At 41.3% G+C, this 144,179-nt stretch overlaps 5 protein-coding genes across 12 annotated transcripts in view; 3 read left to right on the top strand and 2 right to left on the bottom strand.

Annotated features, from left to right (window-relative positions):
* Window positions 1-2,570: 2,570 nt before the first annotated feature.
* r3hdml (R3H domain containing-like) lies at window positions 2,571-7,765 on the bottom strand. The gene is made up of 6 exons (XM_072697087.1): window positions 7,706-7,765; window positions 6,021-6,305; window positions 5,098-5,216; window positions 4,426-4,528; window positions 3,227-3,342; window positions 2,571-3,105 (listed from the first exon to the last, which is right to left on the bottom strand). The coding sequence occupies exons 2-6, from the start codon at window positions 6,294-6,296 to the stop codon at window positions 2,979-2,981; spliced, it is 741 nt and encodes a 246-aa protein (XP_072553188.1). The 5' UTR covers window positions 6,297-6,305; window positions 7,706-7,765; the 3' UTR covers window positions 2,571-2,978.
* A 21,020-nt stretch (window positions 7,766-28,785) lies between these two features.
* Window positions 28,786-34,156, top strand: fitm2 (fat storage inducing transmembrane protein 2). The gene is made up of 2 exons (XM_072696907.1): window positions 28,786-29,108; window positions 31,236-34,156. The coding sequence occupies exons 1-2, from the start codon at window positions 28,930-28,932 to the stop codon at window positions 31,831-31,833; spliced, it is 777 nt and encodes a 258-aa protein (XP_072553008.1). The 5' UTR covers window positions 28,786-28,929; the 3' UTR covers window positions 31,834-34,156.
* Window positions 34,157-40,611: 6,455 nt separating this feature from the next.
* Window positions 40,612-67,457, top strand: senp1 (SUMO specific peptidase 1). 3 transcript variants are annotated; one of them, XR_011981760.1, is made up of 19 exons: window positions 40,612-41,218; window positions 41,669-41,724; window positions 42,000-42,199; window positions 42,673-42,757; window positions 42,880-43,075; window positions 43,281-43,428; window positions 43,538-43,653; window positions 43,787-44,064; window positions 44,169-44,232; window positions 44,408-44,446; window positions 44,551-44,635; window positions 44,730-44,873; window positions 45,112-45,243; window positions 45,483-45,686; window positions 45,938-46,017; window positions 46,685-46,769; window positions 47,937-48,032; window positions 48,122-49,252; window positions 67,432-67,457. XR_011981760.1 is itself a non-coding variant. In XM_072696408.1 (18 exons), exons 1-18 carry the CDS (start codon window positions 41,088-41,090, stop codon window positions 48,182-48,184), a joined length of 2,202 nt encoding a protein of 733 aa, XP_072552509.1. In that variant the 5' UTR covers window positions 40,612-41,087; the 3' UTR covers window positions 48,185-49,425. The 3 variants fall into 3 exon arrangements, 2 of the variants coding, with proteins under 2 accessions (XP_072552509.1, XP_072552510.1); XM_072696408.1 differs by lacking the exon at window positions 67,432-67,457 and having other exon boundaries at window positions 48,122-49,425; XM_072696409.1 differs by lacking the exons at window positions 40,612-41,218; window positions 67,432-67,457 and adding an exon at window positions 41,340-41,379 and having other exon boundaries at window positions 48,122-49,425.
* Window positions 49,617-84,616, bottom strand: rbms2b (RNA binding motif, single stranded interacting protein 2b). 3 transcript variants are annotated; one of them, XM_072696410.1, is made up of 14 exons: window positions 84,466-84,616; window positions 72,939-73,108; window positions 64,093-64,151; window positions 62,825-62,916; window positions 58,130-58,287; window positions 57,960-58,039; window positions 57,754-57,863; window positions 57,579-57,625; window positions 57,326-57,419; window positions 53,494-53,544; window positions 53,280-53,390; window positions 53,106-53,186; window positions 52,918-53,023; window positions 49,617-51,127 (listed from the first exon to the last, which is right to left on the bottom strand). In XM_072696410.1, the coding sequence occupies exons 1-13, from the start codon at window positions 84,565-84,567 to the stop codon at window positions 52,943-52,945; spliced, it is 1,236 nt and encodes a 411-aa protein (XP_072552511.1). In that variant the 5' UTR covers window positions 84,568-84,616; the 3' UTR covers window positions 49,617-51,127; window positions 52,918-52,942. The 3 variants fall into 3 exon arrangements, with proteins under 3 accessions (XP_072552511.1, XP_072552512.1, XP_072552513.1); XM_072696411.1 differs by having other exon boundaries at window positions 72,939-73,105; XM_072696412.1 differs by lacking the exon at window positions 84,466-84,616 and adding an exon at window positions 84,053-84,260.
* A 21,068-nt stretch (window positions 84,617-105,684) lies between these two features.
* lrp1ab (low density lipoprotein receptor-related protein 1Ab) overlaps window positions 105,685-144,179 on the top strand; it is a 163,312-nt gene continuing 124,817 nt past the window's right edge. For all 4 annotated transcript variants that reach the window (XM_072656430.1, XM_072656427.1, XM_072656428.1 and 1 more), the window contains exons 1-2: window positions 105,685-106,331; window positions 132,455-132,577. In XM_072656430.1, the coding sequence (XP_072512531.1) occupies window positions 106,256-106,331; window positions 132,455-132,577 (199 nt within the window). In that variant the 5' untranslated portion in view covers window positions 105,685-106,255. The remainder of the gene's footprint in view (window positions 106,332-132,454; window positions 132,578-144,179) is intronic.

Below are 144,179 nucleotides of genomic sequence, written 5' to 3'. Positions count from 1 at the left end.
AGAACACGCCCCTTGTGAGTGGCAAAATATTTGTCAACATGGCTGTGTTTATTAGGAAAAACTGCCAAACTGGGAATGAAGAGATTGTTTGCTCAAGGTAAAGGCAGTTGAATTTGATAGTGATCCATCCAAATTACCAAAGGACCAATGGTCCATGGGCAGTGACGTGTAGCCAGGAACGTCCAGCTAACTCAGGCTCAAATCAAATCCCACCCGTTTAGAGGGTAAGTCCTCATATCTAAGAGCACAGAGTTGAGTGAATAGTCTTAGGAATGTTTTTAGCCATGCCAACTGCTTTGGTTTGCATCCCTGGTTTCTTTAATCTCTGCTTTTAAGCTGTTTTAAACAGAGACATCGGTCTAAATATTTATATGAGGTTTGTTACCTTACTGTCCCGCCACTGGAAACCTCCCTCACTACTGTCATCCATTTCTTTCTTCTGCCCCTCTTGGTTTATCTCCCTCATGTAGTCTCATGTCTGTGTGTGTGTGTGTTTGCGTGTGCTCGCTGACGTGTGTCCCTTTACACCGTTAGATGAGAGCAGTACTGCGGAAGTTTGTTCTCTGACGCTTTTTCTGATAGAGGCGTTACAGGAATGTGAGAACCATGTATTGTTCCACCATGTTGTAGAAGAACCTCCACTGCTGCTTCCGGGGCAGGACAATTATGCAGAGAAACCGCTGTTTACAGGAAGTGAAACGGAAATGATGCCCATGTTGGTGTGATTAGGATTTTACGCAGGACCCAATTTGATGACAAGTATAAACAAAAATCTGATCAAAGTAGATCCAGATTCTATAGGGATACAGGTGTGATTCGGCCCTGAGTCGCATTGGCACATATTGGAAATGCGATAAATCCAAGATGGCGCAGAGAATGGCTGCCGTGTTGCGAGCTCCCTCTAGTTTCCTATGTTTAGTCACACAGCACCCACAAAGACTTCTCTCCACTTACACTACACTTGTATTTACACCTATCCAGTGTCTTTTTGTAAATAGTAATGTAAATATTTCAGATTTTGTATAGAATCTGTACATTTTAAACAGTGTAATAATGTACATAGAGTGTATATTTAGTGTGTGTATGTATATAGTGTGTGTAAAGTATATAGTGTATTGATAGTGTAAGTTAATGTGTATGTACTTCTATTTTGTAAATATCTGTGTTTCTACTACCGTGAGGGACAATGCACTATATGAGTTTTTCACTCACCTCTACACCTGTGTAATGTGATGTGACAATAAACGTGATTTGTATCGAGTTGAGTTGAGCTGATTTAAGCTGAGCTGAGTTGAGCTGAGCTGAGCTGAGCTGAGTTGAGTTGAGTTGAGTTGAGATTTGAGTTGAGTTGAGCTGAGCTGAGCTGAGCTGAGTTGAGTTGAGTTGAGTTGAGTTGAGTTGAGATTTGAGTTGAGCTGAGCTGAGCTGAGCTGAGCTGAGTTGAGTTGAGTTGAGATTTGAGTTGAGTTGAGTTGAGTTGAGCTGAGCTGAGCTGAGCTGAGTTGAGTTGAGTTGAGATTTGAGTTGAGTTGAGTTGAGTTGAGTTGAGTTGAGCTGAGCTGAGCTGAGTTGAGTTGAGTTGAGATTTAAGTTGAGTTGAGTTGAGTTGAGTCGAGTTGAATTGAGATTTATTTGAGTTGAGTTGAGTTCAGATTATTTGAGTTAGGTTGAGTTGAGATGAGTTGAGTTGAGATTTATTTGAGTTGAGTTGAGTTGAGTTAAGTTGAGTTGAGTTGAGTTGAGTTGAGTTGAGTTGAGTTGAGCTGAGTTGAGTTGAGTTGAGATTTGAGTTGAGTTGAGTTGAGCTGAGCTGAGCTGAGCTGAGCTGAGTTGAGTTGAGATTTGAGTTGAGTTGAGTTGAGTTGAGCTGAGCTGAGCTGAGCTGAGCTGAGTTGAGATTTAAGTTGAGTTGAGTTGAGTTGAGTCGAGTTGAATTGAGATTTATTTGAGTTGAGTTGAGTTCAGATTATTTGAGTTAGGTTGAGTTGAGATGAGTTGAGCTGAGATGGGATTTAAATACCACATATAAACATGGTTCAATTTGTAATTGACAGTGTCAGAATTAGTGTGTTTTTTGCTGTTCTCACTGCCACATATGCCACATATCTGTGTCACATATGGTGAAAAAGATTTGGGCCACTTTTACCTGATTTGTATTCTTAAAAACTGCCATATTACAGACAAAGGCATGGAGATTGAAACAGTGTAGGTATGAATTATGTAACTTGCAATATTAATATATTATATCTGTCTGATTTCTGTGGAAATTCACAGATAGTGTTGCCGAGGGAATACGCGAGGGTGGCCTAAAGCAATTTGGCCAGTTCAACTACATAAAAAGTCCATATTGCATTTTACCCAAAGCTGAATTTGGATCAGCACTACTGATGTAACTTTGACATGAACTCAGCTCTGTTTTTTATGAGGACAAAACACTGCTATGCTCCTAACGTAACAAGAGTCCAGTATACATTTCAAGACGATAGTAACTGGGATACCACAGAACACTGAACAAGTCGGAATCCAAAGAAACTTTATTGGGTGTACACAAACCATAAAAGTGCTTAACTCTCAACATGAACCTAACTGCAATGCCACTCTTAAGGCAAACATACAAAACAGTGCAAACAGTCCAGGGAAAGGACAAGAAACAATAAGGAGTGGGAAGACTGACTGTTTCAGACTAGACTGGTCAGACGAGACTAGAACAGTTACTGAAGGTACTGATGAATGACAGCGTGACCATTTCAGCAGGCAGCATATAAAAAGCACCAGACTTGTTAGTACAGGTTTAGCATAAGGTATTAAGAAGTAAGAAGAAGGGCCAGAACAACACAATATTTCACAAAGACTAACTAGCTGAAGTTATAGTGGTACAACATCAAGAATGTGCTTTAAAGTTCCTTGTTTCAGTCATAATTCATGGGTTATCTGTGACGGATCCATCTTAACCTTTACTCCATTCAGTCTGATCGCTCCTAAAACCAGTTTCTTCTGGGTTTTGATGTGGAACACTGATTCTTGTTGCATGATCCTCCATAAACAGAAGGACAGGCGGAGCATGGTTTTCCCGTCTTATATGGAGCTTCTCCTACCCAGTTGCCCCTGTAAGAAAAGCAGTCACATGAAAAAACTTCAGAGGTTTTCAGTCCATAAACATAAACTCAAGACTACGTAAACTCACTTGCTTGTGTTTAGTCTGAAAGGCTATGAAATGAGGTCTTACTTGATGGAGTAGTTGCAGACCAGCAAGGTGGCCTGTTTCCACGTACTCCCAAACACATACATGTTTGAACACCTGTTGATGGCACACCCAATCCTATTGGTGCTAGCCCACACCATCTGTGATCAGAATGGGTATTATTAATTCTTTAGCCCCTTAGATCCTGTATGTAAGCCCACGCTCTCTTCACTTTCATAAGTAATAATTAAGTAATAATTAACAGCAGCTTCAGAGGCCCCAAAATAGAGACCTGTGGGACTTAACATAGTCTATGCATTAGGATTCATAACTGAATCATATAAACTAGGGTTTAAGATGTTAATATGCAGCCAATATGCATGTACAGTAACTTTAAAAAGAGATAACATATTATATAAAAAGAGCCCCATCCACCAAAGCATCTTTCTGTTTATAACTTTATTTAATCATTTATTTAAAAGTAGCAAAGTTATCCAACATCCAATCACATTTTTCCAAGTGATGGGGCTCAGTGGACGGCTCCAAAAGTTTCAGGAGAGCATTCCTGAACTTGTTGGCCTCTTTAGCCTCTATCCATGACTGCCTCAAGCACCTGAACAACCCTTAGGGCTTTTGAAGTTTCAGGGACAGAATATCCTACTTCAGCATTTAAACATGGTGGTGGTAGTGTCACCGTGTGGGGATGTTTGGCTGCCTCAGGACATGGACAATATGCTTTTATTGAGAGAACCATGTGTTCTGTTCCATTCACAATTCTGATCATTTTGTTCATTAGTCTTTTGGCTGAAGCTGAAATATAAGTAGGTTATGTGGCAAGATATTGATCAGGAAAACAAAGATCTGACATCTAAATAACTGAAAAGAAGCTAAAGAAGTGGCCTTTAAAGTCCTGACTTGGATCCAGTAGATATGCTGTGTCAGGGCCTCCAATAAGCTCTTGCTTCATGAGAACAACTGAAAATCCATGTAAATAAATCTGAATTAAAGCAGTTCTGCCAAAAAGTGGGTCCAAATTTACATTCACACTTGTGTTGAGATTCAGCCTGGACCATTTTTTGAATGAGATACAATTCTATCAGTCTCAAAAACATAAAAGGAGTTGAATCATGTTAAAATGAATTTAGTATATTTAGTATATTTTTACATAAACTCCACCCAAAAATCATGAGTGTACCTTAAGAACCTCAGAAATGTGTAGGTCCTGGGCCCTTTAAGAGCCGTACCTGTGTGTAGTGGGAACAGACGGAGCCAGTGCATCTGTTGGGATAGGAGAAGGAATGCTTCTCATCATGCCACGACCTCACCAGCTCAATAACTGATCTGTATCTGCGAGAAAGAAGAAACCACCGTAACGTTATGTGATTCCATATAAATGCATGAACCTTTGAGAAGCACAGCATGTACATAAAGGGCCATTTCTACCATTTTCACAAAATTATTAGACTACACTTTTCTTTTAAAGGAGAATCTCCCCACTGAGAATGTTGTGTTGTGCGGGGATAGGCTTGATTCCAGTCTGGGAAACTAAGTACATGTTATCTGGGATAGAACCACTGAAATGCACTAGTGGGTATTTGCCTGGTAAAAACTGTTCTTCAAGGAAATACAAAAAATACAAGAAAAAACATCTGGTAGATGGTTATTTTGTACAAAGCTGTTTAACACACAAAATTCTGTCCATATTTTTCAGGTTGATCTTAGCCAGTTTTAAAGTGTAGGCCTTAGGATTGTCTTAGCATAGCTTTTGAAGCACACTGGGATGGTTTTTGGACATCATATCCATAGTTGTGATATAATAAAGGTTCTTAGGGTAAAATGGAAAGTAATTTTATGAAGCACTTGGCAACCTCTCTCTACTGTGATTTTTTTTCTTAATGTGTTCAAGCCTTCAGTACCTTCCAGAGCTGATGGACAAGTTCTGGCCCATGTATCTCATTACATGGGAAGGCCCGTGGTCCCAAATGCACTGAGAGGCCCACGACTCAGCAGATTTAGCAAGCCTCTCATCCCACACCTGTCCAAAGAGAGAGGGACAAGAAGTGAAGTTTATATATATATATATATATATATATATATATATATATATATATATATATATATATATATATATATATATATAAAATGACTTTTGAATATGTCAATGCAGGTTTTGGGGGAATGCAATCTAAAGGACTGACGTGTGATTTACAGTCATTCCTTCTCTAGAAACTTCTGGTTATTGCTGACATTGTCCAGATCATAAAATTAAAACCACTCATTCAAGTGAATAACATTGATTATCTGGTTACAATGGCACCCAGGCAGCAAGTAAATAGTCAGTTCTTGAGGTTGATGTGTTGGAAGGAGGATAAATGGGCAAGTGTAAGTATCTGAGCCACTTTGACAAGGGCCAAATTGGGATGGCTCGACAACAGGCTCACAATGGCAGGTCTTGTAGGGTGTTCCTGGTATGCAGTGGTCAGTACCTACCAAAAGTGCTTTAAGGAAGGACCACCGGCAAACCCCGGACAGCGGCATGTCTGCCCAATGCTCATTACCGTGATTCATGGACATCCCACCTCAGAACTTACAAGACGTAAAGAATCTGCTGATAATGTCTTAATGCCAGACACTACAGGACACCTTCAGAGGTCTTGTGGGGTCCATACCTCGACAGGCCAAGGCTGTTTTGTTGGCAGGAAGGAAACCTTCAGAATATTAGGCGAGTGGTTTTAATGTTATGGCTGCTTGGTGTATAGCTCTTGCTGTATTACATTACAGATGTACAGAAGTCTGCTCTAACATAAGGCCCAATGTGGAACACTGTATGTAACACTACCATGTACTCCATGTTGGCTGCGGGTGGGAAGACCTGGGAGCGCACCCGGTTGTGGTAATCCAGCAGGGCTGTCATGTCCTTGGAGGAAATGTAGCGCTTCCTCCGGCTGCTGGGAACTCTGCTGCCATTCCTCAGGTTGTTCTCAAGCTCCAGGCCAGCTGAGGAGCTGAGGAACGTGAGCTCAGCAGTGCTGGAGGGAGACTGGGTGGCTGCTCTGGAGCATGGAATCGCCCACAAGATGGCAGCCAAGAACAGGTGAATGCAGTTCACACGCATGGCACCGCTCTGGAAAAATGTGTGCATGGGGTTAAGGTGGGATATGTACAAAGGAGGGACAAAGGTGGACAGTTTTAGACTAGAACAGTTAAAGAAGATGTCGACACCAAGTCGTTTGTTTCTCAGTGGTTAAGGATGGACTATCTGTGCCCTGCATGTTTTAGTGCTTCTTCTGCTTCCAGCACACCTGATCCAACTCATTAGCTCATTAACAGTCCTTGTTGAGTTGCAGTGGGTGTGTCTGTGCAGGAAAACTCTGGGATGGGATGGTGTACTCCAAGACCACTGCTGTATAGCAGTTACTACTTCAGTAAAAAGGTGATTTTGCCTCAGTAAATGAAGGTTACTCAGAAGTGTTTGGACTTTTGACACTATATTTCAGTGCTATATGATAATATATTTTTTTATTATTAGAGAAAGACAGATGTCTTTCTATACCAGTTTATGTGGGTAAAGCAATACTGATGGTTGTGAATGGATATACTGTAATCCAGTCAAAAAAGTCAGGTCAGCTTAAATTGATAAATTAAGTTATTTCACAGCGTTTCTGAGTTAACTCAAATTAATTAAGTCAATCTCATCTTGACAAGCATGCAGTTAGACAGCTGTGCTATTCAACAAACTGTTTGCTCTAGAGTGGCGCTACTGTCTAACTGCCTGATCATCAGGAAATCATGAGTTAAGATCCTTCCAGCCTTCCATGGGGAAAATCAGAGAGTAGGGGGTTCTCAACACAAAGTATGCAAAGTTCAGACTGGTGTATTGCTAGTACTGACTTGGCAAGTTTGACTGAGAGAACGCTGTGTGGTAATTTTGCAATTGAAACAGCAGCATGGTGAGTAATGCATTCTGGGATATATGTCTGTGCCGAATCCACACAAGTCACGTCCTGATGCATCCTCGATAACACGGTGGAACAAGAACACATCCGGGCATTCAGACTATACTTGGCTAGATGTGAGCTTTTGAATGGAGCTGCAACTGATGACGTTTCACAAGAACACAGGAACATCAGTACAGACCAGAACGCAGATTGAGAATCAGCCAAGGAAGTATGACTTAAACAGTTAAAAACGAGTTAATAAATAAAATGTTGTGTAATCAGTTACCTTATCATTTCAAGTTGTGTTGGCCTACCCTTTAATTCCTCATGCTCATGCTTCATACCATACATTACTTTTCCTTGAATTAATATGAATTGCTAAATAATAATCCAGGTGTTTAAGAGGTTCCAAAACTATCAAGACAAAAAATTCAAAACTTAAAGTCCCTGATCAACCCACCTTCCATTTTCAATAACATGTCCAACCACATTATCTTATCCCCCCAACATATCATTACCACAGACATCTGTGACACTTCCAGAATCACTGACACTTACAGAAATAATACTGGAACTGGGTTTGTACCTCTGAATGAAGCCCCGTAATCCCTCGAGAGAAAGAGTGTGTCCTGAGTTAGAGTGCTCCTCACTTCGCATACCTTCAGCAGGGATTCCAGCACTTCTGTGGAAGGGCACGCCTGCGAAGCTCTTTCACTTAAACGCCGGCCTTTGCAAACAACGCCCTTTGACATGTGCAGCAGGGCACTTTAACTGGGCCACATGTCTCTGAGGCCATCTGACGTCGAAGAGAAGAAGAGAAGAACCCTGTCCGCTCTCTCTCCCCCCACAGGGATGGTCGGTGGGTTCGGAAAACAATTTGATGGGAGTTTTCTATTGCTCTTCCAGCACACACACTGTCCATCCTGGGCCAAACCCACAAATGGACGTGGTCTTCCAAACAAACGTAATCAATGGGAATGTAAGAATTCAACAGTTTGGTGGAAAGGAGGCAGCATGTGTTTTCCCCCACTGCAGGACCTCTGCATGATGTTTTAAGTGTTGTGTTTTTGGGAAATGTAATGTCACACTACACAAGATCACATGTCGTAATGTCACACATGAGGTTTAAAAAGTTAGTGCCACAATAATCAATCAAGTTCCATGCAGTAAACCAACACAAATCAACACAAAACACTTGAATGGCTTACAAATAAGGTTGTGTTCACTGGAACAGACATTTCAGGTGTGTTTGGGGAGGCAAGCAATGTGACTATTGGGCAGGAAACTCATTCAAACTGCTCATAAAAGAAAAATGCTGAAAGTTGTGGTTCTTCTTCAGAAAAAGAAACCCAAAAGCCCAGTAGATCAGAGGTGTCCAATTTTATCCAATGATTAGTTTTGCCACCATCTTGATCAACACTGGCATGACAGACTCATATCTTCATTGCATGGAAGAGTTTAAGAATTGGAGAGCATTACTTTGTGACTTTGGTCCATGTTGACATAATTGCATCACACAATTCCTGCAATTGTTTCAGGAGTACCTTCATTCTGCTAATCACCCGTTCCACCACAACCTGGACTTAGATCTGATGACTGAATTGGCCGCTGAAGGACACTGAACTCATTGTCACGTTCATGAAACCAGTTTGAGACTTTTTCTTTGTGACATGGTGCATTATCATGCTGGACGTAACCATTAGAAGGTGGGTCAAATGTGGCCATTGAGGGATACACATGGTCAACAACAGTATTCAAACAGTCTATGGCATTCAAATTATGCTTCATTGGTATTATCAGTCCCAAAGTGACCCAAGCAAGCAGCACACGACTTCCACCATCTTGGACTGTTGACACAAGGTACATGGATTCATGCTGTTGGTGCCAATTTTTAAATTACTATCTGCCTCAGTAGAAAATCGAGATTCATCAGACCACAATACGTTTTCCAGTCTTCAGCTGACCAGTGTTGGTGAGTCTGTGCTCACTGCAGCCTCAGCTTTCTGTTTTCTGCTGTTATAGTCCATCATCCTCAATGTTAGACGTGTTCTGCATTCAGAGATGCTTTTCTGCTCACCAAAACTGTCCTGTAGCCTTTCTGTCAACTTAAACAACACCGTTCTCTGTTGACCTCTCTGCCTGCAAAACTGACACTCACTGGGTGAGACTCCTGTGTATGGAAATCCATAATCCAGATAACCAGTTGCTTTTACCAGCTTATCTTGCACCAACAATCATGCCAAGCTCATTTTCATGGCTGATGTAAACATTACCAGAAACTTAACTGGCCTGTCTCAGAAGTTTGTGAGTGTTTTTTAGGAGTGATCATGCTTTGGGGTTATCAGTGCATTGGTCTTTTTGAAATAAATGGCTGGGTTGTCTAGGTTATTATTATATAATTATTAGGCAGATGGGGCATGGAGGGGGTGAAAACGTTGCATATCATTAAATGTAATAGAATTTAGCTTTCAGTGCAGCAGCTCTCTAGTGTTCCAGGAATTAAGGGAGTTCTGCCATGTGCAACACAGCCACTTTCTAGACTCTTACCGGTGCCAAGGTACACTGCAGGCACTGGCATGGCTCAACTGTACAGGGTCACTGGGAGCATCCCAACCCCCGAAATGAAAATATGCTGCCAGTTCTAAAAGCTCTGGTGTTACGAAGCTCTAGATAGTTACAAAAAAAGCTTTATTAATGTCTTCCAATGGAGAAATTATCAAATGTTTTTAATTTAATTTAAACTTAATCATTGCTTTCATCTTCATCTGAGATCAGTCAACAGTGCATGTAAAAAACAATATAACAAACAAAACCCAGCTTTACTGCAAGTTAGAATGTGTCATAATACAGCAGTTAGACGACTGTGCCACTCTAGAGCTGTAAAATGACACCGAAGGACGATTTATGCTTTTGCGTCGAATCAAGACAGAGCCTGCGGCGTAGTCTGAGCAAGTGGCCTACGCCATTGTGAGCGTTTGTACTTGTGTATGTTCATGTGCGTAGTAATGTCTCAATATTCCAAATGACAACAAGGAAATGCAGGTAGCATCAATAACCTTTTTTCATCATCTGCAACCATTTATCAGCCCAATACATGAACCACATTCGTCCAACTGAATAAAAAAATGGTGGTGAAGATGGAAATTTCTGGGGAGGTGCAGATTAAGCTATGGTGTAGGGTATGTGACTATACAGCGACAGAATGCAGTGCGAACATTCAACACACAAGCAAAAAATAACCTTAAGGCGGTGACTGAAATGGATCTCTATTTACAATTTAGGGCACTATTACCTATGTCGGTCATTTTCTCTAATATTCTAATTATAATAATTATTATATATAAATAATTTCACCATTACACATGACATCGAGTGTCCTACTGTTTTATATAAAACAAATTTGGGAAAATAAATAAAGTAAGATATAACTCATTTGAGCCGTGGACGAATCATTTAATATATGTTTTATTTCTGATACTAATTTTCTCATCATTTTTGAATCGCCAATTACCCAATTACATACATATCCTCCCCCATCACAGTCTCCTCCGACGCATGCCAGCCAGCCATTGCCTCTTTTTCCGAGCTGCTGCTGATACAGCCAACACACTCACTTCAAAAGTGTGTGTTGGAGTGTGTTGGCTTTAAAACATATTTTAATGTTAGCATTTCCTTCCAAGCAGCTTGTTGCTACATCACAGTAACAAACTCCACTCACTGCACCGCCTGCAGTTCCTTCTTTAGCTTCTTCAGGTTCTCCAGACCAACACATTTAACTTCGCTTCCCACTCACAATTTTTGTTTCTTGCCTGTTTGTTGTTTGTTGTTTGTGTATTCTTGTCTCAATCCTTTAAGATTTATTTTAGGTCCTTTTTGTTGCAGTCCTGCAGTTATGCTACTTCTACGTGCTGTTATGCCGAAGCGATAGCCCGGTAAGGACACTTCTCAACCAATCAGCTCATGTGGCTGGAACTAACGAACTAATCCCATGACATATATCAGACAGCCTGTTTTAATCCAAGCAATAAAGCCAGGCTTGGATCACAGCGATTGCTTTTGGTACATAAAACTACCCAAACATATTAAAAAGTCTTTTCATATTAAATCGAAGAAAATGTGAAATGCTGGCCCTCTGAAGTGTTGTACCTGGCAAGATGTTGATGTTAGTCTGACTGAGCGTACTCCATACCATCACAAGCATGACATCATTAAAGAGTAACGAAAGACGTTTCTATGCAAGAGGTGGACTGGTAGCTCTACTCATAGCTCTACATTCAGTTGCCTCTGTGCTTTGAGAAACGAGCCATATATGTAAATATCCCAGTTGCACATGTTATTGTAATGTAGCCAGTACAGGACTACACCACTATAACTGGCATAAAACAGGTCATAGTTGGTTGCTTTTCCCATAATGCTTTTTAAATGCCTTTTAGCACAATGCAGAGGCTGCCTGAAAGTTCCCAGCCCAAAAGTTCCCAGCACTCCCTCCTTCTTACAGTTTCTCTCCGATTGGTACCAAACGAAAAAATGTTGAAAAAAAGTCTTAGCACTCGACACAGGGACATGTCTTTGACCATTTACTTAAAGATGCAACAGAATAACGTTTACTGAGTATTTAAGTAAGTGGCTGTTTGATATATTAATAGTAAGTATGCGACTTTGATTGAGGCTTAAAATGCTCTGATGCAGTTTTACAAGCCCATTTACAACCCTGTTATTTTCCGTCAGAATGAAACGAGCATTTCATCAGCAGTCTAAAGCTAACTAAGAAGATTGTACCTGGTCGGCCCTTCTCTCTTTTTCTCCCTCTGGTAACAGTCTAGCATTAGCGTATAACGCTTTAGCTGCAGTCCCAGCTGCCAACACAGTACCTTTGGCCCTTTAGGGTACCTTGTGCAGTCGCACGCGACTGGCTCCACTTACAGTTAATTTGATTAAGTAAACTTGAGTATGTTAAAGTATAGTTATGTATATACTAATACAGTGGGGCCAAAATGTATTTAGTCAGCTTGGTTGCCATATCTTTGATAAGTACATAAGAGGTCAACTGAAAGTATACTATTTTTTGTTTGTTTGTTTAAAAGAAGAATAGTAATTGCAGACCTGAATTAACTTCTTTTTGTAAGGTTGTATTGTCAACCTCCCTGGCCAGCTAGTATGAGCTTTTAGCCTTTTTAGCCTCACTTCCAGATTCTCCCAAAGTAGCCATTGCATTTAGCCTCTAGTCAGCTTCTGGGCTGGTGTATGTACATTTTGGGAGTGTGAATAAAACAAGCCAGCATCCATCCAATTTCCATTCTAGGGCTCCTCTGAAATGAACATGCTTTGAAAGTAGCTTAGCTTCCAGCGAGAGGAAGAACTTTATAAGAAGGACGCCGCACCTAGTGGCACCCGGCCAGGCTGTGATTTAGTGTCGAGCTGTGTTTTCTCAAAGAAACGTCTGCAGTTAGCAGTTCTCAGGGTCAACCAAAAGCTTCTAGTCTCAGGGGTCAAAGTTCACCCTGAGGCCTGGTCACATCTGTTTAGACCGCCTTCTGTCTATTCAGTGAGGTTCAACACCACAGCCCTCATTTGGAACAACAGTATACACTCCTGTCACACTGTGCTCTTGAATGCAGGTATTTGGGCTGGGATGCTGTCATGCTTGAGCAAATGTTTTGCAGTGCTATCCACCATACAGTTACATTTGTTAACACTGTTTCCTGGGTGAAATACTGGACAGTTTTATGTGTTAGCATAACAGACAAGCTCCTGCGCTCTAGACTACAAAAGAGCCTTGTGGAGTGTAGCGCTTATATTTAGCAACAGGCATATCCATGTCAATTCTGCCACATACTTAATAGATCTGTCATTGCACATCATCACATGGGGAAGAAGGTTGAGCGGCAAGATCAAATGAAATTCTCGGTGCAGCCTGGCTGATGAGCCGAAGCCTATACATGTGGGGTGGAAAATTGGGGAAGCCTCTGCAGTAGCGTAATATCAGGATTGCAATTATATTGCTGCATGGCCCATTCTAGGATTGTGGGTCCATTTCAAGTATGGTCTGATTTGACTCCTCAGTCAACCCAGTTATTATAAAGCCCTATTACACTAAGACGTATTAGTCAGTAACTACAGGGACTTTAGTAGAAGCTAGTGGGGCTGACAGAAGTTCGTAATGACACTTTTGGCCTACCAGCGGCCTAAAGGCTGTTTAAGGGGTTAAACCATTTAAACCAGTAACCACTTTTGTGCCTTAACACTTATCACAAGATTTCACACGGCTTCCTCTACAAACATAATTTTATGGATTTTAAGCACATTTATTAAAAATTAAATGGGAGATTCACTCAACATCACAATAAAAGAATTAACCAATAATTAATGTACTGTTGATTTATCATATAATGTATAACATTTTATACAAATTATGACTAAATTATGAGGCCTAGGGAATTGACATTACTGAGGGTGGGTCATATTTTGTATAATTATAACTGTTTGCAGATTTTATGAAGTTTTAAATTAGAAGTAACAGAGTTGTCCAGACCACTGGGACAGACATAAAATATAATATTAAAATATAAAATATAATATTTTTAGTTACTGAAACGATACATTCCACAGAAATTAGATATTCTATGCAATGGGTTTGACAATCGAACTGTTAATAGAGTAAGCACAAAAAAACTTGAAAATTAGACTTCATTATTTAATGTTCAATTTGAGTTGAACATATGAATCAGGAGGTGAAGGCAGTCAATAAAGTGCAGGGTGGGAGATATTTACTTAATATTTTGGGCCTAAGGTAAAGGTAAAGGTAAAGGTGCATGTATTTGTCACTGTACAGTGTACACTGTACAGCGAAATGTGTCCTCCGCATTTAACCCATCTGGTAGTGAACACACACTCTCACACACACATGTGTTAGGGGCAGTGAGTACACTCACACACCCAGAGCGGTGGGCAGCCAACTCCAGCACCCGGGGAGCAGAGAGGGTAAAGAGCCTTGCTCAAGGGCCCAACAGTGGCAGCTTGCCGAGCCCGGGAATCCTATGTATTGTACCTAAAATATACATCAAGAGTTATTAACTGTGAAATTTTAATGTAATTAATATTATTATTCAAAACGGTTTCAATAAAGAATCAGTATCAATATCAAAAGCAATCTGGGAGATTGGGGAAATGTACTCCTAGTTCTAGAATGATTGACGTATAGCAACTGTGATATGCAGAGAAGCACTGATATGATATAGCGGATCCGTATTGACACCTATACCTTTGAGAATAGGTCGGATTATCCATATTTGACTTAGGCTACAAACTGTGGGGGTGTAATAAAACCAACAAAGTCTATAAGACGGCACCTCTGCCATCCCAATTACACTGCATAAGTCAAGTCAAGTCAAATTTATTTGTATAGCGCTTTTTACAACTGTTGTCGTCACAAAGCAGCTTTACATAATTAGTAATTAGTAAAAGACAGAGACAAAAAAGAAATACCATAAGACATGAAGGATCAACGACCCCCAGTGAGCAAACCAACGGCAACAGTGGCAAGGTAAAACTCCCTCAGAGTTGGAGGATGAAACCTTGGGAGGAACCAAGACTCACAAGGGGGACCCATCCTCCTCTGGTCAGAACTATTCAAATATTATTGATAAAAATTACCAAACCAAGACCATGAGACCTTCCACTGAACCTCCTGTTTGACCAGTGGCCTGCTTCCTCAGGTCCTTCTGCTGTGCAAAGGTGCCAAGAAATGAATTTACTGACTACCTTAAGATGTAAAAATGTATGTGACTTTGGTTTGGACAAAAAAATGCTTACAACTGAGTCTTACTGGGCAGTGTTACTGTCCTCTCATTGTGTCCTCTCAGTACTATGTGCTAATAGCACGCTGAAGAGATTATAGGCAGTTAGCTTTTAGCCAATAGTAATTTTAGCTAATAGTACTTTCCCTTCTGATGTGTGTTTAACCCCGGTTTGGTTCAGCTGAGGTTGTCCAGTGTGTTTTAGAGGGAGCGGAGTGGAGAGAAGAAATGGTGCCGATCCACACCTAGAGCCCTTCGAGCTTCAAGTACGGCTCGGCTCGACCCGCCATCCCTCAAAATCCACGGAAGACAAGCGTCCAGGCTTTTTTCTGTCCTGCACCGAAGTGGTGGAACGAACTTCTCCTGGGTGTCCGAACAGCAGAGTCCAACGCTCGCTGTCCTCAAACCCAGACTGAAGACCCACCTCTTCCGAGAATACTTGGACGAATAGCAGAGTACTATGGTCACCTTATTGTCTTGTGTTTAGTCGTGTCTAAAGCTTAGAGGTAATTTTGAACTGTTAGTCTATTGAAACTAGCTGAGGTTTTTCTTAGGTAAAGCACTTTGTAAGTCGCTCTGGATAAGAGCGTCTGCTAAATGCCGTAAATGTAAATGTAAAAGCTAACATTGGCTAGTGTTAGCTTTTAGCCTAGTGTGGATCCCTGTTTGGACCACCCTGACTTTCGCTGTGACGCATGCCAAGCTTGAGCTCCCCTTCTACTGATACTGACACAGGGAAAGCCATGGTTATGAGACCTGGCTAGCGTAGCAACCTATATTCCCATAAGTAGCAGAGTCTGAAGGTGATTTGCTTCTCTTAAAGTTGCATTTGCCTTTTACTCCCTCATCAGATTTGACCAGGGTTTCGCTGTTGGGTTGGGTTTATGTAATTTTGGGGGTGTAGATAGTTGAAGACTGTTGTGAAATAGTGTAGAGTTGGGAAATAGCTTTTTTAGTCATGCTTGATTCACAATAGTGTTTGAGGTTCACGGTCTGTCAGGTCCATGTGCTGAATTCTCTGTCCAGGGAAGAACTCTCTATCTATCTCTATCTCTCTTCAACTATGGCAAGAAAAATGCAGTTTGACCTTCTAGGGCTCTTTAAGACTCCACAGTTTGCCACAGTGAGCAGCTACACACTATTACTCACCAGACTGAATACACTCCATGGGCAAAACTGTGCAATACGTTCAACTTTGGTGAATTTCAACACACATATTTGCATCAGCTGTCTCTAATGTCTTAGCTAATCGCAGCTAGGCTGGTAACCGTACTGCTGCCAAGCCTAGGGCAGACTGCAGCACTGTGATCTATTTATCATCATTATCATGGTGTAATTCTGTTAAAGGTTTTGCGTTTTTACACGTTTATGGTTAGCGAGTTAGTCAGCTTGCTAACAGCATCAGAATTTAAAATAATAACTTTCTTTACACCTCCCCTTCAACCAAGCACAAACCTTTATATTATATATTAACCTTATTTTAGAATTTTATGATGAATGGACCAATAGAAATGCTTCAGAATAATCTGGCATAAAATCTGTTTACATTGAAGTTACATGTTTTTGGTTGTTGTTGTTTTTTGCATCACAGCAACAATATGTACATTTGCACATATCCTATATTTGCTATATGTTACAGAAAGTTAAGAACAGTTCTGGGCCAGAGTTCAGGGATACAAAAAAGGCTGTTAGCATGTCTAGTTGTGCTGGGTTTGACAGTCCTGAGTTTTGGAAAGGGTAGTGTACACTTCATGACCCCATTGTTCCATATGTCCTAAAGCGTTGACAGAATACACCTGATGATCACCTCTCTGCTGTTTTGATTATATACTGGAGTTCAATGCTTCATTGCTGTGAAGTGGACAATCCAAACCAGATGATGTGAGGATGGACTCAATGATCACTGTGTAGAACTAGGTCATCAGGTTGAAATGCTTCAGGTGCTTCATCAGTAAACAACCTCTTCTGCACTCACCTTAACATTTACATTTAAGGCATTTAGCAGACGCTCTTATCCAGAGCGACTTACAAAAGAGCTTTGCTATTTACCCAAGCAAACCTCAGCTAGTTTCAATAGACTAATAATTCAAAGATACCTCTAAGTTTAGACTCTACTAAACACAAGTCAATAGGGTGACCACTGTGCTATTCGCCCAAGTATTCTCTGAAGTCTTTAGTCTGGGTTTGAAGACAGCGAGTGACTCTACTGTTCGGACACCCAGGGGAAGCTCGTTCCACCACTTTGGTGCCAGTCTTCCGTGGATTTTAAGGGGTGGCTGGTCGAGCCGAGTCATACTTGAAGCTCAAAGGGCTCTTGGTGCAGATCAGCTTTTGACCATTGCCATCAAGTACGGTGGTGCTGGCCCGTTCTTGGCTTTGTAGGTCCTGGATATTGCGGTGCCCAGGATCTTGAGTGACTCCACAGTGGAAACCACAGAGCCATGGATATTAAGGGGGCAAAGGATTGATGAGGGTGAAGACTGAAGTCCACAACCATCTCTACAGTCTTTTGTGCGCTCAGCAATAAGCGGTTGCTGCTACACCAGTACAAAAGCTGCTTAACGTACTTTCTGTAGGCAGACGCATCATCGTTAGTTATGAGGAACTTACAGGATCTTCACAGATGCGCTGTATTGGCCTCAATCAATAAAAATCTCAATTCATCTAAACACCCAGAGAAATCTTCATTATTAGAGGCATGATTGGTCAGAGGTGTTGTTGCATATGGTCGCTTTCTTGCAGACGATATATTGTGCAGTCTTACTCTGTAGTATTTACTTAGATTACGTCTGCCTACACTGCCTTCTCTCACTCTGACATCTACAAAGAAAGAACTCTGTGCACGAAAGGAGGGTCCAGGATGGGTTGAGAAAAGGTGCACAGCTGTGCGATTTTCCCCTTGGCTGCAAAAGAAGAGGAAAAGGGGGCTTGAGGTGGGGGTGGCTGTGGTTCTCCTTCTCTGCATGAAGCATGTCACAAAGCATAAATCCAGGAGGTCCTAGACCCGACCCTGCTGCTCCTGCTGCCCACTGCTGCTGTGCAGTGATCCGTTTCTCATGTCAACAGGCCAAACTTTGTTTTGGCGACCCAAGAGCAAATTTGCAGAGTGATGTAGCTGCCTATCATGATGGATAGTTGTGCGGGGGGAAACTGACAATGGGTTCGTTCTGACCAGGCCTTTCCTGGAATCTGAGAGAAGAATTGCGCAGGAGTCAGTGGAACATTTTCTCAAAGCTTAATGATTCAGCACATTACAAAGGTTGAGGAGAGCAAGCAAAGCAACTAAAGCAAGGTTTTCTGCTGTATGCTACCTTTCAAAAGTTTGGAATCAGTGTTTTGAGTAATGTAATAAAACGATAAGCCATGACAGGTCAGGGTAATGGTCTTTTAACTATTGTAAAAGTCAACCTGAAATCAAAAAGGACCTTAATTAATGATACTGGTCATATTTAACACAGTCCATCATATCACTACATTGCTTTACTGTAAACTAAATGTAATGACATTTGCAGTCCTCCAAAACTGCATCTGATTGTTGATTTTGTCACCATTCATCAGAGGGCGGAAAGATAAATATTAACCAATGACCTCATGTTTCCCCTCCACTTCGAACCATCCCTACTATCATCAGCTCAGAAGGATTTCAAAGGTTTTAGGCATGTTTAATAAATATAATAATTTATCATTAGAAATGACAATACTCCATTATTCTGCCAAGCAATGTTTAACAGTAGGTTATGGTTGCCAAACAATAAATGTGTATGATGTGTGTATATCTAATATTTTACAGCAATGTTAAGCTCAGATCAGATTTTAGATATGTCAGATATTGTTTGTATTTCATTCTAAATTCCTCCCCAATTTCATAATTTCTGCTAGCCAAGTCTTCTGAAAAGCCTTAAAAGTGGTGATCAAATCTCAAGGGCAGATAACCTGACAAAATGAATGCAACGGAAGCCATTATGGTGTCTTATTGATCATTTAATTTCTTGTTGTAGATTACTCAGGCAAAACGGTGCTATTTTATCAAAATCATTATAAATTAGCATGTTAGCGTGGCTCCTAGTGGTCTAGTGAACTAGACACTGCCAGAATAATCTGAAAATCACTGGTTTGAATCCCTGCTTGCCATCAGCAGTCAGAGTCAGAGGGAGCACAATTGGCCTTGCTCTCTCAGAGGTTGATGTCACTTCCTCCCAACATCACTCCCAGTGAGATAAAGACGTCGGAGCTGGGGAGCAGCACTTTCCTTTGAGCTGCTCGAAAAGAGGTGGTGGATGTGCTAGTCTTCAGCCTCATAGTGTTGGGGGCTAGTGCTAGTCATAGGGGAGTTCACATGAACACACATTGGATAATTGGCTGTTGGAATTGGGTAGAAAATTGGGCAAAATTAACTATAAATTCTTGAAAAACAATTGTTAGTGTGACATTTAACGATATTTAGCTAGTGTGGACATCGCCAGCGTTTAAAGAGCGCAGAGCAGCTCCACCTTTAATTACAGAAAGGGGAAGCCACTGTACTCAGTATGGGAGGATTTGAATAACAGTTTTACAGAATCTCTCGCTACTGATGCATTTTATCTGTGTGTCAAAATTTTGTGTTAAATATGTGTATCGTGAAATTGTCTTTAAACATCATGATATAATATTTTTCATTATATTCAACTACAATTTGGAAGGGAAGTTTATGATATTTCAAACAACAAAAAATGTATATGGCAAGTGATTACAATTTACTTTGTCAAGCATAATGGACTGATGGCTCCAGCCTAAAATGTCATTTTGCTGTCCAGGGGCTCCATGCAAAGCTTTTAATTTCCTGCTTGCGTTTTCCCTAGGCGTACTGGATATGTGAAAATGTGTTTCACAAGGTTGTCAGGTTTACAGTCTGGAATAGTCTGAGGAAGAGCCAGTGTCATAAATCAGTGCAGGCCATTACTGCAGGCCAGGCTGAACTGGGTCAGGCCTAGAGGAACAACCTCAGGCCAGAAACAATTTAACTTCCTCCAGTATGACATCACCCTGTCTAGACTGTTCAACACAAAAGCACTCTGTTACTTTGTAGTGTCTACAGGTTCACAGCTCCTTAGGCCTGAGCTGTCATCTGTTGAATTTGGAAAGTGTAAAATAAATCTGGAGAACCTGATTTATTTAAACATGTATTCAGAGCTGAGCTTTCAGACGTTCCTCAGTGATCATCTCTGCTTTATTAGAAAGAGGTTAATTTAGCAAGTGTGAACTCTTCCACTGACTTGTGTAGCAAAGGCTGTGTACGGTAACAGCCTATGAATTCAGAAAGAATCCACAAAAGTATTGAGACACCTGCTAATTTATTGTTTCTTCTGAAGGCATAAAGGCTATTAAAAAATAACTTATCCCACTTTGTTGGTGTAACTGTCTTTACTGTCCAGGGAAGAAGGCTTTCTACTAGATTATGGAGCATTGCTGTGAGGATTTGATTGCATTCAGCAACAAGAGCGTTAATTAACTTAAGTACTGGATGGAGCACTAACCATCATTTCAGAGAACACTGGTCCACAGCTCAATGCTGGGGTGCTTTATACCCCTCTAGCACCACAATTGGTATTAGACATGGTACCAATAGGTTCATGTTTATCTGTTCCAGAGAGTCATATTCTATTGGCAGTACTTTTCTACAGGGAGTAGACAAGGTCTGTGTCATCAGTGGGTGCAGCTTAAATTAGCTGAACGCATTGACACTGATATAGAGACTTGATGTCTTGATGTTTGGCATTTTCACCAAATGTATGGATCCATTTAAAGACATCAAGAACAGCTGCTAAACATCAGTGTAAGACATACTATATACACATCTGAACAGTTCTTTTTTGGGTAGCATATGCATACAACAATAAGGACAGCACAGCACTTTTTTAATTAAAAGTATTTCTTTCTACTATGGCTGGCGTGAACATGCATTCACGAATTGGGGGCACATTTCTAAGGAAAATTCAGAGTTCAAGGAGTTCAAGGAAACATCTATAATTATGTGCCAAAACAATTTAAAGACAACTATTTGATGGCTTCGGTGCAGGGAATAAAGGTTGGAGCTGAACAGGCTGGAGCTGAGCATTAACGATGCAGAACTAATCTTCCACCAATAGTACCTGATCTCACTAATGTCTGACTGACATCTGGCTGAATGCAATCCTAGAAGTAAACAGAAAGTTTGAAAATGGGTTTCATTTCCTCTTAATTGCTTGATTTCAGAAGAAACACTGGATAAGCAGTTGAGTCTACAAACAGTGGCATGCATAGGTTTTGATCAGCATATCTAACTAGACAAGCGAGTAAAGATTAGACAGAAGTTTAAGATTTCTTTAATATTTTAAGCAAGATTAAATTCATTACCATCTTATACAGTTTTAAGATCACAAAAAGAAAAGGAAAAGAGCCCTGAGCAAACACATGGGTGCTCTTAGTCTACTTAGTACTTAGTAAAACCCCTTTGGGGTTTTTTTATAGCAGCTAAAAGTCTTCAGTTCTGGTTTTCTGGATTTGAACCCATTCTTCCTTGCAAAAGGCTTGTAGTTCTGTGAGATTCTTGGCCCAAAGATGCTTGAGCTGGGGGACTGTAAGGGTCATAGCAAAACCTTTACCTAGCACATCCTGAGGTAGTAAATTTTGGATTTTAAGGTGTGTCTGGGATCATTATTTTGATTGAGAAGTTCTTAAGGTCTTAAGCTTTTCCATACATGGTGTGATGTTTGCTTCCAGAATTTGCTGATATTTCATTGAATTCTTTATTATTTCTAACAGTACAATGTTTCCTGTGTCACTGGCTGCAACACAAATCCAAAGCCACTCTAATGCTTAACAGTAGGGGAGGTGTTCTTGTCATGAGATTGTACATTATGCTTTTTTCTCCAAACATACCTTCACTGACTGCAGCCAAACAGTTCAATTTTTAATTAACCTGTCCACAGGATGCATCCAACACGCACCAGAGGTATGATTAAATGGTAATTTGAAAATATCTAATGCTGAATTTGAGATGAGGGTGCAGTCAGTAGGATGTAGTTTAACCCTGTCTCAGGTGGGTAAGGAATGCTAACATTGACTGGACAACACAAACACTGACTGGACTGTCCAAACACTGTATAAAAATGCCTGGTACTGCTCCAGTTACAAGCAATAAGCAATTCTGTGCTCTCAAACCTTTCTGAGGCAGTTGACACAAACATGTACTTGCAGCGTTTCCAGGAGCTCTGTAAATCTTGTGAAATTAAACACAGTGTTTCAGGTGTGCTAAGATTTTCCTGCGTCAAGAAGGCTTTACAATCAGGATTTACTCTTCTCTAAATATACTGAAACAACTTGTTGTGCTGTGGCAAAAAGCAAAAAGAGTTTTTCCCCTTAATTTCCCTTCAATAAGCTTCACCCTCAATGTGTCCAAGTAACACAAATGGAACTGGATTCAGTGTGATTAAAAAGAAAATCCAAACACAGCTTATGTAGCACACCCATAGTATACCTATACCATAGTATAGCCAGACGCTGTTAAAATCAATGGCAGCCTCTTTTAAAACACCAGTATTTCACACCCCTGGGGACCACACACACACAACATTGGAAAGCAGAATGAAGATTCAAAAAGACCAACCCAGAGACGTGCCTGGCAAACAAAGCCCTGTATATATATGCTCTCCCCAGGCATGAGTGCATCAAGGGCGAAGTGTGTGTGCAGCAATTCCCATTGCCTGCTAAGTGTGGCTGATTAGGGCAAAATTATTATTCTGGGCTCAAATGAACTACAGAAACAGCATCATGATCTGACCTTCATCCCAGGCACGTCCTAATGTGTCATCACATTCTCATCCATGTACTGGATGTCTATCTATCTATCTATCTATCTATTTAAGTGTATGTCTGTCTGTATATATATATATATATATATATATATATATATATATATATATATATATCTTTCTGTCTGTCCGTCCATCCGTATCTATCTCTCTGTCAGTCTGTCGTTCTGTCTGTCGTTCTGTTGAGTCCCAATACTTTTGTCCATATTGTGTACTTTCCAGATTCATAGCTATTGTAGTGAATGTATGTAATCAGCAATATTACATACAGTATAGTAAATAAAGCTATATTTGCTATATAGGACCCATCGACCCTATATCCACCACTAAGTTTCTCTAAAATGAACTAACAACTCAAAACCACTCTGAATTACCTTATTCACAACTGTCTGACTGTGAACTTTCCTTTTAACACGGTCTACCATGTTTTCTACATCCTGTAAATACCCAAAAGAGTCATGATTCTGTCTTTTTTAGACATTAGACATTGCTTGATCCACTCACCTGTGGAATCTAAACATGTATTATATGTATTATCACCTTGATTCCACTGGCTGGTGTGGACAAGAGGCTCCTCGGTCTGAGTGCTGGTTCCATTCAGGGTTTCCTCCAGTCAGATCCTGCATGTATTATACTGCCACCCTGTGGATGGTGTCTTAGTTAAGGAGTTCACAGAAGAAGGCCTTGACTTAAAGACACAATTTGGCCAAAATGAGAAGAAAAAAAAAATTAACTATTGACAAATTTGTGGTTAACATATATATGTATGTGCCACAATACTACAGAATACAGAATACTACAGGAATGCTTTTAGTTTAAGACTTCAAACTACAAACAACAACAGAGACCAACAGATCCAAAACCGAACATGTGGCAAACCTGACACCTGACATGGATGTAACACAGAGGCACATTTAGATGTTTTTTGCTAGGTTTAATTAAGCTATTAAACCTGTGACTAATTAGTTAGTGCTATCGCTAGCAAAGTAGGCTGCAGCTGTATTAGCTGTGTGTTGTATTCCAGGGAGACCTACAGCCTGCAATTGGTAACACGTTTGCAGTGTTTAACATGATCACAAGCCGTCTACCTCACTGTAAAGCTCCCCATCATTCCTGATCATTTGAAAAGTGGTGCTGAGTACAGTAAGGAATGAGGCCCATTGGATTTCCCATTAGCTTTTAGCACACAGGAACACAAACATGGCAAAAAGATGGCCTTGAATATGGATTTATGCAAATATCCACTCTGTTTAAGCCATAGTAGCTTAAAACATATTTCAATATCTGCAATTTTGGCCATATTTAACAACCAAAAGCAATCACACTACACTCTTAACGTTATACCCATTCAACGCACAAATGCATTTCAAACCACCCCAATATGGCAGAAAAATCATGAATCTAGCAACCCCAGATTCCCATTATGAATCCACCATTATGAAAACAGATCAGTGTTTCAAATGTATCGTCAATAATGTGTAAATGTCTAAATGTCTAAATGTAAATATGGTTGGGTGTTTCTTATGTTTGTTGTAAAGAAGTGTGTACTTTGCTTTTGCACAATACTGTGAACAACGTGAATTGCAAAGAGCATTGCAGTAAAATGTGAAACAGACATATTGAGTGTATTGTACTCATTTATCTCACTAAATACAGTAATGTGTAACTGAACTAGAGATTCCAAATGGATGTGCTAATAGTGTATAATGCTTGAGCAATTTCAGGTAATGTCACCATGATCTCCATGCCGTTTTTTTGCATTGGAAACACTTATAGAGTGAAGTGTCAAGCAATGGTGTCAGGACGCTTTTACTCTGATGACACTGACACTTTCATTGACGTGAATACTTGCTTTTGAGGAATGAACTATCCATTTTGAGCAAGTGACACACTTTTGCAGGTTATCAGCTAGTTTTTGCAGTTTGTACTAATTGTTTTGAGAAATGCACTAACTGCTGTGCAGATGGTAACACTGTAATTGGCAGAAACAAGCACTAATTACAGTCAGTGTCTTGTCTAAGACACTTGTTCCAAGGCATGATTTTAGCACTAGCAGACATAATTAGTTGCAGCTAATGCTATTTCAACCTTTTGTTAATGGTTACTGTCATTCATGGCTAGGACAAACAGTAAAGCGTTACAGGTCAGAAAGAGAGACCCCCTACTGTGAACTAATAAACTAATAAAGCTGAAGTTCAGTTAGGGGCTTATCCTTACATCTCATGAAGCCTCTGTGCGTGATTATCCGTTAGCCAGAGTACTCAACATTTTCAGATGGAAAATAAACATCCATTAGCCGACCTATTTGTGGGCTCTATTTTAAGATATACTATGCTATTGGAATCACGTTTCAATAACATGATTCGGTCACATTGTTTGTTTATGTGTTTGCCTTCAGTCTCTGATAATTGATATGTTTACTTGGTTGTCGGGGGCTTGTTCCCTGGCAACACATGGAAAACTCTGGTGTGCAGGCGTACAGCTCGGCACGACTCTGAAATGACATTGTTTTTCTCAGTAGGCCGATCTCTCCGTTGGGAAAAGGTTGATTAGGGCTGAAAATTGATCTCATCAGTTTTGTTATGCATTTGATTTTGGAGAATTGCTGTAAGGGTTTGATTGCATTCAGTGACAAGAGATTAGTGAGGTCAGGATGTTGGACGATCACCGCCCCACCTCATTCCCAAGTTCCCACCTCATCCCCAAAGTATTGGATGGAGCATTGTGATTCCAGAGAACACTGTTCCACTGCTCCACAGTTCAATGCTGGGGAACTTTATACCCCTCTAGTCCACACTTGAATGGTGCCAATAGGTCCATGTATATCTGCTCCAAAGTATCCTATTCTAATGGCAATACTTCTCTATAGGGACTAGATAAGCTGTGTGTGTATGCATTTGAGCATCTGTGTCAGCAATGAATGCAACTTAAAATAGCTGAATGCATTTGTTAAAAGAACTACTACTAGTGCTGCTACTATTACTTCTATTACTATTACTACTACTATTGCTAGTATTACTTCTACTACTTCAATTATATATACTACTTTCCCTGCCGCCACTATTACATAAATTACTACTACTGCTACTAACACTTCTACTACTGTTGCTATTACCGGTTCTATTACTTCTAGTACTTTCTACTCCTACTACTGCTACTGCTGCTAACACGTCTACTACTTCTGCTCTAAACACGTCTACTACTATTGCTGCTAATTCTTGTACTACTCATATTACTACTACTATTCATACAACTACTATTACTAGTACTACACAACTACTGCTACTACTACTAATAATAATAATACCTACTACTGCTACCAATAATAATACTTCTACTATTACTAAATCTGCTAATACTTCTACTACTAATAATATTTATATTACCACTATCACTGCTACTTATACTACTACTGACATTAATACTATTACTACTACCAGTACTGTTACCACTGCTACTACTACTACTACTATTATTATTACTATTATAACAACTATTACTAGTACTACACTGCTATGGCTCCTTCTTCTACTACACCTACTACCACTACAATAGCTACTATAGCTACTACTGCTGCTACTACTACTATTACTATTATATCTACTATTCCCAGTACTACTACTACAACTACTGCTACTTATACTAATACTGACTTTACTACTGTTCCTAGTATCACTACTATTACTACTACTGTTGCTACTACTACATTACTATTATAGCTCTATTACTAAATCTGCTAATACTTCTACTACTAGATAAGATAAGATAAAATAATATTGTTTATTGTTTATTGCTTTTTTTTTTTTTTTTTTTTTTTTTTTTTTTTAATTCTTATTTATATTGTGTATATATATTGTGTATATAGTGTAAATTATTTATCCAAATTTTTTGTAACTGAGTGTCCTGCTATCCCTTTCTGCTGCTACACTGTAAATTTCCCCACTGCGGGACTAATAAAGGATTATCTTATCTTATCTTATCTTATAAAATAATCCTTTATTAGTCCCGCAGTGGGGAAATTCTCAGTGTCACAGCAGAAAGGGATAGCAAGACACTCAGTTAAAAAAATGTAGATAAATAATTTACACTATATACACAATATAAATAAGAATTTAAAAAGCAATAACAATATTATTTACAGCAAATGACTCTTCATTGCACATGTGGGGGGGGGGGGGGTATTGCACATAGTATTTTTGCATTGAGGGATCTCTGTCTGTCAGTCTGACGGCAAGTATTGGGGTGAAGCAGTCTGTCACTAAAGGAGCTGCCCAGTGCTGCCAGAGTCTCATGCATGGGGTGGGAGCTGTTCTCCAGTATGGATGCCAGCTTGGCTGTCATCCTCCTGTCTCCCACCACCTGCACTGGGTCTAAGAAGCACCCCAGGACAGAGCCGGCCCTCTTTATGAGTTTGTCCAGTCTCTTCTTATCTGCCGTCGAGATGCTACTGCCCCAACAGACCACTCCATAAAAGATGGCAGATGCCTCCACTGTGTCGAAGAAAGTCCTCAGGAGTGCTCCCTGCACCCCAAAGGACCTCAGTCTCCTCAGTAGGTAGAGTCTGCTCTGGCCTTTCTTGAAGAGTGCAGCAGTGTTGACTGACCAGTCCAGTTTGTTGTTCAGATGAACATCCAGGTATTTATAAGAGTCCACACTCTCGATGTTCATACCCAGGATGTTCACTGATGGAGGGGGGTGTCTGCACCTGCGGAAATCCACCACCAGTTCTTTGGTCTTTCCTGCGTTTATCTGGAGGTGGTTCTGCAGACACCAGTCCACAAAGTCCTGAATAAGTTCTCTGTACTCGCTGTCCTCCTCATTGGATATGAGGCAGACGATCGCTGAGTCATCAGAGAACTTCTGGAGGTGACATGTCGGTGAGCTGTACAGCTGTACTACTACTACTACTAATAATAATAATAATAAAAATAATAATAATAATAATGCTAATAATAATAATAATAATAATAATAATAATAATAATACTTCTATTACCACTACTACTGCCACTAATACTAATACTGATATTACTACTATTACTACTACCACTACTATTACTTCTGCTACTGCAGCTACTATTACTACTATTACAATTACAACTACTATTAGTACTACTGCTACTACTACTACAATGTCCTGACACATCCTATCCCTCAGACACTACTACTGCTACTACTACTGTATCACCACTATTATTAGTAGTACTGTATTACCAGTACTACTGACATTACCACTATTACTACTTCTACTACTACTACTACTACTAATACTAATACTTTTATTACTTCTACTACTGTTGCTACTATTACTACTACTACTGCTACTACTGCTACTGCTAATAATAATAATAATAATAATAATAATAATAATGACTATTATTTTTATTATTATTATTATTATTATTATTATTATTATTATTACTATACTATCGCTCCTACTACTTATGCATAATTCATGTTTGTAATTAATGTGTTTTTTGTTATTAAATTACAGATGTTTTTAAGTCTATAGATGGTTTAATCTACAGGTAAATTACAAGATTCATTTCAACACTTGCTCCATTAGATCAAATTTAAAGCTTAATTCTATTCATTCTTGTTTTTGGTTATACATTCTGATAAATAAGACATACTGTATGTTGTTTTGTGTTGAAATGTTTAAATATTTAGGAAACATTAATTAATAATTACCATTTCTTCACACACCCCCAACCCCCCCATTGGGGTTTAGTTAGTTAAGGTTGTAGGAACCCTCTGCTGTGTTTAGATTTCTCTCATTTTGATTTTTAAACTGTGTAAAAGACAAGGTAAGCTTTTTAAAATGTGTAATGTTGTCATAAATGACATTGAGCTTAAACATAATTTATTTCCCCCAAAACTGTTCCACTTTACCATAGTCTTTCCTGTCAAATAATTAAATATCAGTGAGATTTGTCCTGATAAAATAAAAGTAAATGCTAATGATAATAATGCTAATAATAATAATAATAATAATAATAATATGCCTATGTTTACAGACTGCCCCGTTCGTAGTAGGGCTAGTCTCGTCCGTTTAGCTGACCCCTCCCCCTGTGACGAAACAGGAACCGACCCAGTCATGCTCTCTCTCTCTCTCTCTCTGTCCCATTCAGTCCAAATCCTTCACTTCCTTCAGCTTTTGAGTAATCTCCTCAGAACTGGGAAGACATGGCTGCGTTAAGCAGCGCTGTGAATGTCCTGGGATCGTTTTGGATACGAAACATGGCATGTATTCGCCAGTGGTTGCCCTTCGTTTTCTTCGGTGTTTCTCTAGCTGGATCAATACTGAAGGAACTGGACGTGGTCCCGAAGACGTACTTCAGCAGCAGTAGAAACATCTTAAACCTGTAAGTTTGAACATCTGTCTAAACGTTTAATCAGGTATACTGCTAGAGGGCATCAGGCATAATGAGATCTACTGGACAGCAGCGCCACAAATCTAAAAGTATTGCCTGTATCAATAGTCGCTCATCCATGTCCGGAAAGTAAGAATCCAGCCCAGGCTTTAGTTCCAACTGTCTGCGTAGAGCCGCTGCAGCTGAGCTGCACGATCGCTACCCAGGAGTGCATGGAGTCGCGGGATGGACTTTTACTCTCCGGATCTGGATTTGTCACCCTAATGCTAACGTTAGCTGGGGTAGTTAGCGGGCACCTTGCCGACAGAGCCGGTGTAGTTTGTCACCAGGCACGGATTTAAGTTTCTGTTGTGGACTAAGAACATTTAAGGCATCATTATAACTATAATTATGTTTACGCTCATGTAATGCTGAAATGATTTTTTAAAAACTGTCCAAGTCGGGATGATAGAGTCACGCTTGTATAGTCTGTATGTTCAGCATACGTGTCTAGTAGCTCTTATCATATTTATATATAATTTATATATATTCATGATGTTCTCCCTCGTCACCAATTCTCTCTGAACCCAGTGTGTAAAATTAAAAACATAATGAAAGGGAGCCCTAGCTGCTCTCTGATGGGATTATGGCTAAGAGAAGAAGGGGTTGGGAAAGGAGTTCTGCTAAAAGCACTGGGCTGGACACAGGGTTTACTCCTGAGAGGTTTCGGTTCAGTAGTGGGTAAAAATCAGGCTAAATACAAATGTATGGAAATATGTCTAATATGATAACGACTCAGTGATGTGCTAGTAGAGCAGAAATGATATGAAAATAATGTGAAATAATATGAAAGTTGTAGTGTTTTCAAGGATAACCAATTACATTGTATGATGTTATTTATTTTTATTATATATATATATATATATATATATATATATATATATATATATATATATATATATATATATATATATATTTTTTTTTTTTTTTTTTTTTTTTTTTTTTTTTTTTTTTTTTTACATTTTATATGTAAACAATGCTTTACTGAGTTCAGGACAGTCTTTGTTTACATTTACACTAGTTATGTTACTATTTTACTGGTTTGTTCCAGTGATTTTATAATACATTTTATTTCTATTTAATTCTATTTTAGTCATTATTATTTAAATAGGATTGTTATATATATATATATATATATATATATATATGTATATTTATATATGTATTTTTTAAATAGGTTTATTATATAAATCCTATTTTTCTGTTTAATTTCTGTACTGCTTTGTTTACCTTTTTGATTTTGGTTATTATTAAGAAGTTCCAATGCATAGATTTTCAAGCTACTACTTTTTTGGGTATTTTAACCTGAGTCATTATTATACTGTATTTACATGTATTTCAATTTTACCTGAGTGTGGGTTTAAGCTGCTGTACCCACTTGTGGTCAGTGGAAATGGTCAGTAAAATGAAACACAGTAATAAGTCTTAATGACTTCAAAATAATGAACCACAGGAAGTGGAGCTTTTCAGGATTGTTGGACTTGTTGAATCTTTTTTATATTGTTTTGTGTGTGTGTGTGTGTGTGTGTGAGATTAACCATGCTATTAAATGTTTTGATTACATACATGTGCATGTGTTAATTTTATTAAAATATTTTTTTGTAAAATATTACAGTCAGAGTTCAGACTATGTCATTCTTATACAGTTTAAAAAAGGGAGTGTCACATATCGGGCTATCCAGTGACACAACTGTAGTTGGGAGATTAGTCCTCACAATTATGGCCACAACTGAAAAAGGAAATTATTGTCGGATTGCCAGTTCTTCACATTCATATAATTCCTAGTCTGATCATAATTGGCCAGCTGATATATCATGTCGGCTTTGAACAACAGTGGAATTTACTGGCTTTGAACAACAGTGGAATTTACAAGAGGTTCTCCATCATTTTCCAGCATTAAAATGATTCATTGTGTTGCCATGGATTTGTTGAGAACCATGATTTTTACTGAAAAAAACAATGAACCCCCCCAAACTCTCATTTGTTTACAGAAGCTAGCTAGCGAAGCATAGGTTACTACTTTTTTTGTTATTTTTATAATTTTACTCACTTTGTCGTATTTCTTTTTTCCTTCTGTAGGTATTTTGTGAAGCTCTCCTGGGGCTGGAACCTGGTTTTGCTGCTCCCATTTCTGTTTCTCTCCAACTCGTACAACAGGAACCTCATCTTTGTTTTAAAGCGTCTCACATCTCTTGTGGTGGCTACAGCCATCTGGTACTCCTGCACGGAGACGTTTTACTACATTGAAGATATCAAAGGGAACTGCTATGAGGAGTCGGACTCTGTGCGAGTCGACCGGGGAGAATTCGGCACGAAGACCGAGTGCAGGAAAGCGGGCTTTGTCTGGGATGGCTTTGACATATCGGGCCATTCATTCATTCTAGCCTACTCCTCATTCCTAATTGTGGAAGAAATGGTCCCCATGCTGCACCTGGTGCAACACAAGCAAAGGAGAACTGCTTTTCTTGATGCTCTGTTTGTAGGCCTCAATGCCATCATGGTCATTTGGATATGGATGTTTGCTTGCACTTCTGTGTACTTCCATGAAACCATGCAGAAAATGCTGGGAACCTTCTTTGCTGTTTTGGGATGGTATGTGACCTACAAAGTCTGGTACCTAACCCCTTTTTCCCCGGGGTTACCGCCATGCCACAGTGAGCACAAACAACACGACTAGGACCAAGCACTTCACACCAGCGTGACATTGGCAGCACTGCGGCAGTGAAACAAACTGACACTAACTTCAACCACAGACTTCAACCAGGTCCACTGTGTGTGTGTTTTCTGTCCTTTTTAAAGGTCGTTCGTAGTGGAGGGATTTAGGTGCTTGTCTCTCTGAGGTGATGGCCAGCTGCTGTTCCAAAATTGACTGTGTAATCTGAGAGAATTGCTACATGTGGTATGCATGTCTAAGCGACCACATTATCTAATCCTTTTTGCTGCCTTCAGTACGTCAGTGGCTTTAAATGGCTAGAGGCATACCTTTGCACAGTGTACCACTTTACACAATTAGTGCATTGAATTTCACTTTATCGCTACGTCATTCGCTTAAGAGAAAAATGTATTCTTCTAATAATAAGAAATGTTTTTATGTGTTTTTCCCCGATCAGTCATTTGTATTACTTACTATTTTTGTTTTAATATAAATTTAGACCAGTTCCTTTGTTTACACTAAGGAAACAAAAGTAATGTCTTGGCTAGGGTTATCGATATTGGCAGATAACTGCTTAAGAAGAAATTAATGATTTGACTCACTTTTCATATTCATACTTAAAATATCTGATGCATATTTGTTGGGTTTTTTTTTGTTGTTTTTTTGTTTGTTTGTTTGTTTTTTGTTTGTTTTTGTTTTTTTTTAAGCTCCGAAAGAACACAGTGTTGTAACACTACACAAATAAATACAATATTTCTTTATAGGGCAATTTGGGTAGATTTACTTACAACAGATTGGAGTTTGTCATCTTCCGGACAGTGTACAATAATCAACATTTCTGTAAATGTGCCAATTTAGCCCATTTTTTATATGTTTTATTTTCCAATTTTATCCCAAAGTGGTACTGCCAATTAACCCACTCATTAGTAACTCCCCCTAGCTGCAGCAGTGATCTGTAGGAGGGTGAGCACATAACACTTCCCCGAAACATGTGTCGCATCCCCAGTTCCACCACACCAGCTGCTGCGCTACAGCATTGCTTTAGGAGTGATGAGGGGAAAGAGCGTCATCTATCAGCCCGGAGATAGCACAAGCCAATTGTGCTCTCTTGGACTCCGGACACTGATGGCAATGCAGCATGGCATGGGATTCGAACTCGTCACTCGTAGCCCCCAGTTTAGCGAATTAAACTCCTTTCCAGCTCTAGTCCCTGGGTCAGTAATTTACTATTTATAATTTTAGGTTATTGTAAGAAATTATATGATTATTCAACCTATTTCTAGATAGTTTGACTAGTTTAGGTATAATTCCAAAAAGTCCAAAATCTCAAAATAAAAAGTTGACATTAAGGCTATATCTACCTGGATCAAAATTGCAGAGAAATATAAGATTTATTTCTATAGAGTTACAAATACAATCAAATATATAAAATACAAACATTTTATTGCAGTAGCATTATTATTTTTTTGGACGTAGATGTGTCCAATGCTCTGCTTAGACTGATATGAATTGGATATTATTGTGCGTCCCTAGTTTAGAAATGATGCTTAAAGGTGATCTGGCAGTGCTATAGGATGCATCATTTTATTTGAAGGCGGTTTAATTATCCCACAGATGGAAAGAAGATAGTGTACAGTTCTACACATTGTTAACATACAATCTGGTAAAAGTAGTTATGTTAGGATTGGACCTAGATTAGATTAGAACTAGGATGTGGAGTTTAGAGTTAGGGTGGAGATTAAAGTCAGGGGAAATGAAGCTGAATTCAGTAGATATTTAGTATCTACAGCGCACCTAAAATATACTATCCAAATAAAGTTGTACCAATATTTTGCCAAGGTAAGCGGCAGAACGTCTTCATGATTCAGTTCCATCAAAGTTTTCTTTACCTGGACTTACTACACAGAACTTAGAACTACACAAATCCTTGATCTACCTGACTGAATACCTTCATAGAGCACTGCTGTTGTTCCAGAAGCTTGCGTCTGTCCAAATTTAGCTCCACTAAAAAAATTTCTTCATGGGCTTATCTCTAATAAGAACATTAGACTTTTGTTTTATTTTTGTGTGTCCTAGCTTTAAGCAACTTTATCCAGACTCAGAGCTGTCTTTCAGGTGTTTTGACTATTTGCTTTATTGAATTCTGTTTGTCTGCCGTGTATCAACTGATCAAAAAATGACTGCCTTTAAGAAAACTACATGTTAAGTTTATGGAGAAATATGTTAATCATACTTAATATATTTTCTGAGAGTTTATCAAGGGACCTGACATTTGTATTATGAATGATGCCATACAGTGCTCAAAAGTAGTTTTGCGGCATGCTAAATAAAATTAATGTCTTGTTTATTTGTGGCTCCAAGCTAAAGTTATCATTTATTTATTCATATTCATCAGAAACATTAGTATAACCATCAGTAACAAACAGGTTTATTCACTGAAACTCAAAATAATCTCTGTAATGAACGGAAAACGTCATTAAGGCAAGTAAAAGTACTTGCGTGGTGGGTTGGTATGTAGTATCTATTTGTTTTAGCATTTTGTCAGTCAGGCCTGTTAATGAACTTTCACTTTTTTCACATTTAATATTGGAACTTTGTATATATATTCATGCTTAACTTACAAATCTTCTTAAGCCATTTCTCCAAGTCATGGGGGTTTTGATTCAGGTGTGTTGGAAGGTGGCTTTCCAGGAACAGCATTACAGATATGGTCTGAACATGATATGTGGTTTCAGGGGACGGAGGGATGGAGGAAGAGAGAGAGGGATGGGTGGGTTGGTCAGGGGTTGTCTCAGATTCCTAGAGTTGTTCAGCAGGAGGATTAGACTATTAGAACAGGTGACGGGTTGTTATCTGGGCAGACACAGGAAGCTGTGGTGAAATCCAAGGGTGAAAATAAGGCCTATATTTGGAGGCACTGTGGAAGAAGACATAAGCACATTTGGAAAAATATTCCAGATGGGAATCCAGGCAACAGCAGAGACTCAAAACGACTCTTGCCTCAAAAACAACATGACTTGCTTTAAGAGCAGGGTACGGTCTCAAAGACTTAAGGACACATCTATGTAACGCTGAGATTAGTCTACTAACAACTACAACTAAAAGATCTCAGGCCATTAGGCCACATACAAGTATTTGAAGGTGGTGAAGAGGATGTTTCGTCTGGTGGTTCTTCCATCTGGATATACAAAAACAAAGCTTTAGTGTTAGTGAAAGGAAGAATGGCAGCATGCACGCTGGTTTCCATCTACCGCTCTGGTGTGGTGATAATGTGCCTAAAAACATCTAGAGATCAGTGAGTGTAAAGAACCTCTTCAAGGTGTAACCCTTAACCCCACATTAATGATTCAGTTATTAATCCTAAAGCTAAAATAACTATATAACCATTTTTAGTTTACCACAGTTTGTGGAGTGCAGCAGGGTTCTATTTTAGGCCCAATAAAAGTGATGCAAATTTTGGTGTTAATGAAGGTTGTGTCCACATACAGTGTTAAAAGGGTTTAAGGGGTTAAAGAACCATCACTGCACATAAGGTTCTTTACCAATGTAACACTTTTTAACGCTCGCAGGTCTGTTGTACATAAAAGGTTATTTAGAGAACCAAAAATCTTTCTTCCGCGGCATCACTCAAAGAACCCTTGGTAAGAGTGTACCTGTTCAGATTATGTCCAAAATGAAATCAATGTAACAATCATTACAATATGTCTGATGTAAGCATGCGTATTTGCATCTTATAGCGAAGTCACGGTCGTCTCCTGAATGAGACTTCCCAGGTTAAGGATTAGAAAAACAAATTAAAACAATATAATAAACATTATGTCGCACTGGCGTAGATAAGTCTTGGCATGAAAATGCTTGAGTACCCCATTACTGACCTATACAGTAGATTTCATAGGCAAAGACATAGAACAAGATAGAACCGTTAAAGTTGGAAAATATGGAAAATATTAGTTTACTGCATTGTAAATTCATGCCAGGCATTCAAGTCATCTGGTCTCAGAGCGCAAAAAAACTGTTGTGTAAAAAAAGAAATGTGTAAAATGCTAAGTGCACAACTTAAGATAAGCGGTTGGTATAGCTTGGAGACATGACTTAATTGTTGCATAAATGTGTATAGTGTATAGTGATCTGTATTTGAATACCACTATGGTAGGAAACATATTTTACACAGTATGCTATAGGCATAGTTAGTATATAGTACATAGTTGGTTCATTTGTGCCGTCACAGTTCAGACAGCACTAGAAGAACTACTGGATATATTTTTAACTATAGTAACAAACATATGTCAAATTCTGGGTAATTAAGAAATATTATTCTTATAAATATTATATTATATAGATGTATGTGTATGCTAATAACAACAATGACAGCAATACAATCAAGAAACAAATCTCTATTATATAAGTAATATTAACCCTAGTAGTTTTGCCTGTAGGCCTTGTGTCCGATAACTTACTGTTTGCTCTTTAATGCAATATACAAAATATTTGAAATCCAAAAAAGAAACAACAGTTTAAGGATGATCCAAGGATTGATCCAAGATTGAAGAATATTTTAGTAGCTATATGTGTGGCAAGAGAGAGCCACACTTAAGACTCATCATTTAAAAGAAACAAGGGTTAAGCCCTTTTAAGTCTCCTGCCAGTATCTGTCAGTGGAGGCTGTTAGCAATAGGTGTAGCTGAAAAAACTCTAAACAATAAAGAGTAAGGAGTGTCCACATACCTCTAGTCCCATAGTGTACTTCTGAAGGTGAGGCATTAAACTCGTCTGGTCCCTGTCACCACCACTGTGAACAATTTCAATCCAGTAAGTTTCTCTAGAACTCACTTTTACATCAAACCTCTCTGAAAGATTTCTGATTGTCCTGAGGTCTTTTTAAATCCCTTTCCAAACTCATATGCATCCACAACCTTCTTTCTGAAGATCTCAGAGCTAACAGCTAACATGTTCCTATGGGGCTCGTATGGTAGCCCAAATGACAACCAGATTTTTTCCTTGGGTTCTACGTTGGCCCCAGGTATAGATGCCTACCAGGGACAGTGATGGGACCAGAAGGGGTTAGACATGGGCCCCATGCTAGTAAGCTATTTCAAAGTTATTTCAATCTATAGGCAATACTCCTAACACTGATTCCTGTACACTGCTTACCCTGCAGATTTCAGTAGTAAACAAGACCAACAATATCGTCAATCCTTCTCTATTTGCAGCATAAACAGCAAGCTGATTGGCTCTTTTTGCTGAAGGCCGGAACACTCTCGTTACGAGAAAGACTTGGCTTGCGTCCCAGTTGCGTACTAATTGCTAATGCTAACTAGTTTTTGAGTATGAAGTATGTCTCAAAGTTAAGTACACTCAAATATCCAAGATACATACTTAGAACTGGTCTACAATGCAGTGTGAAACAGAAAGGGAGGAGCTACTCATGTCCGGAACAATCAGAAATTGGCATGGCAGTAGTTTGAATATACATATAGTTTGAAGTTTGAATATACATATATTCAAACAACTGATTTGAACTGTATTGAGCCAGGCTGAAATCAGTCAATATAAGCAACATAATAACAACAGCCTGTTTTTTCAAGGGAGTGGACGATGGAGAGAAGAGACGGTGAAAAGATGTTCAGCTAATGTTAACTTTTAGCCATGCACGGATCTCTGTTTGCTCTCCCTGAAGCTTTGAGCTCAGACGAAGATGAGCACCATTTATCAAACACTGAAACCAGCAGCTTGTTTGTGCAGTAATTTTTGCTGTAGCACCAAACTAATGGACCTACTACACGGTGTGAAACGAATTAAAGGGCCCCTGTCATAAAGAGAACTAATAAAGATGTTTAACGTGACACGAAAACACTGTTCAAGTTTTTAAATGCACTTGAACTATGTAAAACTAAGCCTCAAAAACAGCCAATTTTGAAACCACAGTTTCACTGATCTCATGAGAACCAACTTATTAACATATCTGCCTGTTCAGCCTAACGCAGTTTAGCTCCACCCATTTGTATTGCGGTTCTCAGTGCTTTTTATGTCCAGGACAGCCAATTAGAACAGAGCTCATCCTATATCTGCCTTTAAAAAAAAGCCTGTTGAAAATGCTGGGAAAAGTTGAAGACCATTTATAGAACATAACAGAAAAGAAAACCCCAATGAAAGAATATTAAATACAAGAAAATTTGCAGCACTTCCTTTTGCTTCTCAAGCTAATTAAACTAGCATTTGATATGAGTGAGCTAGCAAAGTTAAAATTGTAATAATCCAACAATAAAAACCTTGTATCTCCAAAATGGCATCTTTACATCTTTACTCCCATTTGCTACTGCCAGTTGACCCACCCAGCACCAAACGCCCCCGAGCTCTAGCAGTGCTCTCAACACTAGGAGGGTAAGGACTCCTAGGAGGCCTACCACCCATACATTTTTCAGCCATAAGCAGATTTGTGAAGGGCTAGCGCAGGCTGTGCATGAACATCCCAGCAACAAGGAGCTCTAATGAAGTGGGCTAGTGAAAATGATAGAGCCACTATTAGCTAATGCTAATGGATCACTTGTTTCCTTTCAAGTTCCCGGCCTTCGACACACAGCTGCTGATGGGGAAAAAGGCGTTGCACCATAAGCCCAGAGGACTACATCTATGCAGCCCTCAACATCTACATGGACATACTGTACTTCTCTTTTTTTCCCTCAGTTATTTGGATGTGAAGAGGACTGAACCTGAGCTTAAGCATTTTGGTAACTTTCCATATGAGCTCTAGTCCCCCTCCTTCTATCCTAAGCGACCCAGCCCACTCCAGCATGTGTTTTTTGTCTTCTGCATCCTGCGTTTAGCTTCTCTCCTGCTTTCATCTCAGCATATGTCTCTTTTCTGTAGCAACTAGGATGTGTAGGCCTACATCTATGACAGGTTAGATGCAACACTTGAGGTGAAGTGTTGAGACGTGGGAACCTTTACATGAACAGTCTACAGTTACGCTGTTTCTGTGTTTAACTAGAGGTAGCGGTGAAAAAAAGTACAAAGAACCAGTACTGAAATAAAGTACTGAAATAAAAGTATGGATACAGTATACAAATAGTATGAAGCCAAAATAAACTTTTTTAGGGGTTTTGTGTATGGGTAATTAGTAGTACTTGGTCCTAAACAAAAATAAATTAGCATAGTGGCGAGCAGTAGCGTTTAACACTGCAGCGTTTCCCTTATATTTTTACAGCCCAGGTGCTACACCTGCAAAACTACCAGTGTACCAGTCATTTATCATCATCATAGCAGCATGTGCAGGACTTATGAATGGCTGAATGCTTTACAGTTCATACTGGGTCAAAGAGTAAATCACAGACGCAACAGATTTGTGACCATGATAGTTTGCAGAAAGCAAGGTGATACAGCATTGATTTTGATTAGAATCATCATGTTGGATGAGGTTGAAATTTTGATATCAGTACTTTTGGATCAATGGTAAATTGTATTGGTATCATTTAACGCTGCCAGTTCCTAACATTGACAGCAATGGCGGTAAATATATATTTATAAATTATATATTTATAATATATATAAAAGTTTATAATATATACAAAAGTTATAGTTGACCGGGAGATCATGTGACAGAGGACGTGCAATGGGATTGAACGTTTCTTCGTTTTCGTTTAGTTTTCAATGAAACCTTGGCCTAAAATAAAATCATAGACCTCAGAACTAAGCAATGGCACCAATCACAGAGCAATACAGATGCTGCCCCCTATCTAAAAAAACAAAACTAAGCAGAAAAAAACTACTAAACTTGCTAAATGCTAGTAGTTAAATGGAACTTGATCAAAAAGTAGATTTTCTTTGCCCACTAATATACAATAGTAGAAACAAAGGTATTGATGATTTGACAAAAGGAAAGTACAAATCCATCAACATTTCACTTGAACATGTGTAACTTATTAAACAGTTAATACCTACAAATAATGTGTGTTTATACAGTAGGTATGTGATTATGGTTATATATATATTTTACAATATTTTTTTACAATGTGCAAAGTTGAGTGATGCCACAGCCATCTGTGGTCTGGACTCCCTCTCCCCCTTCACTCAGCACTAGCACTCAGATGTTAGCCAAGACAAGCATTTTCCCCAATCAGCATAACATTACTCTGCTGTTCAAACGGTTAGAATAACCTGCCATATCATTAGTTTACATAATAGCAACAACAATTTTAGGATGTTTTACTCAATATGTCAAGTATTATAGTATCAACACTTATAATGTAATTCTTTATTGTCTTTCATGCTTTTTTAACATGTCTATTCATTATTATAATTAATTAACATTATTCATACAATGACGTAATATAAAAGAAACACGTCTCTGATTCATTTGAGGTTGATGAACATTTAAATCCCACAAACAACGAAATCTGACTCGGGAAAGAATCGTTTTCTTTAGCACTAAATAAATCAGTCAAATCGTTTCACCAACGAGTCCAAGTGAATCACGCCTCGCGCGTTTGGTTTTAATTTTATTAAATATAATTAGAAATGCAATGAATATACTGACTATGAACACTTTTGACTCTGCTGGCGACATATTTCAGCCTGGACGAAATTTGAGCTTTGTGAATTAAGGAATTGCTTAATCGGACGACTGATTCATTTAAAAGAATCGATTCTTCACATATAAGCCGAACCTGGAAGCGACTCGTTCTCCCACCACTTGTCTTCCACAACACTGCAGGCGGGCCCCGCGCGTCACCGCTGCGCAGCCAATGAGCGCGCCTCACGGTGGGACGCGAGCTTCGGCCATGTCGCGGTTTTAAATGAGGAAGAAGCGGGAGAAGGTTGTCGCGCGAGCAAGTTTCAAACACTCCGTTTAATCCCCTCAAACTCTTCCGTAGGGCGCTCCGGAACCTCGGCTCGGTGTTATTACATAACACGGGACACCCGAGCGCGAGGCAGCCGCGGTCTGTTTCCCCGCCGTTGAGGCGGAGTGAGGCTCGGTGCCACTTCTAGCCGCTGTTAGCATCGCGGCTAAGTGGCTAAGTTAGCGCTACGGGTAGCTATAACGTCGGCTCGGCTTCGCTCGGCTAACCGGGTTACAGTCAACAGTCGTTAAGCTGAGAAAATGCGGCTCACGCTAACCGGCTAACAAAGCGTCAACCAGCGGTAGCCGCTCGCCTGTGGGGACTTGAGCTAGATAGCTGCTAGCATGTGAATGACGGGCGAGTGCGAGCGGAACGTGGGACAGGCGAATTAAACACCACCACGTTAAGGAGTGATTTGAGCCGAACGGCTGAGGTTTAACCATGTTTAATAAACTCTACCAGTGGTTTGGGACTGGAATAGCCAATCTTCGCAACGGAGTGCCGCCTGGTGCGGATCACATCGGCACGGTTCAGCAGGATGGTCCTTCGCGGAGAAAGAGACCCATAGACTGGTGAGTTTAGTAGAATAACAGCAGCCTTTCTGGTCGGCCGAGTTGCCTAAGTAGAGGTTAGGTGAGTGTAAGCGTGTGTTGGACGAGTTAGTAAAGCGCAGACTGCTCAGACTGCTCACTCAACAGACCTGTGCGAAGTGCGCGGCAAAAAACTTCACTGCGTGAGTTCACACACACACACACACACACACACACACACTTGCAGCGCTGAAGATAAAACGCCTCTGTGTGTGTGTGTGTGTGTGTGTGTTTGAGTGTGAGTGAGAGAGAGATGGATAGATCTCTAACCTTACCCGAGAAGCAGCTGACCTGGAGGTTGGTGTGTCGCTGTCCAAAGTGTTGAACACCTTCAGCAGTCTTTCAGTCCCAAAATACAAGCATTGGTCCTATTATAATCGAGTATGTAGATTATAACACTATAATGCATCACAAATCATCTCTTCCTGACAGTTTGGAAGATGAGGACGGCACTGAAGAAGACAGAGCTGTCAAGAAATTTAGAATGGGTAAGTCATTGTGATATTATCCTTAGATATCTTCCTAAGAATTTGGTTAAATTTGGTATTGAAAAAGTTTGTGAAAACTTCATTAGTAGGTTTTAAGAAGAACGTTTGTCGTCTTGTAATATTGTGAATAAGGCTCGATGTTTAAACATGATTTTTTCCATATTGCATGTTATGTAGTGTTGTTACTCCATGTGGCACCAAAGGAATGTTATTGTACTTGCACACAGATGGAGCGACAATAAAAGTATGTTGACTTGAACATTCATGTGTGTTAGGAGACTTCATGGACACGATGAAGAATGCAGCCGAGGGGGTGAAGACCCATGGCTCTACTGTGGCGTCGTGGGTGCGCAGCAGTGTCAGTCCAACCTTGAGGAACATGCTGCCTGCCTCTCCTGGCCCACCGCAGACAGAACACCTGCAGACATCTTTACCTGCAGTCAATGCATCCGGGTCTGAATGGGCTGAGAGCAAGGTATTTCACTCCTCTCAGGAGGCGAACCATGACTCTGCGTTAGGAGCGTTAGGAGTATTGATATAAGCAGGTGATTGATAAACATCTCAGACAAATGTATAGATTTGGCTGGTGTTTTAAACTAAAGACATTTGTTGTAACCTGACTGAGCAGGTTGTTTAGGTGATGCAAGGCTACTGTGCCTTGTGTCACTTCAGCTTTCAGCACTTTTGCTTTCGTGACATTTAGGTTTTTTGATAATTGCCTATTTACACCTCAGTTTTGTACAAAAACATGCTAGTGTTTGTTTTTTGCTCTTAAATATGTGAAACATATTGTAGCCAAATCTGTCTCTAATAAATAGGTTGAGCTTAGTGCAATCAAAATATTCTACGCAGACTAAACACATTCACATTGATTTCTGATGTCAGAGTCAAGAATTGTATAAAACTTGAACATATCTTAATCCTTGAATGTGTTCATTTTGATTTCAGTTTGAGGAAAAAACACATGGAGAACTTGAGGGCACTTTCGTTGTTCCTTCAACTTCTGTGGAGTGGAAGACCATTGTTAAGTCAGGTAACAAGACACGCATGTATCTACTTCTGCTTTCTTTCATGTTCACTGCTAAATGGGCTTTGAAATGGTTCTTTTTCTATATTCATAAGGGAGATTTTCATGGATGTTCTGTTTTCTTACAGGCTCTTTAAGGACTGAGCAGTCGGTGACTGTGTCAAAGGTCAGAAGACGGCAGTTCTGTACAAGCCTTCCACACCATGATACCCACAAAACTAATGGCCACTCTGTCAACTTGCCCCCCATCTGCACCTCTAAACTCCCCTGTCCCTCCCCTCGGCTTGGTCGGCCCTTGTACCTCAGACCGCACAGATCACCAAGGTGTGTCAGCATTTGCTTTTTGCAGTGTGAATGATTCTGCACTTTACTGCTCTGTGTGCTGCGTATTAAAACAGTTCCCATTCCCTGTGTCAATCAGTTGTAATACACTAGTTATAAGGTCTAACAGTGCACTGTTAAATCTGTGAATTATTAATTTTTAATCTCTTTGCACTAAAATGTAAAACGTTCTGCATTATTTCCTCAGCCAATTCTCTACACCTGGTCCAAGCACAGGGAACACGTCTTACACCAGCATGTATGAAAAGACGTTTCCCATTCGAGTGGTCCAGAGCCCTTCCCATGGCACCTCCAGTCGTCAGTGGCGAGGGAGACCTCGCTGTACAGCGCAAGAGGTCTGAGTATTACTTATCCAGTTTGGTTTGTACTGAACATGTTTTCATACATGCCTGTTTACGTGTCCCACTGTATTGTTTGTGCTTATCCATCGCTGATTATTTACAGTCAGTACGTGAGGAGGAGAAAGAAGTATACAGACAATTGCTATCTGTGGTGTCGGATGGCCAGTCATCATTTTTCAATAATGGCAGTCATCCAGGCATCCGATCACATCGGGATTTGTGAGTCCTTTAGCGTTACAGTTCTGTCCTCTGTTGTTGTAGTTTTTATGATTTGTTGTCTTCTCTAACATCTAGTAATAGTATTTATTTACTTATTTATTTTTACTTAATTTTTTCCCCCCTTTCCTCTTAGCTCCAGTTTCCTTACATCAAGCCGCAGGCTGCTGCGGTGTGCCTCCCCTGCAGGTTCAGGAGCAGGAGAGTCTTCATTTGGCTTATCCAGCCTGCCTCCTAGCCCTCACACCTCCAGCGCACTGCCCAGCCCTGGGGCGGTCTCTAACGGACCCGAAACACTGCCCTGGACCTTCGACGCTGACGAGTCAAGCTTGAGAAGACCAGCAGCAACCATGTGGCCAGCACTGTCACCGGCTGCCCTTCAGGATGCTTCCTCTCAGGACACACAGTCATCAGGTGTGCAGTCTGAAACTGTTATTTGGCTTAGTATATGTATTATAAATCAAGTATGTATTGTTGTCGTCTAGGCAGTTAAAACATCTTTGTTTTCTTATCTACAGCTCATGATGGAGACTCTGTCATTTTCATAAAGGAACAACAGGGCAAGAGGCCAGAGAGCTCCAGGTAAGGGAGTAAATGGTTTTAGTTTCACTGTCAAAAGGTTTTCAGGTAGTCAGTAAATTTATCTGTACCACAACCAAAAGTTATTGAAGAACATATACGAACTTGTTAAGACAAGTGTCTCAGGAATCAGTCATTATTGTGTTCATGGTGCTAATGTACTTCACTGTCTTTGCAGCGTGCCATGTTTTCAAGCTGAACTTTGGATCAAAGAACTGTGAGTGTTTGTCCCTTATGTCATACATTCCAGCTTTTCTGCATTTGTTAATTTATTTAATCCAAATTACTAAAATGAGCTGTGGAATGCTTGTGTGCACACAGAACTAGCCTCTATGACTCTCGTGCTCGGGAGAGGCGGCGGCTAATTGAGGAGCAAGAAGCTCTGACCTCTCAGCTCTTGCGCCAGGTGAGCTAGGACTCTCATTTCTCTCTCTTTTTGTGTGTACGCATGCTGTTTCACTGACCGCATTTTCCTCACTGTTTTGTTGGGGGTAAACTAGCGTCTGTCTGGTGAGGAGAAAGCTGGCGTGTCCAATGTGGAGCTGAAGGTGCGAGTACCTTTAGAAAAAGAGGTTCCTGTAGCACCTATCATTGAGGAGCCAAAGCCGGCTGTAGAGGAAAAGGAATTCCCTGAGCTGACTGAGGTAAAAAGCGTCTGCATGCTCTCCTGTAATTACTTGTATGACCTTGTTTATACGAGATACGTTCAGAACCAATGTGATCCTCTGTTTAAAGATTTAAAGAATATTTGATGATCCTGTAAATTAAGAAACCAGTTAAACTGTGGTTTGTTTATTCTAGATCACTGCTTTTAATTTGTGCCGGCACTTTCAGTTATTGTTTATGTCAAAAGGCCTTTTACATGACTCTGCATGTGTGTAGGCCATGGAGAGTGAAATTAGCAAAGCACTAAGGGGAGGAAGTCAGGACGAGGTGCTCAGTGAGGGATTCCGTCTCACCATCACCAGAAAGGACCTGCAGACCCTCAGCCACCTCAACTGGCTCAATGATGAGGTGAGCTGTCAGCAGCAGTCCTTGAACTGTCAACACTTGTCCTGTAATCACTTTATTTAAACTTATTGAAGGCACTTTAGCACTGTACTGTTTAGTTTAATGATTGACACTGAATTTTCTTGATCTTTTAAACCAGTATAAAAGGCTAAATTGAATTTTATAATTTGTTTATAATTTATCTTGTGTTAATGGACTGACATTATTTGTAAATTGTGATGGTCCTTGCGTCTTGCCCTCAGGTGATAAACTTCTACATGAACATGCTGGTCGAGCGTAGTAAGGCGTCCCACCTCCCCTCTGTCTACACCTTCAACACCTTCTTTTTTCCTAAGCTGCGCAGTTCTGGCTATTCAACTGTGCGCCGCTGGACCAAGAAAGTGGACATCTTCTCTGTGGACATCATTCTGGTGCCTGTCCACCTGGGGGTGCACTGGTGTCTCTCTGTAAGTTACAAAGCAGAGCAGATAAACAAATGGCCTTTAGTAAAATATTTGCTTGAATCACTGCTTTTTGTTTCAGGCATGTGAAAGTAAGGCTATTTATTGCCCCGATTTGTATTGGATTAATTTAGGTAGTGTTCCTAATCCCTGATTTAGATTAATAATTATACTGGGATTTAATGACTCAAAATTGAAGGTCATCTGTCTGTGGTTTTGAGCTCTGATTCACAGCCTGCTCTGTCTTACTCTGGTAGGTTATGGATTTCCGCAAGAAGAGCATCACGTATTTTGACTCCATGGGAGGAAACAATGACGAGGCATGCAGGATTTTGTTGTAAGTGCTGCATGAGAGTGAGATGATGAAACTGGGGTGCAACAGTGGATTGCTTCGCCTGCAGTGTTTTTTGTATAGATCTTCCCTAGGGAGCCCAAGTCTTGTGAATTAGTTCTGTTTAGACCAGGGGTGCTCAGTTGTGGTCCTGGGGTCTAGCTCACTTTGGTGATTTCTGTGCTCTAACACACTTAGTAAACAGGGTAATCAACTTAAATAATAAAGATGCTGTGTTAGTGCAGTTAGAGATGTTAAATTGAAAATGTTATGTCTTCTGCAGCATATGTAACATATAATTTATTTATTTAGCAGACACTCTTTGTTTATCATAAAATGACAATGTGTAATCGCTGGAAATGTTATGGTAACATAATTCTTAAAGATATGTTAGAATAGCCCTGTTTTTGTGTTTGTAAATCACTTGCAAATGAACTCATGGCTTTTTTTTAATATATATAAATAAAGCTTGATATTTACTTGTTACATGTCTCTAGGACTATATAAATATGTAATGTCTTAGCATCTAGAAGGATATGATTAAAATCTCAGTGTATTGAAATTTGAATTAATGTCTTTTCCTACCGGACAGCCTGATGGTTGCAGGGAAATTTCCCCCTGGGCTAATCAATTGTTATGAGATTACTCTGAATGATGTGCCTCTCTTCCACAGAAAATATTTGGAACAAGAAAGTGAAGATAAAAGAGGACGACCCTTTGATACCTCAGGCTGGACACTTCAGAGTAAAAAACGCAACGTGAGTCAATTATTCTTGTGAATTAAAGTTTACTATGTATTCCATTGACACAGATGACTATTGCATAGGGCTAAGCCATCTTATGTGTTTTTGGAACTGGTATGAGAATTATTGGTAAAACTAGACATCATTATTTTGATTCTCAAAGTATGAATTGAGAGAAAATACTACTAGTATGCTATATGTTCATGTTTTAATAAGGTCTATGCAGATCTACAGGAACGTATTACATGCCTTCTATCAATATGTGCCTTTGACTGTTAAGTTGTGGTCGAACGTTTACGCACTCATCGGGGTGGGGGGCTGAAATCAAAATATACATATATCGCATTTAATATTTAAATTAAATGTTCTTTAGCAAGTCCCTCCTTGACCAGGCGCTTTAGGTAGAGTTCATTTAAATTGGTTGGTGTCCTTGCACAAACCCACCCTTGCACAAAGCCCAGTATGTATTTCTGATATGGTTGAGGTCAGGATTTTGAGAAGGTAATTTCAAAAGCTTTATGTTGGCCTGTTTTCCAGATAATGTTGGTTACCACCTTTTTTGATTGGCAGTTGGTACAGCGGTTTTGGGGTTGAAAGGCTCACTTTTACTTTTTCAAACATACGGCTGGTCATTGTGTTCAAACAGCCTTTGTCTCTTGACTTTCATCCAGAAGGCTTTTTCTTCATGTGGTCTTCATAGAAATGGTCCCAAGATATCTTCCTGGCTTATATAAATCGGATCTGCACTCTTTGAATTTTCCCATTGCACTGTGTGCTGGTCAATCCAGCAAGTGCTGTCAAACAAACCCTCTTTATGTGGTCACAGAGAAGCTACCAGCTTTAGTCAAGCATGATCACTAACATGATGTGTCCCTGGAAGAGGCCCTGTCCTTTGTACCTTTGAAGCACTGATTATCTCAGTGGTTGTATGTAAATTTCTGAAGTTGTGTAGCTCAGCCTGTGTTTATTTTAGAATACACCCCCGAAAGAGAAGAGTTAACAGACATCATTGAGAGTTAATGTCCATGATAGTACACTTTAAACATATGACTGCAACCATACCAGTAGTCTTCCTATGTTTTGTTAATCGGCCTTTCCTTTCTCCTTCTGTGTATTTTGCTATATTTTTCAGTATGTAATTCAGACCCCTTGTAAAATATTTGTTTGAATTTCATCCTGCAGGAGATCCCTCAGCAAATGAATGGAAGTGACTGTGGAATGTTCACATGCAAATATGCTGAATACATCACCAAAGACAAGCCAATTACATTTACACAGGTGAGCATGCTCAGTAAAGCTTTTGAATTACATTGGCTGGTTTTGACTCCTTGTATAATTTCTTCCCTTCGTCCCTAAAATGTCCACAGAAACACATGCCGTATTTCAGGAGACGCATGGTATGGGAAATCCTGAATCGGAGACTTCTGTAATAGGAGACCTTGTGTCATGGACTCTGCTGCATTCTGCTGCACTGCAGGATCCAGTCTGACTAGGAGCAGCCACAGAAGGGATGCCTTTAACACTTCCTCAGCTGGTGCTCCATTTTGCTGATGCTAAGTACGTGCCGCTGGACTGACAGCCCGGGTTAGTTTTAAGGACGTTGGTCATGCCCCAATGTTTTTGCCCTCCTGTTTGGTATGATACAGCGGTATCCCACTTCTCTACAACATTTACCGTTGTTCTGCTTTTGAATGTGGAGGTTTATTTGCATTATTGTTTGGATTTGTTTTAACTTGTTTTTTATTTGTTTTTGTCAGTGCCATCTGTGATAAACCTGTAAAAATATGCAACTGTCAGCTTTTTTTTTATATATACAGCAGGTGTTTCAGAAGACTCCACCCCCTCAGAACTGAAGTTGAAATTATTGTCTTAATGTTTTTTTTGTTTGTTTGTTTGTTTTTTTTTTTTATAGTTTTTTTTTTTGCTTTGATGGCTAAACATAAAACAAACTTGAATGCTGCAAGAGAAGGCAGCGTGGGACCAACAGCTGTTTGCTCTCAAACAGTAATCCAGCTAAAGCTGACAATCGCAGGGCTTTTTGTAAACCGAAGGGTTAGAAAAATAAAACTACAGAACAAGCATAATACAAGATAATGGTATATTTTTGATGCGAGTATGGATTTGTATCATACAGCACATTTTCTTTGTACATGTGCCAGAAAGACAGTCTACTTTTATTATTTCACAGTGACCTGCTTGCATTCAGCCTCTTTTTCTGAGAAGGGCAGTTATGACTTCAGTACATATTGATACTCTATCATTTTTATGGTGTCTGTACAGATGGCAAAGAAACACCTGCTGGTGTTGGCAATCTTTTGTTGCAAGATAGGACAAGAGAAACAGTGAGAACGGATTGGTCAGGATATCTCTAGATGTGCATTCAGAAAGAAATACCCATGAAGGCCAGGCTGACCCACCCCCAAGGTAGAACTCCAATGCAAGCCAGCAGGATAGCACCCAGTTTATACTGACACTTGAGAATACTCGACTCTCTTTATGTAAGTATACTCTATTTAGCAATTTGCAATTGTTTCTAGAGTTTTTTTTTCCTGTTATATTTACAAGTTCTTGTACATATAGTCTCACAGTTTAAATGAAGACCTATTTAATACACATTTTGTACCTTTTATGATGGGTTTTGTATGTAGATCTGGTCTTCCAGGAAATAAATCCCTGAGACTGTGCGCATCGGATTGATGTCTCCTTTTTCTTTTTGGTCTTTCGATGAGGTCAGGTTTTCCAACAGTGCAGTCTAAAAAACAGCCTAGAAATATTTAACAAACAGGATAGGCCAGTTCCTCCAATAACATGGACACCAGGCACACATTTAAGGCACCAAAAGACATGAGTGTTGAGGAAAGGTAGAAGTTGACATAAAAGCTGCTTTATTGAGAAAGAGACAGAAGCTTTAGATTTGTTTAAGGGGAGTTTGAGAACATTAGCGTTGTTTAAAGTAAGAACACAGGTTCTCCTACGCTTAGAAAGATTTTCCAGAGAAAATCAATAGAATCCAAACCAAACCTCTTAGGAATTCTTTGAAGGCCGTGGTTCTCAAAGCAGTTCTAAGAGCAATTTTACTCCCAACTGTGAAGCTCTGAGGCCTGGTTTGAGAACCTAGACACTGGATAAACTCTGAATGGGTAAAACTGGTATTGCTAATAGGATGTGTATCCTAAAACATAGGCACTCATAAATCAGAGTAATCAACATGAAAGAATGTTCTCTTGACTGAGGCAGCTATGGACTCACTTTGTATCACAGACAAATTTTCTTTGAATTTTGCATCTTGGCAAACAGCCCTCAATATCCTCATCACCAACATAGTATGGTGATGATAAAATGGTGTAAAAACAACAAAAAAAAAACGGATGGAGGTGGCTTTAAAACATCAGAAACTTAATGATCCACGTGAAGTTTCCTGTCTGTCGATTAGCTGGAAATAAAAATCACTTTAAATAAATAAAAAATCTCTCAAAAAGAGTATGACCTCAATTCTGAGATGAAGCAGCATTTTAGGGACAGAGGCAGAACAGCAGGGGGCCAAAGGATCACTGATCTCAGTCCAGCTGTTTATGAACTGAGTCTCTGACCTTCATCACAGCTAGCAACTATGAGTCAAGTCGTACTGCTGGGTGACGTGGACGTTTCCAACATGATTTTTTTAATATATATATATATAATTTAATCATCTGCTCTATGCTCACACTTTAGCAGTTTGTTCAGCATTTACTTAAATTCATTTAAAACCATTCTTTGATATTCAATAAAAAAGGCAGCAAAACTTTAGCAAAAAACATTTGTCTTCTATGTACAAAAAAAATCCTACCTCTACAACAGACTTAGAAAGCAGTCAAAATATTCAAAAGGGGGAATGAAAAGGATAAAAAAAAAAAGGTACTACAGTTCTAAAATGACTTGGTGAACTTGGTGCTGAACTTTCCTCTTTGTTCTGTTCTGGCTGCTCAGAACAGTCTAGAAAATATTTTTTTGTGTTTTTTTTGTTTGTTTTTCGTGCAAAAAAATAATGTTTCTCAAGTGTTTTTGTGTGTGTGTGTGTGTGTGACTGTGGTTCCTGCATTGAGTTCTTGTAGTCCATAGCTTCCTTCATCTTGTGGGTTGTATTTTTCTTTTTTTTCTTTTTTTTTTTACTGCTGCCAAAAAGGTTAAGCCGTCCATTGCTTGGTCTTCTCACTGTTAAAAGCGTCTCCAGCACAGTAAATGTCTTATTTCCTTTTATTGACAAAGGGACAGGATCCTTTGGTCCTCTTCAGCAATGCCTGCTTCTTTGATGTCCAGAGCTGCAAGAAAAAGGAGACGCTGCAGGCAGGTGCCCTGCGCTAAAGCTCCTGTCCGCTGATCCCTGCAGGGATTAGCTGAGGGAGAGAGAGAGGCACCGTGAGTACACGGCCAGGCTGCAAAGGGAGGTGCATTTATGATTGATTTAATCTTTTATAAATATTCAATTTTCAGTTAAAGGGAAATAAGTACTACTCAAAGAGAGTTTGGCCATGAATCACCTTGTAGTGAAGTGTAGTTTCTTAGCCAAAACATGACTGATTCTGTAGCTCTGATGCTATAAAGGCTAATGTAGCTAAGAAGCAATGGAGGAGTACACACCTGCCTACGCAATCTCAGATAAGACTTGCTAATGTGGTTTCCAACACTGTGTGACATATTGGACTGCAGGGCTGCAACAAACTACTATTGTGTTAAATAATCTATTGATCACTGAAACGAACAATGGATCATTTTGATTTTGAATTGATCGATGAACTTTCCTGCTGTTATAAAAGGTAGTGTATATATATATATATAAATGTATATACAAGCTATATATATATATATATATATATATATATATATATATATATACACACACACACACACACAGCAGCTACCTGCCTACTGCTAAGTAGATCTGATCATTCGGGGCATGGACTCTACAAGATCTCTGAAGGTGTCCTGTGGTATTTGGCACCAAAACGTTAGCATCAGATCCCTTAAGTCCTGTAAATTGTGAGGTGGATCCTCCATGGATTGCATGGATCGAGCTTTTTGAAACATCTCTCCAAAGTGTGGACTAAAAAAACATTGTTTAGTGTTAACATTGTTCTATTACAGATATACATATAAACCTCGTTTTGAATGGTACACTACCTAGGGACTAGCGTGTATTTTGGGATTAAACCTCTGTTTAACCTCTGTTTCCTTCCTCCTTGGTTGGTTAGCATGCTCATACAATCAGTTTCATCTCTGTGTGGAAGGAAATATTTTCAAAAAAGGGACAGAGGGAAATCTCCGTTTTGAAAAATAACTGGATACATGTGGACGGGACCTTAGGTGCCAATGACCCTTCTGGCGTTTCACTGGTTGTCCTATCTTGGAGCACCTTTGGAAGGTACTGACAACTGCATACCAGAAACCCCCACTAGACCTGCCTGATGTTTTGGAGATGCTCTGACCCAGTTGTCTAAAGCTATCTGCTTTTAACATGTCACCTTCAAGAACTGACTTTTCACTAGGTGCCCCTTGACAGATGCCACTGTAGATAAAGATAATCAATGTTTTTAACTTCACCTGTCAGTGGTGCTAATGTAAGGGCCGTAAGGGAGTATATATACCCTGTATATTTATAACAGAATAAGAATTTTATTGCATAATATAATGTCTGTGTGCAACCTAAGATATATTAGATTACAATGCAGATGGTATGGGGTGAAGGTGTGGTGTGGGTTGTCCTTAGAGATTCCTAGAAGTGGTGATATGTGTCATATGTGTGACAGGATTCAGACAAGGCTTAGGGTTGGTAAAGAATCTGGCAATCTGATTCAGTTTGAGGTGAGATGCAGTTTTGCACAATGTTAACTGGGGGCAATAAGCTTCTATTGCATGTTAGCTACATTAGTTTTTATAGCTCTCGTGCTAAAGTAAAGAAATCTTGGCTATTTTTCAACTTTTTCCAAAGTCATTTATAATTACAACCTTTTTTTTCCCAAAATTACTGTGACCACTGTGACCAAATACATGTTTTCCACTGATATTTAAAGACAGGCTTAATATGGTAATAGCAGTTTATAAAGGGCATTAGGGGGTTGTGGGTGGCTTAATGTAACACAACCTCCTGCAAAAATAAACAGACACAGAGCCCCACAATGAAACCCACCTCCTCCTCCTTCTCCTCCACCTCCTCACTTGCCGTGCTGGTAGGAGTACGCTGTATGCTCTGTGGGCGTCTCTATGGCAACCTGCTGCTGCTGGACGGCATTTTCCTGCAGTTTGATGAGGTGAGCGTTATAATCGCTTTATATTATAATATAAATTATATCTTTTATATTATTATTTTTACCTCACCTCAACTGATACGCTGGCAGGAGGCACTTGGGTGTACTGGGGTATGTAAGTCCCTTGCATAGCTGTGTTAGCAGGTATATACTGGAAACAGAGAGGCCACAACTGTAACTGTGGGTTGATTACAAGCGCAGAACTTTCTGTAGGCTCTGTGCTGTATGAGTGGTTATGCCTCACCGTGCCAGTGCTGCCCAGAGACAGGTGGCTGAGCTGCTGGGTGAGAGGCCCCATCATGGCGGCAGGCTGGATGGACAGAGTGTGATCCATGGTGGGCGTCAGGACTGTGCCCTGTGGATGAGACGCAGAGCGAGAGGGGCGGTTAGGCGGATCTGAAGCAAGCAGCGGGAGAGCTCATTTAAAATAGATGTGCGGTTCTACTGGACTGACTTACCGTGGGCTGCATGAGGTATGACTGATGGTGCATCCAGGATGGATTGTGTACCTGCATTACAGGGAAAGTGCCACTGTCAGCACAGATCGGGCAAGCGAACACACTGTGGAACACTGTGCAACAATGATTTGATGACTTTGGCTCAGATTTTTAGATGTTGGGATTTTTTATTGTTGATACAACGCCTCCCTAAACAATATAGTGCTCTATAAATGTTCATATGATGCACTTGGGCGTTAAAGAAACATTGGGTGGTGATGTGACTGCTACTGTTACACTGCACCCATAACAGAGGAAACTGATCGCTACAAAGAAGAAACTTATCAGCCGCAATAGAAGAGGAACCAAACAAGGCATAGAGGTTATACATATTCAATAATAATCAATACCTGGATCTGTTATAGAAATAATGGTCAGTTGCCCAAAACCTCTTTCAGATTACACTTAGCAGACATGATATCAAAGATGGTGGTGAGTTTATAAGGAATAGCACTTTTTAAACTGGAACCATCGCTCTATTAGATCTGCACAAACTTCAGTACTTTTTTAATACTGCAATTTTGGACGTAACTTTAAGTACTTCCAGTAATCTCTAGGTATGTAGTGAGAATCAATACTTCAGTGCCAAGTCAATACGAAAATTCTGAAAACACGACACCACTCCTTTTCTATGGTACCGAAGGTACTAAAACTACTGCAACCATCACAGATACATAAGACTGTGATTTCTCCATGTTTGCTGTCATACCTTTACTGGCTAAACATGCTAACTTGGGGAGTAGAAAGGTCGACCAATGCTTGACCAATGACCAATTTGCAATCTGCGTGCATGCTTGGCATAAATCCACTGCTAATCATGGGGGAAAATATCCTAAAATTCATGTATTGAAATGGCTGGGTTTAAGTTGGCTGATCAGGGATTAGTATGCAAACGATGTCTCAGAGCATTCAGAACAAAAGGAAGAAACACCTCAAACTCATCAAAGCTCCTCAAAGAGGGAGATCCAGAGCTGAGCGAGTTCTGCCAAAACTTTCCTAACCTGAGATGTTGAGCGTTATTGTCTGAATTGCGTTCAGAAAGGCAAACATCAGCTAGCCTGTTTAGGCTAACACTGTGATGGCTTTGAAAGGTACGCAAATGGTGTTTATTCCCCACTACATCCCTGCAAAAATGCAGTGGGTTGTTAGAACTCTGTGTGACGAGCAGCCTCAATAAGTGCTGGAAGTACTGTGCCGGTCTCACCTACCTAGAAGCGCCAAGCTCTGTCAATCATGTTTACTTAATTAAACGGCATATTGGTTTTAACTACTTATAGCGCGGTTCAGTTCAGCTGTCAAAACACTACTGAGACTTCATACAAAGAAAACAGTTACTGACATACAATGATCAATGATGATAGACATCATTTTATACTTAGAAGCCAATGCAGGACTTAACTGTAGGGAATCAGTGCTCTTCTTCTTCTAATCAGCAAGTCTACCTGTTGGTGTTTGAGGGAATGTACTAATGCAGCATTGTTGGTTTTAAATAACTGAAGGCTACATGCCACTGTTTTTGTAATATTAATTACAAATAAATTGTTTTGTCTTGTTATTCATTACAACCTAGGCTATTTGCTCTAGGCTTTTTTCATATTTCAAGCAACTGGACATTGCAGTAGAAATGTTTGGCCACCAAGTACAGCTTAAGACTTTTTCAGGCAAGTTTTTAAGGAGATGAGATTGGGGACAGTCTAGCAACTATCTTCCATTGTGAACTAAAAAAGCATCAGAGACTAGACATTGGCCAGATATTGGCCAGCTGACTGCATCTTGATGCAGTGATAAACTGACCCCAGTTTATTTTTTATTTTTTACCAAATGTTTCCTTTAATAGTTGTCATTAACTGCAGTTTAGTCCAAGACTAGGTTTAGTCAGTGTTGAAGAAGTTACAATTTTGGTATAAAGCTTTGTTATGTTACACTTGATATCAGCATTTAACACTTCAGGGATGACACCCCTAATCCCTACAGACATTGTATTGTAGCATACACATGAGTTGAAGCTCATGACTGAGCTGCTCGCTGTTCACACTGGGAAATGCAGTGGGACGTAGTGTACTGTGCTGTGCTGAAATGCAGATGACATGCAGAACCACAAAAAAATGCAGTGTGGGAAACTGCATGCTGTTTGCACTCAGTGACCACAGGCCACCATATGTAGCGGAAAGCTGGGGCCATCAGTGGAAGCAGCCATTTCAACTTTCGAAAGAGTGAGATGTCACCCACCGTACGTTTCTGCAGGGCATTATTTTTGCTAAGCTACTTGTGGCTAACTGGGTAGGTTCCTGTTAACTGTAGCTTGGTTATGTTCGCTAGTAACTGCTAACCGAGGTGCGATGCTTGGTGTTCATACCTCATACTGCCAATGTCTCTGCCAACCATGTGCTTTGATGCCAGAGCTGTAACGCAAAGCTATTTAAGCTAGAAGCTGCTGATTATATGTAAAGGAATTTTTGGATTGTATAGATAACTGGGTGAAGGATAAGTTACAAGATGTTCCCTTTAAGTATGTACGCACAAACACAGTGGTTAAAATTATATTCATGTTATTATTGAAAAAAAAAGACCATGGAGCTGGCTGTTGTTGATCAATTAAGAGAAGGACTGACAGTAAGAGAAGGCTATGATGTGATTTTAGTTAATGAACGATCAAGGCAAGTATGCATCACCATGACTACTGGGCGTGTTGTTTCAGTCTGCTAGTGGTAAGGGCCCTTGCATGCAGGCGTTTTGTCCACATTTACGTCACTTCAGGTTAGAAATCTGTCAAGATGCTAACATGCCTCTGAGTTTTCATTCTAAACAACCAGCAGCACACCTGATTCCACTTCTTTAATCAACTGGTGAGTCCTCAAACAACTGATCACATGTGCTTTGCTGCTGCTTGGCTGAAATGAAAACCTGCAACCACACCGGCCCTTTGCAGATGGGACTGGACACCCCTGCCCTGAAGTAAGTCATACAATGATGTAAACCACATGAACTGTGTCTATGTGAAACAAGTGAATATCTGGATGTTTTAGTTTAAGTGCAGGTTAAGTGCAGACTTTTTCAGGCATGTTTTAGGGAGATGAGATTGGGGACAGTCCAAGTCAAATGTCTGCTAGCAACATTAGCCTATCATCTCCCATTGTGAAGTAAAGAAGCTTCAGATATTAAACATCTTGGCTGGGTGATTGCATATTGGGTTAGTGATAAACTGACCCCAGTTTCATTGATTGAGTGCCAGTCCTATCATAGAAAGAACACACCAGTGACTTGAGAAGGTGGATCCTCTCCATTTTAGACTGCTGTCCCACGTGACAAATGTAGAGTGCTTATGCATGATGGAACTGTCAGGTCTTGATCCCAGTTTTCAATCTGGAAATGTTCACCCAGTCTGTGGAGGACTGAGCTAAAATGGACAGGAACAAGACAAGACAAGCCTCTGCCTTTAACCCATCTGTGCAGTGAACACACACAGTCACAGTGAGCACACATGCCAGGATTGGTGGGCAGCAATCACTACGACCCCCGGGGAGCAGGGAGGGTATAGGACCCTGCTCAAGCCGAGGCCCGGTGCGCTAACCACTGACCCCTAACTACCTGAAGACACAGGTGTGATCCTTACATGACAAAAATAACACTGTTATTAGGCAAGGGGACATGCCACCAAGTGTTAGAGAAGACATTATGGTCTGGTAGGCCTACTAGCCTACCCAAATCCATGCTCTACAGCAAAGTTAACAGTGTAAGAATAGTGTATAGTGAGTAGTGCCAGGGAAAAAGATGACACAGTGATAGCTCTGACCTGGTACGTTGATACTGGAGAATGCATGTATGGAGAGATGGAGGTTTGTGTAATCATTCTGTTGGGAGCGATGCAGTAAGGTGAGGAGTAGAACCTGCAGGGGGAGACACACACACACATGCATACGTACACACTGGTTTAAAAAAAAAGTTTCACAGATGAACCACTGAGACGTGATTCCAGGCCCCTTCACAAATTATGTAAAATCAGTATCAATGCGGTCATATATCAAGCTGAGAAAGAAGAAGCTCACCCATTCTGCAGGGCAGGAGTGGGGTCATACGTTAGTGTCATTCCTCCCTGTAGGAAAGTCGATATGAGAAGTTCTGACATGGAGAACATTGAGCATACAACTTCCTGCCACAACAGAGACTGCGCTGTGATGCTTAATGTGATCGAATGTTCATATCTTCTCTCTAAGATCTCACCGTCTCCCCGTCGCGTGTCCACGGCCGCCCGTTCTGAAGATATTTGCCCGGATTCTGCCGCTTCTTCTGACCCCCGTCGGCAAATTTGCACAGCAGCGGTTCTGTAGGCACTGGACAAAAATCCAGAGAGCATTCGTTAACATGAGCTTCCAGTAAATTCCAGACAACATGACGGTGAACGAGGAGGAACTACTAGAGTCACGCACCTGCTACTCCAGGAGGAGTCTTGATGTATTTGCCATTGAAGTGCTGAATGATGGCCTCGCATTTCTCTGTGGATTCCATCCTGTTTAGAAATGGTGCACCGTGTAAGTGAACACACTTGAGTGCTGTATCTCTCATGTTATTTAGGAGGAGTTGTGTGTCTGCTGTATACCTGGCGAAGCCCACACCTCTGCTGGCACCGTTGGCATCCCGGAGGATGCGCGTGGAGATGACCTGACTGAAGGGCTTCAGCATGCTCTCCAGCTCCTGCTCATCCATAGAAAGCGGCAGGTTGGAGATGTACAGGTTGGTGGGGTCCTGCTCCTGTTGCTGCAGAAGGAAAGGAGAGACAAGAAGCAAGATGAAGAGAGTTTGAGAGTTTCACCATGTTCTAGTGGCATGAAGGAAGAGCTGTGGACAAAATTCCATGTTTCTCTGTAATCTTTGATTGCAGTATAGCAACTTTTACCTGCCTTGAAATACCTTCTGATGTTTGACTACGCCACCATGAATTAGGCCAGAGGAAATTGATTTTAACTAGTAAGGGTGTAAGAAGATATTGACATACCAAAGTATTGCTGTATTCTGTATCAATTTTCAAAACACAGTTTTGATTTTTAATTAGTAGTTTACATGCGAATATCCCACTGTTCTAAATGGATAAAAAAAAAACTTTTTTTCTTTTAATATTTATTTTTTATATATTTTTTTGCTTACAGTATTATAATATATTGCAATACTAGTACACTAGTACAATCGAATAGATCTTGTCAAAATAAAAGTCACAAGTACAATTAACAGTAACACAAAATACTTTTGAACCGAAAGTTAAAATAACCCTTTTCTTCTTTTGCAGATCTAAAAACGGATCTGATCTGTGACTTAAAAAACGTGATTCAATCCCAACCATGAGTTTTGTGAATTGTGACCACTAATAGTTACATCAGCCCAGCAGCCCATCAGCAGCAAATATTGTACACAGTACAGATCTTGGCTGATCCACCACATTGAAAGCAACTAGAAAACGGCACAGTTTCTGCAACTTTGCGGAAAAAGGCTAAACAGAACAGAGGCAGAGAGGACTGTAGGTCAGACTGGAGGAGGAAGAGGGCAGAAATGGTTTGTAGACAGGGAATGTCATGACTGAAGGTGGATGCAGATGTTAGGTACGCCTGGCTGTAGCCTCGCTGAACTCTCATCTGTCAAGAGATGTGCAGGCTGCTCATTCCTCACTGCCAAAGCTAGAGTACCTCTGAGGCTGCAGATAGGTTGACAGTGTAAAGCCCAAGAGGGCAAAGAGTCAGGGAGTGGAGAGCTGCACGTCCACCCTACAACGCCAATGCCAGTTTTAGCCTCCAGTACTCTCAAATGAAAAAACAAGGGCTCGAGGGGAATGTGTGTGTGTGTGTGTGTGTGTGTGTGTGTGTGAAATATTTCATTTTCACGGCAGCCTTAAATGGAAGTAAGTCCAGACAATTATGCAGTGACTAACTGCTTCAGAAGCAGCTTTTTCCATTCAGATAAAAGGTGTCAAAATAACTGCCTGGAAGATGTTCAGGTTGTCAACTTATTACCATATACACATCCTAATTGGCTCCATGTGCTGCGGCATAAAAGCTCATAGTATAATATGCATGCGCTAGTACGCACTCGGCTAGAGTTAACCGCGGCTTCAATGCTGGAAGTTTGCATGTCCTTGGGCCATAACGTTTCAGCAGGAGGCCTATTCTTACCTTTTTAACCCAGTAAAAACCTCCATAAACTGGTGTGCTGCATGCCAGATTAGATGCGAAAGGTACTCTCACAACATGCCTGGATTCCTGCATTGATTACTAAAAAAAGCAGTCTTATCTAAGGTCCAATTATAGACAAACACAATCTAACTTAACTAATAACACTCAGACAGTTGTACTGTTCATCTCTTTTATTGAGTACGTTGAGTAAAACCTGCAGTGCAGGCCAGAAAAAATAAGTGAACCTCAGTGTCAAAGACTTCTCCTAACTGGCAAGTGTGGGTTTCACATGTGCCCTGTCCATTAAATAAAGACACACAATGCCTGGTTGCTGAAAAATGTATATGTGTATAGAGAATTATGCTTTTATTTTTTTTTATTATTATCGTTGTAAGCTTATAGAAAATGCGTTACAGAGATGCATGAAGCTAGAAAAGCACTGCTGGTGCTTGATGCTGGTGGTAAGACAACTTTTCCACAAATTTAAAAAACTGCTATTGCTACTTTCCATAAGAGTGAGCATCCTGGAAAGATCACTCCAAGAGCACAACATGTTATCCTGAAAGGGTTGCAACCAAAGACCTACAGAAGACTCCACAAACTTGTAAAAACAGTGAACAAGACTGGTGCTTTTAAAGTTTATTAAATTCAAGGGTTCACTTACTTTTTCTAGCCTGCAATGTGGAAGTTTACTTACATGCTCCAAAAAAAGTGTGTGTCATTAGTAATGCAGAAATCCAGGTCATTCCAAAGGGTTCACCCCTTTTCTTACAACTGTATCCTAGTCTTGAACCTGAACCTGAACGTGAAATAAAGGATTATCTTATCTTATCTTATCTTAAATCAAAACCTGATTTTTTAACCTTGTTAGTTTATATGCCTGGCTGTATCCATCAAATTATTTCATTTAAAAGATCCTCTCCGCATGCAAATTTTCTCCCAATTAAGCTGGGTTCAGTTCCACCCATTGCTAGGACTCCACCATTACCTGATGCCAAGATACGTGAATGTTTCCAACTGGGGCTACTGCTATATGACTGGACAGCTCAACACACTTAGAGAAGAATGCTAACTGCCAATTGTGTTTTGTCAGCTAACAGACGCCCACATTGGCTAGAATCATACTGAGTTATTGGGGTGGGGAGTCTGGCTAATTATGCTGTCTTGGACTCAACAAACATCAGATTTTATTTGCCCAGCCTTAAAAAAGACTTCAGCTCTGTTTCCTTGCACCAGCAGGCAGGGAAACTGGTATAAACCAACTGTATCACATATCTCACCTCTCTAGCACCAATCCCAGCTATCAGCTAGCTCGGAGAAAATCACTGACACCGTCACCATCACTTAGAATTAGGTCACGGTATAGAATCGAAATTGATTTCCGATCCACATTGACTTTAATTTGCACTGGAAAGGAAAAGCTAAGTTTGTGCTGAATCAGAAGACCTAGAGCACTTGACTGCAGCGTAATGTGTCACAGACGGGTTTCAGACGGGTCTTTTAAGCTTGAGCCTGACAGGGTTAATTACATTGGGCTGTCTGAATTCATTCTGGTGTTCAGCGCTGCAGAAACTCTGGGGTGTCAGTGGCCTAAAACAAACTGAAAGGATTGTAAAGATGGTGGAGTGACGCCGAACCTGCAATTCACCCCGGCACGGCTTTGCATATTCATTACGCTGGTGCGCAGATGAGATTAAAAAGCTGTAAATTCATTACCACTTCATCTCCATGTCATGAATAATGGATGCGTAATTGCGGTGACCTGCAATGAAGGTGATTTTTTTTTCTTCTCACCCATTTCATTGCTTCTTGAGAAAAGGCGTCTTTTTCCACACTGCGAACATGAGGCGCAGGAAAGCCCACGGCATTCTCCACATAAACGCGGCTGCTCCTAAATAGGTCAGGCCGCTAAAAGGCCTTGGAATGGCTGTAATTAAGTCTGCGGTGGAAGGTAGAAAGGTTGAGGGCAGAGAAGAGTGTGGATTTCTATTCTGCTGAGAGTGAGAGGGGCAAAGCGGCGCTGGAAACAGAGCAGCTGCCCTACACGTTTTAACCTTGCATCTAACCTCATAGCTAATATTAGATAAACCCTGCAAAATGTACAGGGAATATACAGTAAGGGCAGTCAGTGGTGACACTGCTGTGTCTCCATTCAAATGGAAATCTGCCATAACCAAAACGGGCCAATTCAAAAACCTCATTTAGGCCCCCAACATTTGCATACACCCAGCCTTCTAGCAAATACTGTGCAGTCAAACGCAATGGCCCCTTTCTATACAGAATATGGTGGTGCTGATACAAAAAAAAGGTTGCAACGCAAACCAGGCCTTGTGAACGCGTCTTTTCCTAAAGCTGTGTCTGCAGAAGAGGAGCTCAAACTCCGTGAGCAAGGAAGCTAAAGCCAGAGAGGCTAGTGGGTATCTGGGCTAAGCTAAAAGTGAGTGTCTTTTCCCTTCATCATCTGTTCCCTCGAAAACAAGCTGTCTGACTATTTTAGCTGAATTCTAAACTGGAGCTAAACTCAGATCAGAAAGGAAAGCACTAGAGGTGGGTGATATGGTAAAAAATATTAGATCTTTATTAGATTATTAGATCTTTTATTAGATATTTACATAACAGTAAAAATGAACCAGTGGGAAAGAGAGAAATAAAGACTGTTATACTAAAATAAAGACTTTTATACTAAAATAACAAAAGGGGGGTGGTTGTTTCTCTTGGTGATGGTGGCATTCTGGGGCCTAATATGACCATCAGCAGTATTTACACACACACACACACACACACACACACACACACAGGCTACGTGTTACACCCAGCGCCCCACACCCTGCAACACACTCCTCTTGACTCCTGCACTGCTATTTAACTTTTGTCCCCTGAGGGGATCAGGACCTGCTGCTATTTTAGGTAAAGAATAACTGTTACGCGTGTGTTTATCAGAGCCTGAGACAAGCCTGTCCAAAAACTTAAACAAAGCCCAGCTTCAGTGTTTAAATAAAACCAGCACATCTGAAGAAGTTTGACTTTCAGGACATTCTGAAATAACGACTCCCCACACCCCCAACCGCCTCGTAGCACAGGACTCTGTAGAGTGATGAGAGCAGGTGCTTTTAGGGAGTGAAGTGACTTCTTACCTTCGCCATCTGAGCCTGAACTCCACTGGCCTTCAGTGCGGTAACTGCTTTCTGCGCAGACGCCGGGCTGTCAAAATCCACAAAGCCATAGCCTGCAACCACACAGACAAACACAGAGGGCAAATATGTGAGTCAGTGTGAATCTGAATGCATAAACCCTGTTCAGTTTTTTTCTATAGTTAAAAATGCCAGCTTGTTTTTACATTGTGTGAAAATTCCATGATGAATGGAACCAATAGAAACTGTCCAAAATGAGTGGTGCAGCTGTTCAAATTACTGGCTCTATCACAGAGAGACTGCCAGTTTCATCCCCAGTGATGCTACAGACATCTGTGGCGGGGAGTCCCAGATAGCACCAGCAGCTTGGTGGGTAGGGTGCCCTGAACTGAACTGTAAATTACAGGAAATCATCAGTGTTCTCCTCCAAGTATGTTCAGCTGTACAATGATGTTACATTAGCAGTTGGGCTGTGAATCGGGAAGAACCTAGAGATATAATGCGTATCATGATACAGGGGTTATGATTCAATATACTGAGATACTGTAGGCCAATACATTGTCATAGTAGGAAAAACGCACCAGCAGTAGAAAATCTGAGAAGAAAAGAGAAACGTTTACTTTTTATACAATCTCAAGCAAAAACCTTGTATCTCCCTTTTTGCCATTTGTCACTTTTTGACTTAATGTGAATCTGGCATGATAATGGACCAGTAGAAATGCTCCAAAATGAAGAAAGGTTTTTTTAACTAAGCAGCACACACATTATAAAAATGCAGAGGTTAATGGGAGTATATGGCAGACCATAGCTAAAAGTCTTGGAAATGACTATGTAATAGTATGTAACTATGTAATAACTATGTAATTCATTACATCATTACATTTATATGATATGGCGAAATAACAGTAGCAGCAGCACTTTCCTCTTTCCTGTCATATGTGTGTAATATGTAGACAATTATTATACACAACTAATAAACCCACAGCCCTCCTAGATACACCCCCATCAGTGGCCACTCGACTCGACTCGGCCACACAGACTGCTGTATATGTGTGCTGAAATTTATACACACACAGAGATCTATGGACGTACACTACATAATATGGCAGCACCGGTCCAGCCGACAGATGTGCAGTTATGCAATGGTGGCCCCAATGCCGTTACATCACGGTGCACCTGCCTGAGATGAAACAGGCTTGCTGGCTTTGAAGAGTGATCGCACAAAAAAAAAAAAAAAAAAAGACAGACAGTCAGACAGAATCCCCTCTTACCTTTGCACTTGTTGGTGGTCTTGTCCAGGATGGCCTTGGTGGACACAATCTTGCCATACCTTTGGAGCACAATAGAACAAGAGACACTGACATCATCTTCCCACAGATGAAGTTAAAGCAGCATTAAGTAGCAGTTTCACCTAAAACAGCAGATTCATGTTCATGTTGATGCTCCACTGACTGTAAGAGGGAGAATGGCATCTCTATCATTGCCACTCCAGGTTGGAACACTGCTACTGCACTAGGGTGGAGCTGTACGAGGCCGCTCGCCAGAACTGCCTAGTGCTATTTGTGTCAAATCCTGTCAAATTACTCGTCCACGTCAATCCACATGGTTCGATTAGGGTTCTGCCTCAATGAACACTGTGTTTACATCAGTGGTGTAAAAGCAAATTACAATGCACAACTGTAGGGGGAGCCCATAAGCCAAATATACCAATTCTCACATTATATTGCTTCTGTTTTCTTAATTTTTTCTTCTTGAATTTAGTCACTTCCAAATCCACCCACACAGAGCGGACAGCAACAGTAGAAGAATTGTTACTCGAGGCTATTAGGTGTTAGGAAGCTAATACACAAAAACAGCTCTTAACAAATATACTGTAAACATTTGCCATAAAACATACATCTACCAAACTATTATAAATGAAAAGTTCCCCTTTTAGGTTCCCCTATAAAATAGTGTACCTGCATTATTATGCTCTATTATATGATCATATCAGTGGCATAGAATGGTCTTAAAATGACAATAATATTGTTTACTGCAATTATTTCAGGGACAATATATCGTCCAAAAACCATGAGCCTCATTCACCAACATCTCCTAAGATTGTTATTTTTTTATTTAGTCTTGAGAAAAGTCCTAACAACAGCACTTATTCACTAAAATCCCACTTATCCCCCTTAAAACCCACTAATGCAGTTGTCAGGACGACGCTGACATTCACCAAATTTTCATACTTACTGAATCTTACTGATGTAGACTAGTTTGGACTTCTCTCAGGAACAAATAAAAGAAAATTTTTAGGATGATACTGGTGAAGAAGGCCCAAAACGTGATGTGTGTTAAACAGCAGAAGTGTTTTAAGCAACTCTGCTTATATAAGGATGGATCCCACTGTCCCGTAATAGAGATCTGTATGTGAGAAGAACCTTTAAATTGGCAAACAACCTTTACATCATGTACTGTCTCTGTTCACATAAGTACAAGTACTTCAAACTTAAGACTCCACAGAAGCAAAAGTTGTTCTTCTGTGGCATTGCTTAAGGAACCATCGGAAGCACCTTTATTTTAGTATAAGTATAAGAGAAAATACGGAAATAGATTTAGCTGAACCCCGTTCATATCACTTTAAACCTCATCATGTAAAACACCTTGACCATTACATAGAGAGACTACATCCTTCTGGGCTTCGCTGTGACTTTGTGAAGTCGGAGGCAATGTCACAGCACCACATGAAGCTCTATAAAGCGTTTCAGAGATGACAGAGACGCCGGCAGCCACCTTGCTCCGGCTTTATGGCCGCATCTCGCTGGCCCTCTCTCTCATTCGCCATGCATTCGCCACGTCCCGCCGTCATTTGCATGCAGTGTTTATGAGGGACACCGCGAGACGCTGTGTTCTCTGAATAATGGATGCTATTGTGCTCGGCCTGCTTTGCATATCTTGAAGGGAGTCCGCCGTCATGCTGGAGCACAGCGATATATGGGCGATATATGGCCCTAGCTGCATGTACATGTCTATTGATTAGATGCAGGGCTGCTGTGGGGTGGGGGGTGGGGGGGCAAAGCGAGAGCGAGAGAAAGAGAGAGAGAGAGAAAGGGAGGATGTGCGAGAGAACGAGACAGAGTGGGAAGAGAGGGAGGCCTCATTTCCCCTGGCATGCGCTTACAGTGTAACCTGAGAGTTCTCCTTGTCTGCCCTGCGCCGCACTGGCCGCGCTCCACAATGTTAACGGCCTCTCCCTCTGCCACTCTCCGCTGGGTCCTAATGCACCAGGTACAGAAACAGCCATGTACTTCTGTCTACAGCAGCTGCACAATACAAGGCTGGCATGCAAGCATCCGCCACGACGGCTGTTTTCTGTCCAAGGAGCCATCAAAAGCAACGGAACGGCACTATACTAGCATGTTCAGTCTATTCATCTAAAATGCTCTTTGTGCTGTCAACAATGCTAACAATGCTTTGATCACTACCCTGTCATCACTTCACTGATCGGACACCAAGCGCAAAGCTTAGATCTGGAACTTTGTGTCTTGAGCAGAACTAAATGCACAATGATGAGTCTGTATATATATATATATCACCACTGTCAGGCAAAAAACGATGTATTTCCATATTTGTCATTTTTGGCTTTTCGGAATAGTGTGAATCTGGCAGTTCTTTAGATTCTGTCAAAATTTCATGATGAATGGACCAAAATGACCTGGAATTCAATCTCTTTACATTGGCTTCCATTGAAAGTCAAGAAGGTTTTCTTCTCCTGTAAAGCTGCCCTTTTGGAGACAAACATGACCAACAGGAACAAGCACGGCTTTTGAAAGGACAAAAGTATATCAAATCACAAAATACACTTAAAGCAACACTGTGTAGCACTGTTAACTTCAAAATCATGTTGATGCCCTACCGACTGTAAAATGTTAGCTAACTTTGGAGAAGTGGGCAGGAAAACACTCATAAGAACTGCATAAGAACTGCGTACCCAGAGTCAATATTTGTGTACAATCCTGCAATACTACTAGTGGCGGCTCAATGCGCTTCCTGACTGAAGTCCAAAATCAAGAAATGCCATTTTTCCATAGTGTTGCTTTAACAGACAAGTGTATTAAATGTAAAACCGCATTGCTGATACGGCCCTCAGACTTTTCAAAGACAACTAAGCATTCAAAACAACCCACTTAATATCCACACTTCACAGAACAACCTAAAACACTCAATAAATGCCTTCTATGGGACCTTTAAGCCTTGTCTTGTACAACACACCATGGAATGGAATGGAAATTTTCTACTGAAAGCAAAATATGGTCCATTACTAGGCTTAATCCTTGTCCAGGAAACCAGCCTGAGGGTCCTGATTAGTTTTGTTTGTTTTTTTAGAGGGAGGCAGACGAGTTTTACTGGAAAAAACAACTTTTTATTACGTGTAGTATAAAATTAGAGCTTTGTAGAATCACTAAAAAAGTATGTTTAACATATTAAATTGCAACAATCGAAATATTTGCACATATTGGGATGCTGCTTATTTTTTGCTGTATTGGAAAAGCATATCAGCTACATTACGCTGAACTGAATACTGATTTTTAAAAAATGTCATCGTTTGTTTCCTTGCCTTTTTTTAGTTTGTGCCTAAGAATGTCGGAACACCTGCTGCTGACATAGTAATGGCACCTACTCAGGAAAGTATTCAACGTGTTGGTGAGTTAAATTATACAAAAACACCTAGCTTTAAAACACAAAGAAATCAGTAAATCAACTGGGCGACCTGGTATGGAGCATCTCTTACACATCAATGCTAAATGCATTTTTTTTTGTTTGCATTCAGTATCAAATATTTCTCTTTTCTGTATTATTTGAATAGTAGCAATTTTATAAACAAATGTCAAACATGGTCCAGATGCTCAACACTGCATCTTGGCCACGTATATAAGCTAGCTGTGATCCACTGCATGGCTTGTTTAGTAGGGCAACTCTAAGCACAGTCTATTTGAAGCATTTTGCTTGGAGAATGCATCCTTCCTTTCTGAGCGCAGTGGATGGAGAAAGACGAGTATCATGGTCAACCAAGCGATGTGACACAGAGCTGTGGTGTATGTAGCGAGGGCTTGACCTTTGCGCCTCTGTGAGTAACAGGCACTCTGGCTGGCTTTGGTAGGGGGACGAAGCCTGTTTAGGTTCCTCTAATGCGGTTTGTTCAGTCTATGGCACCAATTCTTTTCACAACTTGTCACTGATACCATGTTCATATTCGTAAGTAAAGGTTTTATTATGATGTCCATTTGAGGACACAGTCATGCGCATGGTCTGCAGCAATACTCAAATAGTCTGTGGCATTCAAGCGATAATTGACTGGTATTAACAGGCCCAAAGCGTGCCAAGTTCTGATACCACCATCTGTGTGCCTCAGCGGAAATTCATCAGATTAGTCCACATTTATTTCAGGTTTGGTGAGCCTGTGCCCACTGCAGCCTCAGCTTTCTGTTCTTGGCTGACACAAGTGGAACCCAACATGGTCAAGTAGGCCATCCTTTTCAAAGCTGGAAGCATTGTTATGCTTTTCTGTTCACCACAACTGTACAGAGTGATTATCGGCGCTACTTTAGCCTTTCTGTCAGCTCAAACCAGTCTGCCCACTCCACTGACCTCTCTCTTCAACAAGGCTTTTCTCGTCTGCAGAGCTGCGGCTCACTGGATGTGTTTTTTATTACACCATTCTGAAACTCCAAACCCTAGAGACTGTTGTGCTGAAAATCCCAGGAGATCAGCAGTTTTAGATACACTCCCCATCTGGTGCCACAATCATGCCATGCTCAAAACCACTGAGATCTTTTTTTTCTGTTTTGATGGTTGATGTGAACATTACCTGAAGCTGCTGACCCGTGTCTGCAGGAGTTTATACACTGCACTGCTGCCACATGACCGGCTGATTAGATAATTCCACAAATTAGAAGGTGTACAGGTGTTTAGAATAGGAATATAGAATAATGCTCAGTGAGTGTATTTTCAGGTTCAGTTTGATGTTCTAGTCAAAGGTCAAGATCATATTTTTATTTTTGACATTTTGCATGTTGAAAATGTTAAAGAATTTACTTGCACACAACTCACTCTATACTACAGGTACATTCATTAACAAAAGGTCACCAATAGCCTGCCACTTTGCCCCGTAATAAAACAACCCCCTAAAATGACACCACTAGTTATTTACGAGTTATTTACTGATTATATCTGATTAATAAAAAGCCCAGTGGTGCATCACATAAGCCCACATACATTGTTTACAGTGGTTTCCACAAAAAATGACGACCCTCAGATGAAACTGAGAGCCCGTTTACACCTGCCATTAGCCTGTGATTAACCGTTGATCACGTTCGGATTTCGGATGTCCGCAAGAAAAGCCAGGTGTAAACACCCCACAAAATGCGCTGTGATCGAATTACGGATTATGACTGTATCACTCACACCACATTCGGAGGTGGTCAGAGACGTCCACATCGTCCACATTTAACACAAGTGTGAACTAAATGCGTCTTCTGTGATCGGATTCAGTCAGGCAAGCGGAAATACGTCTGAGGAAATAACATTAATATGATAATTAATCATTATAGATCTCATTCTTACTCTATTTCTCTCTCTCTCTCTCTCTCTCTCTCTCTCTCTCTTTTGTGTGTGTTCATGTGTGAGCATGCAGATGAGAGCAGTGTTACAGAGTTTGTTCCCTTGCAGTTTAAACAGTCTGTTGCATTTTCTGATTAAGCCGTTAAGGGAATGCAAGAACCATCTATTGTTCCACCGCGTCGTAGAAGAACCCCCACTGTTGATCTAAGCTGTTCACAGTCTTCCGGAGCAGGACAGTTTTGATAAGAAGCCACTGGAAGTAAATACAGGAAGTAACACAGAAATGAGGTATGTGTACGGATCCCATCTGGTCACATTGGGAACGTATTTCAATGACAAGTGTAAACAGAATCCAGTCAAAGTAGATCCAGATACTATCCGGATACAAAATGCATGTAAATGGCAGGTGTAAACAGGCCCTAAGGGGCGTATCAGTGATACGGATTTACATTTCCATCCAAATGCTTCGAAATCGCTTCACACAACTTTTCCTAGCCTGCTGTTTTCATCCGGCCTTACATTTAGTCAAATCTACGCTTTGTGATCTTGCTGTAAATGCCACTCTCCAGTAGAATAAAGCAGGATGTAGCGGATGCTCCACGGCTTTAAAAGTAATTACCCTTGCAAACATCCCCTTTACCAGCTGGTGCTTCAGCTTCAAGAACACCTGACACATACATCTCTCTCTCTTTCCCCTCTCTCTCTCTCTCTCTCTCTCTCTCTCTCTCTCTTTTAGTCTCCTCTCTCCCTCCCAGCTGTTGCCCTTGTTTGTCTTTCTCTTTCCCCTTGGGCTCTGAGTTTCCTGTAGGGCTGGGCAGACTCATCGAAAGCCATTTCTTCCAGACTGCTGCGAGACAGCGAGAAAGGGCCTCTCTCTGGCTTTGCTTTCTTTCTTCGTTTCTTTCTCTCCACCTCTTCAGCCTTCCTGTCTTTCAATAGACTTTCAATTCTTCACCCTCTCGTCTTTCGGGAAGGCATCTATAACAACACAGTCTGCCTGAATGTACCTCAGTCTCTTTCCTGGAAATCAGCAAGGTCTTAAAGTTGATGGGAATTACAAGGCCTGCTCATTTGAGGCAACTGCACCAGTTCCCATCCATGCCAAGCTCAAGTACAAGCCCTAGAAAGGGTTATTTGCAGCTAACCAATAGAAAAGTCACTTTTAGTATCAGAAAGAAGCTCTCAGTTGGATGGTTCTTCAGATAAATGGTGATGTAGATGAAATGTGTAAGTCCCAAGCGTCAAGATTCAGTGTTTTGATAGAACCCAAAAAGGATGCAAGGAACACAGACTGAAATGTATGGCTCTATAATGCTTGGATGAAGGAAATTCCTCTTGGCTTCTTGGCTGCAAAAGCAGCGACTGGGGTTTCTTGTCAGACCCCTCCTTTGCTTTCTCTCCGTACAAGGAAGTGAGGCTTAGGGAGGGGGGAGGAAAGACAGACAGTCAGGCAGGCGGTGAGGAAGGGAGGTTTAGGGGAGGCGCAATCATGCCTACTTGTTGGAAAGGCTTAGAGCTGCCAACTAGAAAGTGCTTTGTTTGAAACCCAAACCCCTGTTGACTTTACCACAAGTTAAAGCCTGCAACAGCCTTTCATTCCACAACAGGGTCATCTGAGCTAAAGGTAAGGGATGCAGGCTCACTGACTGTGACATAATAATAAAAAAAGCATTCAATTAAAAAAGGTGCAATTAATCTAGGGAGCAACTATGCATAAACATAAACGCTATATTAATGAAACCAATACACCGCATACCTGCAGGAGATCAAGTGTATTCCATTACCTCTTTACTTCAAGCTGCCAACGCTTTACTTCTTTTCTGCATGTGCAGGGTTAGTTCAGGACATTCTGGGTCCTCTTGTCCTTTCTGAATTCTCCATCCACCCTGACCTAATTTCACATCAGTTTCGAGAAACGCTCCAGTGTTTCTTAAGCTGAATAATGTTTTTCCCTGAACAAAACATTACAAGTGTGCTTTGAGTTAATGGATTTTCTGTTCCTCTCTAAGTACAGGGATATTGCTGTCGTAAAGGACCATATGCTAGATGTGGGAGAAAGATTAGGTTGACAAATGATGTATTATATTCTAAATATGTATTGCTCTAACAGCCAAGCTGCCTCAGAAAGAAGGAATAATACTTCACTTGAGTCCGTACATTAAAACAAATGTGTGTGTATTCATTTTGGACCCTTTCTTATAGTGGCCTTCAAAAATACGCTAAAGCAGGGGTCACCGTTTCAACCAAGCAGTAGCATACGGCGCATTCTATTGACCTCGGCAGTTGGATGTCTGAGCTGGGAATAACACTGCACCCGAGTGGACTGCGCTCTAGTTTAACATTCCGATAATTCAACATTTCATAACATTTCCAAAAAACAGTTTGCTAAAGACGCTAAAGAGTTTCACCCAACTGGTTTGCCAATCCTTTATCAGTGTTTTATGACGAATCTAACCAAAATATGTCCTACCTTTCATGTCCCAGGGTGGCACTGTTAGTGATACCAGTGGATAAGAATGCATTACGGAATATTTTGCTGGATGGTACTGTGTGTACGACTCATAGCAGTGCTAATAAACTGTGTAATGCTAATGCTTTTTGTAGCAGCCATCCTGGATTTTGATCTTGGGGTTGGTAAGGCTCTCCTGACTTTTCAAATAGAAAATCCCACTTATGGATCCTACATGGAACTAGGAAAATCCAACATCCCAGTTTCAACTAAACACAGCATAAGACTAAGACTAACTGATTAAACAAGCAGACATTGTTGTGCTTCTACTTGATCTGCCTGAAGCAGTCACTCAAGCTCTTTTGGTGACCCCTTACCAGAAGCAACATAATCTTCAAAATTTGACCTACAGAACTGTGCAAGTGCTATGAGACCACCCTACATTTATTCAATTTCCAGTCATAATTGAAGTCATTCCAGTCATTTTACAGGAGATATGTCTGAGGAAATTAAACACAGCAAAGAACTTTGCTCCGTGTGTTGTATTCATCAGTCTGGCGGGTTTTATCGCCATCTTACTTAGACTCAAATATTTGTAGAATGTGTAAAACTGGAAACCCCTATTCCCACCACTCAGCCCAGTACAATGAGCACCAGAAAACAGCAGATCTAGCAAACACCACTAACCACACAACAGTGCACACTACATTTAACCATGATCAGCAGTACAGCAGCAACAGTCAGAAGAAGCTGGTGCTCGAGAGACGATGCACAGGACATTACAGATGCCCTGAAGGATGTTGCGTTACCAAGTAATGCCTGGAAAGGTTGATGTGACATCTAGCCACTCCCTCGAACGGTGAATTACCAATCGAGCTGAACAGCGATGGATATCAGCCCCAAAAACACTGATCGGCCCATCTCTACTTTTGTTAACTATGTTCTCTGCTTTTTCTTGACACTTGCACTTTCTGAGTTTCTGAGGTCCTGAGTATTACTGATCAACATTTTTATTACACAGATCAAAGAAGTGCTTATTATAGCTTAAATGAGCAAGACACTCACGGCTGACAGAGCTTAACCAGATCCTGATCTGTGGTGCCAGGGTGCAGGCCGCGGATGTAGAGGTTGGTTTTGCTTAGCTGGTCACCTCCACCGCTGCTTCCATTACTGCTGCTGGTGGTAGTGTTGGGACTGGGCGGTGCCATCTGTTGGGTGGCGGACACATAAGCCTGCTAAAGAAATACAGATGAAGAGAGGTAAAACATGAGTTCCACTCAACAGAAATATACAACAGACTCAAGAGCAGAGAATTCTGGGGTTACAATTATGGGGAGGAGCTCCAAAAGATGAAGTAAATGCAAAATGCAAAAAGAGAATGGTGAATTCCAACTAAAATTATGTTTGGCATCTTGTATTGGCTACACTGGAAAAGATGAAAATGCCTAATGTCATGTGAAAGATACCTCCTCCTACTGTGGATTCTAAGACTAGATTTGGCATCACTTGATGGCACCTCTTAAATGCAACTGAAATCTGAGCTGAATGTAACTGATTGCCTATTGACCGCAACCCTACACCTAACCCCAACCCTTACTGTAACCATACCATTTTAGGGTTAGGGGTAGGGTGAGATTTAATGTATAGGTTAACTTTAGGGTAAAAGTTAGAATTTGAGGGTTGATTCAAGGTTAAGGCTAGAATTGGGGTTAAGGACAGGTGTAGGGTTACATTAAATGGACAATCACTGAAAGTAAAGTCCAGTTGCATTTATGATGCATTTAGTTGAATGTTAGTTTAATGTCAGCTGAGCATCTACAAGGCATCTACAATGAACCGTCCAAGTAGAGCGATACCCTATATTTCATATTCCCAAGTCACATACCTTTTTAGAATTATTTTAGAACCACTGTATTTCCACTGTACTGCTACATGTTGTGCTGTGTAATTTAATTGTTAAAGACGGAACATACCCATCTAGTACTGTGATCGAATAAGATAAAAAAAAAACAGTACAAATGCATAGGCATGTCACAATCAAGTACCTCAACTGGCTGATCTTCAGTTATCAGCTAATACAAATGAAAATCTGATCAGAATATAATATAATGTTACTAAATGCAGTAATCACATCACCATCAGCTGAAATAATCACAGCCTATTTGCAGCATTCAGTGATAGAAGCATTGCAAAGGCCAATAAAATCCAATAAAATCCAAGTGGTTATAGTTCTTTTGTGCAACAACCATCCAGGCTTCTCATAATCAAAGCCCTTTCAATTGTTATCATATGTGTGACTGAAAGGGGCCACCTCACCCCCTCCTCTTTTTCTTCGGAAGGCTCTGCTTACTTTTCCAATTAACTCCTCATCAGTCACAGGGGCAGGCAAGGATGGAGTATTTCATTAGACAGGCCTGTGAAATCAGACCACGGACAGGGAACAATGGGCCAGTTTAATGTGGGCCTCAAGATCACTAGTTTTGGCCGTGGATGTTTGAAATTAAAGGGGAGGCACACTTCCAGCTTCCAGAATAGCTGGCAGAAAGGTTAAGCCAGGCACTGGACACATTTGTGGTTGGAAGGGGGGGAGGGTCTAATCCCCTCCATGACCGTATTCTCTCAAAAGTTACTTCACTGTCTATTGAATCTTGGATGCGGGTATTTCCTAAACTCGAAACAGAAAGTCAGGAAAGTCACCACTGAGTCATTTCCTTTCAGCCTCATGGTTATAAGGGGTCATCCTCCTCGTTTCGTAATCGCAGTTCCATGGAAGTTCCACAGTTCCATTCCTCCCTTTTACTCAAGCCAGCACTCTTGGCTTGGGCCTAACTGGCTGTACTATGTTATTTTTACAATCATCCAGAATTGTCTGTCAATTGTCTTAGACCACCAGAGAAAAGGTTTAATGTTTAAGGCTGATAATTTGCAACAAAATGTTAACACTACAATAAATATATTTAGACATTAGGGCACCCATTTTCATGTTCTACCAATATTTGACTTATAATTCAAATCAATTTTTGATGATATATTTACTGAACTTCAGAAAAGCCCATTTAGTTTATTTTGCTGCATATGAAATGTCGTAGTAATGTTGATTCAGGTAGATTAAGGCCCAAGCTTTAAATTTGATAAATGGTTATTATGGTCATTAACAAATATGTAAATAAAGTATACTGGATATCGGCCTCCGCCTTCAATCTCCAAATTGGTGCATCCCTATCCCCCTAGGTAACACATTCAGGCATATTGAACCTGGGTTGATCCAGTACTGGCTTAACCTAGGTTCTAACAAAATACAGTTTTTATTGTTTTAACTTTTAATTGTATTAATGTTCATTTGTATTTGTTCCAATATTAATATAGTGTTAAAAAGCCTGTTTACACCTGGCATTAACATGTGTTTTTGGTGATCAGATCACATTTGGATTTCACTCATCTACATAAAAAGCCAGGTGTAAACACCCCCAAAACGCATTGTGACACTTAAACCACATTTTGGGGTGGTTTAATGGAGTGAAACAGAGTAAATGGAATGTGTTTTCTGTGATCGATTATCAGATTCTGCCAGGCAATCAAAAAAAAATGCCTGTCCAAAAAACAATAATGAATATCAGTAATCCTTACTGCCGATCTTGGCTTCTCTCTCAGTTCAATTTGGATGAGAAACCACCATTTCCAAGAAGTAAAATGGACATTTTGTTTATTTATGCAGGACAGTAAAATGAGATTTCATCCGGTCAAATTCTTCCAGTATTTCAAGAATCTATCCAGATACAAAACGCATGTGAACTCCAGGTGTAAACAGGCTCTTACTGCCAATACTGCACAGTATTGTACCTGCACTCCTGTGGTCTTTAAAAGGCCACTGCACCAGTCAGAACCACCAAGAAAACCTTCCAAAAACCTGATTCCTATTCACAAAGGCTTTTCTGCCATTACCGACAAGCGATTGTGACGTCTTCATAGTGTTCAGTAGGCTTCTGTACTCTTTGCTTCTACATCCATCTTCTTTTCAGGTTTGGCTTGCGCATGGAGGCTTGTCTAATTGTGGTCTGAGCTTGTTAGTGTCCAGCGCTAATCCCTCTCATGTGCTGGGTGCAGTGTGAAGCCAGTGTCTCATTAAGACTGCTCCACTCCGCTAGCTTTAGCCTCGGCATGAGAAAGCCCCGGCGACGGAAATGCTCCTCCCCGCCATGCCCATCTGTCCTGCTCAAGGTGAGCTGCAACTCGACTCAAAACCAACATTCAAAACCAACAACCAAGTGGATGATATGCACAGACGCTTCTTTAATACAGGATGCTGCATTACTTTATCATTACTATATTGCAATTAGAGCGCATGCCTTGGTGTTATCTATCCTTTAAGTTCTCAAAAACCAGGGTTATGGTTCAGTTATTAGCTCTTATGAATAAGTGCAGTATGTAAACCAATGACGTAGAGGGGGGCGTAAAGAGGCCATCTTACTAAATAATAACCACCATCTAGCCAACTTTCCTGTGCCTTAGTAACTCGTTACCATAAACTTTTTCAATATTCAACAAGACATGATTACTGGCCTTGCAGTTATTATTTATTACTAGAACAGTGGACAGGTAAAGTAAGTTGAAAAAGACCAAATTGTCTAGGGAGAATGTTTGAAAACAGCAATATTCTCACCCTTGTTTTCCCACAGTAATAAACTTTGTTTTCTCCACCAGAATCAACTACAATAACCCGCTAATCAAAGTAATTGTTCTTAATAAATGCAAGCCTCTCGGCATGCCCCTACTCCATACCTACTTTAGGGCGCTCCCTAAAAGGCATTCCCTAAAAGGCATTCCCTTTCAGGCGCTTCCAGTTTGCCCTAAGCAAACTATAGCTGAAACGCTGAACACATGTCACATTGTGTAGAGACATTCTTCACAGTCCAGAGGCGCGCTAACCCTGAGATTAACGCCAGTGTTCTCGCAGGCCGTGATGGTTCATCAGCCACCCTGCATTCCGGCTGCACTGACTCTTCCTTCTTGCGTCTACTGAGCCAGACTTCGCTCCATGTGACGAGCTGCAGAGCAAACTCTGGTCAACAACAAATCAATAGGCGCAAACCATGTCCGGTACATCTCGGCCTCTGGCTAATTCAATCAGGCAGGCTGTTTCTGCATCGTGCACATGTGAAGGCTCTGTCTTCCCTCTCAGAGATATGAGGGGGGGGGGGGATAACGACGAGCATACTGAGACGTTTTCCTCTCTTCATTGTTCACTGAGGCCCACAAGCATCACTGGCTTTTCTACGAGGGATAGGTGCAGGTCTAAGGGTCTGCTGGAACGGTACCAGGTAGCCTTTGAGTGGGGCAGAAGGAATCGTCTGTTTTCATAGTTGTATTCATAGTCATGGAGTCAAACACTTGCTGTTTTTCTTTAATAACGTTATGTTTCAATGCTGCATTTTTGTATAGATTATATTCTAAGTTGTACAGAATGTATTCTAAGCTACAAATTCAGTTGTCAGTCATTTTAAACAACAGAACACATGAATTTAACACAGAAATATAAGTCACATGCTGTTTTATCCGTTTGGTACAATAAAACAGTCAACAGTAAGTCTTTACCAATCCAAACTGCACCTTAAATGAGCTTGTGACCTTGCTTCAGAAAAAAAACATAGTCTACAGCCTACAGTCTGTATGAATGACCAAAAGTATTCATTTTCAGAGGTATATTTTATTCACCTCAAATGTAGTGGAGCTGTGTTAACTGGTGGGCAATAAGCTTGTGAGCTAGCCTCGTTGCGTCTGTGCTGTGAGACTTGGATCTTTGTATTCCTTTACGGAAAAAAGCGGTGCACTGCCAGAAGCATCCATAAGAAGGGGCAGGCTCTAGCAAGGCCGACCATTCAGCAGAAAAGGAGATAAGCTAGCAGATACAGCAGATAATATATCCTGTAACATTTTAGATTTGTCCCGTTCTCAGTATCTTGAGATTGGACAGTACAGTCTAATGCACTCCTAAAAATAAGGGTAATGCATAAGGTTCCTTGAGCAATGCCACAGAAAAAACAGTTTTGGTTCCATAAAAACAGTTTTTGCACATCTGTAAGAAGAGATGCGGGAGTGTGAAGAACCTTCAATGGTTCTTCAGTGTGCTTTAAGGTTTCTTGGTGTGCTTTTTCCGCAGGAAAGTAAAATCGGATCTCATCTGGTCACACTGGGGAAGCGTTTTAATGACATGTGTAAACAGAATCCGGTCAATGCAGATCCAGATGCTATCCGGATACAAAATGCAGGCGTGAACAGGCCCTATGTGTTTTTACCCTTTATCCTTCAAGAAAATTAGAGGACAAATGACTCTTTTTTAGTAGTCGTCTGATCATTTTAATCCTGTCCAGATAGTCCCGTACACATCTCTGTGTTGTTCCTGGCAGATGTCGTCTCACATGATGAACTAGTCCCCTGATGAACTAGTCCAAACTAATCGAGTGGGGCTAATGTCTACAACAGAAATATAGACCTTTTATTTTTCATGCAAAATGACCAGTGAATCCACAAGTCTTCTTCTAGAGTTTCTATATGTTACTATTGTGGTAAATCTCAAAGTTTTCTTTAAACACCATTTCGCCCTATAACATTCTGTATGTATCACTCCGCCATGAATGAATTTCAATTGATGTTTCAGACGAACGTCAGAACCATTAAAACACCAAACACAGGCATCTCTCAGGCATCAGAGAGCATCCTCATTTGCATTTTAGCTTTTAGAGGCAATAAACCCCTGGTTCCTATTACCATCACTTTTAAACTGGTGGAATTCCCCTTTACTAGATGAAACTTGGCTGTGGTTGATGATCGTAGATGTGGGTGATCCATTATTAAAACGTATTTGGCATTAATAGTGCAGAAAGCAAGCGCTTCCTCATTTACTACACGTCCATAAGCTCCCCGATGGTGCTTCGCTACAGGCCAAGACCAGGCCTCTGAGCCGAATTCCCGCTGATAAGTGGACAGGAACCAAGCTAGTAAATCACACTAAACCAGCAGGAGGAACCAGGAGATGGCCTGAGAACGTCTTATGAAACGCATGGAAGGACATGTCTCAATAATCTCGGTGAACCGCACCATATTTGATTTCAAAACTGATGTAACTGAAAACACTTGGATTAATAAAACACCAAGAGGGGAGTTAATGGAAAGCAGAGCGATGAAGTTCAAAAAATATCACACAGTCTGCCAATTCTGCCTCCCTCCTCCCCCTCATTTCTTGTTAAATCTACAGATGCGGGGTTACGCTGTTACTGGCCGTTACTACAGCCCTCACCCCTGCGTGTAACTTATTCACTTTTCAAGGTGTCAGGCTTGTCAAAAATCCGAGATGAAAAAAAGAGAGAGAAATTGACTTTGTGGCCAGCGACACCTCCAGATATGAGCACATTGTTTGAGTTGGGAATTCCAGGAATTCCAAGTCATTATTTTGAGCGATCTGCATCCCTGCCAAGCGAGCGGAAAGAAGCCAAATAGGCTCTCTCCAAGAGGCAGGGTGTGCTTTAGAACTCTACCCTTACTTTCTCTTAAGCCCTCTTTCATTGGCCCGCCCCTCACACGGCCAAACAAGGCCGTGTCCTTTGAACCCCTTAAACTCTCACCCCATCGTTCTCATAAGTGCATACCTTAAACAACAGGGCGTAAGAACGCACTGATGCATCGTGGATGGTGTTTCAACTGCATCATATTCGGAATGTCTGAACTGATTAATATTAGAGATGCCCTGATCCATTTTACTCCCCCCACCCCCCATCAGATCCAAGTACTTGAAGAGTCAGGATGGACAGTGTATCAAATATGTATTAAGTTTTTTAATGTTCCACTGCAGGATGGTTCCACGCTAAGAACGCTCCTCATCCGCGTGGTGTCAATAATATCAGCCATAGACAATGCCAGACAGTGCTCTACTAGAACACAGCAGTGAAAACAGGGTCAGGATCAGAACTGGATCAGACCTACAATAGCAAATACTTGAGTCGCAAAGCAACGGATCGGATTGGGACATCCCTAAATATTTAGCAGTCAACAGAACAGAACGCTACTATGTGAGCATGTGAATTCAGTAAATTTTTAAAACCAACTCTGAATCATGAATAAGAAATCGAATCAAACTGTGTATTGTTTAGAGAATTGAAAGCAGTGAGGTCAAAGACTTTCATCCAATTACACATTTCACTGTAGGTACTACTGTTTATCAGATCCAGAATCCAGAAAAGTATTCAATGTTTTTTAAAGCCTAATGTCTGTTTTTTAATTCAGTCATTTTCTTACCAATAGAAAACTCAAAAGAACCCACCGGTGCATTTAAATAAAGAATTACAGTCAAAGTGGGTTTGAGTCCTCTCATATTCTCATAGCATATGATGGTATTTTATTGTACTGTGATACATTTCATTATAATGATACACAATATGCTTCTCTTAGCATATCAAGAATATCGTCAGAGCTTAAAGAACATTCATTATTATAAACAGTGTAATCAGCCTGCTTTAATTAGACGAATATCTGAATATCTGTCACTACAGCTACTGATGCATTTTGTCTGCGTTCACGTGTGTCTTGATAAATGCTATTTTAATCTTACTTTGGGTGCTTGAAGTTCTTGAAGGTGATGTGTTAAAAGCTGGAAAAATGGGCAAGCGTAAGAATCTGAGCCAGATTAGGGTGACTATATGGCAGGGTCAGAGCATCTATAAAACATCAGGCAGGTCTTGTTGTTTGCTCCTGATATGCAGTGGATAGTGCCTACCAAAACTGGTCCAAGAATGGAACTACCTGTGAATCAGCGACGGGGTCATGGGCACCTAAGGCTCATTGATGCAATCCATGAAGGCCCCACCTCACAACTTACAGGACTTAAGGAATCTGCTGCTAACATCTTGGTGTCAAATACCACAGGACGCCTTCAGAGGTCTTGTGGAGTCCATGTGGAGTCAAGTGCTGAGATCTGTTGTGGTGGCACAAAGAGGACCCACTCAATATCAGGAAGGTTTTAAAGTGGCTGACCGATGTAACTCACAGTGAGAGTCAACCTGGCTAAAAGTACTTCTTGTATTTCTTGTAAAATTTTGATATGACCTCTTTCTCTTTGGGTTTACTCTATCAAATATATATTACTTTTTTAATGTTCCACTGCAGGATGGTTCCACGCTAAGGACAGGAGGTAATATTCTGTTACCTTCTAAGAACGCTCCTCATCAACGTGGTGTGAATAATATCAGCCATAGACAATGCCAGACAATGCTTTACTAGAACACAGCAGTGAAAACAGAAGGATCAGAACTGGATCAGACCTAAAATAGCAGATACTTGAGTCCCAATGCAACGGATCAGATTGGGACATCCCTAAATATTTTACCTTCGAATAGCTCTGTGAGATGTAATGACTTGCCTTGATGTAAGCACACAACCAAAAACACGCATGGGAAGGCAGAGATAGCACAGCTGTACCTACTCTATTTGATGTCAGCTAGATGTTGCCTACTTTAGTGGATGTTTGTTAGATGTTCTTATATGTTAGGTGTTAATCACGCTACTTGATGTCAGATGTTTCCTATTCTGCTTAAAGTTAGCTAGATGTTAACTATTCTAGCTGATGTTAGCTAGTTGTTAACTATTCTAGCTGATGTTAGCTAGATGTTAACTATTCTAGCTGATGTTAGCTAGATCTTAACTACTTTACCTAATGGCAGCTAGCAAGCTGTTAACTACCAGTTTGTAAGTTAGATACAGAAACAGTTAGAGCTGGGCAATATGACATTATTTGATCGTACTGTAATAAGTTTTGTTCTTGTGGTACACAATATGCCGTCATGAGTGCATCGTGGATATCGCCAGTGCTTAAAGAGCACTGATTACCTGCACTTTTCATTACAAAGAGTGTCATCAGTTTTATTTAATTAAATAGAATTATTATATTATCATATTTTGAGGGAAAATCACAGTACTCAGTATGGGAGAGCATTTGGATTGTAGTTTATAAAAATGTTACGCTGTTGGTGCTTTTTGTGAAATATTGTGATAATATTTTTCCCAATAACATATATTGGGAAAAATGTCTTTAAATAGCGTGATATAATTTTTTTCCATATCGCCCAGCTCTAGAAACAGTACAAACTTGCTAGCATGTTAGTGTTTTCAGAGAAGAAAGTGCCGTGCGTAGAAGATGACGAGTCCTCATCAGCATCCAACGCTGTACTGGTTAGCACAGTCCCTATTAACTGTTACTCATCCCAAACGAAACCCTACCAACCCTACCTTAAAGCTACTCGACTATGAAAATGAGTTGGAACACTCATCATTAATATAATTGGTATAATAACAACATCAACAGAAAATGCTGTTTCATTAAACATTAGACACTTAAACTGTGTGTTGCTTTCAGTGCAGTAGTCGAGCACTTGAGACGTTTAAGCATGACGGCCTACTTGTTAAGTTTGTTTACACCTGGTCAATTCATGTGACTAGTATCTGGATCGTATCCTGATAAAATCCACATTTAAGCTCCGTAGTCAAATCTGAAAAATGAAATCTGACTGCTGTGTGAGACTGAACTTGCAAATTCACTCTCTGCCTGGCAATTACTACTATAAGTGGTTTGAAGGATCGGATTTGTAGCTGGTTTAAATGCGTCTTGGGTGTGGTGTTCACACCTGCCTTTGTAATCCAGGTATAATCCTGATACTCAAGACCCTTGAAGCGACCAGGTGTAAACGGGTTCTCATTTGCTTCAATTAAAAATAGCTCAATTTAAAGTTTAGTATGACAAAAAATATACACGTAAATATTGTATCAGCATAGGCCGCAACGTAATATATCAATACCGTTATGAGAAAAGAAAAAAAGTGGTATTTCATCCTGTAGTCCCTATGTAATTAACAAATCATACAGTAAAACCAAAGTATTAACTCTGTACCTCTCAGACAATCACGCCTGATCATATCTGACGCTCACGCTAATTCCTCAACAGGACCAGCATGAAAAGACAATAGTGTAGGAGTCATGCATGGTATTGTCCACTCGTCCGTCCTCTTTTAGGATAAACCCAGACTAGAGGATAATGAGAGTAGAGGTTGACAAATGCATTAGAATTGTCACCAACACACAATTCTTTGGGTTACCAGGAAGATCAGAGTTGGACAGAGTTCAACTGCAGTCCAAGAAGCTGTTCAGATGTTTGGAGAGTTGGACTGTGTCAAAGTGTGGACGCTTGTGGAGGTCCCATCATGTTTTAAGGCCACCGCTGAGAAAATGACGAGGGATGCGCCCCGATACAGCCCAAGGCCCAAACGTCTTCTCTGATCCCGATACATGGGGACTAAATGCACCTGATCTGGCATTACGGAGAAATGCAACACTTATTGAATATTTTAGAAATCATAAATGCTTTCAAACCATTATCTGACCATACGACTACGGCTCCAGTGTCACTGTGCATACCTAAGACTGACTCTTTTCACTCCAGTCATGGTGGCTTGCTCATCCGCCACTTCAAAACAACCCCCAGAACTCTCCGCTCAGTCCAGCCTGCTCTTTTCATCCTTATTGGAACGGCTGATAAATTGCTCCACATGTTTCTGTCCCCACATTCGCCGCACTGGTATTTTGCTGTCTCTCGCCGGGATGATGACCTTGCCAGGACATTCAACTCTGCACCGATAATGCAGCAGCCCACTTTGTCCAGAAGTGCAAAACGACACACACCAAACATGAAAATGCTCCAGACTCCAAAACCCAGGGTGTTCAGCCTCAAAACTCCAACTTCCAACAGCTCTGCCCAAAACTGCTGACCCCATGTGACAAGCCTTATGTAGCCACCACAGTTTCATCAGCCTGCACAGAGAGAGACACGCTTCTCTGGAAACAGGGGACGTTAAATAGCCCTTATTCATTTCTGTCATACCCAGATTAACACGGGAGTTAGGCTGCTCCCCAAACAGGAGGCGTGCTTTCGTTTTTCCTCCCTGACTGAAGCTTTTCTAACGCATTTAACCCGTTTTATAAACCAGATTAAAGGGATGTAAGATGCAATACTGCAATTTTATATCGTATTTACTACTTAAACATCAGCAAGCCAACGTTTCCCATCCTCGTAGTTCAGACTGAGTCGGGTGGGGCGAATCACTTCCAACTCAAATAAAACTCAAATAAAACATTTTTACCCGGGTTTGGTTTGGTTAAAGCAGCTTTCTTGGGAAATGCTAATTGAACAGCTTGTTCTAATCAGCTCCTCGCTGAAGACGCCTTTCACTCAGCCTCCAAACATCACGGCTCCTAAACCACCTCCGGACCTCCCGACCGCAAAAGCGGGAGATAAAGCCTCTCTTCCCGGCTACGGTCTCTTCAGCGTCCCGCTGTACGGAGCTCCGGTAGCGGCTTCGGTTGCTCAAGGACACTGCAGCTTCACTCTCTCTCTCTCTCTCTCTCTCTCTCCCTCTCTCTCTCTCTCCCCCAGCACTTCCCCACACAGCCTGGCCCTCAGCCCGGCGAGCTTTTTATATTCCGCTGCTCGGAGAAGAAACGTCAAGATAACGGGTCGTAAAATAAGCTCCCGTCGTCTCCGTTTCGGTTTTACCTTTTTGCCGGTCCTGCTGCCCGTGTAGCCGTGGTGGTGGTGGTGGTGGTGGTGGTGGTGAGGGTTCGCTGCCACTGTCCTGGGCGGCGCGGAGAGCAGCATGGTGTTTTTCCTCTCTCTCGAGCAGCAGCAGCTCGGCGGAGTCCACGGCTCGGCTAGCGGAGCGCCACGGCGGGCAGCTGACGTCACTCAGCCGGGGAAAGCGAGCTTGAGAGAGAGAGAGAGAGAGAGAGAGAGGAAGAGGGAGAGAGAGAGAGAGAGAGAGAGAGAGAGAGGAAGAGAGAGAGAGGAAGAGAGAGAGAGAGAGAGGAAGAGAGAGAGAGAGACAGAGAGAGAGAGAGAGAGAGAGAGAGAGAGGAAGAGGGAGAGAGAGAGAGAGAGAGAGAGAGAGAGAGAGAGAGAGAGGAAGAGAGAGAGAGAGAGGAAGAGAGAGAGAGAGAGAGAGAGAGAGGAAGAGGGAGAGAGAGAGAGAGAGAGAGGGAGAGGAAGAGAGAGAGAGAGAGACAGAGAGAGAGAGGAAGAGAGAGAGAGAGAGAGAGAGAGAGGAAGAGAGAGAGAGAGAGAGAGAGAGAGAGAGAGGAAGAGAGAGAGAGAGAGAGAGAGAGAGAGAGGAAGAGAGAGAGAGAGAGAGAGAGAGAGGAAGAGAGAGAGAGAGAGTGTACTTTTCCACTGCGAACATTTTTAATTTACTCCACAGTGAATAGCTAATGTTAATTAAAAAATATATATATACTCACCATGTTTTCCCCCTTTTAATCATTATTGTAATAATAATAATTATTATGATTAACTACATTAAAAAGTAAAGCTTGTATTTATTTATTTGTTTAATAATTTATGTATATCTTTTTCTGAGGTAGAATGAGTTTACAATTTATTTGTTTGATTGAGAAATTGTATCTAAATAACCAACACACGGCCCAAAAAAAATATATAAATATATATATATATATATATATATATATATATATATATATATATAATTTTTTATATTTATATTTTATAATTTTTTATATTTATATTTTTTATATAATTTATAGATATATATATAAGTGTGTCACCGGTGTCTACAGTCAAGCAAAGACACCTTCAAACCTTCAAAAGCTTTGCAGCTGACCACATGGACAAAAACGAAAGCCTTGTGGAGGAAAGTTGTATGGTCCAACTGTTGCATGTCAGCGTGGTGGTGGTAGCATCATACTCTGGGCTGTTCTGCTGCCAAAGTGGATGGAATAATGAATAATGAAGATGGTGGACGACCTCAGCTAGATGGTTCGAACTTGGATCCAACTGGGTGTCCCAACAAGACAACTACCTCCAAACACACATTAGAGATGGTTATGCAATTGATAAAGCAGGCTAACGTTAAGATTTTGGAATGGACTTCCCAAAAACACATCCGGAAAGCCAGAAACTTGCTGATGACAACCAAAAGCATCTGGTCAAGGTACAATTTGCTAGGGACACTTTATACTAACTGGCCTGTAAGATTGTAGTCTTACTGCATTCGTGTCCATCAGTGGTGCAACAAACTACCCCCTAAACTCCACACTGCATAGTCTCTCAGTTCAGTAGTCTGTAGACTCACTTCTTATGCACTTCTTTTATGCATATGTGTCACAGGAAATGCTCTGAACATAGTGTAGGCTAATATTAATAACAGAACCTACAAGAATTTGAGCACACTATTCTTTGCGGAGCTGCTTCAGTTCTGATCTGTATTTATTCTGATCTGGTTTTTGGGAATTTTGCACGGACAGCGTTTTAGATCACTGTCCTGCTGCAGAGCAAAATACACGTTTCAGGTTCATTTCATGGACAGATGGACAGAAAGGTGAATTTATCTAATACAATATAATACAGTTGCCTCAATAATAAGTAGTTCAGGTCCTGAGGCAGGGAAAGAGGAGAGCTCCACACCGCCGCACTACCACCACCATGTTTAAATGTTGGCCAATGTTCCTTCTATGAAATGCAACATATGTTTTATTAGGTTTAGGGAATGCCCAGGTGCTTTTTTTTTTTGCAGATTTGATGAGTGCTTTCTCGCCTGCTGCTCTTCCACGAACACCACCTTTTCACAGTCCCCTTCTTACTGTGGAGTCATAAATACTGACCTTAGCTGAGGCCCTGCAGTTCCTTGGCATCTTTGTTGACTGCCTAGATGATTTGTCGCAGTGCCTTTGGGGAAATTCTGACAGGTCAGCTGCTCCTGGGAAGGTTCACCAATATTCCTATTATTCTCAATTTGTTAATAATGGCTCTCACTGTGGTTCAGTGCCCTAGAACCTTATGTCTTTAACCTTTTCCAGGCTGATATGGTTGGTGACATTCAGAACTGGATGGCAAATGTAAAAGGTAAAGGTGCGTTTAACAGTTAGTAGGACTGGCTGCCTGCAAGCCTGGCTGCGTTCAGTCAGCTGAATCTCATTACCAATTATCATTGTTTGCACGTTCAGTAAGTCCCTCTGGATAAGAGCATCTAAGAGCTAAGAAAGTGACTAAAGGTTGACTGAACTGGAAAGTATGAAGAAGGATTTGAGTGGATGGAAGTGTTTTACTGTCATGTTGCTTCAGTGTGGAAGTCATTTTTTCCTTTCATTAACTTTGCTAGGTCTACAAGTGCAGCACTGAATGTATGGTGATGTGAGGTCAAAGGTGTCAGAAGTATTCACATTCGTTACTCAGGTAGGAGTGGAGATACTAGGGTTTAAAAAGACTTCTATAGAAGATGAAGTATCAACTTAAGCTTTTTACCCCAGTAAAAGTGTAAAAGTACTGGTTTCAAAACTACTTAAAGTAGAACAGTAAAAGTAATGTAAAGGAAAGCAGAGGCCAAAAGCTTAGGCTGCGCCACAGGGGCCTATAGTGCACTACCCCCCCTCCCCCAAAAAAAACTTTTTCTAAAAGCCATAATGAGGAAAATGTTCTATTAAAATGTTCATGTTAAAAATGTTGGGCTGCACTAGGCTGCCTGTTAAGCTGCAGATCTGCTGCATTTTAGTAATATCAGATATATTAAAGGAGCGTCTCTGTGCAGTACTGAGCATTAATGTGTGTTTCATGAAGGGAAAATATGATGAGTAGTTGCCTATAAGTTTTGTAATGGTGCAAAAAGTCAAACTTCAGAGGCATATGATCAATAACCTGTATTGGAATGTAAATGTGGAGCTTATTTGGGACATTTCACTCAGGTTCTCTTGAGTCTCTGCCATGGACATCTTCATACTAGGCTACAAACGTCTGCTGAGTCCTTGCTTGAATGCGATGGATCGCTTACAAACCAATTGGGTGTCAGAAGGGTATATGTTTATACTTCTCATCCAACCACAATCAGGTTTTGAATAATCCATTTCACCCATAATGACCGCTCCTAACTACCAGGACATATACCCACAGTGCATATGCAGAGCTCTTGAGGAGTTTTCATGTGAAGTAGCGTGTGAAATTCATGCTGACCTCAGTTATTTGTACGCAGGTGCATGAAGCTTGTGCACACCTGGCATAGAGTGGGAGGCTGGAGGGCCGGGACCGGTCCATCTGCCAACAAGGCCGGTCTCATCTGCAAGCCGTAGAAATACTGCGGATCGTGAGTCAGCCCAGAATGGAGCCAGCTCCAAACCGCTAGCTCACCTCACCACAGCCAACGGCGGCGAGAGAGGCTTCATCAGACGAGCCATGGGCGGCTCGTGTGGGAGGAACGCTCGGTTGAGGCTCGAATTCTTTTATTAGTTGACTGCAGATGTTGGGCCTCAGCGAGCTCCTCCCTTCCAGCCTTGTTCCACACAAAATTCTCTGGCAGTCTCTTTGACGGTTTGTGTTCTCAGAAAGTGTTGGCGGGGCAAACGCGGAGGCAGGCTGCAACACCAGTTTTAGTTATGTACCGAAGAAAAGAAATGAGAGCCCACTGAATAGTTGTAAAGCAGGCCACACTGACATCAATGAGATCTCAGGCAGTTGCATTAAACATTACTCTGAATGATGTGTAATACTGCTAAATTCCATGCAAAAGTTTAGGGACCCCATCAGTTTACCGGTTCGTTTTCAGTAAAAGCGGTTATTACATACAGGTTATCCATCTTTCTGTCAGTTTATCAAAAGATTCCTCAGACGTCTCTGAATCTTCAGGTTTCGGTGTTTGCAGTGTCCACCTTTACCTTCTATTCTTTTCAGGAGACCCAGTTGCAAATTTTTGCAATTTTTCCTCAGACTTTGTCAGAAGCATTGAGGCATTTTCTGCTTCTCGCCTTCCAGATCTTCTCAAACTGATGCTGCTGTCTGCACTCTGAGGTGGTCAGTCCATTGTTCTGAGATCCTCAGCGGCTTCACCAGGCTTATCGACAGATAGTGCTGATCAGCTCTGCATCCTTGCAGATGCACAGCGTCGGGTTGCCTTCTCATAGTTAAAGGATCTGCTTGATTAATTACTTTATGCTATTTCAATTAGCATGCTAACCTGTGATCTACACAGTCATATCAGAATATTATGAACACCCCTGGTTTGGAATTAGCTTGGCCCATTACATCAGCTCCACTTACCATATAGGAGCATTTTGTAGTTCTATAAATACACACTGTATCCATCTGTTCCTCTGCATACTTTGTTAGCCTCCTGTCACCCTGTTCTTCAATGGCCAGGGCCTCTCTGGCCCACCACAGAGCAGGTAGTACTTGGGTGGTGGGTCATTCTCAGCTCTACAGTGACACCGACATGGTGGTGGTGTGTTAGTATGTGCTGCGCCTATATCCGTGGTCACAGGAATCTGCCCACTGGACGCTGTTGGCTGGATATTTGTGGTTGGTGGACTGTTCTCAGTGCAGCAGTGACACTGAGGTGTTTAAAAACTCCAGCAGTACTGCTGTGTTCCACATTAACACACCACCACCATGTCAGCGTCACTGCTGAGCTAAGAATGACCCACCACCCAAATAAGTTATATGTCTGATAAAATGGGCTAAGTTCATTCCAAACCTGGGGTGGTCATAATATTCTGATATGACTGTGTAAGAAGCGACGTGTAATTGTGCCGAGTGATCACTTTGATGGGAACGTTTCCCACATGAACAGCCCCCCTCGAGGCCCTTGGAGGTGCTCTGGCTTGAGGAGGAGGGGGAGGGAAGTTTGCTATGGTAGTCGGTGGGGAGTGGGGAATATCCTCAATGTTTGTGCATGCCTCAAATTCCTCAGGTGTTGTCAGCATGGCCTACGCGGCAATTACCTCCATGTGAAAACATGCACCGCATTCAGCTACCTACCTGCATCCACTCATCCAAAAACCCATCAATCTACTGCTTATCAATTCATATGTAAGAGACGTGACCCTGCTTGTATAGCAAATGTACAGAAAATGGACCTGCCTGTATGTTTGCAAAAAAATTACCCACACTATATTGAACAATGGTTATAGCACTAGCAATACCTTTGATATTCTCAGAAAAGCGTATAATGGTGTAATTTATGACAATAATAATAAAAGCTGCCCACCCCTATACTGGCACCCCAGTAGCATTAACTCTGGTCATGAGTTATGATGTGGGCACACCTTCCACCACTTGTATCCACTGTTTAGTGTCTCATTACAGAGAACAAGATATGAACTTAAGTCCGTGTGTTCTGAAGAGTGTCCCCACAATATAATAATTCATAACCACACGCCAGAAGATGCTGTAGCCACATCTGTTGCTGCACAGTTTGCATTGGTTATCCTCTAGTCCTATATCAGTGGTCACAGGACGCTGCCCCCAGAACGCTATTGGCTGGATATTTGTGGTTGGTGGACTGTTCTCAGTGCAGCAGTAACGCTGAGGTGTTTAAAAACTCCAGCAGTACTGCTGTGTTCCACATTAACACACCACCACCACCATGTCAGCGTCACTGCAGAGCTGAGAATGACCCACCACCCAAATAACAGTTGCTATGTGGGGGTCCTGATAAAATGGGCTAAGTTTACTTCAAACCAGGGGTGGTCATAATATTCTGATATGACTGTAGCAACTACCATGTTCGTGTTGTTCGTGGTGTTCGTGGGAGAGCAGCAGGCGAGAAAGCACTGCTAACCAATGCTCATCAAATCTGAAAAAAAAGCACCTGGGCATTCCCTAAATTTAATTAAAGCATAAGTTGCATTTCATAGAAGGAACATTGGCCAAAATTTAAACATGGTGGTGGTAGTGCCAGTAGCAAGCATGTAATTGTGCCATTAGATTAGAGCAGAGATAGAACCTTCTCCACTGCATGTATTAGGCATTATGTATGTTGGCATTTCCACCAAGGTGTCATATTTATAACCATGTTGTTTAATACCTTTCTGTAAAGGAGAGGTGCCATTAAAAGTGCCATTAAACTCTTAAGAAGGTTTCAGGTACCGCCACTGTCGATAATTTTGACTCCAGAATATCTAACCCAACTACCCTGGATTTTGTTTAAATCAATGGAATTCTGCTGTAAAGGCAGATTCTGAAGAAAGACATTGTTTATACTCAAACACCCTTTTCTTCAGAGCTCCTTCAGAAGCTCCACCCCCAAATTCATGGACATGCATTGAAGGGTGAACAACATGCAAGTGTGCAACCACAGAATCCTCATCACAAGTAAAAACTAGCGAGGGTTAGGAAAATATGATGTTGTAGATACCAGAGAGCAGCACATCACCTCCACACTCTGCTAGTTATGAGAATACGGGTTGCTACGGGAACCAAGACTTGTGATCGCTGCTTTTCCTGTACCCGTGTCCAGGAAACTCTTTGCAGTGTCCAGTTCATCTCTCTATTGTCTGCTCCCTCAAAAACAAACTGGTCCACCTCAGCTGAGTCAAACTGGAGCTACACACACATCAGAAAGGAAAGCACCATCTTAATTTACTACTGGTAAGACTTTAGAAACACAAAGCTGGGGAAGTGAGCGGGGGCAAGGCTAAAAGCTAACCGGCTCCAATCTTGTCAATCTTGCCCTGGCTAACAGGACATCGTACTGTTTACCTTTATCGTAAGGTAAAGGTAAGGTATGAGGTAAATTAGCATTAGTTTCATTGTAAGGCAAAATAACAGGGTTGTAAATAGACTTGTTGAACATCACCTGAGCTTTTTTCCACCCCAACCAAAGTCACATACTTACGGTTTTCAATTTGGCGCTCCGGCACAGCAGTGACTGTACATCACACGACGGTAACATGGCCGCATGGTCGCTGTATAGGTCATAAAAGTGTGCAAGCAACTTTGCTATGACATAGCTTTTTTCCTAGGTCCTTCTGGCCTGCAGAGTGGCGATAGAGGCGGTCAAAGCAAACATAGGCCAAGCTCAATGACATATGCAGGCCAGGGGTGGGGTTTCTCAGGCCTAATTTACGAAACTATCGGTGTGGTTTCATGCCTCAGGGCCAGTAATGTTGGCCCAGCAGTGGTCCCCTCAGTTACAGCTTAGTGACGCAATATGGGCAGGACATTTACACACACACACACACACACACACACACACACTCCAGAGGAAACAGCTCGGTTCTTGCTCTCTCTCATGTCTGAGTCACTTCCTAGGAAAGGGAAACTATAGTATTCTTTAACACCTTTCTGGCACTGCAGGTTTTGCCTTCCTCTCCGCTATGGCTTCTGCAATGTGGTACTGTTTGTGACTCAACAAAGCAGAAAGTGGTGCTACACATACTTAATTAGCCCGTCCTGTCTCGCGAACAAAGCACTACAATGTCTGCGGTCTATCGTCGTCTCGACTGCGCCGTAAATCAGAGCGTGGATTTCTCGTAATTTGTCCTGTCCTGTTCCTGGCTGGCCTGCAGCAGGTTGCAGGAGAGAGAGGGAGTCTGGGAAAACTCTTTGCGTCTCTACCCCGGCTGGGCTGGTGAAGGCCCGGGGATTGTGTGCAGATGTGCTTGGAGGGTGGCCAGACGCTCTGCCCTGAGCGAACATGTGGTCTGGGAATGTTTATGCTGGCACCGTCTCAAACCAACCCCCGCACGATGCACTAGCGCGTCCTGGATGCTACACACTCACACACTTACACACAGGTTTATACACACACAGGGCCTTTCTTTTTGCTTGGACTAATTAGAAGACTCTTAACATTAATACCTGTGTTTGACTTGTCAAGGACTGAGTGACTGTGAAAATTTGGTGTTGGCTGTTTTTAAAAAGAGGATGGCCCATAAATCTAAACCTATAAATTGTTTGGCTTTTGAAATCGGACACAATTAAGGTTTCCAGTGAAAATCTCATTAAATTAGTACACCAAGTACAGCGGAATAAAACTGCTTTGACTTGAGTATCTGCAAATAACGGCATACTTGATCCACATTCTAGCAAAACATCTCAAATAATCAATTACCATGTAGAGATAATGACTTATTCTCTTTAAATTGTGATTCTAAAAATGTCTAAAAATAATCCCTTTTCAATAATGATACATGTCTCTAAATAATCACTTACTATGTTTAACAATGAGTTTTTGGTAATAATAATAAATATTAATATAAATAATAAATCAGTATTATTTATTAGCCCGTTTTTAACTGATAAAATGACAATTTCAGGATTATTATTCATTATTTTAAGTTTTTAAAGCACAATTAGACTTAAAGTTGTGCCAAGACATAAGGTTTTAGAAAATAAGTAATTATTCTGAAAAAGCTACTAAGTCACAAATCTAAGAAAATAAGTCAGTAATTTGAGCTACAAAATAAAACTTTCCAGAAAATAATTAATTAGTCATTAAGCCACAATATTATGAAAATATGTAATTATTTTCCAAATAGGTACATCATTTTAGTTATCATAGGTCACATAATTCAGTACATAATTCATTATTTTAAGCTCTTAAATAAAAATAAGTCATTATTTTGGGCTACAAAAAGTTTCTAAATCAAAATATGTCCTTGTTTTGAGATGTTCACATCACAATTTATAGGAAAATAAGTAATTATTCAGTAATACTGAATCAAAATGTTGAATAAGTACATTTTTCCCAGAAAGGTCACCAATATAAGAAAATACATGTTAATTCTGACATACTACCGTCAGAAACATAGAAGAAGAAAAAACAGTTAATACAGTTAATAACTTGTAGACTCCCCAATATCTGAATTGGTAATATGTTTTAATATATTTACATATAAATCTACACTTTAACTTTGACTGAATAGTTGCATAGTTTAATCTGAAATAAAACTGATACTTAGAGAAACAGAATGAAAAAGACCTTCTTCTGCTCAGTCAGGCAGGAAAGCGTAGTCCCACAGTTTCTCAAGCTGAATCCGAAGAGATTCGGTCACAGCAGCCTGAGGCCACGAGGTTATTAGGCATGCATAGCTGTTATATTGTGTCAGCCAGATTAGCTTGTTTACATGGATTTACAACGGCCTTACAGTGAGCTTTACCATCTCCCGCAGCCTTTCCTCTGTCTGAGACTGAAGGCTGTGGCCAGTGCCACAGATCTGGAAAAAGCTCTTGTTGGTTCACAAGATTGTTTAGCTGGAATTTAAACAGCAGTAACTGATCCATGATCAGTGCTCCAAGAGCCCCGATGAACATGGGCCTTAGAGAGATGCATGTTAGGACACATGGCCAACCAGACATCACTGCTACGCTGTCCACACATGCTCCACATAGCTGGAATTCTCTTGCTTGCAGAATGTGGAGGCTGTGGAGCCCCACAGGCCCCCCAGCAGACCCTCACATACATGGATGTCCTCCTCTCCTCGTCCAGCTGTGAGGGCGTCTCTAGTCTACCGACCGCTCAGAGGCCCAGTGGCGTCTTCATGTGGTCCAGAAAGGGCCGCTTAATTTCATTTTGTGGACTCAGTGTGCGCAAATCCACATCTGTTCTAATCTCCAATGCCTCATTTGCAGGATTATTCATGCGTTCTTTGTTATTCTGGTTTTTAGGCATCTGAAACAACCCTAGTATAAAGGTTAAGATAGCCACACTAACTTTCATTTTAATGCTCATTTTAATTTAGTTGTTAATAAATTTCCTATCCAGCTAAGACTCACATGATTCTACAAGCACTAGGGCTAGCAGTGCTTCCTCTGAGATACATGAAGCGTCTTTTGGAACTGCCACTAAAGCAACGTCATTGGATAATGTGAACAGCCAATTCTTGTTATGTCAGCCAGGACTTGTGTCCAAAATGCAGTGGACTTGTGTGGACGTTCCTTTAAAAAACTGTGTAGCTGAATTTTGAGGCATAGGAAAGACCGTTTTGAGCAGGTGTCTCTGCACAGTAGAACAGTGCACCACCAATCCAGAGCATGCTGGGCCTTTTGTAGTTTGACTTGCTAGATATATGACATTCTTTTCCTTTAGATGATGTTCTTGGTCTTTCAGACCTCAGCTCGACCTCCACCGTTCTTGTTAATTTCTTAATTACATCAAAGAGTACACAACTACCTGAGAGCACTATTCTATCTTCTTATAGCCTTCTTCTGCTTTGTGGGCATCAGTTATTTTAATTAAGTGCCAGGCAGCAGCTTAAACGAGATAATGGCTGCTGATTGTTGGGGCAAACCTTGAGATGCCCAGTTGGGTGAGCTGGCCCTCCATCTCTCCATGCTTCTCTCAGCTTACGTAACAGAATTGGCAGGTGCCAAAAAGCAGCGACTGGCTATCTTCATACGTCTCAGCCTCTCCCAGCACTGCTAACACTGTGTGGCAGGGGGAGTGTCAGCTATTGTGTGGGGATTATAACTGCCTTAACTGGGGGGGAAACAAGCATGATGAATCCATTTAAAAAAAATAAAATAAAATAAACAAAATCAACCAAACATTAGAAATATGTTTTCCCAGAACCCGTTAATTAAGACTTCTCTGAAAGTTCCCTCCTGCTAACTGGTCCAGTACATGCTTGTATTACTGGTTAGCAATATTGGCCTCATGGCTCCAGCAGAAAACTGTAGAAGTAAACTTATTTTTGGTTCACAGAGTATTTTATATATTTTGAGGCAAGCAAAAAAAGTATACTTTTTTATTATTTATCAAACTATTCTGTTGAAATATCTTTAAAAAAAAAAAAGCTCTTTGGACACATTCTTGGACAGACGAGAAGGTAAACAGACCTCAGAGTAACCTCCTCCTGCCCTCAGTGACCTGCACAACGTGAATAAAGGCCTCTGCTGTATATAGATGATGCAAGATACCGTCCTAATGACATAATGACTTAACTCTGTTTAGATTCCCAACACAAGTCCAAGTGCTGTTCCAGGACACATATCGGGCTTGGCTGGCTTTCAATGTAAAGTTTGGATTCCCAATCTCTACCTGACTTCAGCCTCCATTTGGATTACCCTGGACTATAACAACCTCCTCTGAGGGACAGCAGGCTACTCAGAATTTCCAACGCTTGTGACGCACCGTCATACTAAGTGTTGGCGTGGGATTTCAGCTGGCCGCCTCCCCACAGCCACTGTCTCAGTCAGCCATCAGAAGACTGTCCGTTTCTCAAGCTTCAAGCATGATTCTGTGGAGTCGAGGCCAGTTTCTGAGGCTGACCGAGTGAACCGAGCACTGTTAGAAAAGCCTAAAAAGCTTGGGGCTATTTGAGAGCGTCAGGAAAGATGTATGGTGCACAGTGACACCTGCAGGACAGGGGGGTATGGGCAGAAAGGTCTTTCAATTTTTAGCTATTATATATTTTACACTGGCGGTACTTAGAAATAAGTCCTCAAGTCCAGTATGTTGTCGTTTAGTGCTTGCAAATTTTATTTTTGAGAAATTAGAATAAACGTATGGACAGAGCTGTCATTGTTTGGGTTAAGGTTAGTTAAATAAGTGTAAATTCCCCTGATTCCAGATACAGATGCATTTTTAAAAAGTGTCATTGAGTTAAGGGTCTGCTGTCATTTTCTTCCTAACCTCAACATACCATTAATACTTTGCTCAAATAATATAATAAATAATAGAAACCTTGTGTACAAAAGCTACTGTAACAATCTTTACTCCAGCCCTGACCTTAAAGATGATTTCTTCAGATTTTTCTAAAAATTTTCAGTATCATTTCTGTTTTTACAGTTTTCAGAAATGCTTTTGATTTTGTGATGTTCATCACCAAGAGTTTAATGGCACTGTAAAGCTAGTGTATACAATTTCAGTTAAAACATTGTAGTACAATAGTTTACAATAATTACAATTGGATAAAACTTGAATAAAAACCAAATTCACTGCCAAGAGACGCCTCACAGAAAGTTAGTACATATGCCTGAGGCTTGCTTTATAATGTCCTAAAAATGGCCTAAAACAAAAATGTGTAAAACTTATTCAGCACTTAGCATTGAGAGAGACCTTGATGAGCATTATATGGTCAAATAGTCCAAACATTAGAAATATGATTTCCCAGAACCCATTAATTAAGTTCCCTCCTGCTAACTGGTCCAGTATATGCTTGTATTACTGGTTAGCTATATTGGTCTCATGGCTCAAGCAGAAGACGGTAGAAGGAAAGGCTCACAGAGTGTATTTTGGGGCAAGCAAAAAAGTATACTTTTTATTATTTATCAAACCATTTCTTTGAAATATAATTTAAAAAAAAAGCCCTTTGGACACATTCTTGGACAGACGAGAAGGTAAACACATCATAGACCTCAGAGATCAACATTTAGCATATTAAATGGTCATATTCACAATGTACAACATCACAACCCCTGATTTGTCCAGCCATTATTGTAAAAAAACCTGAGTCTGTAATTGTAATTGATTTCTATGGAGCCCCAGAAAAAAAAAAACATTAGGGTAAAAACTCCATGGGTTAATAATGGGTAAAAATCTGCCTGAGAAATTACCTGACTTGAGCTTTATTTTTCTAAAACTAATGATCTCAGGATTATTATCTTGATAATAATATATATAAATAATAATAGATAAATAATCAGGGTAATTTATTAGAAAGAGTCCAGTTCAGTGCCCTAGCCAAAAAACATTGTACAATATATCGTACCAAAGAGCCATTTAAAGGACGTTTTACAACACAACAGACTGTTCCAGAGGAAGGACTTCACAGATATAGCCGAGGCTTTGTTTTTTATTCAGGAGCAGCCCATTCGTGCGGCCGGACAGTTTCTCCCCTGATTACAGACAGATGAAGCTTTCATGGAAGGAGCACCCAGGAGCTCTCGCCGGCAAGGGAGGGAGGACGCTCTAGTCTGTCCAAAGAGAGTCATACTAGAGACTTGGGTTTAGAGGAGTAGTGTTTTGAGTGTTGTTGGTGGAATGACTTGCATCAGTGCCTGTGAGTGTGTCTACAACTGTGGCCTACTCACTATCGCCTACATGTGAAAATCCAGATCACTATATAGGGAACAGAATTCCACAAGGTAGTGACCGATTTCAGGCACCTTGTTATGTGTGTGAGCTTCCTGCTGTAAGACAGGGGGCATCACACAAACAGTCTGAACGTGAATCTTCAATCCTCATGATGGATTATGGGTATTCCATGTGCATTTATGTGTACATGGTTTGTACTGAGCACTATGCTACAGCTTATGGGTTTGGCCTGATCCATCAGTCATGTGACTGAGAACACAATATAACGATGTTGGTTGACAAGCACTGAAACAATGTCTTTGCGTTTGAGGGTAAGTTCGGCATTAAATGCTATAAAGTGGTCAATTTCCAACTTAGTTGCCAACTTTAGGAGACAATAGTGAATGGCGTTGGTGACCTCTATAGGTCAGGTTGGGTAATACACTTTTTAATCTTTTAAAAGTATTTTCAGAGTCCTTACAAAGTTGTCTAGTGTATGGTTAGCACGTTTGCTTTAGTCTGGTTCTCCGCATAGTCCGCTACTGGGCGAGCAGTTGTTACCCACTGCACTACACCATCTAACGCTTGTGCTCTCTTGAAAAATGGGTGGGTTCGAAGAAAGGGTGCAGCATTCTAGACTGTATAACACATACAGATAGGTGTAAATATCAGGTAAAATAAGCTGAAATCTCATATCCATCCCTTGATCTCCAACTCAAATGTGTCCAGTGTATACCAAAAACAAAAGCATTTTCCTGGGTGTTCCAGTTCTTTGGAAAGAGACTGTCTCTAGACTGTCTGCGAGTTCATGGGAACAGCTATTGTCATTTTCCACCATATGGACGTCCACTTCCCCCACCTGAAAGCTTTTAAGATAAACCTTCAAACTTGGCTTCGTTCCTGTGTGTGTGTGTGTCTGTGTGTTTGTGTGTTTTGCTGGTAGACCTTGTTAGTCTTTGTTCTCCTTCTCAGAATAAAATGAGGTGTGTCTTCAGAGAAATGGTGGGGATGTCACGAGCGCCTCTCAGATCAGCACAAAGGAGGTCACGACTTGGGCGCTCTCTTCAGCCTCCTCATCTGGAGCGTTTCAGCTCGACTGGGACACAAAATGACTATCATTTGCTTGTAATGCTTCATTTCATTGCTTCCAAGGCTTTGACATGTTGAGACCAGGTGGAAAAGAGACTGCTGACAAATGGGTTCCATCAGTGGTTTCTGAATCCTGTTCTTGGGACCCCACACTGTGCACTTTTTTGCGCTTTCTCTCATCTAGCACACCTGACTCTGTTCATTAACTAATTAACATGTCATGTGCTAGGAGAGGCGTGTTTGTCCCTTTTTACTCCCAATTTGGTACTGCCAACTCACCCGATAGTAGCTCCCCTAGCACTAGCAATGCTCCCGACACTAGCAGGGTAAGGACATGGCTTAAAAGGGAGGGAGTGGAAGGGAAGGAGTGTCATCTACCCACCCGGAGAGAGCACAGCCAATTGTGCTCTCTCAGGTTCCTGCTACTGATGGCAAAGAGGCATGGCTCGGGTCAATTTTAAATACAATCTTTTTGTGATGTCATATTTATAGTCCCGCCCATTCACGCTGAAGTCATAAGGAGTCTTTCAGCCTGGTCTGCTTTTTGAATGAGCTGATCAGGGAAGTATAAAAAATTGCAGCTTTCAGCAGCCTGCAATAAACCAATCAAACAAGACCAATTGAACTCATCACAACTAATAGAACAAGTGTTTTCTCTACATTCAACACTAAATACACTTTTTATGAAGACTGCAGTTTTAGACTTACACAAGCCCTTAATGGCAAGCATCTTTAGTACTTAGTACTTTTACTGTTATAACCTGCTGCAAACATGATGCATAGCCAGACACCAAGCCTGTTGAAAGGTTCAGCTTCTCCTAGGATTCCTGATACTTGATTGAATCCATCTTGCACTTCACATGCTGCAGGTTTCCGGTGCCAGAGGAAGCAAATCAGTCCCAGAGCGTCACCAAGCCACCATCATGCTTCACTACACTACTGACTTTTCTTGTGCTTTTGGGGCAGTAGAGGCGTAAGGGCACCGAGACCTTACTGTGCAAACTGAAACATTCGTGCCTGCTGCCCTCAAATCTTGCTGCAGGTCTTTTGCAGTCACTCATGTTTTTTTTGTCCATCTGCCTCCTCAGAAATCTGGTGGCAGCAGGTGATAACTTTCCCTTTCTGCCACTTTGAGGTAGCGTAGTCAGTGTTCCTTTAACTCTGAAGTTGTGAACTCTGCTTCCAGCTCTATCTCTAGGAACACTCAGTGCCTTTACTGTCCATATGGATCCTCTTCCTTGTTTGCACAAGGCAGTGATCTCAGAACTTTTTGGCTTAGCCTTATTTCGAACATTCAGTCAAGCGTCACAGTCAACAAACCCCTCGCCAGTCCAGGTATTAGATGTGATTTATCTTAAGCACACCTGGTGCAACCAATGAAGCCTTTGATATGCCACCTGATTTGCTAAATGTGAACACTTCTATTCAGATGGTTATGTAATTCTGAGACTGCAGTCATCATTAAAAGTTGGATTTTTTACATTTTGCTAATAAATCCAATAACTTAAATAGTTTCAATTGCAGCTGTACCACATTTCAAAATGTCTTATTTAAAAAAGAATGATATGGACCCTTTAAACTATTTACATTATTGTTGTATCTTGAAGCTCCATACAAAATGTCAATAGTATAATTTACTCTAATATCCAATGCATACTAATGTACTACCTGTGTATTAACTTTGACAGCAAACCAAAATAATTAAGGGTTAAACTGAAGTGGTGTAGGACAATTTCTTACATAATATTAGCATCATAATAGGACCATGGAAGGTAGAAGGTGGGGGGATCAGAGAAGGATGGGGGGTGTCTTAGAATAGTCTCAGAATAATGGAGGAACCGCATGTGTTTCTATTGTTTTCTCAAAGTACTTTCATGACTATTGTCCTAGGCCTTGACTGGGACCTTACATAAACTTTGAGGTAGAGCAAGGCAAATAATAAGTGCATGTCCAAAATCAGCCTGGACCATTTCTCACCATAACTTCAACCTCTGGAGGAGAGCCAGCATTTTTATGGCACTTCATTTTTTACCCATTGTACATCAATCTTGTGAATTTAAATAAATGTTCAATACAAATGTATTATTTCACTATTAAACTTTTAACAGTGGAAATGGCTTAGCATGGGCACTCTATGACCAATCTATGTGAGTGTTATGCACTGTGTGACACATTTTACTTATGACATTTAATTTTGGTCCCCTGGCAGACACCCCCAGCCCTCACTCAAAAAAAGAAAGAAAAGAACAAATATGCTATTATGTTGTGTTTCTTGGATTGGTCGAGGTTGGTTGGACAGTATTAAGGCACTAAACAGCTGAATATCAATAAGGTAAGTGCGTTGAATCATCAATCTGACATGAATGTATTAGGAATTAAACTTTAACCTAGTCTATTTAAAACAATCAGTATAATTTGAGGCAAATTAAATCAGATTCTTTAGTTTCTACTTTTTACGAATGACGACAAATATAGATAATGGCTAGTTAATCAGCATCCTGAGCTCACTAATGCTCTTGTTGCTTCTGGCTTTCTTGGGACAGCAGGGGCAGGAACTGCAACAAAAGCAGGATAAACTCTTTTTAATACCCTTGATTTCAGAAGAAGACATTGAATGAGCAAGTGCCCCATACTTTTGTCTATTTAGTGTATTTTCTGTTTGCCAGTTTTGGCTCCTTTTCTCTCTCTCTCCACTCCTCTTGTTTCTGAAATCCTAAATTGCTAACCATTCTCTTTAGCTAATGTTGGGCAGGTCACACGATATGCACACCTGCACAGTCAGGGGCGCCATGTGGGGGGGAGGGATTCCAAGGGCCTGCGATTGAAACTATTAAACTTTAATTGTTCTTACAGTATTTATTTTAAATGTTAAGATGTTTTCTTTTATTTTTCTTGTTTGGCAATAAGTAAATATCCAGAGCCTCTGTACTGCCTGATTTGCCTCCCCATTTCTTTTTACATGGAATGGTTCAGTCCGCCCTCAAAACAGGTTTATATGTAAGGATAGAGATATATTAGAGATTTGTAATTGTATGCAGGGCACTGTGAGGGAAGGGAAGCATCAGGTTGCATTTAAAATAGAAATCTGGAAACAAAGACAGAAGCGAGAAAGAGAAGGGTGATAGTATGTCATCCGATTTTTTAGGAAGAAAGGTGGGTGTAGTCTGTGATTGGTGGAAATTAGTCTGTTAGCTTAGTCCGTAATAAAATGGCTAGTTAACAAGCTAACAAGCTGTTGGATCATCCAACATCCTCAACCTCTTGTTGCTGAATGCAACCAAATCTTCACAGCAGTGCTCCAAAATCCAGCAGGATAAACTCCTTTAATACCCTTGATTTTGGGAGAAGGCATTGAATGAGCAATACTTTTGTCCATATAGTGTATTTACTCTTTGGCACTTTTGGCTTTTATGCTGCTCTGTGTTGGTTTTCGCTGGTCTAGTGTTGGTCTTGTGCTGGTTTAGCTGGTCATCCCATGTCAGTTGTCCAGCATAACAGCATCCAAAGAATAACATAAGCTAATTTGTTAGTGACCAGCCATACAGGTGTAGAATGTCTTTTTCCAGTGGGCCACTACTGGTAGGTACTCACCACAAGAGCCTTCCACAAGCCTTTTAGAGATGCTCTGTCCCATTCGATTGGCCAAAACGATTTAGCCCTTTGTCGAAGTCACTCAGGTCTTCACGCCTGACCATTTCTCCCTTTTATCTGCAAACCCCTATGGTGGGATGAGAGGGAGATCAAACAGAGACAACAGTCACCGGTACACATAGGCACCTGTCCACAGATAAAGTAAACACAAACCTCTGAGGGTACATTTACATGGCTTATACCATTGTGGCTGTAGAGTACCCCTATTATTCTGACAGCTAGTAGCATGCAGTGACCGTTCTCACCACTGGGAGGCAGCATTTCATACATCTAAGAAACCAGACAAAGGAATCTCACAGTGACCATAACCGAAAATTCAGTAGACTGTGTTTGTGCTTCCACATGCTACGATTCTCCTCTTAGACTTAGGCCCAGATCCTACTATTTTATCTATCCATCCATCCATTCCTGTGAGGTCCATTTACAGCTTTTATGTTGTTCCGTTTAACCCCAAGAACCATAATGTATTCTTACATGACCATTTTCTAACCTCTCTTTATCCCTTTTAATTGTAGGCTGCTTTTGTTACTGTACTTTTAAGGCTGGAATATGTAAATGACCTCTGTTCTGATTGGCTACCCTGTATTGTCCCTTATTCCAAAATAAGTTCAGGCTGAAACCCTCCTTATGACTTGAGCTGAACTGAAACTGTGACCTCACAAAAACAGTGAAGACAAAACAGGCTATTTTTAATAAAGGACTGTATGGACTGGAGGGTGAAGGGTACGCTTTAACGCTTTTACGTTTGTTCCCCCCTTAAAAAAGGGAGGGAAAAGTGTTTTTCCACAATGTTGACCCGTTAACTTGGGAGTGGAGTACTCGGCACGCATTTGCTCAGTTTTTAAGGGAAACGGCAGCTCTGTGAATTCCAAGATGCTGTTTGTATTGTGCTTAATGTTCACATCTGTGAAACATTATGCAAGCAATTCCCGAAATGTCGGAATGTGCTCACTTGCACAATAGTCAACCAATTTAGCGGGACTCTTTTCCTAAACTGCATGCATTACGGAAAATGCACTGGAGGAGAAAGTTAATTTCTTTCTTTTCAGAACGTAGTGGATTATGGGCTGAATTTGCCGAAACCAGAAGTGCCTAAGTAAAAAAAGAATGTTTAAAAACCTGGAGTGCCAAACTTAACTCCTTCAGAACCACTGCTTGCAAAGGTCTGCCCCCTGCCTCATTAAACACACATGATTCTACTCTTACTAGCAAGCCCCATTAGCAAGGCTTCATGAGTTGAACTCAAAGGCCACAGCCTATCTTGATGCTGTCTAAACTGCTAGAGAGAGAGTTCAGTGTGATCCTCGCTCTACCCTCTAAGAATAACCTTTGAGTAGCCAAAAGGCAGAGTGAACCACAGGGCTTTAGTCGGCTGCACAAATGTATTCTATGGGGCCATGGTGTACAGATCAGGGTGAAAGCAGCTGAGAAAAAAAAGAAAGGTTCATTCTACTTTTCTCATGCAGCCACAGTGTTACGCCTCATTCGTGACCAAGTGGGAAGTAGGACAAATGGGAGAAAAACATTAGAATAGCTCTCCAACTCATAATTCCTGTTCTGAAAACTCAGTTTCTCAAGCGCTCTGGCTTCTCAAAGTGGCAATTCTGTGATGGCATGGTGGCACCCTTCAGAACAAGAAGTAGTAGAGCGGTTGAAGGTTGAATGTTAGGCTATTTGTGTAGTATACTGCTAAATGCAGGATGTGTGCATGTCATTTCTGGCGCTATATTAAGAGTAAATCACCATAACCCACATACAAGAAGTTGTTTGCCTAGTGCTTAATTTATTCATAATGTAGGTTATGGTGGTTTACCATTAGTATGGTGCCACAAAATAACATGAAAGGAAACAGTTTGATCAGTAATTGTGTACAGAATGACTAATCTTTGCAATTATCCAAGTATTTTTCTGTATTTAGCTGTATTGTACACATATATATCATACATGCACACACACACACACACACACACATATCATACACAAACAGAAATATATACCAATATACCAAGGTTGGCCTACAAAGCCTTCCAAATGCTCTTTAAAATGGTTGTTTTTTGGGCTGTGTCAATGTTACACCATAAAATGACCAAACTCTGAACTGGAGCTCTGTAGAAACCTTATGACTTTCTGAATGTGAGTTGGATTCTTCCCAGTTATCACCTGGTCAGGAACACAGCATTAGAAGTTTCAGTTCCCAGTTGTCGTAATTGCAGCGTCGGAAGTAGGGAAATGCTACTCTCTGCAGGGCTGTGGTCCAGAGGGAACCTGGTTGGACGTCCATGTTCATAATCACATGTTTGAACTTCTATGGAGGACTTGAGGCCTACTGGACACAAACACAATATATGTCATATTCATGTCGTCAAAAATATTGTTTTATCTATGTATATCGATTCTGAACTTTATAACAGTGCGGATTCTCATTTACCTACAGAAAACTGCAACATTTAGGTCAAAAATGTTCATGAGTTACATAAATGTGTGCTCAAGCAGCTTTTGGCTGAAGTCCTTTTGGTGAAGCCATTGTTTATTAGAAAACGACTGCAGTGATTGTTCAGAAGAAGTAAATAGCTATTTATTTAGCTATCTATCTATGTTATTTTAGTATGGAATATTGTACCATATCTATGGCTTTTTTCTGTCCTGGCACAGGTGGCACGAACTTCGCCTGGGTGTGCGAACGGCAGATATGCTGACCGAGGCCTTTTGTGTTTAGTAGTATTATTGTACTATTGTATCCTGTATATAGCTAATTCCATTATATTTACAACACACATAAGCTACCGGACAAAAACATACGTGATAAAAAGTTCTACATATTGTTCACTAGTTAGACACAATACATTCCTGATTTTTCCCATACAGCTAGCTAAAATAGCGCTAGATTTTATTTAGGTTTTTATCTCTTAAGTTATGTTAACTACCACATTTACACCTGCAAATCATTTAATACCGAGTTTCCCAACACCCTCCTTCACGCACACAAAACATTTGACCAGCCTACAGCCTAAATTTGCTCAGAAACGTAAAACATTATCAGACACTACGAGTGTCTGCAGTAGAGCCAAAATGGCGGCGCAGCTGTGGCGGTTTCCCTCCGCTGATAGAGAAAGAGAGCGCAGGGGCGGGAAACTGCCCCGCGCATGCGCAGGAGCGAGCGCCCCGCGCAGCTTTCGCAGCGACGTCATCGAGCAGTGTGCTGTGGAGAGGCTCGCGCACATTCGTTCACTTGCACGCGCGCGCGCACACACACACACATACACACACACATACACTCACATTCACATTCACAGCTACGTACACACACACAGCACAAACCAGCGGCATCGCGGGCGGCGGGACACAGCAGAGAAAGGAGGCTTTTATTTTATTTTGTATTTTTTTCTTTTATGGGAACGACCCCCGGCGCTACTGAAGACCCCCGGTACACGCTGTTTTTTTTTTTTTTATCGCGGTCTCGCGTTGAGCCGGTGCCGTTGAAAAGCGTAGCGCGAGCGGGCTTGATTTTATTTCCATGTTGTTTTCCTTTTAAACCGTGTGATTTTCAGCGCTGGTCGTTAACATACATGACCGCGCTGTCCCACACCGCGGCTTGAAAAAGCCCCCCCCCCCCCCTTCAGTCTCCTTCTCAGACCGCTCCTGCACGAATTCAGACCCCCTTTTTAGGCTTGTGCTGGCCGGTGGAGGGACCGAAGGCTCCACGACGACGCAGGAGGGTTTGATGAGGTGCTCGGCTCCGGTCCTGCACAGCCACATCCACCTTCTCCCGTGTTTCCATTAGCGGTGTTTGCGGTGACGCCGCGCCGGGCGAACATGCGGGCTGTCGGATTGCTCGCCTTCGGGTTCTGCCTCACCGTGGAGGTCCTGGTTCCTACCGGAGCCATTGAGGGTGAGTGATATGTTGGGGCTTTGTTTGTATTTCACCATTTTGAATGCATTTACGTTGGCTAAAGCAAAGCAGCATCTGAGGTATTTGTAGGGGATATTTCACAGAGTAGGGCTACCTGGATGGATGGCCTGGACACCTAACCTACAATAAGCCTGCGGGCTTTATCGAGAAGGCAGCGTTCAGCTTCTGCTTAGCCGCAGCACCCACACATAAGAGGGCTGTAGGGCACCTGGGCTGTACTGTACTGTACTGTACGGTCGGGCAGAAGGATGGAGCTGGAAAGGCCGCTTGAAAACCCCGACGCCTCTGCTCTCCTGTAACCGCCTCCATTTGGCTTCGCCCCCACGGTTTACCTGTTCCGGTTGTTTACGATGGAAACCGTCTTCGCTAACCGAGCGGGGCTGCCAGCTAATAGACCCCCGCTGGTCTGAAAACGGGGGTTATTGAAAACGTGCGAGATAAAAGCAGAAACGGGGGATTGGCTGGTCATTTCTGAGGTTCAGGCATTGTTGAAACCACGGTTGAAGCCTAGACCAGGCTGCTGCTGCTGCTGCTGCTGCTGCTGCTGCTTTCACTTGTGTGGGGATGAGGTGGAGGATGCTTGCTAGGCCGATGCTCATTTCTTTGACATGTAGCTAATGAGGGATGTGTGGAGCGTTATTAGCAGCCAGTAGGAAATGGTCTTCTCCCTTTCTCAGACCCTTACAGTTCTCCTTCCTAGAGTGACTGACCGCTGTCAATTAACATGACATTGATCATCACATTGGCACAGGTTTCTCCCAGACTGAAGGCCCCTGTAATGAGGCTGATGGGCCCATGTCATGACACTGGGTCAAATAATGAGGCTATGTGGGGTGTATTCACTGTCTATTGTCTTTAAAGCAGGGTTTCTTGTCTATGCCCATCTCTCTTGGGATGCCCCTGGAATGCCTGGAAGATGCCCCAGTTGGACACACAGGGACACATTTCAGTTCCATGATTTATTTTTCATTGAATCCACAGCTGTGATATTTGTTTATTATCCATATCCATTCCATCCGTCCCTATCTAGTGGCGTGCCTCATTATATACGATATCCTAAACTTCTTTCCATTTCAGCTGCTAGTTTAACTGCAGATCGAGCGAAGACGGAGGCAGTGCCGTCTTCGCTCGGCTCACGTTAATGTTTCAGAGCAGAGGATAGCAGGAAGCCGCTGTTGGCGCCCTGCTCAGAGATGTTACCCAGTTGGACGTGGGTTTGTTTTTTTAGGTGGTGGCACTACAGGCCGAGGAACACGAGAGGAAAACGATGTGAACAACTCCCACCAGACGCCCCTGCCGAAATACCTCGGATACTTTCCTGTGACATCTGCATGAATTATGCATCGGGCCTTGACGTCGATCGCTGGCCTGTAAATGCCCGGCGTGATTTTGAATTATGCAGATCAGCAACTTGTACCATGCTTGGAAACGTTCCACAATAATCCGAAAATATTCAGCTCGATGAACTTGCTGCATTAAACATCACCATTGCCTTCGAGCTCATCATCGTACTCCGCTTCGTTTGGTGACTTTGCTTTGTCTTACTTTTCCAGGTCCTTTTCATTACGGGTCCCTATAATGATAGGCCGAGCTTTCAGTAAATATACGTTTCAGGGAAAGGTAGGTGTGTTTGAAGTAAAATAACTAAGGCGCATGATTTCTTCAATCATGTTTATGGCCTCATGCGCACATTTGACCCAGATGTCGTCATCTGCTTTGGTTCCTCTTCTGTTCCAGCCGCCCTTCTGTAAGACACAACCTACATTTACTGTCATGCCTGTTCAGTTTCTTAGGAGGCCATAGGCCATTTGACTAGAATGGAATTAAACCTCGCTATCAACAGGGACTGACCTGAATGACTGTGTAAACACCGGTATCAGGGTACCACCTCAGTGTAAACTGTTGTCATGATTAAGCTCCCTCGTGATAAAGCCTAATGAATGGTGATAAGCCCAATGGGTTTACAGAGTTGAGGTTCTCTATATACCTGTGACGTTGTGCAAGAGTTGCTGCAAAATGAATAACTGTGGATGTAAGAGATTCACTGTTTGGTAGCGATGGCATTTCTCATGTCGGCAGAAAATGGGAGGGGAAAAAACAATGAATCCGATCATGTAGCATTTTCTGGACTGACATGGCATGTGCTAACTCTGTATGTGTTCAGTACAGCCAGGAAGAAGGGCAGTTTACAGTTTGTTCCACCTAGTGTGGTAAAGTTCTCCCCAGAGTAGTTAATGCCGCCTGTACTTTCTAAACGTTAGCATGTTCTAGGTGTTTCCGCACACATACCCTACTGCTGTCAGTGATCCTGCACTGATTTCAACTCCATTGCTAGGAACCTGAAGTTTCCCCACACAGTTCCATTTGCACTCGCCATAGTCAGATGCCAATCTGCTTGAGCCAAGCTAAGCGTGGCATGTTGATAACTTACTCACGGCTTGGCTTGCAGCTTTAAGGATTTACAGGTGGAACTTGCACTTTTTTGTTTTAGAATTTTCTGCCGATACTGATGTGATTCTGATATCATCGCACAGCCCTACAGAATTAGATGCTAAAATGCCAAGCACATCACTCATGATGCGCATCTTAAGCCAACTTCTTTTTAAACGCCTTTTAAAAAAAAAAAAAAAAAAAAAAAGAAAACACCAGCTCTGGGACGGCCAATGCTCAAGTTTTGGACCATCTCCACTGCAGAATACTGCAAAAACTTTTTTTTTTATTGTCCTTTTTAACTGGGCTTCTTCTGACCATGTTCCAGAGTTGGATGAGAGAGCCTGTGGTTGAGGGCACCGCAGCAGCAACTTAAGCGTTATACACTCTAGCCACCATTGTACCGCTGTTGGAAATGTTTGACCGGAGGAGAACAGGAAACTCTGTCCTGAATAGAGGCGTCTTAACAGTCAGCCTCGCCCCAGTTTTCCAAAAAACTGTGGACTTAACCTGCAATGATCTGATGTAAAAAGTGATGAATGACTACTTTGGTGTTTCGAGATATTTACACACACGCACATGCTCAAGCAGAATTTTTATACTGCTTTTAAATATATATATATATATTTTATGATACCTTTGATTACTTCTTTGAACTTCTTTTGAACTACATGTTTTTCCCCACCTGATATGAGTGCCTTCATTCTGATCATCAGCCTAAACCAATCCAGTCTTTGTGTATTGTTAGGTTCAGCTTGTCTGTTGCTAGCCAGCAGTTTTTAAGCAGCATAATTAGTTGGGGACAAAATCTATGGTTAGTGTATGTCCCCAGCATCCTTATCCCCAGCATAAATTCTTTTTTACAGTGTTTTTTCAGAAGCAAACTGCAGCCTTGCTGTCACTTCTAGTAGGGTTGTCAAAAATAAATAAACTCTTCAGGAAAGAAAAACGTCAAATTAATTTTTTTAAACATACTTTAGTTACTAGAAAGGGGATTTTATGGGAAAGGTGTTATTAGAAATATGTAAAAACAAACGCTTTCTCTTAATTCAGCATAGAAAGCCAGTAGAGCTGACATACCGCTGATCCAAACATATCCCAAAAGCTGGATCCTTTCAGGCCTCGGGATGAGCGGTTTGTATGGAGTAGGAAGAATAAAGCATACGCTGGAAATATCCCATATCCCTGACCTACACTGTGAAGCATGGCCGGTGACTCGGTGATGCTGTGTGGCTGCTTTGCTCTCTCTGGCACTGAAATCCAGCAGTCAGTGTGCAGAGCAAAATGGATTCAGTCAACTATCAGGAAATACCATACCTTCTGTGAAGAAGCTAAAGCTTAGGCATCATTGGACCTTACAACAGGACAACGTTCCCTTCCACGGCTTGGTTTCGGAAGAAGTCCTGGAAGGTTCTGGAGTGGTTCATGAAGCACGCAAACGCAAGAATATTAGTGGACTGCCATGTCCATTTCTTCCTGGCTGGCTATAAATTAACACCACACAGAAATCATCCCACTGCTTCCAACCACAGCAGTTATCTATGTTTTTGTTGTGCAGCACTCTGCTCTTACCTGTATATCATTAACTGAAATATTTGTTTTGAATATTTTAACATAATGTTTGCTTCAGTTTTACAGTTTTGTTTGTAATTGTCAAGTTCGCTTTTGTTGGAGGGCTTTTTCATGGTCAGGCTACTGGTTGGGCCATTGCTTTAAAATATGTTTTCTTGGATTCCTGACCAAACAATGCTTTTCAAGTTTGCATGTATTTCAATATTAGACAAACAAACAAGGGGTAACGCAAAGTGTTGAGTGTAATTTACAGTTTTCCTCTGCCTCCATGTCCATAATCAGGCAATACATGCATGGCCAAGCTTCTTTTTATTGTTTAGCACAGCAGTAGTTTGACATAACCCTCTAACTCTAGTACAAAGCTTAAGAGGCATGCAGTGGGCACCAAAAATGTGTTTTTGCTGACCGACTGTGTTTAGTGTAGAGTTAGGTGAACATGTGTAAACTTGGTCAATCTTTGTTAGTTTTGTTAAGGAGCTGAAGGACTTTATCTTGAGAGAATTTTTTTTTCTCCCCCAACCGAAGCTCTTGTTTCGGCACATGGTATCAGGCAGGGGTCAAACGTAAATGTTGGCTTTTGCCGTCATTTTGGGTGGAGTGGAGTGGATTTTGGAGGATGGGAAGCCAGTGTCAGGAGAGGAAACCGCGTAAGGGCTTGAGTGAGAAGATTGCTGAATGAGAGGTTGCACAGGGGCTATCCCGAAGCAGCGTAGCACGCATGCTTTAAGCTCCATCTTGCTGCATTCTCTAGGACTAATCTTGCAGAATGCGATATCTTCCATGGGAAAGAGGCTGTGGAGGAGTCGAGCCTGCACTGGCATTCGGGTTGCTCACTTACATCTCTCTTGTTAGATTAGATGTTAATTACTATATCTTTTTTTTCCTTCTCTCCCCTCCCCCCTCTCTCTTCTTCTGGCTCTTGGCCCAAGTCCTAAAAGCATTTTACAGCACTGATGTCACCCTCGTTCATAAGACGTTAAAAGTCACTCTCGCATCGTGCAAAATCGTTTGCACACTACAGTGCTTTAGGAAATACTCGTCCCTTATGTGTTCTTTATCCCAGTTGGACTGGAGAAGTAACAAGGCTGAACCTCATCACACTGACAAGCTGAACAGCAGGCCATACCTCAGGACGGCCTCCCCTCGCGGACACTCTGACCACAGATGGACACAATCCAGATGACAGTGATTCCTCCAAGGAGTCTGTTTGCTGTAGCCAAAGTACATTGACGAATGATAAGGGAATATTTTTTATAAAAGCAGGAATAATGCCTAATCTAAACTTAACGTTTATTTTGGAGAGAGATAGAGATTGTGCAAGAGCGAGCGAGAGAGCGAGCGAGAGAGAGAGAGAGAATGAATGTTGGTGGTGTTCAGGTAGGCTTTTGAAGTAGTCAACCTTGACCTGGGGCATGCGATATTATCAGTATCGGCAGACAGTTACTTCAGATATTCATCAAAGATGCTTAGATTTGATGTATATGTATTGAGCACCAGAAGAGCAGATGTAGTTATTACTAGAGTTTTGTAATGATTGAATGTCTGAAAACTCCATGACCATGTCAGCTTTTACCGTAAAAATAACGCCAGGTTATGTTAATCCTGTGTGAATCGACATGTATGTAAATATTCTGGCATCTCCTGTGGGAAATGAGTTTTTCGCGGCCTTTAAGTGTAGAGGTGCTCAAGGAGGGACTTAGTTTTGTAGTGAATGGGACAAATACCTCGGGACGCTCAAGTCTGTGGCAAACCTGTAGACATGTAGCTGATTTGTAAACTAGAATTTAATTTACTGTGTTTAGTGTGTTGTAACATTGATGGTGACCACATTTTTGGGGTGGTGGCAGTGCATAAATACTGTGGCCACGCCCATCTCTGTCATTTTTCTTATCCTGTGTGAATCGATCAAGTTTTACAGATGTCAGCATGTAAAACTAATCCTGTCTGAATAGAGATTTTGAATATAGATAGTAGGTGCCTCTCACATCACTGTTGTTTGATGTTTGCTGTTTTGCTTTGATATCGGTATTGAAAAGGAAAAAGTTGTATCGGTGCATCCCTAATTGTTATATATTGGAATCACATTGGCGTCATGGTGTTGACCTACAGTTCCTGTTTCTGTTCATCCCTAGACATTAAATCAGTGCCTGGTCCTAGTAATGTTCAGTTTTTCAAATTTACTCTTTGCTAATCCTTCTACGAATCAAAAAAGAATGAAGTCATTTCACTTCCTGGGAAAGGTCCCTCTAAGCATTGAGCACCATTCTATTTTTCGTCCTTGGCCTACAGTGGCTCTGTGGTGAAGGACGTGTGATTTATATTTATGTGCTATTGGTGCCATCAAATGGCTTACGTCCAAGTACAGGTTTGCTACTGATCTGTGAGTCATGTGTAGTGCTGTGATGATGATGAAGATGATGATGATGAGTAATTATCCTTATTTCAGATGAGTCAGTGTGTTCCTGTGCTACACTACAGTAGAGATAAAGCATGTAACCAGGCACAGCTATTTCAGCTGTCATAGTTTGGCATAGAACCAGTGCATTTACCTAAGAACCATTGTAGAAAACCTTTTGTTTTAAGAGTATAATTGAACTGCACAGCATTTTGAATGGTGTGTGTGGGCTCGATCTAGGCCTAAATCTGACGCAAGGTGCGTTGCTGTGACTCCAAGCATTATGTTCCCTCTACAGTGCTGCTAAATCCGTTAAGTTTGGCCTCCTCTTATATCTCTTTTTCACATTTAGCCTAAATACAAATATATTTAGATCAGCACTGGCCTTTTACATGGTCTGTTCTGTACATCTCTGTCCATATGTATCAGTAAGAATGCTGAGCTGGGATCAGTTCCTGTCGTTTTATTGACATTTCCTTAAATAGGCAGAGCTCCAGGGGTTTGGGTTTGTGAGGATCTGTGAGGTGTGGTGTGTGTTTTTTTTTTTATTTTTTTTATTTTTTTTTTTTTCTTTTTCTCTCCCTTGTTTCGTCTGGGTATTCCTGTGCCTTCACACTGTGGGTGAAATGGCCTTGCTAAATTGCCCCTAGGTGTGAGTTTGAGTGTGTGGTGTACCCTGTGATGGACTGGTGAACTGGCAATCAGGGGATGTTCCTGCCTTGTGCCAAATGATTCTGGGTAGGAGATGAACCGACTGCAAACCTGACCATGAAGAAACAGATAAGACGATTGATGAATGGATGGGTAGATGGTCTAAGATTAGGCAGCCTCATTCTCACCAACTCTTCTCGAGTAAATTTAAGAAAATTCTTAGAAGATTCTTGGTGAACAAGGCCAGATACTGGACCTTTACAGAGAAGTGATTACTTGTTTTAAGAAGTTTTTTTTTGCTTGTTTTGTTGGAAAGGGTCTAAAAAAACAGCCTGATTTGTAAGAAGTACAAGCTTTTATGAGAAATGGAATAGAATAGATCTTGGAGAGAGTATTGCAGAGACAAAGCACACTAATGAAGTGTTGGACAGCCCCCTAAGAAAACAACAAAAAGCAGCCAGCAACTCCGCTTTACTGAATTTAACAGCTAAATGCGGACCAGATGTTCCCGCGCACCCGTGGCCTATCTAGGTATAATCCTGGCTTGGAGCAAGAATCAGATTTCTGTTTATTGATGTACCTGTTTAGGGATTGTGCCCCATGTACATCATTACCTGCATTTCTCAGCAGGAGCCTCGCCCTCTGCTCCTTAAAGACTGGCGCTCTCACTGTCCCTCTTCCTGGTAGAGCTAGAAGCCGTCTTTAGAGCGGAGGCTAACGGTCGAGATTAGCGTAAAGGAGTGGCGGCTTTCAGAGTGGCTCCTCGTTTCTGTGTGTGTGTGTGTGTGTGTGTGTGTGTGTGTGTGTGTGTGTGTGTGTGTGTGTGTGTGTGCAAAAGGCAATGAAGGGATGTTTGTTGATGGCGGCAGGCAGGGCGTGCTGTAATTGGTGTTTTCTGCTCTCGGCATTAGTGTTTACTCTGTTTAGAGCCAAGACCCAGGGGGAGTAGATTGCTACATGGTGCTCAACAGGGGAAGGTGGGTGTTGTTGATGTGGCAGCGGAGCAGGCCACATGTAGGCCTCCCCTTTTTGGGTTTTGAATAGACCTCTATTGAATAATCCTCATGCGTGACGCAGGTTTAGTTGGATTGAGAGTCCCAATGATATCAATTGAGTTAGCAGCTGCTTCTTTGTGGTTCAGCTCTTCCCACCTTCTGCTGTGCATGAAGTACAAATGCTGCTACCTAGGTGTTACTGCCCCCGTTTGCTTAGCGCCTCATGTGAGACTGTGAACTCTTTCTCCTTCTCTCTCACCTCTTTCTTCCGTTGAACTCCTCTTAACCCAAGACCCAGGGGCCGATTGTTGTTCAGGGATGTGGTAACGTGAAGGTGATGTTCTTGTCTGCCCCCTACCTCCCCTCCCCTCCTTCACAGCTCTGGGACACCTTGTGTCTCCCCAGCCTGAGCCCGCCACTGCTCTGGATAACGACACCTACAAAATAAGGAAGACTGTCTCGTTAAACGCAGCAAACAAAGAGCGTCTGCTTTTACCACTTTACGCCCTGACTAGACAGCCATAGCAGTGTATGATAGGCTAACAATAGGCTAGGGTTGTCCAGGCATTGTTCTGGAGGGCCAGAGTCCAGGACTATAGCTAAACTATGCTAGAATAAGCTAAATGCAGGATAGTCAGGACTGCACTGTTCAAGCTGATGTTTTAATGTTGATTCAGTGAATGAAATATGCTTCAAAAAGCCTGACCATTGTGCGAATGACTACCAAAGAACGTGACGACTGGATTTAACAAGTCTTTCCGAGGTAGACTCTTGAAAAATAAAGATACTGCAGATGGTTCTTTGAGTGCTGGCATATAAGGACCACTTTTGGTTCCATAAAGAACCATGTTTGTAATAGAGATGTGGTGTTTGTTTGTGTGAAGACCCTTTTTAAAGATCTAAAGAACCTACAAACATGACTATCTAGGGAGCAAAAGTAGTTCTTATGTGCCATCACTTTGTACCTGGAATAAGTTTGTAGGAGAAGGAAAAAAATCCTTAAGTTTTAATGGATGTCACTGGAAAAAGATTTGAAAGTTGTCAGTCATGTTGGAGCCTTTCTTTCTTTGTAGTGCCTGATTTCAGTTATGTCAGAAAGTAAAAAAAAACGGCAAGAATTTTAGATTTTAGGTTTTTACATGATGGCAAAGATATGCTAGCAGTTTTAATTAATATATATTAAACTTATTCCCTGCCATACATTCTGTCTGTCTGTCTCCTTGAATGTAATCGTAGTGATTAGGGAGGGCTTTCCAATTTGGATGAATCTTATACGCAGTACCAGTATCAAGCTAACCTCCAGTAGATATGCTGAATCAAATATAGAAGAATTAAAGCATGCATCTGATCTGATTCTGCCTGAAAAACAGTACTACACTCTTGCAAGCAAAGTTATTATTGTATTATTTACAGAATCGCAATCGATTGATTTGATTTGAATCTGTTTTGGCTGACAGTCAGCATTAAGGTACCTGGATCTAATCATTGGACAAAAAACTTGATTAGGACATCCCTAATACAAAATACAAAATTTGTAAAAATTTCCACAATTAGCCGCTAGTTTACCCAAACAACTGCACTCACCACTCAAGCGGTTTTCGGACCGATACTCAAGGAATCTGCATGGGTGTCTGAATAGGAGTAGTGGTATTAACATCTCAAGGCAAGCGGCCAGGCTTGGTGGAACGAGCTTCCCCTGGGTGTCCGAACAGCAGAGTCGCTCGCTATCTTCAAACGCAGACTGAAGACCCACCTCTTCAGAGAATACTTGGGCGAATAGCACAGTGGTCACCTTACTGACTTGTGTTTAGTAGTGTCTAAACTCAGAGGTGTCTTTGAATTATTAGTCTATTCAAACTGGCTGAGGTTTTTCTTAAGTAAATAGCAAAGCACTTTTGTAAGTCGCTCTGGATAAGAGCGTCTGCTAAATGCTGTAAATGTAAATCTCTAATCATATTATTAATAATGATAATAACAAAGGCTTAAGATTGCATTGATTGCCCCCAGAGACATGCACATTTGTACTGTCGCAGACACAAAAATGTATCCGCCACAGTACAAGCTCTCTTCGGGACATATTGCCTGATCGGATAAGTTGGTGAAATAAAGCTCAGGACTTGAGCTGGACATCCCTGCCGTTGGTCAAAGAAGTCAGCCTTGAAGGCGGCTGATAACATGCCTTGTATTATCACTGGGTCAAGCCACTTGACAGAGTGACCCCAGTTCACCTGTAGCGCTTCATGCTTACATGTCTTGCGTGGCTGTTTGGTAATGAGTCACCCTTCATTAAGCTGTCGTTTCAGGCAAAAAGATGACAAGTGTAAGAGAGAAAGCAGGTGTGCTCTGGCTGCTGTTAGCCTCTTTAATGGTTTTCACGAGAACTTGGTCCCTGAGCGGCAGGTCTGGGCCTGTGTTTGCTAGTTAAGGGTCATGCTGTCCCGAGGTGGGTGGTTTGTGTGTGTATGTATGTTTTTGAAATACAGTGAAGCACAGTTTTATTTATTGGTTTATTTAGTATTCATGTTCAGAAATCTGGTGAACCCTTGACTGTCCTACCTTACAAGGCCTAAGACTGTAGCTGCTGGAAAGAGGAGGCTTTTTAACTTACTGTTTGGAAGAGCGTGTGTTATGGTGGAAAATGAATAGTCATAGAGTTCCGTAGGTTGGGACTTTTTCCTTTGAAAGAGCTGAGTTGGACAAACATGGAAGTAAAGTGCAAATATGCTTCGCTCCAGGGTGTGTCCTGATCCTGAGGTATTGTCTGATCTTCAGACACAAATTTCAGTGCCATTTTGTGGAAGGACACTGCAAGGCTGTGAGCGTGGGCGATGTTTGGAAGTGCTCCTGCGGTTCTTTTTTTTTTTTGGGAGGGGGACTGAAACTGCACAAAGCTTTGATCTCCTGCTAATGAGCTACTGTAACTTACTGGACTCTACAGCTTATTAATGCCTTGAAACACCTTGTGTTTACAGTAAGGCCTTGGAACAGAGAGGGTTTGCATTGAGGCAAGTTGTAGAAGATCTACCGAAGCGACCTTTGCTCTTGGCTCTTTGCTTTTAGCATTAGCCATTAAACATCGGAGTGGCTTGTTGAGGGTTTTTTCCCCCCTTGCTGAGACCAGTGCTAGAGGTTGGTGGTAAGGAGCTGCTGTTTATTGGTGCTTATTGAGAGTTACCATCCTTACCTACATAAGCAGGTCAAGTAGCAACACTGGAGCTCCAAACAGCTCCCACGTCTTGCTTGGAAGTACATCAACACATTAAACTGTTGCACAGCTGAGAGCTAAGAGCTTCTGTTGCAGTTCAGTTGTCTAGTCAGTATGTTGGATTGAATGGACATGCATGCTCTAAAGCAGTGATCACCAACCCTCCTCCTGGAGATCTACTTTTGCTGTAGGGTTCGGTTCCAGTGTGTATCTGACAGCCTGCCTCCCTCCCACTCACCCTAACACTAGTGCATCTGATCCAGTCAATCAGGGAACCATCAGATTGTGGTTGCAACTACACTTAGCAAGTAGGTAGATTTCCAGGGCCAGGGTTGGTGAGCACTGCTCTGGAGGCTTTTGCTTAAATGACAAAGGCCGTATGTATTCGTTTCCAAAGCAAACAAACAAGCAAAAAAACACATAGCTTTCATTTTCCAACAAGTGGAGCTTCTTCAAATCTGTTGCAAACAGTCCCAGGGGGCTCCTCATGAGGCTGCTGGAGAGAATGCCAAAGCTGAGAGTTTGCAAAGCTGTGTCAAGGCGGGTGGGCTACTTTGAAGGCTGTAAATCTAGAGTTTTGGCTTGTTTATTTGGGGGGTTTGAGCGGATAAGAGGTTGGTCTAGTCTGTTGGAGAACTTTGATTTGAGTGTAGTCTAATGTGTGCAGTACAGAAATACATATCTGTCGAATCATTTCAGACAAATATAGAAATTAATTTGAAAGTTTTTATCTTTAACTGTTATTAAGCCTCTACACTGGTAAAAGCAAGTTCATTGATGACCTTGTGGAGGTTCTTTAATTTGAAGATTCTTGAAAGGTTTCTTGAAGGTTCCTTAAAGCTTCTTAGGAGGTTCTTCCACAGTTTCAAGTTGAAGAACCCCTAATAGTTCCTCAAGGAAGTTCCTCAACTCTTAACAGTGTAGGATGCATGCTAAGCGGCGTAGTGCAATCAGCAAGGTGTTTTAAGTGTAGCACAAAAGCGCAGTCCTTAACATATGAACACAAGACCTATATTAACATATTTCTGCTGTATGTATTCTATCAAGAACACTGTATTATATGCTATTGAATCAAGCTTAATATTATCAAATTACATTTTCGATAAAATAAAAAGCAATGAGCGTGATTTACTACTTTCCCCAGATGCAGTTTTGGTTTTAGCGGTATACTGGTTTAAGGTATACCATGGTACCGTGTACCGTGTTTCCTCTAGGATTTTTTTGTGGTGGGGCAGGTAAAAATCTTGGAAATAGGAAATATGACCTGGCATAAGAGGTGAAACCAGACTAAAACTATTTTAGATCCATTCATACATCTTATGGCATCTTTCACCTACTATGAACTGGCTGATTCTGAGCTGAAAGATCTGGGCTGTACAGGGCTAACAAAGTTCGCACTAGTTGAGGTAATCCGACCTAAGCAATCGTTTGTTTACCAAAAGACCGGCTGCCTTTCTCTGTGTAAATGTAAACTCACATGTGATGTTTCTGTGATCCTCATATGGCTTTAATTTAACATAGTACTGGTGCCCATGTGTATACCTCCATTCCAAACATTGGTTTTGAATTTTTGAACGTGGTGCGTCTGCTGTGTAAATGCACGTTACGATACATTGCGAACAAATATCCTTTTAGCTGTAAAACCTCTGTAACTTAACGTTAGCTAGTTTAATCTACATTTTTCTTCTGTCCTGTCCTTGTCTTTATTTCTGGAAGGCTGGCTTGGGCGCCGTCACGTTTCTCCACTTTCTTTATCCATTGTTAAAAAAAAAAAAAAAAGTAAAAGCCTTATTTTTTTTTTTTGTAGTTTTGTAATCGCAATTTCATAAAATAAATTAAAAAGCAACGGTGGCAGTAATTTTAGAGTATTGGGCCGACATTTGCAAAATAAATTTAGCAGTGAGTTTCTACTCTGTTGCATTTTTGCTCCCATTACCAGTACTAAGCACATGTACACCAATTTTGGACTATTTTCAGGGCTTTGTAAACCAGTCAATTGATTAATGAAGAAAATAATCCGAAGAGTAATCTATAATCATAATAATCAGTAGCTAGATTTGAGTAGTTCAAAATAAGCTTATTTTATTATCATAGCTTTATTTGATTTATTTGCTTGTTTGTAGGATTTTTTTTACCTATTATAAAAAAAACATTTTATCTATGGTAATGCATTTGTACAGTCATCAAAAAACTTCCTTTTTCATTCCTTTGAGTCACTGTATATGATGATAAGAAGAATTGTGAAATTGTATACTTTGATACAGTAAAACTGTTAAATACTTTATCATACCGTTGCAACACTAGATGCAGTTAATCAGCCAAGATCTCAGGGCTGCTGCTTTAGTTTAGAACGGGAGATGCTAGACTAAAATTGCTAAAGAACACTTGATTTCAACACCAATCTCCTCTCTATTTAAAACCCTGCCAGAAAACGTCAAAACGCATCCAGATTTTCATTTGTTTGGCAAAGACACAGATGTGGTTTAGAACACGAATTACTTTCGTCTATAAAAACCAAAATAAACTTCCTCACATCTGTGGCAGCAATTCTGAGGATCTGTTCTAACTCTAGTTTAAATCTTGAAATGCGGTCCATCCTCCTCATATGGTCCTTACATTTGTTTTTTAAACTGGTTTGTGTAGCTCTTAACTTTAAATAGATAGCTAAATAAAAGAACTACATTAGTTTTGCATTTATTTAGGGGAGTATTAGTAAGCATACGAGTAAGCATAGTGTTTGTTAGCAGTGTTGGCTTGACCCATTCTGACTGGTACTGTACATTGGTAGTAGGGTTGGCAGATTTGTATATGGAAAAACCTTGGACGTCTGCTTCTGCCTACAGAAGATTACACTTCTTTTACTTAAGATTTTCTGCATATGATGGTGTGCTTTTTGTTTTTGCAGCCAGTCTGAATGCTAATGATGCTAATTTGATGTTTGAAAGAGCTGGTCAATATGGCGATATTTTATCGTATCGTGATGCATTTTGTTATTGTGATGCACAATATGCTAAACATACCGAGCCTAGTGGTGCTTAATAAACACTGGTCACCTGCACAGTTCATTAAAATCAGTTTAATTAGTCTGGTTTATTTAGATGAAGAGCAGTAGATGTTGAATCACTGTGTTCAGTACAGGTGACAATCTGAATAGTAGTCTTTAAGAATCTGACACTATTTATTTATATTTAGTCTGTGATTACACATATTGTGATGAATATTGTGTATTGTGAAATTTCTTGAAATATCATGATGTAGCATTTTTACCGTATCGCCTAGCACTAAGTTTGAGTGACGCAACCAGAACAAACTAGCCTTTCGTCCATGTTTTATGGACTTCCAGACATATTAACCTCCACGCCCTCCTGTTGGTTGTGCTGAAGCCCAATGAAGATTTTTGAGGAATGCTCAAGACCGGCGAGCGTTCTGTTAAACGGTGCAGGGGAACGACACAGAGACTGTAAGTCATAAGTGTCTATGGGGAATTATTTTGGACACAGACAGAATGTACAAGTGTAAATGTGCTAGGTGCATCCAGCAATTGATACAGTGTTGCAAAAAACAATATCATTAAACTTTAATGTTAATATTTTCTTACACCCTCAGTACACTCTTACTGTTCGTCTTGTTCTCTGGTGTTATTGTTATTATTATGATTATTATTATTATTATGGTCATAGAACTTTCCTAGAACGCTTAACATCATGTTCAGTTGTGTTCATCGTGCAGATTTAATGTGAAACTTTCTTCTTTAGGAAAGAATATCCTTCTTTCCTCGTCTGTTCCCTGGCTTAGTTTTGGCAGGAGAGTCTCTAAATGTCAGGGAACATCCGTGGAAGAGAGCCGCCATCAAAACAAAGCAAACAAGTTAAGACAGCACAAGAGTACCTTTAAATAATAGGTGCATCAAACCTGTCCCACACGGTCTCCTGTACAGGCCTGCATGACGGTAAGTGCACCTGCCCCGGTACAGCGCACAGTGCCACATCAGGTCGCCTCGACGGGCAGCTGGGCTGATGTCTCTCTTTGTTGTATTTTGATGCAGAGAGACCTTTGTGTCGGCTGGGTCGGCCACTGACTGCGTCCGAAAGTGCAGCCCATGTTTGTTTGAAAGCTCAGTCGCTTTGATAATGACTGTTGGGGTTTGAACTTGGAAGGGGGCCACCGCATTGTGCGCAAGCAGCAAGCCGGTTAATGGTGCACAGATACCGCACACAGTGTGTTCCTGTTGGATAGCCTCAGTACAGTACTTCTATTGAGAGTGTGTGTCGTCACCTGGCAAGGCTTTTAGGAGCCACTGTTGATCTGTTTCCTCTGTAATTGGAGGGGAAAAGTAACTAATTACATGTAGATCCTAGAGTTGAGTAGTGATGAAACACAAATTTTAGACACATCCTGGACATGAATCGACAAGAGGAGGGTTTCAGTTCAAACTCTTTACTGTGTTGGACACTTGCTAGACTCAGACTGTTTAAAATAGGTGACTTCTGTTCTTTTTGTTCCTGCTGCTGCACAAACTGCTGAACAAATAGTGTTTTAATCACTTGTCTTGTTTTAATGAGTACTCTTGTTTCTAATTTTCCTATTTGAGGTGCCCTTTTATTTAAGTTTTAATGGAATTATTCCCTTTTTTATTTATTTATTTTTAAGCCAATTTGGTATTGCCAATTAACGCACCCGTTTGTACCTCCCTCCATCACTGGCAGTGCTCATAGGCAAGGCAAGGACATAACAGATGTCTCCTCTGATACATGCAAAGCCAGTCACCATCTCTTTTCAAACTCTTGCAGACACTCTCAAACTGTGGTGTTAGCATTGTTGGCTAGCTCTGCAGTGTCCGCATACTCACTGTACTGGGCTGAGGTCCTGTGACCTCACGCAGAGCTGCAGCAGCAAGCAAATTATGGATCATATGATGTGATCAGCTCACAGGATTGGCTAGAAATATAGGCTCATTTGGATACATAGCTGATCGATCACTACTTCATGTGATTATTTATTAAAGATACATTCATCCCAGAATTGGAAAGCTTGCTAAAGTGTGTTTAGTAATCAGTGTATGCACGTTTATGCAATGCAGTTGCATTAGATAGAAATAAAATATTAATTGTTATATTAATATTATATAATAAATATTCATATAAATGTGTTTTCCAAGATTTTCATTGGATCCAATCAGAGTACCTTAATGCATAAGAGTATCAGATAATACCAGTCTGGTCATACTGTTCTGTTTGTGTTTTTTTTTTACAATACAGACTGACCTTTTGTTACCTTTTGAGAATGATCCTCACTACTTTGGCCTGAGAATAATGTCCGTTATGGTGCTTAAAGGATCCCAGCAAGCGCCTTGCTAGAAGACAGCATCAAAAACAAAGGATCGGAACTGGGTCAGGCATAAAATCGCTGATTCCCAATCCGTTAAAATACGCCTGGATTGGCTTCCAACCCTGATCGACTAGATTGGCTTGGGATGGCCTTAATTGGTACAACCCTTCGTATTTAGCACTGCTTTGTGTTGAGAGCTCATTGTTCATATCAGTTATGTATGTGCGGATCATTACCATTACACCCGTCATCACAAGGATAGTACAGGCCTCCAAGTGCATATCTATGGGTAAGAGCCAGAAGCACACCACTGGCCAGTGAAAACTCTTACCTGACTCTTTTGTGAAAGGAGTAATTGTACTTCTACCTCATAATGTTCTCTCTGACGCTGATGGGCTTGGCTGCTCTGTTGGGTACTGTTATTTGCAGCAGTTTCCACCACTGTCAGAAACACGTTTTCAACACTGTAGCGGTTGTCTTAACAGTCTACGCACTCTTTATCTGTTTGTGCTGTTTCTTTACTCTTCTTCAATCTGCCACTCAGCAAAATGCAGCCCCGACATCCGCTTTCCCAGACTTTGTGTTTTGCCTGAGCTGTCGGTCTGAGCTCTCAGATGACCGATTCCTTCTTTGAAATGACGTTGAGAAGGGAAACTGGGATATCATCATTTTCAGCGTTTGACTTGAGTGGGGTAATTGCAGTCCAGCGTTTGGCTGGCAGTGCCGGACTGCAGACTGGTGTGGCAGACAGGCATTCCTCCTGCTGAGCAGGGGAGGGAAAAAGAAGACAAGAAAGGAAAGGAAAGGAAAGGAGTGCGTCTTGATGAGATCCAGCTCTGATTCTGCAGCCCCTGCCTCTTTTGAGTGTTTGGAACCTAACACAGCTGTCCTGCATCAAGGCCATCCCTAACTCTTGACTCCAGCCCTTGCAACCCGAGACCATTTACTGGGTATTTAGATGCCCTTTATGAAGAGCTCTGGGATGTTAAGCAGGAACTCCAGATCGGTGAGAGTTTCCAGACAGAATTCCCCTGTCCTGCCCATTTTAAAGTTTCCCTGCACTAATACACCCCACTTCAGTTCAGGAAGCTCTTGCCGCTTGCTGGACTAATTAGTTGATTACATGGCTCAGGTTTGTTAAAGTAAGGAAGAACACTTAAGAAGTACACTAGGTCCCGATTTGGGACCCCGCTGGCCTAGAAGGTTCCGAAAGTCTGGATGAATGGTTTCTTGAGGTGGCTGTTGGCTTCGGAACCATACTAATATACGTATCGGTCCAAACAAAAGCTTGGCTCAGTTTCCCCCAGAATTCCAGAGTGGATTACAAAGGCTTGAAAAAGCCCAGAGTTCCACTTTATGAGCGCGTATCCTCCAAGACGACCGGCAGATGCAATCAATTAGGAGGTGCTGGAATGTGCCGCGGCGGTCTGGAGTTGATTTTGTGGAAGCAGTGTGGGGTATCTGTGGGGAGGGGAGGTGGCTGAAAGTGGGTCAGGCTGGTCTCAGCCTGCCTGGCTGTCTCCACCCACCCCCCGTCTTCAGCTGCCATGGGACGAGAGCGAGTGACACAGCGGAGGTGACTTTTTGAGGAACTGCTCACCAGAAGAACCCATGTGGCTTTCCTCCTTTTCCTGACCACATCCGTTCTGCTTTCATCCGAACGTTTCACTAAATGTCCTGCATGTCCACTTTTTGGTCTGTTTATTCAAAGAAACGAGTTCTGCAATCCGGGCGTCAGGCCCTGAAAAACATGGTGCACTTATGTCCCAGGCAAACTCCAAAACCTAATTTTGGAGTTTATTACAGCATTGGTGGCTTAGTGTAGGGCAGCAGGGTGTAAACAAAACACTGGGATTGCAATTCTATCCCTACATGTTGTGATTTCAATAGAAGTTGTTGAAACACAGAGAAAGATATGGTTATTAGTGGGACTAGGCTAATAACATCAGCTAAACCCCATCAGCAATTGCTTTATTTTAAAGACTTTAGATTGACTGACTGGCTTTTTACTTGTGTAACTTCCAGGCCAAATGCCATGTATTTTTGTGGGCTGGCTCTGGGTTTAATTTAACACAGAAATGGCGAAGTGCTGAGGTGGTGTGCTGTGACGTTCAGACAAGTGCTGGAAAGCGTGGAAGTGCACTTTCATTAACAATTATGGTTTCAATTGTTTTGGGTGTCTGATGTGTGGTAGCTGAAAGACCAGACTTCAGTAAAAAAATGAAGTAAAGAAGTAAACATGTAAAACTTCCCCCAGATTGTGTCGGTCAGCCAACACATGATTAAAATATGCTGTACCCGACTTCAGTAGCTGATGGGCTCAGAGTGCCTCAGCAAGCTAAGACTCTGACACTATGGCCTGAGGATCGCAAGTTCGAATCCCGGGTCATGCTGCTTCGCCATCAGCAGCCGGAGCCAGAGAAAGCACAACAGACCATGCTGTCTCGCCTCATTACTCCCATCGTGATGCCGTCTGTTGCCTGACGTATCCGTGCTGGGGATCTGGCAATTCCCTCTGAGGGCATTGACTGTCGAATGGCACTGGCTGACTTCACAGGTATTGGTGGAGGCATGTGCTGGTCTTTGCCCTCCTAGGGTCGGGAGCATTGGAAGTGATGGTGGACAAGATCTTCACTTGCTTTGTGCAGATATATTGATGTGGTTTAGAGCACAGTATGTATAAAACCAACCATTTGTTAGGGTGGACTTTAGCAGCGAACTAGGGTCTAGTCCTATGGTAAATGAATGGAGATTTTCACATTGAATTGGTTTCACTTCAACCTAAATCTAACACCCCCTCATTTAGCCAATCAAGGACTTCTAAAGGCAGTGATTAGTTGGGCCAGATGGGGTGGATTTTTCCTCATTATCCTTCCCTTATTGTTGCACCCTTGATTTGGCTCATGATTTGACAATCAGCACTACCAAAATATTATTTTTCATGGGATAATGACCAATATTTCTTTAAAGGATTGTGGAGCGTGCTAACCGTGCATGGTTGTAGTGTCCTGTAGTCTGTGAGCTGGGTAAAGGCACCTTCTGTCATTCCGTTCGATTCTTAAGGTTGGAGAGTTGGCGCTCCAGTCCAGGCCTTAGATATTTTCAGCCTGGCCTGCCCTGACCCACTCTACCAGACGTGTGAAGTGGCTCCTGCCGTCCAGGTATGCCTTGGACAAATATTTTGACAAACTCTGCAGCGCGAGCCCAGACCTCACGCCTTCCCGGATGGGAGTTTCCGCTGCAGAGCGACTGCGCTCATATTTAACATCATCTCCACGAGACGCTTCGGCAGAGGCACGGGTTCTTCCAGGCAGGAAAGCAGTCAGGCCCCTCTGCCTGCGAGTGACTGTTGAGACTCGCGTTCTAGAGTCTTGATTTATTTAGCTTATGTCTGGCAGCGTTAATATAGGATACTACATCTCCAGAGTGTGTGTTTGGAAGAGAACTGGAGCGTATATTGTTTCATTTGTGCAACAATGTCAGCACTGTGTATTTGGTGGAATCTCTTAATTCCATCTCCTCAGTTTGATTAGCCTGGGGGGGGATGATTTTCAGAGGGAATCTAATGAATGAATGGGGTTTGTCCCATGTCCCTGGGAATTTGCTTCATTAGGAACTGTCCTGTTTCATATGGCAGCAATTCCCAATGTACACCAAGCTACACCACAGAGATTTGTCCCATAAATTAAGGCAGAAATACATGTAAATTTGTGTGACTCTGATTCTGTCTTTGTTCAGAGGTTGTCAGGTTAATATCTGTGCATGAATCATTTTCTCCAGCTTTAAACTTCTCCGCCCACATCCAAAACCAAAACTACATCCTCGCTGACCAAGTGTACGTCACTACAGCTGCAATATCACTAAATGGGGGCGAGGACTCGAGCCTGATGCAGAGATCATGACCGTGTGTGTTAAGTTTATGGTCATTTTAAGAACGTCGTTTTCTTTTTCTTTGTCTTTGGTTCTGATGGACTGTGCATCAGCACAGGCGGAGAAACCCAAAATGAGGCTTTTAGCTCTTGTTGTCAAATGTTGGTGGTGTTATTTAATGCAGGCCTGCCTAGAGTGAGGTGGTGGCTCAGCAACTAGGCAGCGCGAGGCTTTAGCCAGCTTGCCGCTATTGAAATGCTCCTGATGTTTGCCGTTGGTTGCAGTCCCAGAGGGACAAATAAAGCCCTTTTTCAGTCCCGGCCCGCCTCCCTCTCTCTCTCCTTCTCCTAAGCAGCACTGAAATGATTTAACTGTCCGTGTTTGTTTCGCACCTCTGAAAAGTTAGCCACAATTTTGGGCTCTGGCTCAGCCTCAGATGCGCTACCTTCATATAAACGGGGATGTGTCTTGTGTGTTAAAGCTGAACACAACTTTCAGCTTTTCAGTTTCAGTTGAATGCTGATTGGTTGTAGTCGTTTTGTTTGTTTGTTTGTGTTTTGGCTTTAACAGGAAGCTAAGGTTTTCATCTGTTTTTCTTAGATGAGCCTTTCCGAGCAATAGATATCCGTGGGATTTTTTTCTTTTTTCTACAGTCACTTTCCACTACATGCTGTGCTAAAGATGGCTACAACTGGTCCTTTTGTATGTCCATCAAGCAGCCTCTTCCTGTCAAAGTAAGCTATTCTTGACCAAATTAAGCAGGGAGTCTGGCTTGCGACGCTAGCCGTAACTGAGCCGTGGCGTTTGGTAGGTGTCCCTAGGTTTGGAAGAATCCTAAGAGGAAACTGTGGAGAAAAGAGAACGGGGGTGTCTGATATGATCAAAATACTGAACTGAAGTCATGGTTTGGTTTAGTTTGTACCATACACAGTCCGAGGCCTCGTCCGATCCCACAGTCCCTCTCCATTACTTTCGTAGTTCACTGGAGATTTTCCTACACGGCTATTAGTTTTTTGAGAAGAAGCAGACTGGTCTTCTATCTGCGTATCATTTGCTTTGCCATAGTTAGAAGCCAATCGGTTTGAGCCAAGCTTAGCATGGCCTTTTGCTAATTTGCTAATGGCCTGCAGCTTTAGGTTTTTAGGTGGGACTTTCACTTGTAAAATTTGGTTTTGCTTTATGTTTGTCATTCTTCGCACATACCTGTAGGTTACAAGCAACTGCAACACAGTTGTAATAATGGCCATAACTAGATTATGATTCAGAGGGCTGATCTAAAGATTTTTTTTTCTATGTAGGATTTCTTGTTGCTCACTGTGTGGCTGTACTTGGTACTGGTTTTCTTACCTCCAGTACCATTTATCAATAAAACAAATGCAAGTGATGTGGCAAGTCAGCCGGAAGGTTTTGCAGCAGGGCCGCAGTGGAAGGAGCCCTAGCTGAGTGGCCATGTTTAGCATGCGGACATATCATGTCACATGTAGGAATTTACCAAGTTCAGCTGCAACAACCATGTTGGATCTGTTATCATGAAGTAATATGAAGTCTTTTAGCGATCTGCCACCCCTCTGATTCTTTAACAGCTCAGCCATATCTTCACCTCTGTGGCTCTTATTCACCGCACTTTATCTGTGATTAAATGTACAGTTATGGTGACATCATTTGCACATCCATCCATCCATGACCTCTAATATATGATGTAAAGTTGTCTGAGCTCCAGCGGAATGGTTATGTTTTAGCATACACATGGAAAATATATAAAATATTACGTATCTCCTTTTTGCCCTCGTTTTACACTAATGCGTTGTCACACTGTAAATATAGTCTCCATTTACATTACATTTAGGTGTTAATTTTATGCTTAGTCATCAAGGATGTCCGCATCACCGAGCAGCTGAGCGTGAGATGACGACAGGTGCTGTGGTGTTAACCGTTATTAGCAGTTACAACCTGTACAATGTTTTGATGCTTTGAGAACCTTCAGATTTAGCGGAGAAATTTTAGGCTAATTAGGACCGACTAGCTCAGTTAAAACGAGGTGGAAGCCTCGAGCCCGGAGAGCTGATTTGGAGATGCTAAGCTGTGGTTAGCTGAGCTAGCATAGCGTCAGCTCAGTCAGTGGACATACCAGACTGCAGTGTGATGCAGTCTCTTTGAGGTGCGGTAATGTGGGCGTGTGTGACCCTGAGTGGACAGCAGTCCAGAAGTGTGTGGCTGAGTGGACTGCTCCCTGCTTAGCTCCGCTCCCTGCCACAATACTAGCTCTGTGTGTGTGTTTCTGCTGGAACAGCACGCTCGGTTATCTCTTACTCCCTCTGTCCGTCACACACCCTCTCCCTTTAATGTGTACTTTCCACTTAGCGGCCCATCCAGTCCCTCGCGCCCCCCCCACCACCACCACTTCACCAGCACTGTTGAGCAGGCTTTGAAGAACAAAGTGGTTTGGTGGGGGAAGGCCTTGTTCTGCTCCACTGTTTAAAAATGGCCACCTGTTGTATTTTTTTATTTAACTTAAGTTTCATACAAAACCAGAACACACTGCACTTTAACAAGCTTTCCTCGTCTGCTTGACTGGATGGACTGTGGCAGTTATCAGTAGTTATGAGCGGTTGTAGTATTGTTGCATTTGGCCTCACTCATGCCCCCTCTCCATTCAGCCGTGTTGCAATACTGGTCAGACTTGCAATACATAAATAATTTATATTGAATGTTTGCTTAAAGTACCAAAAGTTAGTAAGAGGAGAAATGAGGAAGCAATGAAGAATGAGGAAAAGTTTGTGTTTTAATGCACCAAAAAATTAAACCTTATCAGTTGAGATTAGACAAGCAAAGTGTATAACTTTTAAAAAGACATAAACTTTTGAAACATACAATTTCTTTTATAACTACAGCTGTTTGTATTTTTTAATTTCTTAAATTAATTAATTTTATTTCAGTTTTTCCTTGATTCTATTGCTATACCACTTTTTTGTTACCTTATTTCTAAAATTATATAATTATTTTACATTTCAATATATTGATGTATTTTTATTTCCCATTTTGTTTTAGCATACTTAATTTTAATTTGACAGATTTTGCTATGATTACTAATTACTGATCTTTCATGTTGCTTTTTTCCTTTTTATGAATAATTTAACCGCAATTATTTTAGCTCCTTTTCATTTTAAGCTTACTTTCATATTTAGCTTTATTGTCTTTCTAGATTTCTAGAGTTTATATTGCCAGTTTCTTGCTTGTATAATTTCATGTGTGGGTTCAGTGCTATGTGAAGCACTTTGAGCTGCAGTTATGTATGAAAAGTGCTAGACTTATAAATGTTCCTCCTTCTTCTCCTTCACTTTCTTCTTTCTTTATTATTAATAAATAAACTTCAGTATTTAGTCATGAGAATGGAGTTCAGGCTTTAGCTATGTTGTAAAGTGGGCTTAAAAACTGCAAGGGGTATCACAATTGCAGCCAGAGTAGCTAAAAATCTGCCTTAATTTTGCTGGGGCAGGTTGTACTCAGTTTTTTTTAGATTCTTGTAAATGATAATTGTAGAACCATACTTGGGGACGTAAAGTAAGGTGGGGAAGAAAAAGGCCGGCAATGTGAGTGAAATGATACCCTGCCCTCATACACTCTTGTAGGTCACAGTCCCATCACCTCCCCACCCAGGAGGTAGGTCACCCAGTCCTGCAGAGAATTCCATGCTTGGTGCTGCCTTCTGCAGTCCAGTGCTCTGTGGAATGTGCTGTAGTCTGCTCAGTGCAGCCATGTAAATGGTGGTTAAACTGTGTCTTCAGTGAAGAGACATGGAGGGGGATGCTTCCACAGACAGGATTTTCCAAAATAAATGCAAGTTGCTGCGACTGTAATTAGTACATTGAGGTACATTTGTCCATTTTTGTAGCGGACACAGTGGCACGCCACATACGCAAACCTATTTGATACACAAGGCCTGGGTGTGATGAAAGCCCGTGGCCTTTTAGTCCAGTGCAGAATTAAAGAAGCAGACATGTCTTGGATTCTTGACGGGGAAATGGTTGAAATGAAATCTTCCACCAAACCGTGGCTTTAACTGTGTTAAAGCTCCTCCCGGCTCCTCTTACTGTGAATTCCTTGCTGCTAGTATGCGTATAGAAAACACAAGCACAATGCGTCTCTGGGGAAGAAAAGAAAAAGCTTGTGGTCAGCTGTGTGGACTCGTGGGCCACACCTACAGATCGCGGACTGCTCTGGCACGAAGCTGTTGGTGCTCAGTGGAGGGAAGGCCGCCTCGGCGTGGTTGAACTGGGGATGGGGTAATTACGGGGCTCGTTCACTCTGCGTCTCTTGAGGGGTGGCTGCGTGGAGTAAAACGACCAGCGGGGAAGCGCCGGCCTGCCAGCGCTCCACTGTGGCGCACCTCAACAATCCTGACTGACCGAGTAGAAACATAGCAGGTTAGGTGTGGCATCATAATGGGGTCAGCTGAGCTGAGCTTGGTTTTAAAACATGATTTATAAAGTGTTTGATTTTGACAGATCTGTCCAATGGAAAAACATGAAAGCAGGAAAGCAAAAATGCTCTTAACTTTGAATGGAAATCAGTGTAAAATAAGAGTTTTCCCACATACTTTAGAGAATTTCTATTGGTCCATTCATCCAGAATTATTTACACAGTGTACAGCAGCTACAGGGTTCAAACTGTACAGAAAACTAAACAACAAAAATGGAGCTGCATGTTTTTCCACTGGACAACAGCGAAACTATACTCTATATAAAGGACTCCTGTCCGTATCAAATTATGAGTAGTTTTAGGGTTTTAGATTGAGATATATATATATATATATATATATATAAGTTAAAAAAAGTTAAAAAATAAAAAAAAAAGTTTATCCTGCTTTTGTTGGAGTAACTGTCTCTACTGTCCAGGGAAGAAGGTATTCTACTAGATTTCACTAGGAGCATTGCTGTGAGGGTTTAATGTTTGTTGGGTGTTGGTGAGGTCAGGATGTTGGATGATCACCACTCCACCATATCCCAAAAGTATTGGATGGAGCACCCACTATCATTCCAGAGAACACTGCCCTGTGGCTTTATCCCCCCCCCCCCCCCCCCCTAGTTTCTACAGTCCAATTTGCCTGTTTAGATTTAAGAAAATACTAATTCTGAACTGTACCGACGGAAATTATATAGTGGGGAAGTTGATGACTTTCTGAAGAAAGGGTTGTAATCAAACCGAGCTGTTTTGATTTCCGTGATTTAGACATCTAGCGCTGGAGCCTGGCTGAACAGACGCGCTTTCGGCCACTGGCATGGGCAGTGAAAAGGCCTCTATGCTCAGCGGCGGAGAAAACGCCTTGCGGCGTGCAAAAGACTAAAGAAAGCCACTGTTTGCTGCAGGCGCAGGAAAATAAACAAGCGTGTAAAAGTGAGCGCGCCGGAAAATGTTTTCTAAATCGGGCTTCTGAACAAGGTCTTTCACATTGATTTGGATATAAAAAGCACACGTTTCTGAACTTGAGCTGACCTTGTTGTGTTCTTGTGCTTAATGAGGATTTTGCAGTGGGTAGCGTGCCCCAAACATGCCCGTTTTCTCTGGTAATATGTGTTTGATTAGCTTGACTGATGAAAATTTGGGTCCTTAAATGCAGCTGTAGCTCATGAAACATGTGCTGTGCTCTGTGTTGCAGCTCCGAAGACCTGTAGCCCCAAGCAGTTTGTGTGTAAAGACCAGGTGACGTGCATTTCCAAAGGCTGGCGCTGCGATGGAGAGAAGGACTGTCCAGACGGCTCGGACGAGTCTCCGGATATCTGTGAGTAATCAGTCTCCTTTCTTATCTCCTCAAATCCAAAAAAACTAAAACAAAAAACAAACAACAACAACAAAAAAAAACAACATAAACAACATATATGGCATGGTAGATGATGAATGCTGTTGTGTCTGTCAGGGGTGAGAGTTATAGCCAGCACCATGGCTGCTCTACTGGACTATAGATCCAACAGAGGTATATTTATTGAAGTCCAGAAGAGCACAGTGTTTAGACTAAATAATTAATAATTAGACTGCATTTTGTACATTTTAATTAGGGACATTTAAGGGTCCTCAAGCCCCCGTTTGAGTTGCCACCTATTTGAATGCTTAAATTACTATTCAGATTTTTGTTTCGATACAAGAAGGCGATGAGAGTACTGTGCTTTAAAATCACTACTTCATTACACTACCTTTTAATATACACTACTTTACTAGCTTGATTGCTAACAAGGCTAACATCTCAAGTCCAGAAACAAGAAGTGTATTTTTCTGACCTGTTGACACATTGGCACATCGTCTACCAAGGAGTAAAATCCTCAACGACATGTCCTTATTAGCATTCAGCACTGCACAGTGGGTTAGCGTTAGTATTGGAGGACAACTGAATAAGCAGCCTCCATCACGCATCCATCACATTATTACCTCCTGCTCAGTTGCATATCATAAAGTAGCACTTTCACTTTTGCACGTTTCGCACTTTGCACGCAACACTTAACAGCTTATCTCTACATTGCACACTACTGTTAATCCTCTTTTTAGATGTGTGAATGTAATGTATATACATAATGTATATACTGCTATTTCATTCTCATGTTATTGGTTATATATATATATATATATATATATATATATATATATATATATATATATATATATATATATATATATATATATATATATATATATATAATCTCATGATATCTAGATAGATAGGTGGGTGTCTGTGTGGGTACATACATATATAGGACCTCATTTTTATACTGGCCTCCAGTTATAATATATGTGGGGTTTTAAATTGAAATGAAATTGAATATGCATAGTTGTAGGACTCAATGAACTAAGCAGTTCCACCCCGTCTACCTCTGTAATTTAGCCCAAGTGCACCAGAATTTGTTGAATGAAATGTTAGTCACTAAAGTTTTCTCCTAGAAAAACTTCAAGCTACAGAGGATTTGCTTATGAACAGTTGAAAAAGGAAAAAATGGCAGGCGGAGGAGTGTTTATGTCTGATGTGTGTTTAGATGTGTTAATGGAATGTGTTTGAATATGTCGATAGGTTCATTCATTATTACATACTGATGCAATATAGCGAACAACCAGATTCAAATGACGCTGTAAGAACAAATGCATTGGGACACCTACACATTACATGTCTACTGGAGCTTTTAGGGCATCCTATTTTAAACCTAAAGACATTAATATGGAGTTGGTTCCCCCCAGGTTTGGAACCTCGCAGTTATCCGAGTCAGCGGAGTGTCTGTGGCTTTTATGCACTATGCTGTGCTTTACATGGTCTGTCACTTCAAGGCTAAGTTGCTGTGGTTCCTATCACAGAACCACGCTGGAGTTCAGTGAGCTCTTTAGAACGACCCAATCTTTCACAAATGTATCTAAAGCAAGGCTGCATGGCTAGGTGCTGGAGTTTATACGCCTATGGCAATTGGACTAAATAAAACACCTGAATTTAAAAACTTCAAAAAAATGTGGAGAGACATTTTCTGAAGGTTCCTGCTTAGATAAGACCTATTAGCCATGGTATACAGTACAGTCTGCTGTATCCAGCCTTAGCTGACCACACACACACAGACTCGATGCTCCCACACCTACAGCAGAAAACTCCACCTGCAGGGATTGTTGCTGCTCCGACTCCGACGAGGGTGATTTATCATCTGTCCAGAGAACAGTGTTTGCTTAGTGTTTACAGATCAGCCCCTCTGTGCGCTCTTCCTTCGCTGTTCCTCTTCTATGCTCAACCGGTAATTAAACCACGTAAACAAAACTAGAGATGCACCAATAAACTTTGCATATCGATCGATACCTGATACCAATCCGATACCATTGCTGAAATAATAAACCGTATACCTCACCATGTGGGAGAGACTTAAGGCATCAGGATTGACTTATTCATTACTTTTAATATAATAAAACAAATTAACACATAGATATAAATGTACTAAATTGCCGTTCTCATTTATTTATTTGCACCTTTAGTGCCGTCTCGTACCAACAAATTAAAGTGAAAGGATCGGTTCCATGGATTGGCCTAATTATCCGATACCCGATTCAGCTAATGTTGTTAATACCGGGACCGATACCCGATCCTAATATCAGATCTGTGCATCCCTAAACAAAACCACTGTTTGGTTGCGTGGTTGTAAAGAGCTTTCTGTCTTCTTCGCAGTGCGATTTAACATTGCAGAGTGCACAGGTGTGGCCGTTTTTTTATTAGTGTCTACTAATTTATTATTTTATTTATTTATTTATTTATTATATTATTATATATTTTTTTACAGTTATGAAATCAGACTGAAATTCAGTGGTTGGCGTTAAGTCACATTTAGATTATTTTGGCTTTTGTATTCAATCATTCACTCCTTACCCCTAACCAGTCAAACCCTGTTTCTTTTGTTTTTGTTTTTTTGAGATTGGAAAGATCCTTAAAATTATTAATGAAAATATTAAATAATTTAATATAAAATATGAATACTTCTTCTAAAATCTTTTCTAGTTAAAGGCCTGACAAACACTTCTGATCAGGACTGTCAGTTTGAAGCTTTTATATTTTGGTAGAAGTTCAGCTGTCAACAAAGGTGAAGTTGTGCCCCACTGTGGGGGGCTGCTATGAATGTGTTGACTGAACTGACGCGGGTAAAAATTGGATCAGTCATGCCAGCATCGTTAGCATTTACTAAAGTGTAGCATGTTGGCTATATGTCAGTGATGGACAACAAATCATTCAGGCCATTTTAGGCCAAGTTAACCAGTAACCACTAACCAGTAGGGATTACAATGGGAACAAACAATGTACTGTAATCCTCTATTTAATATAGCATTGTGCAAGAATTGGTCATTTATTGCTACTGAACCCCCCCCCCCCCCACAGGCGATGAGTAAAATCATTTTGTTCATCTGCTAGCTTCTCATCTAGCTCCTCATAGTTCTTTAGTGCAAAACCTCAGACACCTTACACGTCTTGGCTAACTCACTACGTTTTAGGTGAGGACAAAACTGGGTACTCTCCCTGAGTACAAAATGCCTCTGCTGTTTGTACACTTGTAGTAAGTAACAGAGAGCCCCCTCATCCACCCATTCTCACAATTCTCCCACATCCTCAGAAACTTCAAAGCAAGGGTCAGTCCCTGGGAGCGAAGTTCCTGCCTCCAACTCGCCATCTGCCCATCAGAAATGGTTTCTGACATAATTTCCATGCTTTTTATGAAATTTGGCCACACAGACAAAAGCGCCTGTTCATTGGGCCTGAGCTGTGGCCTGTTCATTTATCTAAAGCCGTTTCTCTCAATTACGCTCTCTAGATTCCAAATTCTTCTTCTTTTTTTTTTTGGTTACCACAGTTTTCCCTAAATCCAAATCACAGAGAAAGCCAGTGCCGACTGTCCTCAGTGGAAATGAGTTTATGGAAATGAGGAATACTGCTATATCTAATGTTATCAATTCGCCATGATACGCAATACGTTAAATCAACTCTTCAGTGGTTCTTACAGCTACGCAGAAGCCCTCAGTTAAGATAAGACATCTCAAAGCAGGCTGTGATGCTAAAACTACCCAAACTCTTGTTTTGTTACGGAACTGGATTGGATTCATTCTTCTGTTCCTTCAGAGATCGGATCCCGTATTTTCTTCTGGTAGCAGCCCGACAGTAGTAGCCATCTAAACAGCTTCCAGTGACCCACTCCTACCACAGTGATTTATATGTGTGTCTGTATGACAGTAGTATATCATACAAAGTGGGCAAACACAGTAAGCAGTACCACAGTAATACACAAGTGTGGCATATTTCATACGCCGTTAAGATAATAACACTGTATGAAATGCAAACCCCATGAAAGCAGTTTGTTTTGAATGGTTGAGCTGTAAAAAAATGGCCATTAATCATGCCTACATGACACCAGAGGAAGCTCTGCTACAACACAGCAGTAAAAATAAAGGATTGAAACTGGGTTGGGCTTTTACAAGGTCAGAATCCCTTACAGTATGACTGGAATAGCCCAAATCTTGACCCACTGGATCAGATTTGGACGTCCCTAGTAAAAAAAAAAAAAAGCTGGACTGGACTGATTTTGTCAGAATAATGACATTTCAGTAGTTTCAGAGGTTTTTGGCTTGTTTTATTGAGTCATGGCTTTTCAAGTTTCTTCAGACTTCACCACTTTTAGAAACAAACATGGGAGCCTGATTCTGAATTAAAAATGGGGTGATCGTGACAAGAATACCATAATACCATAACATTCAGATGGCATGGAGCTGGAAACAGCGTGAAAATCTCTTTCCTTTTATGAAAACTGCTTTAGAGAGCGTTCTATAGAGAAGAAGGTCAATCGGTTTTAAACCGAAGGCCGGAGCTATAAATGTGTGTTTTCAAATGTAGCTGGGTTAGTGGGGACAAGGCTTTACATTGGACAGTTTTGACACACCTGTCTCAGTTTATCTAGCGAGTTCATCAAGTTCATCAGGCGGGGATCAGTTGTGCTGCAGTTATACTCTACAGAGTAGAGTAGGAGAATCAGTGCTACTGCTGTAGGCGTTGACTCAAGTAAAGCCTCTGGCCTGTAGTTTACATTGAGAGTTGGAGCTGTAGCTGAAGTTAAGCTTAGTTGACTCCAGCTGTTAAATAGGACACATCTGCGGCGTGGCACCAGTGTAAGAAAGCCGCTGTACACATGTGAACGTGTTGTGTTAAAGTAAATTCTGTTTAAGCATTCTCTATTTATGGAGGCTGTGCAGTTTAGCATTAGCCTCTGAGGTCTGATTCATCACACACACTCTTTTTGCTTAGCTCATCCAAAATACAGGGATAAGCTATGGCTGGAATTAGAAGGGGAAACGCAATTCAGGCTTTTTCCAAGCGGAAGTGGATTGCTGAAGTGAAAAGGGCTTTTTTAAAATTATTATTATTATTATTTATTTAGTTGTTTTTTTTTTTCCCTCTTCCTGATTTTAAATTGGTCCGCAGTGCCCTGTTTATGGGTCATAGCAGTAGATGAAGAAAGTTTCCCCACTTGTGTTTTACCAGTTCAAGTTAATTACTAACCAGCCATGCCCTCATGCCAGCAAAACCTCTCTCGCTCTCTCTCGCTCTCTCTCGCTCTCTCTCGCTCTCTCTCGCTCTCTCTCGCTCTCTCTCTCTCTCTCTCTCTCTCTCTCTCTCTCTCTCTCTCTCTCTCTCTCTCTCTCTCTCTCTCTCTCTCTCTCACTGTTCGTGTAAATTGGATTTTAGAGTGCTTGGCAGCTCCTGCAGCTCCTGCAGCCCTACATGGCTGCTGTTTACATCTTTAAGTAGGTCAATATATCATTAGAAAAAGGAAACAGGAATGAGCGAGATGAGCTCTCGCACTTCTCACTTCTCCTCTCCAGCATCATCCTGGTTTCTGGACCTTCAGGTCTCCTTCTTGCGCTCCCTCCATCTCTCGCGCTCTCGCTGCCTCCGTCTCTCGTCCTGCTTCTTTCTCTCATGCCCTTTTTAATATAATTTTTTAATTATCATTTTACTAGTCAGCAGTACATTAGCGATATATGGAATTATGTTATTTTAATTGCATATTTCTGTAAGTGGAATTTTACAAATTGCAAAAATGAAAATCCATGTAAATCTATGTTAACTTATGACTAGTCAGAATTATATTAAGGGTATGTGGTCCTGGTAATGTGACTAGTCAGAATTATATTAAGGGTATGTGGTCCTGGTAATGTGACTAGTCAGAATTATATTAAGGGTATGTGGTCCTGGTAATGTGACTAGTCAGAATTATATTAAGGGTATGTGGTCCTGGTAATGTGACTAGTCAGAATTATATTAAGGGTATGTGGTCCTGGTAATGTGACTAGTCAGAATTGCTTTTGTAGATCTGAAGACTGTTACTAGTAAACATTTCCTAGCTGATCTCTGAAATTAGTTTCTACTAGTAAAAACTGCACGACAGAAATCTTGAATGTTTTTTCTAGTAGAAATTGTAGTTCCAGATATTGTCACTGTAATTCTACTAAGCAAAAGTTTTTACTCGTACAAATGTAATTACAGATGATGTACATGAATATTAAATTCTAATAGCGACAACTCTATGCATCTAGAATAGAAACAGCCCCTCTGTTCGTAAAGTACTAGCTTCCTCCCCCTCTCTCTCTTGCTCTCTTTGTGAACAGTCATCAGAACCGGTAGTGAGCTTCACCCTTCTTTATTATTCTGTCTTGGATCTTAATTGCATGGCTGTTTCCAGACACCTCTGTGAGGCTACAATTACCCAGAGCTCAGGTGAAGCTGCACCGTGACTCAGACTCGGAGCCGTCCACCTGCCAGCTTCAGTCCCGCTCCTCTGCTTCATTACCTGCCCCGCCTGGATGAGACACTTAGAGACGCTCACTCTTTATTTCTTAGGGTTCTGCATCCCGGCTTGTGTCTCGGCCGGTCTGTCTGCCTTTCTCAGGCTTTTCCTTTCGCGCTCGTTCTCATGCTCTCTCTCCCGCTCTCTCGCACCATATCAGCTTCTCTTTCCTCCTTAATCTCCCAGCTTGCTCTTGCGCCATCTCGCGCGCACTCTCTCACTCTTGCTACCCCTCACTTCTCCTCTCCAGCATCATCCTGGTTACTGGACCTTCAGGTCTCCTTCTTGAGCTCCCTCCATCTCTCGCGCTCTCGCTGCCTCGGTCTCTCGTCCTACCTCTTTCTCTCATGCCCTTTTCGGCACCACCTGAGTCTGTCTGTTTCATTCGCGCTCTCTCACGCTCTCTTTTTCTCCTCGCTGGCCGTTTGTCTCTCTGTCCTCATCCCTCCCACCATCTCACTCTTTTTTTTCTTCCACTGTTCCATCTTTTTCCGTCTCTTTCACGCTCTGTCTTTTTCTTACATCACTCGTAATTTTTTTTTTTTTACATTTTTTTAACATCGTTGTACAAATAAACACAATTCTGGTGATGTAAGTAAAAATATTTGAAGGGTAATGATGAAGCGGAGCGGAGCCGATGGAGTGGCGTAGTGCGGTAGCTGAGTGTACAGCTGTCTGCTGAGCAGCGGTGAGGACAATAGCGGTGTTTGATGTGTAATTCTGGGCGGCCGCTGGAGGAGCAGAAGCTGTGCGTCTGGAGCAGAGCGCAGGAATCCGCTGAGACACTGTAAAAAGGGGCTTAGTCAACCCTCTAATTAGCTGCTTTTATACGTGCGGGTGTGTTTGTGTTGTGCCTGTGTAAAGGCGCTCTGCGGATCTACTTGTGCCTGCATGTGTGCGTCCTGTTTGTTTATGTTTATTTTTTTGTATTCGACAACGGCAAGGCTTTAAATTACTCCGTCCCACCCCAGCGGCTTCATGTCTGCTCTGTTCTCCCTTGTAACCGTTTTCCGCTCACACCTCCACACTTACAGTGAACACTGTTTTTCCCCCCATTGAGTCAGTTCTGATTCAGTTTACCCAGTCAGGTGACGAGACTGAATTTGTTACTGCGAATAGCTAAGCAAGTAGTTCTAGGCATTTTCAGCATGATTTCCATCTGTTACAGTTTCAGAATCACAAGAAAAGGGTTTGGAGCTAAAGTTTGGGAGCATGGAGTTATAACACTACACAAATATTATAACTTGGAAAGGCTTTGTGTAGCAACTACAAACTTTCAGTTCTTGTCTGGGGAGTTTTCATCCAAATAACCAGATACATTACACTGCTTATAATGAAACGTGCAGTAGGCCTTGTTCTTAAAGCATTGCCAATGTCCTTAATATGCTTAGAAAAGTATTTTATTTGTATGATAATTAGTATCACAATTTAATAAAATTGAAAAAATATCAATTACGTGTCGTCAGCCTTGCCCCTCCCCTTTCCTCGTCCTATGCACAAGCACAAACACCCCCTTTTTGCTGACCGGGTGGAATAGTGTTGTGTGGCTCTGTCCGAGTCTCTTTGTTTGTTGCAGACCGGAGAGCTAGTGAACAGGAAACATTGGCTGAATTTTCCAAAGTGTGTTGAATTGAAATCATGTACAGCTCCTTTAAAGCAAGTTTTGTGTCATTTAGGCATGCACAATGCTAAGGACTGAGGTATGTTTAAAGTTCTTGTTCTAATTTATTAGCAACCTTTTTGTCGCCACTCTTACTTAGCATCATTGTGCTCCCCTAAAGCAGCAAACTTCAGACCCCGAGCACGTCTTGGCTGGTCTACATTGGGGGCATGAGAGAAAACGGAAAACTGTTTCAGTTTTTTTTTTTTTCTTTGCCTCCAATTCATCGCTTTGAAACGAAAGGCCCACCTAGCACAATGCCAGGAGGTCAAGCCTCTTTGAAAAGCAGCTAGTTTGATTAGAGTAATCCGGATTGGATCTTCCTCTGGCTCGTTTGGGGGGGATTCTTATGTAACTGCTCTGACTGACAGCATCAAACACTGCAGTAGCTCTCAAAACCTGGGAGCTGTGAGATAAGAGACTCAGCTCAGACATATTTACCAACAGTCTGAAAGAACTGGCTTTCCTGGTAGGCCCAGACATAATTAGTCTTTCTCGTGAACGCACACACACACACACAGACTAACACTCACTTAAACTTAGCCTTAGCCAGCTTCAAATGGTTCTTTGAGCAATGCCGTAGAAAAGCCACTTTAGTTCCTTAAAGATCCATGTTTATAACAGAGATGTAGGAGTGTGAAAACCTTTACATCAAAATCTAAAGTATGAAGATGCTTGTTAGAGGTCTTTCGGAGTCCGTGCCTTTATGGGTCAGAGCGTATTGATAGAATATGGAACTTTCCAGTGCACCGTTTGTTGTCCAGAAGAAAATGAGTCTTTGGTAGCATCCAGCATTGCTCTGGTTAGTATAAGCTCATTTAAAGAGGCACCCCCTTGTTACTCATATGAAACCTTCCAGATTCTCTCGATTGTTTTATTTATTTATTATTTTATGAATGAAAAAATGGCATGCAGTTTAACAGCAGAGAAACCCACCCAAATGTTTTTTTTTTTGAAGGGGATAAGGGGAGTATACAGAATTAAGTTAAAGACTACACAAGAGTTACGTTTTGTGGGTGTCGGTCTTCTTTCCCTTTGGTTATCCAGATATGTGTTAAGTTATCCTCATGGATACTCAAATCAAAATCACTAGGCAGCCGTCACATTCAGTGGGAAAGCGCTGAGTACCCAGCTTTGTCATAGCAGCTAACAGACGCCTGTGCCGGCCAATATATCTCTAGAGCGCCACCCAAAAGGCGACACAGCCAGTTGTGCTCTCTCTGGCTCTGGCTGCTGATGGCATAGCGGTGATTGTTGCAGCTTCTATGTAGAGATGTGTGTTAGTATTATAAATACTTTAGTGTCGGCTAATCAAAATGAATGCTACCAGAAATGGCTCCCAGGAAAAAACGTGACCAGGCTGTTTAGACAGATGTTGAGAGGTTTAAAACTCCAAACGAGCAGCATGTTTAGATGACCACTGCACTGAAATCTTTAATAATTAGCAGAAATGCTTATGAAAGATTTCTAATGCTAACTCGGGTCAATCTAGATCATGTCTCCTCACCTTCTCCTCCTTTATCTGTGTTCAGATGTGGTATAAATGTGCATAAAGAAGTTGATCTTGGCCTCAATATCTAATATCTGAGTTTAACATTTATTGGCATGCACCTCTTCTAAGTGTCAAAACTCTTGGCTTATTTTGGCCAGACTCCTAGCAGGAAGCCCTAAACGGTCTGTATGTCATCAGACAAGGTTTTCATTGGCTATATTATTGAGGTTGAGGCAACAAACACCTAACAGGTGTGTTTTCAGTAGCCTTTGAACAAAAACACGCTGTGGTCTTTCATCTTGGTTCAGCTCAGGCGAGCGATAATATCAGTCTTGGAAAAAGTGACGGCTACATTTCTCCTGACTCTACTCTTTTCCAATGCGTAGCGGAGAAGGAGACGGTCTGGCTTGGGCTCAGATGTGTTGGAGTGTGTGTGTAAATGGCAAATGGCCTCTTTTCACATTCAGCTGCCGTGTTTTAAGAGCTCCGTTTGAAAGAGGGGGATGAGGTGATTATCCTGGAGCCATTTGCACTTGTGGGAGGCTGCATCCCCCTCCCCGGTGGCAGTTGAAGACGGAGGCCGAGTTGGTGGCAGGAATGCTTGTGCCGTTACTGTCGGCTTACACAACGCAAGCTTCCAGACGTGCCATGGCAAGTCGGAGCCGCAGTCATTAGGCCTGTAACTGGGAAGGAAAGATGTCAGACATAATGGATGGATCATGTTTTAGTGATTTGCTTGTAATGCTCACATACACTCCCCATCCAGAACAGCGGGCGGTGTTGGGGTGGCCTTGAGGAGACTTGCATCAACTTTTCAGAAGACTGCACACCACTATAAGAAGCTTCGGGAACAATACGGCTTCTATCATTTTAGTTTACCATGAAAAAGAAGGGATTTTGAACTCTGAGAATCCCACGGTTACATCAGTCCAATTAATCATTGCAGTCATACACTTTTCATGTAAATGCGTAACAGGAAAAAGCCCATAATGACACAAAGATGAAACCTTGGGAGGAACCAAGGTAGGTTCGTCATTCCTTTTCTTTTTCTGGACTGCTCTAGATGATGGGGCTGACCTACAACACCATGCACTCACATGCCACCTGGATTGGTGAGGATACAGATGTTGGACCCCCTTCACACATGCACTATTACATGGAACTTTAACAGTAATCAGCTGGGAAGGGGTTAGACGTGAACACAGAGCACACAGAAAACACAGACTCAAATTCTTGGCAGACGTGGCAATCTACCTGCAGGAGTGTCAAACCCAGGACTAGTTTTATTGGTCAGTGTTTCAGATGTACTAATGATATGATAATCATAACATCAGAAATCACATTTATCATGATGATGCTACTAAATACTGTCATATCGCACAGCTCTAGTTGAGATCTGTGAGCTATGAGCGTCAAGTAAAGATCCAGAATAGGTAAAGCAGTTGGGATACTTGAGCCACCATGTCTCAACTATCATACCACTTTTAGCTTGCTTTTCATTGTACGTTAAGCTTCAAACTAATTTCTAATGCTTTCTCATGTCATTGTTTTGGAACGAAGCGTCAGTGAGCTAACAGTAAGACATAGAACGTTTTCCTGCTTTCCACACATTTGGCCAGTGTTCCTATCCAGACTGGCTTAATTACGTAAGTGTTGATGCTTGGGTCTCCACCTATCAGTACCATTTGTACGAGTAAAATATTGCACAACGGTTCTCAAGCCAGCCAGACACTACATGCCTCTCCTGGTTGTTTGTCACTTTACTCGTCTTCCCTTTTGCTGTAGATCAGATGGTAAGGAACTGAAAGTCCAGCACAGTTTGCTGATTACACTGCCATTACACAACAGCTAAACCTGGTAATTAACTGCTGAATTGTTGAATCAGGTGTGTTTA

This window comes from Salminus brasiliensis, chromosome 14 (assembly GCF_030463535.1).
Source record: "Salminus brasiliensis chromosome 14, fSalBra1.hap2, whole genome shotgun sequence".
In the NCBI taxonomy this organism is placed as follows: domain Eukaryota; kingdom Metazoa; phylum Chordata; class Actinopteri; order Characiformes; family Bryconidae; genus Salminus; species Salminus brasiliensis.
The sequence above is the reverse complement of the archived record's forward strand: the minus strand, read 5'-3'. Positions and strand labels throughout refer to the sequence as shown.

Coding starts and splice junctions, on each gene's coding strand:
- r3hdml (XM_072697087.1), bottom strand. CDS start 6,296: ATGCGTGTGAACTGCATTCACCTGTTCTTGGCTGCCATCTTGTGGGCG. Junction 4,529..5,097: donor TTGTCCATCAGCTCTGGAAG/GTACTGAAGGCT, acceptor TCTTTCTCGCAG/ATACAGATCAGTTATTGAGC. Junction 3,106..3,226: donor GTCTGCAACTACTCCATCAA/GTAAGACCTCAT, acceptor CTTTTCTTACAG/GGGCAACTGGGTAGGAGAAG.
- fitm2 (XM_072696907.1), top strand. CDS start 28,930: ATGGCTGCGTTAAGCAGCGCTGTGAATGTCCTGGGATCGTTTTGGATA. Junction 29,109..31,235: donor AGTAGAAACATCTTAAACCT/GTAAGTTTGAAC, acceptor TTCCTTCTGTAG/GTATTTTGTGAAGCTCTCCT.
- senp1 (XM_072696408.1), top strand. CDS start 41,088: ATGTTTAATAAACTCTACCAGTGGTTTGGGACTGGAATAGCCAATCTT. Junction 41,725..41,999: donor TGTCAAGAAATTTAGAATGG/GTAAGTCATTGT, acceptor CATGTGTGTTAG/GAGACTTCATGGACACGATG. Junction 44,874..45,111: donor AATTCCCTGAGCTGACTGAG/GTAAAAAGCGTC, acceptor GCATGTGTGTAG/GCCATGGAGAGTGAAATTAG.
- rbms2b (XM_072696410.1), bottom strand. CDS start 84,567: ATGCTGCTCTCCGCGCCGCCCAGGACAGTGGCAGCGAACCCTCACCAC. Junction 58,040..58,129: donor AGAGGTGTGGGCTTCGCCAG/GTATACAGCAGA, acceptor ATTTCTAAACAG/GATGGAATCCACAGAGAAAT. Junction 57,626..57,753: donor GGACACGCGACGGGGAGACG/GTGAGATCTTAG, acceptor ACTTTCCTACAG/GGAGGAATGACACTAACGTA.